The 143,059-nt window shown below is 37.0% G+C and overlaps 14 protein-coding genes across 87 annotated transcripts; 10 read left to right on the top strand and 4 right to left on the bottom strand.

The window, feature by feature from the left end:
- Positions 1-4,694: 4,694 nt before the first annotated feature.
- On the bottom strand, positions 4,695-13,885 carry LOC139191747 (uncharacterized). The gene is made up of 11 exons (XM_070812754.1): positions 13,873-13,885; positions 13,516-13,583; positions 12,735-13,427; positions 12,513-12,605; positions 12,297-12,365; positions 11,901-12,102; positions 11,197-11,304; positions 10,486-10,643; positions 10,091-10,276; positions 9,940-10,021; positions 4,695-5,113 (listed from the first exon to the last, which is right to left on the bottom strand). The coding sequence occupies exons 1-11, from the start codon at positions 13,883-13,885 to the stop codon at positions 4,695-4,697; spliced, it is 2,091 nt and encodes a 696-aa protein (XP_070668855.1).
- Positions 13,886-18,189: 4,304 nt separating this feature from the next.
- Positions 18,190-20,585, top strand: LOC103401024 (endochitinase-like). Its single transcript, NM_001293894.1, is given in 3 exon segments — positions 18,190-18,622; positions 18,925-19,075; positions 20,216-20,585. Coding segments are annotated over 3 exon segments (954 nt in total).
- Positions 20,586-23,579: 2,994 nt separating this feature from the next.
- LOC139192230 (uncharacterized) lies at positions 23,580-31,383 on the top strand. 3 transcript variants are annotated; one of them, XM_070813882.1, is made up of 2 exons: positions 23,580-29,936; positions 30,682-31,383. In XM_070813882.1, exon 1 carries the CDS (start codon positions 24,513-24,515, stop codon positions 26,640-26,642), a length of 2,130 nt encoding a protein of 709 aa, XP_070669983.1. In that variant the 5' UTR covers positions 23,580-24,512; the 3' UTR covers positions 26,643-29,936; positions 30,682-31,383. The 3 variants fall into 3 exon arrangements, with proteins under 3 accessions (XP_070669983.1, XP_070669985.1, XP_070669984.1); XM_070813884.1 differs by having other exon boundaries at positions 30,703-31,383; XM_070813883.1 differs by having other exon boundaries at positions 30,806-31,383.
- LOC103401071 (pentatricopeptide repeat-containing protein At2g17670-like) lies at positions 29,408-29,875 on the top strand. The gene has a single exon (XM_029093390.1). It carries the CDS (start codon positions 29,408-29,410, stop codon positions 29,873-29,875), a length of 468 nt encoding a protein of 155 aa, XP_028949223.1.
- Positions 31,384-32,506: 1,123 nt separating the features above from the next.
- On the top strand, positions 32,507-42,757 carry LOC139187439 (glutamate dehydrogenase 1-like). Of its 45 annotated transcripts, none has more exons than XM_070813429.1 (14): positions 32,530-33,068; positions 33,185-33,276; positions 33,364-33,466; positions 33,542-33,696; positions 33,778-33,868; positions 33,968-34,144; positions 34,275-34,388; positions 34,507-34,728; positions 34,888-34,962; positions 36,320-36,365; positions 38,432-38,488; positions 40,700-40,745; positions 41,652-41,739; positions 42,392-42,757. In XM_070813429.1, the coding sequence occupies exons 6-10, from the start codon at positions 34,037-34,039 to the stop codon at positions 36,326-36,328; spliced, it is 528 nt and encodes a 175-aa protein (XP_070669530.1). In that variant the 5' UTR covers positions 32,530-33,068; positions 33,185-33,276; positions 33,364-33,466; positions 33,542-33,696; positions 33,778-33,868; positions 33,968-34,036; the 3' UTR covers positions 36,329-36,365; positions 38,432-38,488; positions 40,700-40,745; positions 41,652-41,739; positions 42,392-42,757. The 45 variants fall into 45 exon arrangements, with proteins under 45 accessions (XP_070669527.1, XP_070669530.1, XP_070669540.1 ...); XM_070813439.1 differs by having other exon boundaries at positions 32,559-33,068; positions 33,216-33,276; positions 33,764-33,868; XM_070813413.1 differs by having other exon boundaries at positions 32,559-33,068; positions 33,216-33,276; positions 34,888-35,039; positions 41,647-41,739.
- A 1,446-nt stretch (positions 42,758-44,203) lies between these two features.
- Positions 44,204-44,995, top strand: LOC103401025 (uncharacterized). Its single transcript, XM_070812755.1, has one exon. It carries the CDS (start codon positions 44,204-44,206, stop codon positions 44,993-44,995), a length of 792 nt encoding a protein of 263 aa, XP_070668856.1.
- A 20,500-nt stretch (positions 44,996-65,495) lies between these two features.
- LOC103415913 (uncharacterized) lies at positions 65,496-70,532 on the bottom strand. Of its 27 annotated transcripts, none has more exons than XR_011575999.1 (11): positions 70,100-70,532; positions 69,956-70,000; positions 69,794-69,862; positions 69,163-69,262; positions 68,501-68,651; positions 68,317-68,367; positions 67,614-67,642; positions 67,296-67,460; positions 66,662-66,746; positions 66,264-66,379; positions 65,496-65,812 (listed from the first exon to the last, which is right to left on the bottom strand). XR_011575999.1 is itself a non-coding variant. In XM_070813557.1 (10 exons), the coding sequence occupies exons 5-9, from the start codon at positions 68,518-68,520 to the stop codon at positions 66,688-66,690; spliced, it is 324 nt and encodes a 107-aa protein (XP_070669658.1). In that variant the 5' UTR covers positions 68,521-68,651; positions 69,163-69,262; positions 69,794-69,862; positions 69,956-70,000; positions 70,100-70,532; the 3' UTR covers positions 65,496-66,379; positions 66,662-66,687. The 27 variants fall into 27 exon arrangements, 16 of the variants coding, with proteins under 16 accessions (XP_070669658.1, XP_070669661.1, XP_070669660.1 ...); XR_011576000.1 differs by having other exon boundaries at positions 65,496-65,826; XR_011576001.1 differs by lacking the exon at positions 69,794-69,862 and having other exon boundaries at positions 70,100-70,498.
- A 2,102-nt stretch (positions 70,533-72,634) lies between these two features.
- On the top strand, positions 72,635-73,787 carry LOC103401074 (uncharacterized). The gene has a single exon (XM_008339781.3). It carries the CDS (start codon positions 72,749-72,751, stop codon positions 73,628-73,630), a length of 882 nt encoding a protein of 293 aa, XP_008338003.3. The 5' UTR covers positions 72,635-72,748; the 3' UTR covers positions 73,631-73,787.
- A 16,695-nt stretch (positions 73,788-90,482) lies between these two features.
- LOC103431554 (uncharacterized) lies at positions 90,483-91,561 on the top strand. The gene has a single exon (XM_070813813.1). It carries the CDS (start codon positions 90,573-90,575, stop codon positions 91,446-91,448), a length of 876 nt encoding a protein of 291 aa, XP_070669914.1. The 5' UTR covers positions 90,483-90,572; the 3' UTR covers positions 91,449-91,561.
- Positions 91,562-108,170: 16,609 nt separating this feature from the next.
- On the top strand, positions 108,171-109,103 carry LOC103415934 (uncharacterized). Its single transcript, XM_008354216.4, has one exon. The coding sequence runs from the start codon at positions 108,171-108,173 to the stop codon at positions 109,101-109,103; it is 933 nt and encodes a 310-aa protein (XP_008352438.3).
- Positions 109,104-109,971: 868 nt separating this feature from the next.
- Positions 109,972-113,268, top strand: LOC103415915 (uncharacterized). The gene is made up of 7 exons (XM_008354197.4): positions 109,972-110,175; positions 110,950-111,082; positions 111,354-111,457; positions 111,540-111,711; positions 111,832-111,972; positions 112,141-112,229; positions 112,317-113,268. Exons 1-7 carry the CDS (start codon positions 110,084-110,086, stop codon positions 113,068-113,070), a joined length of 1,485 nt encoding a protein of 494 aa, XP_008352419.3. The 5' UTR covers positions 109,972-110,083; the 3' UTR covers positions 113,071-113,268.
- Positions 113,269-114,333: 1,065 nt separating this feature from the next.
- Positions 114,334-115,285, bottom strand: LOC103415914 (small ribosomal subunit protein eS30z/eS30y/eS30x). The gene is made up of 3 exons (XM_008354196.4): positions 115,024-115,285; positions 114,775-114,912; positions 114,334-114,569 (listed from the first exon to the last, which is right to left on the bottom strand). The coding sequence occupies exons 1-3, from the start codon at positions 115,025-115,027 to the stop codon at positions 114,523-114,525; spliced, it is 189 nt and encodes a 62-aa protein (XP_008352418.1). The 5' UTR covers positions 115,028-115,285; the 3' UTR covers positions 114,334-114,522.
- Positions 115,286-124,179: 8,894 nt separating this feature from the next.
- On the top strand, positions 124,180-127,681 carry LOC103401028 (lysine histidine transporter-like 8). Its single transcript, XM_008339731.4, has 5 exons — positions 124,180-124,777; positions 124,995-125,131; positions 125,241-125,668; positions 126,576-126,707; positions 126,920-127,681. Exons 1-5 carry the CDS (start codon positions 124,323-124,325, stop codon positions 127,406-127,408), a joined length of 1,641 nt encoding a protein of 546 aa, XP_008337953.3. The 5' UTR covers positions 124,180-124,322; the 3' UTR covers positions 127,409-127,681.
- A 3,161-nt stretch (positions 127,682-130,842) lies between these two features.
- LOC103401029 (protein S-acyltransferase 10) lies at positions 130,843-135,930 on the bottom strand. Of its 2 annotated transcripts, none has more exons than XM_008339732.4 (11): positions 135,562-135,930; positions 135,241-135,355; positions 134,806-134,880; positions 134,566-134,637; positions 134,307-134,444; positions 134,002-134,035; positions 133,320-133,429; positions 132,698-132,784; positions 132,354-132,437; positions 131,940-132,005; positions 130,843-131,240 (listed from the first exon to the last, which is right to left on the bottom strand). In XM_008339732.4, exons 1-11 carry the CDS (start codon positions 135,644-135,646, stop codon positions 131,066-131,068), a joined length of 1,041 nt encoding a protein of 346 aa, XP_008337954.1. In that variant the 5' UTR covers positions 135,647-135,930; the 3' UTR covers positions 130,843-131,065. The 2 variants fall into 2 exon arrangements, with proteins under 2 accessions (XP_008337954.1, XP_008337955.1); XM_008339733.4 differs by having other exon boundaries at positions 134,307-134,449; positions 135,562-135,928.
- Between the last annotated feature and the right edge of the window lie 7,129 nt (positions 135,931-143,059).

Below are 143,059 nucleotides of genomic sequence, written 5' to 3' on the forward strand. Positions count from 1 at the left end.
GCTACCTCCGGGGCGTCATTGGGCCGCTCTGTTGCATCTCCTAGGCTAGGTGTGAAGGTGTAGTAGGGAGTCATGAAGCCGTTATTGGGTCACCCTGTTGCGTCGTGAATGCATGGTAAGGAGCTGTGGAGCTGGGGCTATATTACACACAATAGGAGATGCTCAACTGCTGGTATTGGGCCACTCTAGAGTTGAATTATAAAGTAAAGGTCGGCTGGGGCCTTGTGACACGTAGCAGGAGGTCAAGAAATTGGTTTACCCTCTTGCACTAGAGATTATGGAAGTCGTTATTATGAGCGCATCTGAGGAAAACTAGACTGCTAAACAACTGAAATAATCCTCAGCCTGTTAGGTCTTGTTCGACGATCAGCTTGAGACTTCAAACTGCTTGTGGAACTCACGTAAGGGTGTACGTGGAAAACGCGGTAAGCTGCTCCCAGACTTTCTTTAAGTATTGATCATAGTTAGATGTTTCGTCGTGTGCCCTTTTGAGGCTTGGTTGGTGATCAGTTGAGAATATGAATGGATTGCAAGCTTCTTCATCGTTAAATATTTTGCTAGCAAGGGCTGTTAATAAAGCCATGTCTTCTGCTTAGTTGTTGGATGTTTTGAAGTTTGGAGTATCATGGGCTTGGTCGGTCTGATTAGGAGCCACAGGGTAAGATCGGCATGGTTGGGAACTGAGGTGCAAGATCGGGGGCTGCCGATAGCCATGGAACAGGTATACATTCTGCTCAATCTTGTCAATGAAAGGTGACCTGTTTATGTTGGTCATGCCTCGTTGGAGCACCTCGTTAGTAGCTTCATTGCGCTAGAAAATCGCACAATCGTTCGGTCAGGAACCTCTCACCTTCTTTTTGAGTTTGCCTCTACTAGGGCAACAAAGCTTCTAGTTGCCCCCAATTGTGACATGTTGGTCTAGGTTGCTCTTCCTTATGCTCGGCTGGTCTATGTTGCGGTTGCGGTGCATGTGGTATGTTTCTGGCAGGCGAGAGGGTTACTCGCAGGCTGCTGATTCAACTTAAGTTGGATTGAGTGACTACTTCTTTTCGTCCGTCGTGCTACCTACTATAATGTGAGGTGGATGATGCTCATTGCGGCCTAACTGCGAATGAACACTTCGCCTGGATGGTTGTCCATGTTTATTATCTGAGTGTGGCCCCAACCGTGAATGTATGATCGTTTGTGGGCTTAACCGAAAGTGTACACTACCAGAATGTTTGGTTTATGGCTGGTTAATGAGCTACTTGCTGGGACATTACTGGAGAGGTTCGTTGTTTGCCATTGTCCTACTTCAGGACACCTCGTCTGGGCATGCTGTATCTCGATATGTTGCAAAAGTTGATTCACCATGGTCGCCTACTACACAAGGGCGCTAGTCAACTCTATAACTTGTTGAGACAATTGTTGTTCACCATGTGGGGTGGAAAAGTTTGGACGGTATGCATCTCCTTGAGTAGTGGAAATGTAATGGACTTCGGATGCGAGATTTGAGTTAGGATATGTCAAATATATGAAAAAACATGTGAAAATATCCCCGGTTCAATTGTCGGTCCAGAAATCTGAAGCCGGGAAGGTTAAACCAGTCTTGGACCGGTTTAGATCACCAAATGGGTCGCGGAGGCAAGTTGGGCTGCGAAAGTGAGTCGTGCCACATGCAGGATGCGGTGCGCCGCTAGGAGCGCGTTGGATCTAGGTCGAGGGGATTGTTGGCACGGCTTGGGCCTGTGATGCGTTTTGAGCCTGCACTGTTGGGGTAACGCCTTGGGCCGGCTCATGACGAGACTGGCTCTGTTACCTTGCGGTGTGGGCTGCTAGCGCAGCTGCTCCCTATTCTCCATAGGCTTGCTGCCATGGAGCTGGCCCACTCCCCATTGCCACGGTGTTCCCAATGGCTGCCATGGTGGTGGTGCTCCGTGGTGCCAAAGTTGATCATCTTGCCATCTTGTTGAGCCTCGTGAATCATCGTGGTGGGGCCACGTCTCTATCACTTGATCCAGATCTTTGAACGTAGGAAGTTCCATTTGTCATGGTTTCTGAATTTCCCGTTATTGTATTTTTCCCTTACCTTTATTCAAAGAACTAAAAAATTTCTAGGAATAAGAAAGTACAAAAATTTTACGAATGAATGAGAAATGAGAAACTTTGAATGCTCCCTATCACTTAATCCTATGTAATATGATATTTCTTGTTTCAATTTTCATAAAAAAGAGCTCCCTAAGTTATTAGTTTTAATTGCAATATTGAGAAGAAAGAATCGAACACAAGAATTTAGTTCTTGTTGCAAAAGTGAATCACTTAACCTTGTATCTAAATTTGTCTATATAAATGTATGAATAATATCTTAAATATTATTTATTTAATTCAATAATTGTCGTTTATAGATTTTGATTTGAAAGACTAATTCCAATAAAATTAGAAGCGGAATCAGATGGTGACTCCTACTATAGCCCATCCCCATCTTTGAGAAATTTAGTATCTTCTACGCAAAAATTCCACCCCACGGAACCAGGAAAAAAATGCACGCTACCTACATGAATCCCTGGTCTTGCCCTTGAGCTAGTGAAGACCGAGCTATTATACCAATTACCAAATAATAACTAACTTACCAAATAATAACTAACATTACCAAATAATAACTAACATTACCAAATAATAAACATAGATTTCAAATCACTTCATAACCCATCACTTGGGAGGAGACTCTGGAAAGGACCTAAAGAAACAGAAAGTGTGTATCATAACCCTGATTATGGCACTCTATGGGTTTGACAAATTTTAATAACCCCTATTTCGAGGTGTGACATAGTATCCGTTAGAGACAGAAATTTTGGGCTTTTCTTTTAATAACTGAGGACGAGGATGTTTCAATTTTCACCCATTCGTCCATATTAGAGATGTAGGGTTTGATTTTCTTCCTTCCATATCACTTTATATGACAAAGGGGTTCTTAATTCAGTCTCTGATCATTCACTTCTTCACGATTTGAGTTAGTGAATAGAGAACACATTTCCCTCAAAAGAAAAAATACGTATAGTAAATCACTGAAAGATGGAAGAATCATTAGCCTTGTTGGTAGAGGAGGTTTTGGATTGAAATTTCATGAAAGAAAGGTTGTATTCTTGAATTAAAAAAAAATTAAGAAAGTTAAAGGTTTTCACCATAAAATCAATTGGTAATATGAAGAGTAGTTTAACTTAATTATAAACTCATGCAAAGTCCTTCCTCCCATTAATGTGAGATTCATTCTCAACACGTCTCTTCACGTGTGACAAATTTTTAAGTCTAGAAGGTAGACAACACAAATAGTGTGACATGGAGCGAGTGTAGTCGTTGGACTTCAAATGTAGGATAACTTGCTCAAATACCATAAAAAAAATTGAGATTCCACCATAAAATTAATTGGTATTATGAGAAGTATGCTAACTTACTTATAAGATCATGCAAAATCCATCATCTATCAATGCAAGATTCATTCTCAATAAAGAATAATGCATTCTAACTTGGATTCAACTAAATGGACTTGTGAGATCCACTAAAAGGTTAATCCAAAGTTGACTGAAACTAATTGGTTAAAACCAAAATTTTCAAACACTCTCGTTGGACCAATAATGCTATCCCACGACCAAGACTAACATTTAGTCAGCTCAAAGCATGATCAGGAACAGGGATGAAAAATACCAAGACTAACTTTCTTTTTATTTTAGAAATATTATGGCATATTAACGACAAAATTCCAGATATATTCAGTCAATTTATATATTTTCCTTAGCAAGACATTGAGAAATTCATTTTCCATAGACTGTTTGCTAGGAGACTAATGAAATAGAAGTTTATCATTCACGTTCATCTCAATTTTTATAGACAAGCCTTTTGAGTTGTCAAACCTAAAAATATTGTGGGTTGTTATTCTTAACAAACCAGCGGACGATTAAACAAAGATGAAATTGAGAGAAAAGTTTAGAGAGAGAAAGAGTATAAACTGATTTCATTACAATGTGAAAGATTAGTTACAACTGTTATCTCTCTAAGTATATATAGAAATAGAAAACTTAATGACTAAGTAATCCGCTAACTACCAAATGACACAAGATTGTGACACATGTACATCCAAGATTATAACAGTTGTTCAATTACATTCTTACACTTAATACCCCCTCAATCTCAACTAGAAAACCCCAATTTGAGATTGGAACAATGTTTCAAGAACAACGGACCATGTAAGCCTTTAGCCAATATATCTGCAACTTGATCTGCAGTAGAAATATACTCGACCATTAAATCCCCGTTCTGAACTCGTTCAAGAATGAAATGAAAATTTGTATCAAGGAGTTTGATCCTCGTATGAAACACAGGATTAGAACACAAAGCCAATGTAGAAACATTGTCACAATGTAAGAGTGGAGGAGAAGGCAGGAAAACATGCAAGTCCTTAAGAATTAATCGAATCCAAGCCACATCAGCAACTGCATTTGCCAAGGCTTTATACTCATCTTTAATAGAACTCCTGGAAATACTTCCTTGTTTCTTCGACTGCCAGGATACTAGATTTTGTCCTAAGAATACAACATACCCTATGGTGGATTTTTTGGTATTGTTATCAGAAGCCCAATCAGCATCACTATAGGTTGTTAAATCCATAGATTATGCTGCAGGAAATGTAATACCTCAATGTAATGTGCCTTGTAAGTACCTTAGATCCTTTTCACCAAACAAAAATGTGTATATGTAGGAGTAACCATAAATTGACAGGCATAGTTAATTGCATAATCTATATCGGGTCTGGTAAAGGTAAGATACTGAAGAGCCTCTACTAGACTTCTAAATAGAGTAGGATCAACCAAAGGTGTCCTTTCATCCTTCAGAAGCTGAGTGTGTGGTTTACAAGGAGTGGAACATGGTTTACTAGAATCCATAAATGTTTTCTTAAGTAAATCCTTCACATACTTTGATTGAGAGATGAATAGATCCTCATTCTCTTTGTAAGTGATCTGAAGCCCTGAAAAGAAAGTTAAGGGATCCATGTCCTGCATATCAAAAACTTCACCCAACTTGACACACCCCGACCCGATATGTCCATTAGAACTCCGAATCGAGCTATGCTGGCCAACACCTGGAAGGTGATGAAGCCATAAAGTGTAGTGATGTCGAAAATGTGAATAAATTTAAACCTAAAAGTGCCTAAATATAAAAGTGTGTTGTGAGCGGGAATAAATCCATTTCCCGCATGATTACAAAACATAAGTACAGTAAGGTAAGATAATAATTATACAATCATAGGTAGCCACCTATACTGGGATATGCCAATAATCCTCGTCGATACGGAAGCTTACCTATTAAAACCTGGAGGGGCGAAAAACAGAAGAGTGAGTGGGCACAAAAACAAAGCTTTAGAAAACATATTTCTCTTTTCTGAAAGTAATAACCCCTCCCTGTAAAGCCCGTATAGTTTCCAGAAAATAATACTACATAAGTACGAAAACGAATGTCTGAGTGCAGGGAAAATGGAAGCATGCCATGCCATGATATCTCAGCAATAATAAGCGCAAGCCAAGTGTGAAATCAGTCTAACTAGCATACCAGTCAGAGTCACCTAATGTGACCTGTACGACTGGACTTATTGCTCATCAGTCTATGCTAGCACGTCGGAGTCACCTAGTGTGACCTGTACAACAGGCTGGTTGTAAATATGTACGCTCTAGTGCTACGATCAAGTGATGGCTAGCGATAAATCGCGGATCACTTACGAGTCGGAACTGCCTAATGCAGTCTGTATGACAGGCTAACACCTACTTGGATCCAAGACGAGCGTGTGGTGCGGGAGGTGAACATCACGTTCTGGCCCTAGACGGGAGCACTAATACCGGGGTGCAACAATGATGAGCTCTAAATGAATATATGCATACTCATATAATGCAACCATTTCAACCACATAATAACTCACCTAAACTTACTTACGCCTCCGTAGGATCATTCGTCATGATCACAAATCTCATCGTAATGCAATATTTAAATATAACACATTTAAATCATGGCATGCTATGCATAATCAATTTAAAATATTTCTGGAAACCGTAATATATATATATATATATATATATATATAAACAAATGCCCACTTACCTCATGTTCACGCTACAACTCCCTATCACAAATATCAAGACGTCACGAACGATCGTCGCCTAGAATAAATATCTAATCATGTCTCAGAATTTTTATCAATAGAACACTTAACTTACATAAAACACATCCCCCAAGGACGTTCTAAAATGATTTGAAACCCATTGACCAAAATTTAACCATCAGTCAAAGGTCGGTGGTAGGGTCCATAACCCTACGTAACTCAATCTGGAAGATCCACACCACGGATTTCCGATCCGTAATTCCAAGGATCCACATTATGCTTCTAGAACATCATAGTAAAGTTTCATTACGATCCAACGGTTGGATCTCCGCCAATTGCAAATTCAAGTGGTGGTCAACGTTTTATTTTACGAACTTACAAATCCAATTCGGGAAGATCCATATGTCGGATTCCCAATCCGTAAGTTTCTAATATCCTCAAATATTACATACTATAACGTATTAAAGTTTGGTGATGATCCAACAATCGTATTGTCAATTCATATAAGGATCAAGTAGCGGTCTCTATCAAAACTATGTTCAAACAATGAGATTTCATCAATCGGACTTCACCTATGGAATTGGGGTATCAAACTTAGTTTAGGAAGGTCAGGGGGTGCCTCGTCCCACCCGCCCCAACTCGCAGGAAAAATCAACTATTTCTAAAAATTCTCAAATTTCACATAAATGAATATCTTGATGAGTAGAGCAAGTTTTATACCTGCGGCCAAGTCCAATTTGGCCGGAAAAAGCCTCAAATCACCACGAACCCATCGAAAACCCTAGAATGAGTGTTCGTCGATTTGACTTCTCCGGTGTTCCAACGCTCCTATCAATGGTTGGGTCTTATTCCTGGGTCAAAGCAGAGTTGATTAGGAGTGGTGATGGGTGGTGAAAATCGCCGGAACGAAGGAATCGCCGTCAAGCACCTCCGGTGCTCTGGTGGAGTTATACACGAAATTGGACCTAAAACCCTTCAATCTTGGGCGGAAATGGTAGAGGAGAGAATGAGGAAGAGGTTGCAGGTGTTGGTTGATGGTGATTTGATGGAAAAATGGCGAAAATTCGCTGGATTTAGTTTAGTGGGGTGTATGGGTGCACGAGTCGTCGGGAAAGGAAAGCTTCCTTTCTTTCTTTTTTTCTTTTTTTTTTCTTCCTTCCTTCTGATTGGTTGCTCACTCCCCCCCTAAATTCTGATTGGTCCTGCATCATTCAATTGATTGGTTCCTTCCCTTTAGCCTGAATGGCCTATTTCCCACAAGGTGGGAGTTTATATTCCTTTAAATCTGTAGTTTAGTGAAACGACTTCAAATGTCGGTAACTATACCGATATAATCTGAACTCACAAACTGCTTTTGCCTATGTGTTCATAGCTTCAAAATCTATTTCGTAAAATCACTATTTTAAGATTTATAAAACTTAAAATTAGGGATGGGTTGTCACACAACTGATCAATAACTTCTTGTACTAAACCAGAATGTGAGCCAATGATGATAATATCATCAACAGAGTAGGATGACAACTTCACTACCCTGAGCCTTGACAAACAAGCTAGTATCTAAATCAGAAACAACAAAGCCTAGATTTGGTAAATAAGTGGTGAATTTAACATTCCAAGCTTTTGGCTTGTTTAAGTCTATACAGAGACTTCACAAGCTTACAAACATACTGAGGATGAACATAATCTTGGAAACCCTGAGGCTGCTTCATAAACACTTCTTCTTGTAAATCTCCATGAAGAAAAACATTTTTTACATCTAATTGTCTTAATGGCCATTTCTATGATAAACAAAGCTAAAACAATTCGAACTAAAGGTATCATCATAATCCAGTCCATGCTCCTAACTATAACCTTAAGCAATTGAGTGAGCTTTAGGTACCGTTTGGTACGTCGAACGGGACGGAACAGAGTGGGACGAGGTGTTCCGTCCCACATTTGGTGCGCCAAAACGGGTGGCACGTGCTGTTCCACGGAACGAGTTTTGATTGAATTTTCGTTCCACCTCTCCCCCTTGGAACAACTCGTTCCACCCTTGTGGAACACAAAATTATAACATTTTAAGACAAAATTTCCCCTTATCTTTTTCAATATTTACACCATCAAAATCACAAAACAAACCTTATCATCTTCTTTCCATCTTTTCTGTCGCTGCCTTACATCTCCCATGTCTCTCACAACCTTCCTCCTCATCCTCTCCCTATCATCTTCTTTCCATTTTCTCAAAGCTCTGCATCTCCAGGTTCAATCTCTACATCCAATTCCAACCTCAATTTTTTTTTCACAATATTATCTGATTCAATTGAAACCAGGAGGTAGACTATGTGTTTAAGGTGGTATTGATAGGAGACTCTGCGGTGGGCAAGTCTCAGATTCTGGCCAGAAGTGTCAAGGCTCAGATCTAGGACACTGCTGACCAAGAACGGTCTCTCTCTCTCTCTCTTCAACTGTAGCATACAACCCTTTTATTTCAATCTGCTACTTGGGTTTTTTGGATTGATAGTTTGCAGCGAGTTGATTCTCTAAAATGTTTCAGGTATGATTTTTCACCCATACCTTGAAAATTTTCTTTTCAATTCTTCCAAACTCTGAATAATTTTTTTTTTTTATGCGTTGTTTGTTTCGAAAATGAACTTGTGATTGTTAATTGAAACAGGAATCACAATTTATCTTTGTTTTGTGACTCTCACTTTCCATTTTTGTGGGTACTATGCATATTTGGCTTCCAAGTTGTTTGATTAAATGCCTCAAAGAAGTATATGGGAATCATATTTGGGGAGTACTACAACCTGCAAAAGTTCTAATAAGAGCACCTTCAAGTTAGGTCAGGTGACGCACTCTTGATAATACTTTCACCTTTTGTGTATTGCAACTTGCAAAATTTCTGGGTTTATTGAACACTGAAAATTTATGGGTCTACTTGTCATCAGCTTTGATTTGTTAATTACTGGGTGCAAAATTTCTAGGTTTATTGAACACTGAAAATTTCTGGGTCTATTTGTCATCAACTTTGATTTGTTAATTATTGGGTTTTGTCAAGATTTGTGCAACTGGGTTTTGTGAAACTTTACTTTGACTATGGCTTTAGAACTGCTCTAAAATTCATTAGGAAGTTATGCATCTAAAACTTATTGTGATTTGTGTAGTTTTTCTATTTTATTATTACTTACCAATGCTCTTTGCTTTTCGTTTTATATGTCTCCATGTATGTTGTTGCAGCACATTAGATTATCTTCAAGATCCAGTCTTGTCCCAAATAGCCTTTTATTAGATGAATACTTAAGAAACATGAAGTTATTGCTTCAGGCCATGGGTCTGTTGACTGATATGTACACATCAGTATGGATCTGTTGAGATTGCAGGAAGGCTGTTAGTCTATTAGGATTTGTAGGGATATAAGGAAGTTAGTTGGTTAGTAGATGATGAGTGAAGCAAAGAACACTTGTATAAAGAACAAACACCTCTATCTCTCTCTTTGTAATTCATTCATTGTTCAATGAATACAATCTTTAGTCATTCGTTTTCTCTCTCTAAATTCTCTACCATTGTTTTTTGTTTTGCTTCTTCTGCAATCTCCAAAAGCTAATCATGGTATTGTTGTAAAAGATGACGGAATTCATGGCATAACATATCTTCAGCCATATGCTAGGTGTAAAAAATATATCATAGATAAGCATATATGTGTTCAAATATGAACAAGTTCAAAAAAAAAAAAAAAAAAAGGTCTCGTCTCACGCATAAACATTGTACCAAACAACAGACGAAACAAGTATAAGTTAGTCATTTAATTCTTCGATTCCGTTCTGTCCAGCGCATACCAAACGCAGAACGGAACAACCGTCTCATTCCGTCCTGCGCATACCAAACATAACACGGAACCTCCATTTCGTCCTGTCCCGTCTGTGTACCAAAACGGTACCTTATACCTGGAAATATTTCCATTTTGATCTTTTTTTTTTTTTTTTTTACTTTGTAAACCCAGTTACTACCAATTATGTTCCTATCAGTGGGTGGTGGAACCAATTCCCAAGTGCCTTGCTTCTGTAATGCATTAAATTCTTCTACCATGGCATTCCTCCAATGATCATGAATAATAGCTGATCTAAAAGTAGTAATCTCAATAGAATCTTGAATGCTTAGAACAGCAGTATAACCCTTTTTAAATGCAATATCAGAAGATACATTGATAGACAATTGTGAGCAATCAAAAGTTGAAGTAGCAAAAGAACTATAATCTTTTCTGAAAATAACCCCTAACTTAAGTCTTGTTTGCATAGGATGATGAGAAGACATAAAGATAGAGAAATAGCTGAATCACCAGATGTTTCAACAGGAGCATTATTATTATCAAGAAAGAGACGTACCTCAAGGGTGTGCAGGACTGTGGGCAGGCAACAAAGTATTGGAATTTGGAGAGGAATGAATAGTATGTTGTGGAGATGCTTGTATTGTAGAACCAGTACCAAAACTATTTTCCCGATTCCCAGAAGAAGATGACCCTGGTGATGATAACTCAGAATACCTGTGTTACGTAGAAGCTGAAAAACTCAAACTAGCATCATGATCCGTGAGTGAAACTAAACTACTATTTCTATCATGAGACTGCTGTGAACCACTGAAATATGGTACAACAATAGGAACTAGAGTAGGATGTTTCATTGAGGAATAAGATTGCTTTGAAATAGATGATACTTTAAGAGCACTAATTAATGGAAAAACTGTTTTATCATGAACTACATATATGAAGATGAATGACTTCTTTTTATCTTTATGATAGCACACAATTCCTTTATAACCCAAAGCATAAGGCTTCAGATAGGGATAAACTGATGTACCAAAAATTTTAAAACCTTTCAAGTCTAGATGAACCTCAAACAACTTAAGAAATGGAGACTACATGCCTAAACCTTTAGAAGGCATTCTATTAATGAGAAACACAGCATGAAACCAGAAGTTATGTGGCAAATGAGCAATAGTTAATAGAGTAATAATAGTTTCTATAGAATGTCTATGCTTTCTCTCAGCCACTCCATTTTGCTGAGGAATGTAAGCACAAAAGACTAAATGTAGAATACCATTGGAGGCCAGAAAATTCTTAAACTTCTTAATCATGTACTCACCACCACCATCAGATTGAAAGTACTTCAGATTTATAGCATAAAAGTGCTCAAGAATAGACTGAACTGGAGATTTATAGCACAAGGGAAAAATCTATGTAAATCTGGTGAAATCATCAATGAAACTAACATAGTATTTATATCTCTCAATTGATATAACTGGTGATGGCCCCCAAACATCACTACTTATTCTTTCAAATGGTTCTACAAACACATGTGAACTGGAAGAAAACATTTTTCTAGACATCTTGCCACTGAGACATAATTTACACACATGTTTGTCTACATCAGCCTTATAGGAAATATTGGATAGAGAAAGCATAATATGTAAAATCTCATTACTAGGATAACCTAGTCTATGTTGCCACATTGAAGCCTTGATCATTTTCCCAAGAAAAGCAGCTGGTGGTGTCTACAGCAACTTATTATGGTTGAAAAACATATGTATTGGAATGTAATACAATCCCCAATTACTCATTCCTCTTATTAATATTGTCTTTGTTGCCTTGTCCTACACCCAAAAACCAAACTCATCAAGAATAACATAACAATTATTGTCTCTACATAGGAATAAACTAACAATAAACTTGTAGCTAAATGAGGAACATGTAAGACAGTTAGCAAATGCAATGGTTTAGAAGTAGTGGAAAAAGAATTTGAACCAGTATTTTTCACTAGAAGACATTTTCCATTTCCCACTGTGATCTTTTGATCTCCCTCAAAAGGTGTAACCATGTTTAAGTTGACCATATCTCCTGTCATATGGTGTGTAGCACATGTATTCATGATCCATGCTTGAATAGCATTGAATTCAGAATATGCACTTGCATCCGTTGCAGTGAATGAGGAAGGTGGATTAGCACCCTGAAACACATAGTTACTCGTGTGATAACAATTGAGTGCTGTGTGACCCCGTTTTCCACAAATTTGACACTTTGGAATATAATCATCAGAGACAGGTTGTTGCTTATTTATGTAAAAATAGTTTGGTGCAGTGTGTCCACGTTTGCTACAAATTTGACACTTATGTATGATATTAGACTATTGGCTAGTATTGCCATTCCAATTAGAACAAGAATTCCCAGATGAACCTCCACCAAATGAACCATTCTTAGATTGATAACTACCTGAGGAACCAGAAAACCCTTCATTGTTTCAATTACCATCATTATAACTTCCATTGTTTTGAGGTCTACAGTTGTTCATTGGACAATTAAAACCCCTAAAATTTATATTGCCACCAGAATTGCCATTGTAGTTGTTCTCAGTATTACCATATTTCCTGGAGGTTTTTTATACTGACCTACAAATCCAGCACTTCTATTGAAATTAGAATCATTCTGAGTTGAAGAACCACCCTGATAGAACTGTCCATTTGCTCCAATGTTGAAGGATTATCCTTGATAGAATTTTCTCTGATTTCTATTATTGGAGGACTTTCCTTCACAGTACATCCCTGAAATTGGAAACTGAACATAATAAGGTGATTTTTCTACAATCTTCTTAGCACTTAGCAGCTGTTCATGAAATTCTTTAAGAGTAATAGGTGATTCTCGAGTTACAATGATAGTTCTAATCATGTTGTATTCTGCAGGTAAGCCAGCTAATTCAGCAATAATCAAATCATTCTCAGAAATGTTTTCCCCTGCTAATGCAGCCACAATGACAGTTCTAATCATGTTATATTCTGCAGGTAAGCCAGCTAATGCAGCCACAATCAAATCATTCTCATAAATGCTTTCCCCTGCAGCAAGCAACTGATCTTTAGGATGCTTAAGTCTCAGAATATATTTTTCAATGGAATCGGTCCCTTTTTTTATGGTGTGAAGTTCAGTCTTCAAATGATTAATTCTTGCCCGTGAAACAGTTGCATATTGATCACACAAGTGTGTCCAAGCTTCATAAGTTGTTTTACTCCCAACTACATATTCAATCGCTTCATCCCCCAATGTTACAATTGGAAGACTTAGTAAAGCCATATCTATCTTAATCCATTGTCTGTATGCATCAGTAATCTCCTTAGTAACACCATTGTCAAGTGAAATCACATATTTGGGAGGATAGACATTGGTACCATAAAAGTAAACAAACAAATCATAACCTTCTAACACAGAACGAAACTGAAATGACCACTTAGCGAAGTTATCATCTTGTAATTGCAGAGTAAGCATCCCAAGTAATCCAACAATCTTCAAAGGTGTAGAGGCCAAAGCAACAATCACAATATAATGCTGAATTAGAGAAGAAATCAGCAGGAATAGGCTTTGTGCCACACACCAATTCACACTCTTCAACAATGCACAAAGCTTTGTGCTCAGAATCTTCAATCAAAAGAGCTTTGTGCCCTAATTTTATCGATTTTCAAGATTTGGACAAATTCAACAAGCTTCGTGCTCAATTTCTTCTTCCAATCACCAATTGAAACAATTCACAGATAGAAAATTTTTCACAAACAAAATTTATATAGCTTCGTGCAAAATTTTCAAGAATCTTCAAAAACTCAAATACTAGGGGCTTCGTGCCTCAAAATTGCAACAAGTTTCAGATCTACAACTACAACTTCAATCGTAAATAGAGAAAAACACTTTTGGAAAGAAAAACCTAATTTCTGTCAACGATCACGGCCATTAATACAGATCACCGCCATTGTTGTAGAAAAAGAGATGCAAACTTGCAGAAACTATGCGAACTTGCATAAACTTTTAGCGAAACTCTAGATCTTTACCAGTTCTCTCCCCTAAGCTTAGGATCCTCAAAAACCTAAGCTCTCGGTACCATCTTAACAAACTAGCGGAAGATTCAGCAAAGAGGAAATTGAGAGAAAAGTTTGGAGAGCAAGAATATAAACTGATTTCATTACAATGTGCAAGATTAGTTACAACTGTTATCTCTCTAGCTATATATAGAAATAGAAAACTTAATGACTAAGTAATCCTCTAACTACCAAATGACACAAGATTATGACACATGTACATCCAAGATTATGACAACTGTTCAATTACATTCTTACACTTAATAGTTATTTTCATTTTGTAAAAGTCATCATTAGGCCTGGCAAACGGGTCGTGTCTGTCGTGTTCGTGTCGTTTTCGTGTAACACCTGTTATCTTAATGGGTCGTGTCGTGTCACACCTGTTATCTTAACAGGTCCTTAACAGGTCGGGTCACTTTACCCAACAGGTAAAGTGACCCAACCCGTTATGACCCGTTATGACCTGTTAAAAAAAAAATATTTTTTTCTTAAATTTGCACATACCGCACATTACCACATAAATATTACTTCAAAACATTAAAACATATTTGTCATTTAAGTACTACATCTACACTCGAAAATAAGAGCCTAATAAAAAAACATCCATACACTAGTCTATTACAAAATATAAAATGTGCAAGGATATGCAAAATAAAAGAGTCATAACCGTTAAATCGAAGTTAAATGTGCAAGGATATGCAAATCGAAGTTAAAATAACCGTTAAATCGTGATTTTTTGTTTTATAACCGTCGAAAAGTTTTGTCTCATTACTTGATCTCTAAATGTTTGTTTTTTGTGATTTTTGGCGTATGCAATCTCGAAGCATATACAAACAAGTTTAACGGTTTGATCGTTGAAATTAGTTTCATAGAATTTGTATCCCATCAAAACGATAGATCCACTAACACTTAGAGTTTATTTATACTTTCATTAAGTATAAAATAAGATTTTGTGGTATCCACTTGTGTAAATATTTTAAATTGACGATCGAATTCATTCATTGTATTCGTATAGGGTCAACAAATGTAGTTGTAAAAAATTATCAAAATCGAAGTTAAAATAACCATTAAATCGTGATTTTTTGTTTTATAACCGTCGAAAAGTTTTGTCTCATTACTTGATCTCTGAATGTTTGTTTTTTGTGATTTTTGGCATATGCGATCTCGAAGCATATACAAACAAGATTGACGGTTGGATCATTAAAATTAGTTTCATAGAATTCGTATCTCATCCAAACAATAGATTCACTAACACTTAGAGTTTATTTATACTTTCATTAAGTATAACATAAGATTTTGTTGTATCCACTTGTGTAAATATTTTAAATTGATGATCGAATTCATTCATTGTATTCGTATAGGGTCAAAAAGTGTACTTGTAAAAAATCATCAAAATCGGAGTTAAAATAACCGTTAAATCGTGATTTTTTGTTTTATAACCGTCGAAAAGTTTTGTCTCATTACTTGATCTCTGAATGTTTGTTTTTTGTGATTTTTGGCGTATGCGATCTCGAAGCATATACAAACAAGTTTGACGGTTGGATCGTTGAAATTAGTTTCATAGAATTTGTATCCCATCAAAACGATAGATTCACTAACACTTAGAGTTTATTTATACTTTCATTAAGTATAACATAAGATTTTGTGGTATCCACTTGTGTAAATATTTTAAATTGATGATCGAATTCATTCATTGTATTCGTATAGGGTCAACAAGTGTACTTGTAAAAAATCATCAAAATCAAAGTTAAAATAACCGTTAAATCGTGATTTTTTGTTTTATAACCGTCGAAAAGTTTTGTCTCATTACTTGATCTCTGAATGTTTGTTTTTTGTGATTTTTGGCGTATGCGATCTCGAAGCATATACAAACAAGTTTGACGGTTTGATCGTTGAAATTAGTTTCATAGAATTCCTCTCCCATCAAAAAGATAGATTCACTAACACTTGGAGTTTATTTATACTTTCATTAAGTATAATATAAGATTTTGTGGTATCCAATTGTGTAATATTTTAAATTGACGATCGAATTCATTCATTGTATTCGTATAGGGTCAACAAGTGTAGTTGTAAAAAATCATCAAAATCGAAGTTAAAATAACCGTTAAATCGTGATTTTTTGTTTTATAACCGTCGAAAAGTTTTGTCTCATTTTTTATCTCTGAATGTTTGTTTTTTGTGATTTTTGGCGTATGCGATCTCGAAGCATATACAAACAAGTTTGACGGTTTGATCGTTGAAATTAGTTTCATAGAATTCGTATCCCATCAAAACGATAGATTCACTAACACTTAGAGTTTATTTATACTTTCATTAAGTATAACATAAGATTTTGTGGTATCTACTTGTGTAAATATTTTAAATTGACGATCGAATTCATTCATTGTATTCGTATAGGGTCAACAAGTGTACTTGTAAAAAATCATCAAAATCGAAGTTAAAATAACCGTTAAATCGTGATTTTTTGTTTTATAACCGTCGAAAAGTTTTGTCTCATTACTTGATCTCTGAATGTTTGTTTTTTGTGATTTTTGGCGTATGCGATCTCGAAGCATATACAAACAAGTTTGACGGTTTGATCGTTGAAATTAGTTTCATAGAATTTGTATCCCATCAAAACGATAGATTCACTAACACTTAGAGTTTATTTATATTTTCATTAAGTATAAAATAAGATTTTGTGGTATCCACTTGTGTAAATATTTTAAATTGACGATCGAATTCATTCATTGTATTCGTATATGGTCAACAAGTGTAGTTGTAAAAAATTATCAAAATTGAAGTTAAAATAACCGTTAAATCGTGATTTTTTGTTTTATAACCGTCGAAAAGTTTTATCTCGTTACTTGATCTCTGAATGTTTGTTTTTTGTGATTTTGGGCGTATGCGATCTCGAAGCATATACAAACAAGATTGATGGTTGGATCGTTGAAATTAGTTTCATAAAATTCGTATCCCATCAAAATGATAGATTCACTAACACTTAGAGTTTATTTATACTTTCATTAAGTATAACATAAGATTTTGTGGTATCCACTTGTGTAAATATTTTAAATTGACGATTGAATTCATTCATTGTATTCGTATAGGGTCAACAAGTGTAGTTGTAAAAAATCATCAAAATCGAAGTTAAAATAACCGTTAAATCGTGATTTTTTGTTTTATAACCGTCGAAAAGTTTTGTCTCATTACTTGATCTCTGAATGTTTGTTTTTTGTGATTTTTGGCGTATGCGATCTCGAAGCATATACAAACAAGTTTGACGGTTTGATCGTTGAAATTAGTTTCGTATATCCCATCAAGTTCAATGGTGTGTATATATATATATATATATATATTTATTTATTATGTAGATTTAAATCTATTTATTTTGTACGTATAATTATTATAGTTTTTTAGGGGTATAAAATTTAATTTAAAATTTAATATATATATATATATATAACTATTATAGTTAATATTTTGGGGGTATAATTATTATAGTATATATAATTATTATAGTATTTTTTAGGGTTATAAAATTATTAAATTAATATTCTGCTTATCGTGTATCGTGTTACCCACGTGTATACCCGAACCAACCCATTATCTTAACAGGTGCTTATCGGGTTACCCGATAATACCCGATTCGTTATCGTGTCGACTCGAACACCTGTTAATTTCGGGTCGTGTCGTGTCGGGTTATCGGGTCGTGTCAGGAATTGCCAGGCCTAGTCATCATGAACATTCTCTGTGAAGATAATGGAAAGATTTTAGTGCATGATGTTTTTCCCTAAAGTTCCTGTTCAAAATTTTGAATTGACGAAGTGAGATTCAAACTAAAGTACCCGAGCTGCAATTTTAGGTCTGTCCAATTACTACCCTTTTCCTTGAATTCGGTAATCTTTTATCTATTGACGTGTTTTAGGGGGAAGTGGATAAGAGATGAACTAGTCAATCAGTAATCAAATATCTTTAGGTCTGCTCTAGCATATCCTCCCAAAATTCAACGTCACTAAATAAATGAAACTTTTTCTACAAGTTCCACAACAGGACGGCATATAAAATGGGGCACTTGATCGATCAAGAAGAAACTTGTACCCAAAAACCAAACTGAGCGAATAGTCAAACGAGAATGCTCCACAAACACTATATATATACTCACACCTCCAAAACCCAATTCATAGATTAAAAAAACCATCAAACACTTGAAAAAAAAAATGAAGTTGCAAACCCTTATCATTTTGTCCCTAAGTTTGCTGCTAGGGATCTCAGCAGAGCAATGTGGGAGTCAAGCTGGTGGTGCCGTGTGCCCAAATGGGCTGTGTTGTAGCCAGTTTGGGTGGTGTGGCACCACATCCGACTACTGCGCAGCTGGTTGCCAGAGCCAGTGTAGCTCAACCCCTAAACCTACTCCAACCCCAACCCCAAGTGGCGGTGGTGGTGACGTCAGCAGCCTCGTTAGCTCATCTGTTTTCGACCAAATGCTTAAGTATCGAAACGATGGGAGATGCCCTAGTAATGGTTTTTACAAGTATGATGCTTTCATTGCTGCTGCTCGGTCCTTTAATGGGTTTGGCACAACTGGGGATGTTGCTACTCGCAAAAAGGAGCTGGCTGCTTTTTTGGCTCAAACCTCTCATGAGACTACTGGTCAGTACTAAAATAACGGTTATGTTTGTTTGTTTTGTTTGTTTAGTTTTCTGTGTTTAAATTGTCATAAAATCATAAAACTAATTCAGTAATGATCGTCTTAAGTTGGCTAAATCAATGTATTTCCTTATATATACTCAAGTTCAAACTTTTTCTTTCATAATTTAAAAGAATTCAGGATAATACTGTTTTGTAAAAAAAATTGGACCCATCATTTGGATGGTTTTAAAAAAACAGCGCTCGTATTATAGAACCTTACTATACATTATTTTTGTGCTTAATCGTCAATGTTAATTATGTAGGAGGATGGGCAAGTGCACCAGATGGTCCTTATGCATGGGGATATTGCTTTGTCAATGAGAAAAACCAGGATGTGTATTGTACACCGTCCAGCCAATATCCATGTGCTGCCGGCAAGAAATATTATGGCAGAGGACCCATCCAACTCACCCAGTAAGTCTCTTAACTTTTAAAATCAAGGCATTCACCAACTTATTTGTCCAAAAAAAAACAAAAAAGGCATTCACCGACTTGGTAGTGGGTCAAGAAAATTATTTGGGTGTAATAATAAAGGGAAGCTTTTAAGGAAGCAGCCTACACTACATCGAAGTTTAATAATTTGAATCGTTTATTTTTTAAGTTGCACCTCATAGATTATCTTTGCAAAATATTAGTCAAATAAAAAATATTTGAGGCATCTAATTGAGTTCAAAGAAATTGATGAACATTATGTTCTAAGAAAACTAGTGAAATTTTATTGTGATAATTCAATTGGAAATTGATTTCGGATTGAATTGAATTTTTCCAAGCATGACCTATGAATCGAGATTTACAAAATAGACGGTTCGGATCGTTGAAATTCGATGTGGTGTGAGTCCCATAACTAATCCCTATTTTGTTAAAAAATGAGGATCCTTTCTCTTAAAGGGTCATATGGTAAAATCACTATGTGGTGTTTCTAATATATGTTTTTTTATTTCTATTTATTTAAAAAAATTATGATTAAGAGAGAGAGAGGGTTCAAAATTATTACAAAAATTTTGGAGAGGGGAGGTTTTCGAACTCTGAATATATTGGTAGAAACCTAACACCCTATCTATAAGAGGACAATAAATTTATGTTTTAGTGTCGTTTTGCACACCAATTTTTCTGTTTTCAAATTTTAAATTAAATAAATTAAATGAGAAAATAGTAAAAACACACTACTACAATATCAAATAAATAAGTGTGGAAAGAAGAAAAGTGAGCGTAAAAAGTCATCTTTCAAGGCACTTGTGTTATTCTCCGGATCCTTTTGTGAGGATTCCGGTGATTTGTGCATTGTGTACATTCATCGTATATCGTACGGTTAGAAATAGTTTTAAATTTTTTTTATTTAAAATTGAACACAAACAGTACCTTACGAAAACTGATCTAATCATATATGATGAACGAAAACAATTCATCAATTCTTAAGATCGTCATAAAAAGAATCCGGAGAAACAAAGATGAAATATAACACCACGTGCCAGTTAGAAGATTTATTTCTTGGCTCTGGTCTGTTGACTAGTTGATGGGAGATTGACTTGCTTTTTGACTTCTTGACTTTTCTAGCAACTACAACTATGGTCAAGCGGGCCAAGCAATCGGAAAGGATCTGATAAACAACCCGGATCTAGTGGCCACAGACCCGGTTGTATCATTCAGGACAGCTATATGGTTTTGGATGACTCCACAGGGAAACAAGCCATCAAGCCATGATGTAATCACTGGTAGGTGGAGCCCATCTAGTGCAGACAAATCAGCCGGTCGGGTTCCTGGGTATGGAGTGATCACCAACATCATCAATGGAGGGCTTGAATGCGGCAAAGGTCAGGATGCTAGGGTTGCTAGTCGGATCGGGTTCTACAGAAGGTACTGTGAGATATTGCAAGTCAGCCCGGGAGACAATTTGGATTGTTATAATCAAAGGCCTTTTGCCTAAAAAAATATGGGTAAAAGCAATGTTTAGCCTAGGAGATATTGTCATAAAGACAATAGCCTATCCTATGTACCAAATAAAATGCAATAATCCTGTGTAATTGGAAATTTCTCGTCTACGCTATAAGTTATTACTTATTAATTTTAATTGCGATATAAGGACGAGAGAATCTGACACGAGAACTAGTTGTTGTTGCAATGGTGAATCACTCTTATGCTACTAGTCTTCTAAGAAATCACTTTTCTATAAAGTTATGGGCTATTATCCATCCCATCTTGGGAAACTTTAGTACTATGTTAGGTTATTATGGTCTAAATTGAAATTTTTGTTAGTACTTTATCAAAAAATCCATGTGCGCCTCCTCACATGCGAAGTTAAAATTGCTATTTTCAAGTTTCAACAATTGCTTGAATTTAGAAGTTGAAAACATATGAGGATGGTTGTTCGCTGACTAAACATGTTATGGGCTTATGAGTTAATTCAAGTAATTTTCATTTTTCACACTTCCTTTTTAACTTTTCGTACACTTTTTATTTATTTATGATTATCAGATTGAATAAATCAAACTAACGATCAAGTTAAACAAGAGTGTACAAAAAGCTAAAACATCGACTCAAAAACAAAAAAAACAAAAAAAACAAAAAAAAAAAAAGCTAAAACATAAAAATCAGTCAATTATTGTTTGTATTGACGATTGTAAACCCAGACATGAAGCGCACTTGCCTTTTTTTTAACAAACTTACAAAGTACTAACAAAAATGAAGCTCTATATATAGAGCCAAAAATATATATTATATTTCAAAGAACTCCACTAGTTTTTAAACATTTCAATGAGAGACAAAACCACAAAATACCTAAAGCCTAGCCCAAAACATATATACATGTCATCAATCCAACTCGTCATCGACCATTATTTTTTTAATAGAATCAGTTTGTATAGTTTTAGTAGAATTAGTTTGTAAAGTTTTAATGAAACTATATACATGCCATCAATCCAACCTATCATCCATTATTTTTACAAAATTAGTTTCGTATACTTTTTAGTAGAATCAGTTTCATATACCTTTGAGTAGAATCAGTTTCGTATACGTTTTACTAGAATCAATTTGTATGACTTTAATAGAATTAGTTTGTATACTTTAAACAAAACTACATACATGCCATCAATCTAACCCCCCATCGACTATTTTTGCATAATCAGTTTCAAATATATGTAGAATCAGTGTGGAGCAAAAAATAATCCAAAAATCTTGGAGGCAGTACGTGGACTTTTAGCTGAGAAAGACAAAATTACCCCTATTAATGAGCATGGTATATTTATATTCCCCATGTGCAGCTCAACATCCTTGGACATGCAGGCAGCGGACAACGGTTGCTCAAAGCTCATCTGCACGTGGAAGAAATCAAAAGTATTTATGACAGAATATCCATAAATCCTATCATTAATACATTCTCAATTAAAGATAAACTCTTTCAAGTACGTAATTCCAATCAAATTTAATCTGGGATATTATCACCATTATCCCACGATATTATTTACACAATATCATGGGAATATTCTCACAAAAATCTAACCCTAGGGCTGGCCACCCTCTCTATAACTACCCTACTTCTCCACCAAAATTCGGTAAGCTTTTCTATACACAAAAAAACCCTAAACACTCATTCTATTTAGAGAAACTAACTTAGGCATTGGAGGTCCATTGGCCAAACCACCCTCATCGTGGGCGCGTGAGGTTTTTGGTCCTTGATCGAAAGTGTCGATTGTTTTGCAGGTGCATTTTCGTCAAAGTAAAGGATGGCGGAAATTTGCATCAACAATCAGTTTTGTATATTTTTAATAGAATCAGTTTGTATCCTTTTTAGTATGATCACTTTGTATACTTTCAACAAAATTAAACCCATGCCATCATTCCAACCCCTCACTGACTATTTTTGCATGCTTTATAACTACCGAGTGAAACTTTTACATGTTTTGATAAGCGATAGTAGGAGGGGAAACCAAACTCGAGACTTCGAGTGTAAGGGTGGAATGTATGCTCTTAATCAACAAGCCTTTTTTGCAAACTTCTGCATGTTAGATTAACTTGTCATGAGGCAGATTAGTGTGATTATGGCATGCTCCTCTTGCAGTTACGATGGGGATCTTTTCATAAGTGTTATACGAGAAATATGCAGGAGATTAAAAGATGTCCTCATCAACGCCTTAAGGTGGTGAGATTTTCTGGGTTCATTGGAATGGGAGGGTCAATTATCGATAAGGAATTTGCCATGTACTTGATGGAAAATGCTGTAGTACTTGAAAAGTTCTTCATGGATCTTGAAAAGGTCGTCGGCCCTATATACTGCTAGAGTCTGTTACAACCGAAGAGAAATTAGAAGCAACAAAGGAGCATGCTTTGCAGCTTATTGGAACACAATTACCACCTGGAGCTGAGTTGGTTATCATATAAGCCCTTTCATTTACCTGTTTTTGCCGCATACTTGAAGCTCTTTTTAGACTGGAATATAATACGCAGCTTTCAACAATTTATATTTTGACTTCATTTGGCTACTGATAGTATACATTTCATAATGTATGAGCGATATTTTAATGTATTGATTACTGTTACATGAGTTTGATTTAATTTGTCTATTAGATGAATTTTTAAATTTGAATTAATTTACAATTTAATTATAGTTAAATAAAAGCTAAATGGTTATAAATTATATGGGCATATATATGCCACTTAGTATTACGGTTTCATAATATTCTCTTTACTTGTAAGTGAAAGCTTTTATATTCGATTTTCGTAAAAAACAAATTTAAATCATATTATTACTAGTTTATTGTGAGGTTTAGCCCACACTCTTTTTTCCTAGTGTAGAACGTTTGTTTCCAGAAAAAACGAAGGGGGGCGTATATTCATGCCCACCCAAGGAAACGTGGAACATGCATTCGTCCCTCAATACGCAGGCTTTTCACTTTGGCCCATCCAAAAACCCGCGAACAATAACGAACCTACCCACAACCATGATCCGTCATGGCACCTCTGATAGCACACAAATCTCAAACCCCTGCAAAGCCCTAACTTCTTCAACCTCACAGACCTTCCACCATCTGATGCGACTCTAACTTATCAGGTTTTTGTTATAACTAATGTATTTCCATGAGGGAATTTTGGTTCGAATCTTGGTTCGAATCGAGGGTCACTTGAATCTTTGGTTTGTTTCTTAGGATCCTACACTTCCCCCGCCGTGGAGGCGAGTGTTTGACGGTAACAATGGAGTTCTGTACTACTGGCATCCCGAAACCAACGTTTCTCAGTATGAAGAACCAGTCCACTATCCGACGCACTCCATCGGAGTCCATCGAATCCCTCATTCCTATGCCGTAGTGTTATGAACCGTAAGAAAGGAAACAAATAGTGGTTATATAGGAATGTTTGTAAGGGATTTTGGGTTAAAAAGTGTAAGGGTTTTGTAACCGGTTCAATTGTATTTGCCTAAGTCTTTTGAGAGTTTAGTTAATTAGTGAGTGGTGTCCAGCTGGCACACATGTAGTAGGGAGAACTTCTCTGGCATGTGGTTAAATGGTGGCCAGATGAATTTGTAAGGGCAGAATTGAATTACTGAATAGAATATCCTTTCCTTTTCCTTTTCCTTTTCCTCTCTACTCTATCCCTTCATCACTGTCATTACAGCTGCCATCGCAGGTTGAGACCATTGCAGGACTGGGTTGTTGTGCCATTGCAGGTCTGTGACTTAACATTGGTATCACCCATTTGATCCCTGGTTTTCCTTGCTGTGCATGCCCCGTTACACCAACACTGCTCGCTTCGCTGCCATGGACGACCGTGTCTTCCATTGAAGCTACCCTCGCCAATCTTTCATCCCTCATCACCTCTGCTGTTAACTCGGCGTTTGACGCCAACTTCAATTCTTACCTCGATGCTCGTTTACCTCTTTATTTCGAGCAGTTTCGCCGTGAGCTGGGTTGTCAACGTCTTGGTGTCGGTGCCACTGCTTCCTCGCCTGCTAAGCATCCACCGTCCTCTGATCTCGATCCCTTGCCGCCTCCGCGCAGTCCTTCTGTTCCTGGGGGGGGAGGGGGTGCTCCACCGCGGCTACCATGGTCTCCATGTCTCGATTTTCCAAGATTTGTCGAAGGTGACGATCCACTTGCTTGGATCTACAAGGCAGAGCAGTATTTCTCCTTCTACAATACTCCAGATGATCAACGTGTCCTCACTGCTTCTTTCCATTTCGAAGGGGAGGTTCTCCACTGGTTTCGTTGGTTGGATTGCTTGCATACAACACCTACTTGGTGGGAGTTCACTAAGGCCTTGTGTATGGAGTTTGGACCCTCTGCGTTTGAAGATAGTGCTGAAGCACTCTTCAAACTCCAAACTCCGTCTTCATGACTATATATCAGAATTTCGGCGTCTAGCCACTCGCTCACCTAAAATTGGTCCCATCTTGCGTAAGAGTTGCTTCATATGGGGTTTAAGGAAGGAATTGAAATTTGATGTGAAGCTATTGAAACCTGTGAATGTTCATGAAGCCATTTCCATCGCTCTTCAATTGGATACCAAACTTACTGAGTTCAAAACTCCCACTCTGAAATCCACTGTCACATCCAAACCATCCACCACTACCACTCCTCAACCCTTTCCAGTTAATCGACAGAGTGCGTATCCTGTTAAGAAATTGTCCCCAGAGGAGATTCAGAAGAAATGGGAGCGGGGGGAATGCTGGTTTTGCACTGATAAGTGGACTGCGGGGCATAAGTGTGGATTAAAGCAACTGTTAATGCTAGACGTCCTGGATACTGAAGGGGTAGAATTGCCTCATTCAGACATTCGTTGCCCGAAACCGTCTATGGAACTTAGTTCCTATGCTTTTTATGGTACTGGGGAGAACCACACAACCCGCACTATGAAGGTTGATGGCCAACTTAATGGGCACCATGTACGAATTCTTCTAGACTCGGGAAGCACTCACAATTTTATCGACTCCAAATTATTAAAACAATGGGGTCAACCAGTTTCTCCTACCACCAACTTTGAAGTCATGATAGCGGATGGAGGCAAGATCTGTAGTTCCGGTTGCTGCATGGATGCTACACTCTCATTAGGGGGGTATACATGCCATGTTGACTTCTTCTCCTTGCCCTTGGGTGGTTGTGATGTGGTACTAGGAGTCCAATGGTTGTCCACGGTGAGTCTAGTCCTATGGGATTTCCAGCTGCTTACAATGGAATTCACCAAGGATCACCACCGTTATATATTGTCCTCTACTGTGACCCCATCGCAGTGCATACACGAGATTTCTCTGCAAAACCTTGAAAAGGCAATTGGCAGCTCTAATTTGGGACTATTTCTCTATTCTATAGAAGGGAAGAAACTAGAGTCCTTTGATTTGAATGAGGATCATTTACAAGAACTTCAAGCAGTGTTGAAGCAATTTACTGACATTTTCCAAGGCCCTACTAAGTTACCCCCATCCAGGGAACATGATCATCACATCCCTCTAGTCCAGGGAGCAACACCACCAAACATTCGACCATATCACTATGGTCCGTTACAGAAGATAGAAATTGAGAAAGCAGTTCAAGAATTATTGATTTCCAGATTCATTCAACCGAGCCATAGTCATTTCTCATTACCTGTGCTTTTAGTTAAGAAGAAGGAGGGCAGCTGGAGAATGTGTATGGATTACAGGGAACTTAATGCCTTGACCATCAAGGATAAATACCTCATACCCCTTATTGATAATCTATTGGATGAGTTATATGGTCCTAAGTACTTTACTAAGCTTGATTTGCGATCTGGTTACCACCAGATTAGAATGGCAGCTAGTAATGTTGAAAAAACGGCGTTTCGAACTCATGAGGGTCATTACGAATTTTTAGTGATGCCTTTTGGACTTACCAACGCTCCAGCCACTCTCCAAAGCTTGATGAATGATATATTCAAGCCATATCTCAGAAAGTTTGTGTTGGTATTTTTTTATGATATTTTGATCTACAGAGTTGGAAGAAGCATTTACAACATTTACAAACTGTGTTTGAAGTTATAAAGGACAATCAGTTGTATCTTAAGAAATCCAAATGCTCATTTGGACAGTTAAATATTGAATATCTTGGGCACATCGTTTCTTCCAAGTTATCTGCCATACAAGATTGGCCAACTCCAAAATCTGTCAAAGAGTTAAGGGGGTTTCTCGGGTTAACTGGATATTATCGTAAATTTGTGCCGAATTATGGCAAGATATGTCATCCTCTCTATCAGTTGACTCGAAAAGATGGATTTCATTGGGGTCCTGAAGCGGCACAAGCATTTGACCATCTTAAATCCATCATGATTTCACCTCAAGTTTTGACTCTCCCAAACTTTTCTCAACCTTTTGAACTGGAGTGTGACGCATCTGGATGTGGCATTGGGGCTGTTCTTCAACAAAGGGGACGGCCTATCGCATTCACTGGTCAAACTCTTGGTCCTCGAAACCAAGCTCTCTCTACTTATGAGAGAGAGTTGATTGCTATAGTGTATGCAGTGAAAAAATGACAAAATTACTTGCAGGGTAGACATTTTGTTATCAAAACTGACCACAATAGCCTTAAGTACTTCTTAAGTCAAAGGGCCAGTACTCAATTTCAACAAAAGTGGGTTTCCAAGCTCATGGGGTATGACTACGAAATTCAATATAAACAAGGGTCACAAAATATGGTAGCTGATGCACTGTCTAGGTTGCATAATACACCTTGGAAAAAAACACCTGTCACTGACAATGGTGAAGACAGTGAGTGTGTTGCAATTTCTTATCCCTATGTAGGTTGGTTGGATGAGTTGAGAAGGAGCAGTGAGCATGATGCATGGGATAGGGAGAAAAAGCAAATGTTACTACAAGCTACACATAATGGCGTTGAAAGTTCAAAACTGAGCCATTATTCTATTGACAATGGTTTCCTTTGTTATAAGAAGAGAATTGTGCTAGGCCCCACTTCTGATTGGAAGGTCAAGATTATTGCAGAATATCATTCGACCCCATCCTCAGGTCATACCAGAGAATCAAAAGAGGGTTTTATTAGAAGGGAATGAAACATGACATTTGGCAGTTCATAGCTGAGTGTCCTACTTGCCAACAAAATAAAATTGAGAATATCTCACCCCTTGGATTGTTACAACCCCTCCCAATACCACAGAGAGTTTGGAGTGATATCAGTATGAACTTCATTGTTGGTCTACCTAATTGCAAAGGCAAATCGGTTATATGGGTGATAGTGGACAGGCTCTCCAAATACGCCCATTTCATTGCTATGTCACACCCCTACACTGCCTCTTCCGTAGCACAACTCTTTGTGGAGCACATCTTCAAGCTTCACGGGATGCCAAACTCTATTATGAGTGATAGAGACCCAGTTTTTACAAGTGCTTTCTGGAAGGAACTCTTTAAGTTACAGAATTCTAGTTTGTGCATGAGTTCGGGGTACCACCCTCAAAGTGATGGGCAATCTGAAGTAATGAACAGATGTTTGGAGACTTATTTGAGGTGTTTTGTAGGAGGGCAGCCTAAGAAATGGGTTCAATGGCTACCATGGGCAGAATGGTGTTTCAACACCTCCTTTCACACTTCATCGAAACACACTCCCTTTGAGATAGTATATGGATACCCTCCACCACAAGTAATTCCTTATGAGATGGGCACTACAAAGATGGAAACTGTGGAACAAGAGTTAATGAACAGAGATAAGGTGTTGTCAATATTGAAGAACAATTTGGTGGTGGCACAGAAACGGATGAAGCAATATACTGATAAGAAGAGGACTGAAAGGTATTTCGAAGTGGGTGACTTGGTTTACTTGAAATTGATACCTTATCACCTGCAGGCCTTATCTCCACATAGCTACCATAAGTTACAACCAAGGTACTATGGACCCTATGAAATTTTGGAGAAGATTGGACCAGTTGCTTATAAACTCAAGCTACCTCCGGAGACAAGAATCCATCTTGTTTTCCATGTGTGCTGTCTCAAAGGGCAACTTGGACCAACTAACATTCCACAGACTGAGCTACCCCAAGTCACTGATGATGGGTTGATTCACAATATACCACAGGCCATACTTGCTAGGAGGATGTATAAAAAATGAGATGTTGCAGGGGTGCAGGTGTTGGTGCAATGGAAGGATCAAGAAGAAGCAAGCTCAACTTGGGAGGATTTTGATGAGTTTCAGAGCAAATATCCAGATTTTCCACTCTAGAACCTTGAGGACAAGGTTGTTCGGAGGGGAGAGCATTGTTATGAACCGTAAGAAAGGAAACAAGTAGTGGTTATATAGGAATGTTTGTAAGGGATTTTGGGTTAAAAAGTGTAAGGGTTTTGTAACCGGGTTCAATTGTATTTGCCTAAGTCTTTTGAGAGTTTAGTTAATTAGTGAGTGGTGTCCAGCTGGCACGCATGTAGTGGGGAGAACTTCTCTGGCATGTGGTTAAATGGTGGCCAGATGAATTTGTAAGGGCAGAATTGAATTACTGAATAGAATATCCTTTCCTTTTCCTTTTCCTCTCTACTCTATCCCTTCATCACTGTCATTACAGCTGCCATCGCAGGTTGAGACCATTGCAGGTCTCGGTTGTTGTGCCATTGAAGGTCCGTGACTTAACACGTAGCCCCTAATTTTCACGACCCCCAAATTTACTGTCCATGTTCGTCATACGAACGGAATCCGTGTGTTTTCGATATCGAGAACAATCAGGTCTCTCCTTACGAACTTCACCCGAGTCTCGATTCGACGGTCCACACATCTCCGAAGAGGCAAAGAGGCAGCTGATGTACTGAAGAAAATGAAGGAGAAGGGTGTGGAACCCGATCTTGTTACGTATAATACTTTGATTTTTGGGTTATCGAAATGTGGGCGGATTATGGAGGCTAAGAAGTATTTGGGTGTCATGGTCGAAATGTGTCATTTCCCGGATGCGGTGACATACACTTCATTGATGAACGGAATGTGTCGGAAAGGGGATGTCTTGGCTGCAATGGAGTTGTTAGAGGAGATGCAAGCGCAGGGGTGCCAGCCAAATGTTTGCTGGCATAATACCTTGCTTCATGGATTGTGTAAGTCGGAATTTTTAGTGAAAGGGTTGGAATTGTATCGGTTAATGAAAGAATGCCGGATGAAGCTTGATACAGCTTCTTATGCTACACTCGTGAGGGCACTTTGTAAGGATGGTAGGGTTGCAGATGCTTACGAAGTGTTTGATTATGCAGTTGAGAGTAAGAGTGTAACTGATGTTGCTGCTTACACGACTTAATTTGGAGGGTACACTGAAGTGGCTTAAGAAAGCAAGGGAGCAAGGCCTTGCTGTCTAACTGGTATTTGCTCTCTTTTCCATAATAACTAGATTTATTCGGTGGATTCTAGTAGTTTTTGTAACCTTTCTTGATATAATTTGTCTTTGTAACTGAATATGCCAGTTTAATGTTTATCAATTCCCATACTAGCAAAGGTGGCCACTGGTTTTCTAAATATATGAAATTTACGAAGCTTAGATTTGTGATGTTGTTTCAGCTTGAATGTTTTCTGTGACATTTTAGTTTGCGAATCTCACTTTAACTGTCAGGGTTAAGCAAATGCCATTAACCCTGCTGTATTTGTTTAATGTTTCCCGGAAAGGAGATAACTGATTTGAAAGCACTGAAGTGAGTTAAAGTATTCTTGTTCCCTTCTGGCAACACTTGAAAATGTACAAATTTTTGTCTTTGAGGTATGCCAAAGTTACTGCTGTTTGGATTTGTATGCTTTCTGCTTACGTATTTTTAGATTGTTTTCAACTGGAGTTGTTAGGTTTCCTATAGTTTGTCATATCTTGTTTTGACATAACCGTGATCACGATTTTGAACTCTTTTGCCTTGATATGATCCCTTCATGGGTGGAAGTTGAAAGAGTAGAACCTGTTGCACATTGATGCTTATATTTACTCCAAATCTAATCATGATGGTTTTCTCTACTTGTGCTATATTATATGTGTAATCCGGCTAGATATGCTCTTCTCAAAATAAGGTTAGACATGTGAATTGTGAATTCTGATTTTTCTTTGTCTGTTATTATGCAAGTAAGGCTGTTATTTTGGCCGGCCAGTTTCGTTGGCTGTTGTAGGTTGTTTGAGTTGTCAACAGTCGTCGTTGATGAAGCAAGAAGGCTACATCTAGCACACCAACACTATCGATTTTATCTGCACCAGGCCAAATGACTCTTCTGATGAACCGCAACGATGACAAGATCCCCAATTGGAAGGCCCTGGACACGAAGCCACGAGAAGTTTCATATGTCTAGCCATAGGCTGTAAGATCTTTAGTAGATTTCGTGATGCTGCGAAGAATTACAATTTACAGGAGCAGTTTGAGTAACCAGTGGAGCCAGTGTAAATGACCGGCATTAATAATCCCCGGAAGCTCAATTCCAACACTTTGTATTCACTTCCAGACAAACATTTTACCCTCTTGACAGATATCCTCCAACAAACTAACCATGGTCGCAGACAATCCTCTCCCCCGGATTTTGCATCAGACACTATCTGCTATTTGTTGTTGACCAGCTACTCCTGTGGAGCTGTAATTGTCTGCTACTATCCATATAAGTACAAAAATCCCCTTTTTCTTGATTGGGTGGCTGTATAAAATAATAGCTTATACAAATTGAGTCAAAAGGGGCTTTAAGAAAGGTTATCCAGATGACAGGACCATGTCTACTCTTTTGCGATCTTGTATTACTTTGAATTTTATGAAAAGCAATAGAATAAGCCCCCAAATTTTATTTGTCTGTTTGGATTTGCATTAACAATTGAGTGGGATATCATGACTCTTTATATGTTCTAATTCTCTAATCCTGGTTCCTCGATAGTACATCATATTATGAACCAATTAACCTGATACGAGATAACACGACCAGTTAACGAGTTGGATCGTTATTGAGTCATCTATTAAGAACTTATTATGATATTGGGTTTGACACAACACGATCCGTTAAGATAACATGTATGACACAAAAACGACAAATACAACCTATTTGTCAGGTCAAGGTACATGATACATCTCCTTCAACTTGTTACCACAATTGAACCCTGTAACTTTTCTCCATCGTGTCGTTTATTTATTTTTTAATCAGAATAAATTTCATTAGATAGACATCAAAATTACATCAACATTGTCAGTATAACAATAAGATCAATACAATCTACAGGAAAAAGCTATACAAACAACTAAACAACTCACATTACCAGAAGTAAGCTTTATCTCATGTTAAACCCACACCGCAAAACTACCAAAACGTAAAACAACCTACAAGCTTAAATCACGAGAAATACAACTACATGAAGCGTACTCGCCATCAAACCAAGAAATTAGTGTGTAACAATCGGGATTTGGGTGAAAACATGGTCTCCACATATCCAACTGGGCTTTTTTTTAATATTTTACTTTGTACAGGACGAGATTTTAAACCACTCTAAGTTGCAAGAGAGAGACGAATTAGTTTGGCCAATTAACATAATGCACATTTACTTATGATGTTGTTTATTCAGTGAACAAAATTATGCACAATTAGGCAAAGGCAGAAAAGGGTGCCCTAAAAAATGCAACAAAGAGTGTAGCATTACTCTTTGTCTTTGATTTAGGGTTTGCTAGGTTTGCGTCCTGCCAACAAGGTTATGCCAAACATGTGATCAAAAACTACATGGGGCATTTTTAACTCCTGAGGTTTAGGCTCTTTTGTGACACTAATTGCCAACAGCCTGCCGCCCCTCTTAACCCAAAAATTACTTTAGTCTAAAGAAGGCTTTTCAATTGCACTGTACAAATGAACAGTGTTTTGAACCACATTTCAGTTTATTTACAAGATTGCCACTCAGATGCTTTTAACCAGCTTTCTCTTAATTTACAAAATTGCCACTCAGGCTTGAGGACCTATCTTCAGCCGTTCGCTGCATTTCAGCTTTTGACTCGGCGAGAGAGAGGGGGGGACATCACGGCTGACAAATTGGAGAGAGAAGATCGCTCCTATTTTTTACTCGAAGACAGCTGGGTGTGCCTGTGGTGAGCGGAGAGAGGGGGACAGAGCGACTACAGAGGAGGGAGACACAGGGCCTGACAGATTAGAGAGAGATGGGAGCTACGGGTTTGGACTGAGTGTGAGAGATATTTAGGTAGGTGCTCTGCCAGGATATAGGATTTTCTCCCATTTTAGAGAGAGATGGACAGGGAGAGATACATAGCGGAAAGCATGGGTGTGTGTAGTCTTTGGGTCTTCCGAAAACGCTAGAAACCTAAAACATTCTCAGCTGCTTTGCAACGGGTTGGCGACTTCGATCATGCGTCCTACAGTCCGCATCAATCTCTTCCATCTCTGCTTCGTGATCCCTTCGATCCCTGTTTCCTCATCTTTTCAATCTCTGCTTCACGATCTTCTCGCCCCCTCATCCTGCACCCAATTTCTCTAGCGTTCAAGAGGTAATTAAATCTCACTTCTTTCTCTGATTCGTGCCTTATTCTCACTGTTTTTCTCGAATTGTTTGTTTTTCTTCAATATTGTTGTGTTTTGATCCCAAATTTTTTCGTATTTTAAGAAATCTTATTTCTGGTATCTGATTTGTGGAGGGTTTTTTATCCTTTTAAACGTGGGTTGTGGGTGTTTTGTCCAGGGAGCAAAATTGATCTGGTTAGCCTTTTTCCCTTTGAAAATTAATAGATGTTCAAATTCGAAACCGTGAATTATTAATTTATTTGTTGTTGCGCTTCATGAAAGCGAGGCAATCATGGTTGGATTTCATGCGGTTCATGAAAGACTCGGTCAGGCTTTAGAAGGTTTGCCTGATGAGCTTTGCCCATCAGATGAAGTTGAGGAACAGGTATATACATATATGCCCCTTTTTTCCGTTTTCAAGCTAATGCTTCTCATGTGTTATTTCATTTTTTTCACACAGACAGATCTTTTATCAATTCAAACTATTCTCGCTTTGCTGCACACGTTTGATATAAGTCCGTCTGGGTTTGACGAGATTCAGAGTACTTCTTATCAAATTGGTCGCACGGACCAGTACAAGGAAGACATCTTCCAAACTCTCTACATAGCATCGAGGTAAATCCCACTTTTGCTCTGCTTCACAAATTATTTGTATTTTTTCTTAATATATTTTGATTTCTAGAACTATAATTTCAGATTATTGCCCCTTCGACTCCTCTCCCACTGCCTCAAGCCAATACCAAACCCAGCTCCAGCCTCCAGTCCTCTACAAATCAAACCTCACAAGGTAAAGCACTCTGATTTCGTTTTTTATTTCTGGTCCAGTAACCTTAGGTAAAGCAAAGAACTGTATAAATCCTCATGCATGTGGTTTGTTCTTTTGCAGAATCCGATATTGAAGGTGATAAGTAGCTGGTTTTAGCTTCTGAGGCAGACACTTGAAGAAGGAGCAAAGATGAATGCATTAGTGGCAACGAACAGAAACTTTAAGTTTGCTGCTTGGCTTTTGGGATTGGACTTCAAGCTTGAGAAAAGTTTACTTATACCATTTAGGGAAATCAAGGTAATTTTGCATATAATCTCCCTTTTGTATATCCCTTACTCTTAATTATAGGTAGATTTCAGACCTTAAAACTAATGTGGTTATTGAGTTTTCTCCTTTCGTTGCTTTTGAACTATATACTTTGGTGCAGGTTGAGTGTACTATGCCAAAAGACGATGGCAGTTTGGCTTCATTTGTTGGCTTCAGGGTTCAACATGACAATGCTAGAGGCCCTATGAAGGGAGGAATCAGATATCACCCAGGGGTATATGCATACTTTGTTAAGTTCCACTTCTACGACAAATGTGAATGGTTGTCATATATCAAGACTCGCTACCGTGAAATTGTCTTTAATTGTTATCGATCCTTTATGGAAAATGTAGGTTGATCCAGATGAGGTGAATGCTTTGGCGCAGCTGATGACATGGAAGACGGCGGTAGCCAACATCCCATACGGGGGTGCCAAAGGGGGTATAGGATGTAATCCAGGGGAGTTGAGTCTTTCCAAACTAGAGCAACTCACCAGAGTTTTCACACAAAAGATGCACGATCTTATCGGAATCCACACCGATGTTCCAGCACCAGATATTGGGATAGGTCCACAGGTTGAGCACGCCACATTTTCCATTAATTTTGTTCAAGAGATTTGATTACAACAGAATTTGGTTATCAAGTAGATCAGCTTGAATGTCCGAAAAACTTTGAACTGTATTTTAACAGTTTTCTCTTCTCGATCTTTTCGGTTTTTTTTTATGGTTAAACAGACCATGGCATGGATACTAGACGAATACTCAAAGTTTCATGGCTACTCACCTGCAGTAGTGACTGGAAAACCTATTGTAAGTAAATCATGGAAATGTGCTTAATGGTTTGCATTGGTTGCTGTTGTTGCATAATGGTTTGAATCTGTGCTTAGGTTGGTTTGAAACTCAGGTTGTGTGAATTAAGGTGTAAAAAATGAATATGGATGAACCTTTAGCTACTGCATGTAGATTCAGTTTTCCTTTGCATTTCAGTGAGTTAGAAACTGAGCGGAACTGTTTGAGAGAGAGAGAGAGAGAGAGAGAGAGAGAGAGAGAGAGAGGATGATGTTTGGATTTTGGTATATGCAGCCCTACTATAACTTTTTATACACACTGAATACACTTACCTTTTTTTATATGCACACACAGACTGCATACGCATACAATATACACTCAGACACATCACACACTTATCCACACAAAGTACACACACATTTTATATGCATACACAGTACACGCACATGCAATGTCACACAAACACTGTCATGTACTTATACACACACAACACATACAATATATACTCACACGCTTATGCCTTCTTTTATCACTTGGAAGATTTTGTTGTTTTTCCTCAGCAATACAATATACACTCACACACTTATGCAGCACAAGCACTCACACACACAGTACACACATTGTTGTTTTTCCTTATTTGATTATTGGGATGCCAAACTTTAAGAATTTGTGTTTAATTTGATTCTTTGGTATACTCAGTTAATTAGCTAAGTAGTGGTTTACATTTAGATAATATATATATATATATATATATATGTGTATATATATGATTTTGGACTGTAGTTTTTCTCTAACTTAATTTGTTTTGATTCAATGGGTTAGTGAGTTAAGGTTGTTCTTAACTTTCTGTTTCCTGATTGAATTTGTTTTGATTCAATTGGGTTAGTGAGCTAAATTTCAAAAGGGGGGGGGGTTTGGTTTCCGAATGCCTCTTATGGGTTGTGTATGAGGCTAGAGGATTTGAACTAAACCACGCAATGGACATTCATAATAATGTGCAAGTAGGTATTGCATATACGCTTAATGGTTTGCATTGCTTGCTGTTTTTGCATAATGGTTTCAATATGTGCTTAGGTTGGTTTAAAACTCAGGTTCTGTGAGTTTAGCGGTTTAATTGGGGGAATGAAAAATTAAAGTTGGCCTTTCATTGAAGATGGTTAAACAATTGGAGTTTGTTTTATTAGAAAGATGGTTAAACAATTTTTGTTGCTCCCCTTTTCACTGTGGCTCTGTTTCAACCATTACATTTCATACATTTGAAATCTGTTTACTATCTCATTAATTGGTGTACGTTAGCTCATATAACTCAAATTTAATGAGATTTGGTCCTCCAATTTGTCTGATTTCCTAACGGATTTACTTTCTTTTGAAATTTCAGGAAGCCTGATTATGGGAGGAAGAATACGCTTCATTGCCATCTTTAGGTATACAATTATGCACACTGATTACATGTTCAAAGCCTAATTAATTGTACACCAATTTTTTATTACTTTTGTAAAGCTTTTGTACTTAGATTTAAATATGTGATTAGTTTGTGAAGAATAAACGAGAAAACTAATCATGGGGACATACTTCTTTTTCGATTTTCTCCTCTGCATTGTTTCTTGAATGAAATTGGATTCATGGATGTAGGGATACAGCAACGACTGAGGTGTGAATAAAAGGTCTAGGCGTAACGATTTCAGGGTTTAGAATTGATTTGAAAATAAGAGAAAATGCTGCATTCTCTGTTCTTTTTTGCTGTTTGCTGTAGTGATTCCAACTTAGTATATACCCATTTTTATAGAACCATGAATGGTGGTTGTTAAATGTTGAGCCATTTGACAATCCTTAGTTCTGCATTCCTTGATTTTTTTTTTGCTGTTTCAAGTTTGAACAACCTTTCATGTTCTTTTCTGATGGTTTATAATTGTATATTTGCAAAGATGCATGGCTATTAGACCTTCAATTAGAGATCATCATGATTGCATTGTCATAAGACTGAAGCTGTACAATTACTATTTGCTAAATATTACTTCTGTCATTTAATTGAGGTTCGTGTAGAAGAGAACTCAGGCATGTTGTTAGTGTAGATTTACATTTCTTATTACTTTCGTGCAGTATTTGATTGTAAGTCATGAACAAGCCAATGTTTTTCAAACTTTACAGATGCCCATGTTCACATATGAATTCTTTTCAAAAAAAAAAAAAAAATGTTCACATATGAATAATTTGGCTTATGGACATTAATGTTGTAAGTAGATATGGTAATTGTTCAATCTATGGAATATCTATTTAAGGTCTCATTGGTTTAACATTATCAAAACTTTTGCATATGTCTGAAGATTAACGAATGCTTATATATACATATAAGATCTGAAACCGAAACCGATGGAATTGTTTTCTTATTTAGTAACCACCGTGTGTATATATATATATATATATGTATATATATATGTATACGTATGTGTGTGCGTATGCGTATGCGTATGTGTATGTGTATTCCAATAAACTTGCTTATATCTTTGGAAATATGTACGTACCAACTGTCAAAGCATGTATATACCGGTGTCCAAGTTGAGCACAACAATGACACCCTATTCTATTCAATCTCAGTTATTGATACAACGTTTGATGATCTAATTCACCTATTTTCTCTATTGCGATTTTGTCTTATATCTCTTGGTTAACATTAAAATTTGGATGGGGGAAAAAGGTTTGTGGTTAGATGGGTATTTGTTAACCCATAGTGCTCAACCACATAAGTTAGACCTTTTAGTTGCTTTATTTTGCTCTAATCCTGTCAATTTTTTGGCTGACATTTCACGTAATTAAAGGTTTATATTTCCCACTAGGAAGTATCTGGGAAAAGAAAAGGGGAAGGAAACAAGAGCCGAAGTAAGGGCTGTTTTCTTTTCCTTTAAATTGTTTAACGTTTACGCTTTTTATTGTCGAGTTCGTAATTTAGTTCATTTATACCGTGCTTTTGGCATGGTTTATTCTTTTAAGTGCCGGTTGCCCTATAGCCGTTACAATTTAGGTCTTTAGTTGTTTGATAGAAAATCGCTTTGATTCATTGTTTCTTATCGGATAGTTTGATCGTTATGCTCTTATTTCAGATCTTAACTCATTTTGGTTGCGAGTTTGTCCTGTAATTTTTTTTTCCTCTGCTATTAATAGCTTACCACATGTGGTAGCAGAGTGATTGCATTAGTAGCTTATGTATACAAGTGAATTCAGATGACACAATGAGTTAGATATTCGAAAAAATGTATGTTCATTTTTTGAATCTTTAAAAACTGTCGAATCAATTTGAGTACGTAATTTTATGTTAATTGTTAGGTAAATTGCTGTTTTTTTTTTCGCTGATAAAAAGTATAGAGTTTGGCTATGTAAATGTGTGTTGTTTATACATTTCGCTCGGTTGACAATTTGATAATGGCTTAAGTGCATTCTTTAATCAAATGTGTTTTCTTTCCTCGATCTTAAATGTCTTTTTGGTATTTTGCAGATCAAAACAAAGTGAAAGCTTTTGACTGAATTTTGCAACCGCTACTTTGCTGCTTTGGTAAAGTCTCAACTTCTTGATAATATCAATTAATTTTGGCTGTAATGTTAAGGTATTGAGTTGAATGCATATGCTACATGGCATAGGTCTAACATGATTAGAACTTTAATATCATGATGTGTGATACTAATTAAGCACAATATGAGAATCTGTACCAAGAAAGGCATAAGCATCTAACGGATCTACTTTCTTTGCAATTTCAATTTGGGAATTGAATTTATTTACAAAATTACGATCCTTTTTAAAATTTAGAAAAGAGCATGTTAAAAGACCAATTTTCTTTACAAGAACTTGAATACAAAGTAGACCATCAGTGAAAACAAACCAACAACGATTATGGTAATTTAGTAAATTAAACATAAACCATATTTGAGAGTCATACTCCCATTGTCGGTTTTCCTTGAGAGCATATTTCCTACCCAAAGTTTCCCAAACTGTGTTCTCAAACTGCTGCATCGGCATATCTTTCCAACTTCTAATAGTGTTTGGTCCCCATACTTTCCACAATTCGTTTTGGATCTTAATAATAGTTGCTATATTGCTTGCAATTGTCAATGATTTAAGTTTTTCGTTTTCTTTTCTTTTTGGAAAGCATGAGTGTGAAGTTTTATCAGAGTTTGACAAACAAATATATATTGAATATTTCAAATAGACTTTAAATTTATCCCATAGAATTTCTCCTTTTCTTTTTATGATTGTTGTTGCCATGCTGAGAAAACAAATTATATTAATGGCTGTTCATTTACCTTTGTAGTATTTCATACTTATTCTGATCTCTACTGGTTCTTTAAATGGTGTGGTTTTTCAATCAGTTAACAGTTTTTAAAACGGGAGTTTTAACAAAATACTCCCGGTACTGTTCATTTTTAACGAAAAACCCCTTTTTACCTTTAGCTGACACTATTCACTATACCTTTAAAAATGACTTTTCATTAAAAGAGAAGTTTTTTTGGACTTTTCATTAGTTTTCCTTTTTTAAAATTCAAACAACATTATGGTTCTAAGTGTATTCATTTGGCTAGCGTTGGCTAAATCCTCTCGAAATTTGGTTTAGTCAGTACATATTTGTATAATATTTTGATAGAAAATGTGTTATATGCTCTCTATATTTGGTTTGCAAAGGGAGGGCAACATTTTTCGGGCTTTGGATATTAAAGACTAAAGATGGTTTTACTTTGTTAATTAGTTTAATTAGCATGTGGTTTGGTGGGGTCTGGTACGTATGATTGAACTAAAGTGTGTGACAGAAGAAACTGTGAATAGTGATTGGTAAATATTTCGCATTTTTTTCTATGGGCCATTTGTGTTCTATTTGGGTTGTATTTTGAGTCATGTAATTTAAATTGCATACAAAGGGCTAAAGAAGTAAATCCAGTATACAAGCTCTCACGGTAAAGTTTAAGTTGAAGCTACACTATGGAATGTTAAATATTTAGTTGAAATCTGAAGACTGAAAAATAAAATAACTTAGAAGCTAAACTGAGTAGAGTTAAGTTTTTAGCCTCAAATATCCTTAGGCGGACACAAAATTTTGACCCCAACATCCAAGATTTTGATCCCAACAGCGTGGATAAACATGCTGTCAGATGACTGATTCCAAAACACATTTTAACAGCTTTATCCGGCTGATAATTCAGAACATTATCAAGTATAAATGACTGGTCGTCAATTAAACCCTTATGAGATTTACCCTTTGTTTGTTGCACTTTTGCAAATTTAATCTGTTCCACCATCATAGTTTTTTTTACTTTTACAGTGTCCGGAATGCATTTTCGATCTTAATACTATCTGCTCTGTTGCTTGCAGTGATCAATTTTTAAAACTTGAAACAACATTATAGTTCTAAGGAAAATTTGGGAAGACCAAGGATGTAACCATCTTCGGTTTCACATTGTTCGCCATTAGATTTCCTAATATAAGTATTTTTTACATGATCTTACTGGTGAATTGTTAAACGGTACAAAGAGAGAAAACAACATGCAATTTTATAAACTAAACTTCACATGCATTCTCTTTAGTATGGGGTATCCGAGAAAATAGGTTTAAGGATTAGGTTTGGTTGGATTTCAACCATTACATTTCATAGATTTGAAATCTGTTTACTCTCTCATTTAATTCGTGTACGTTAACTCATTTAACTCAAATTTAATGAGATTTGATCCTCCAATTTCTCGGATTTCCTAACGGATTTACATTCTTTGGAAATTTCAGGAACCCTGATTCTGGGAGGAACAATACGCTTCATTGCCTTCTTTAGGTATATAATTCTGCACACTGATTATATGTTCAAAGCCTAATTAGTTATACACCATTTTTTTATTACCTTTGCAAAGCTTTTGTACTTAGATTTTAGATATGTGATTAGTTTGTGAAGAATAGACGAGAAAACTAATCATGGGGACATACTTCTTTTTCGATTTTCTCCTCTGCATTGTTTCTTGAATGAAATTGGATTCATAGATGTAGGGATACAACAACGACTGAGGTGTGAATAAAAGGTCTAGGCGTAACGGTTTCAGGGTTTATAATTGATTCGAAAATATGAGAAAATGTTGCATTCTCTGTTTTTCTTTTGCTATTTGCTGTAGTGATTCCAACTTAGTATATACCCATTTTTATAGAACCATGAATGGTGGTTGTTAAATGTTGAGCCACTTGACAATCCTTAGTTCTGCATTCCTTCATTTTTTTTGCTGTTTGCTGTTGTCATTCCAACTTAGTTTATACTTATTTTCATAGAACCATAAATGCTGGTTGTGAAATGCAGTCCAAATGTTCTATTCTAACTCAAAACCATCCTCTTCCAAAAATGAACATCTCACTGATTTTCACTAAACGTACTCCACAGTAAACCATTATTTACTCTATTTAGCCTATTCCTTCTAAAACCAACGTTCTCACACTCTTAACCCCTGTACTAATTAAGAACCACCTGCGATACCTCATCCTTACTTTAGGCCTTTAAATTAATATGGTGACAGAAGATGCATTCCCGTTGTTAGCAGCTTTTCTTTCGTTAAATATAAATTTGTCGTACATTAAGTCCATTGAACTGTCCCAGTTAGAGTCCATTGCACTGTCACAAATTGTGTTACTATTCCTGTATCCATTTGTTTGCGCTTCGAATTCTAACTCTCAATCTCACTGATTTGTTGTAGTTTAGATCAAGGTTTTATTGCAACGTTGTGATCTGCTCTTCTTGCTGCCTTTATCTAGGAATCCGCACCTATTGCATTTGAATCAAGGCTTTGGTATGTCACCTAAACTAATATACATTGTTTCCCTGTGCTTTCCGTTTGAGTTAATGCAAATTTATCATGTTTCAGTCGATTGTTTGGTTTTATCAGCTTATGTCATTCGTTTGCTACCTGCTTTGTTTCTCATTCTTGGTTATCTCTGTAATCTTTTGATACTTCACAAGTTCATTAGTTTCTTTGTTTTTGTTGGTTTTAACTTGGTCTCAACCATTCTATTATTGTTCAAAGGTGCATTGGTGTCATCTGTGATTTTTCTTTAACTAGCTGTTCCTAATTCTTAGTCGAATGTTGTTAGTCATTTTATATTTTTTTTTTTTGTCAATTGCTTTCTTTCTTTGTTGCGTTTTCAATTTCCAAACCATTCTTCACATGTTAGTTACTTTGCTTGGATGGTGTGGTTGGTGTGGTTGGTGTTTTCGTTAGGTTTTCCTAAAGAGTCAACCATCTCATCCCTCCCAAAGTACATTAATAAGTGCTGTTAATAATTATGCTCTCCGAACAAACCTAAGTTATTTCCAAAAAACTCATAGCTTCTATATTTGAGTTTTAAAATTTGTTGACACAGTTATTTTAAGATCTACAAGCTAAACACATTTTTCTTTCTAAATACATAAATATTAACGTTGCATTTAATTTGTTATTCAAGGTTCATAAAATGGTGAAAGAGATTGATCGAAGCGAACAACAAATTCTAGAAGGTGATTTGGTAAAAAAATTTAAGGGAACTGATTAAGGCTCGAAACGATGAAAAGAATGAAGGAACGATAGTGAAATATTTTGATACTGCCCCAGGACCCAGTACAAAGAACTCAGTGAAAATAAAAAAAAACAAGGTTCGGTTTGCGTGTTTATGGTAAGGGCCTAAACTGAAACAAATTGGTTGTGCACACTCTCTACTCACCTTATATATCCCTTTGTCATTCATTATTATGTTGAATTTATTTAGATAAATGTTTCTTATTCATCCAATTACGATTAGTACACTGATTTCCCGCAGCATAGCGCGGGCTTATTTTCTAGTGTTTACTATAATTGCTTTGGTTTCAGAATAACAGGTGAATTAAAAAAAGTGTCAAAATGTTTCATTGTCTGTGAATTAAAAATTGGGTGTATATGGTGCACAAAATATTAAGGAAATCCAGTGATTATTTGATTAGATGGACCAGACCATTTTGGTGAGAAGAACCTACCTAATTACAATCATTATTACCATAGCCAGCCAATAATCATTATTTAATTATTTGCTTAAATCTTGTCTCAGTGTTGTTGTTTTCTTTTGAATTTTAACCTACTGATACCTACTTTCTGTTTCTCTCAACAATGGTAGAGTTAGAAAATTTTCATCAGGTGGGCTAGCTTAAAGATTTAAATCTTTATAAACAAAGAAACTTGATACTATATTTTTTTACAGTATCAGCTAGCTTAAGAAAATTTTCATAACGTGAGTAAAAAACTTTCATTATTCAAACAAATTCAAACTTGTACATGTACAAGAAGCGATGAGAAAAAAGATGTGAGAGAAAAAATGGTTTGTAAACTGTATTATATAATTAAACCGAGAAATTTCAAATTAATGACTAAATATATGGTTGGCTACATTAAAAAATCACTAAAAATTACATGTAAAATATTTTTTTTATTGAAAGCTACCTGGGCTACGGCCCAAGGTAGCCCTCAATGTGGCTCCGCCGGTGTCTCTCAAATGACCAGCAAAGCACTTGCCAGCCTTTCATGTTTCTCAAACAATCCATCCAAACGAATATATATGATTGAGTTCTGATTGCGGATTGTGCGGTGGATTTGAAACACGGTCACATGACATTATTATTTTACTTAAATTATAACACGTGAACCTAGAAATGTGACATATCAACCATGTCGTTCATCTTTATTATAACACGTGAAATGATACATCACATGACTTGTATCTCATATACCATAAAATTAAAGGAGAGCGAATGGGCTGGTAAATGATTGGGGGAGGCAAGGAGGCATACGCCTCACATGGCCTGTACATTGCTGTTTGCAGATTGAGGGTCCAAACCCCCAAAAAGAAATCAGACCTAAATTCATAAACTGAGAAAAAAGAAAAGAAATAGAATTTGTGCCTTGTTAGCCAAATTTGATGCAGGATCTTCTTGCAGGGCGACCCACGTAACAATCACATGCAGGCAGTACTGGGTTGTCACCAAAAGAGGACATAAATTCAATCTCATAATTTGATATTATATTATAGAAATTTTTTTCATACTACTTAACATTAAATACTATAAGCATTGAATGACTTGAATTGGTTTTGATTATTGCTTTTATTGTAGTCCTGTGAATCAAGGTTATCCAAAACTCATAGCACCGAAGTGAAATTCGTTATATATAGAGATTTTGAGAGTTTGAGGTTTTCCAATACAGGGTTTGTATCCAATTTGTGTAAAATATTAGAGACTTTTTACAAATGCAAATGGCTGTTTCATTTGCATCCATAGTGCCTGTGAGGTCTATTAGCCTACCATCTAGGCTAAACCCTAAATCCCAAAAAATTGAGTCAGATTTAAACAAGTTAAAGACTTCGAAATTTTCATGTTCTCTAGTGAATGAGGATCTTCTGGTGGGCTTGTCTGGTCTAGCAGATTTGTACTATTGCATTGAGGAACTTGTTCTCTCTCCAGTGACCCAACAAGCACTTCGCCACCAACAGTGCAAAGCACTTGTGGAAGAAGCACTTGATGGGTCAATTGGGTTGCTAGACTCATGTGGTAGTGCAAGAGACATTCTCTTGACAATGAAGGAAAATGTCCAGAACATCCAATCCGCATTCTGCAGGAGGACCGGAGATTCAAGCATCGAAACCAGCGTTCATTCCTACATTTGCTTCCGAAAAAAGGCGAAGAAGAGCATTGCAAAGACCCTCAGAGATTTGAAGAAAATGCAAACAAATCTTGGGTCCTTCCATCTCTTGGATTGTGACTACAATGTATTAATAGTACTTAAATTGTTAAAAGAGTTAAGTGATGTAACAATTTCTGTATTTCAATCCCTCTTCGTGTTTCTATCCACACCGGTGGCTAGCACAACGGGTAGCAAATGGTCATTGGTGTCGAAATTAATGGCGGCGAAATTTGCAGCAGCAGAAAAAGCCCAAAAGGTTTACAATGAAGTGGGAAGTGTTGATGATGCTCTTTGCTCACTCCATGGAAACATCAGAAAGAGTGATGCCAAGATTGATGTGCAGGTGGTTCAGTGGAGAGACTAGACACATTGGATTGCAGCATATCCAACCTTGAGGCTGGATTGGAAAGATTCTTCAGTTGCCTATTGCAACATAGAGTGTCCCTACTTAATGTCCTTACACCTTGAGCTCTATAAGTTATCTGTAAAGTCAGTCATGGCACCGACAGTTACAGGATTGTACCACGTCCAAAAACCATTTTGTACAATTATTCCAAAATTATAGAATTCAATTCATAATATTAATTATTCTTCTCAACTTATTTTGTTTTTTAGAAGATTTTCACTAAATATGTTCTCTATGAATATCGTAGATTTTGGATTCTAACACTTTCAATTTACAAGCAAATTAAAGTTAATTGCTGAATCCAAATAATTTTTTTGGTTTGTGATAAAGGAATTATGTAGGTATTGTGACTTATTAGATAAAAATTGAACTTCATTACTGATAGAGATATTATGTATGAGTAAGAGATTGTGACACTTGGCATAAGATTAGCTAGGTAGTTAGATTAGTTATAATCTTGTGTTCTCTATAAATATCTTGTAAGATTGCTTACTCTCTAAGAAAAATGATATACTGAAGAATTACATTCGATCTCTCTCTCTCTCTCTCTCTCTCTCTCTAAAGCTTCTCTTTCTGTAAAACCTCTATTCTTCTTTCTAGCTTAACATGGTATCACTCGCCACCAGGGCTACCGCCTCTTCGATCCTTAATCAATTTCCGCTATTGTCTTTGATAATTGAAGCATTGCAGTGCCACAGCTGAATTGTGATGTGTTCTTCTCAATTTTCTTCTTCTTCAAGTTTCTAGGGTTTCGACGCTCTGCAATTTCTGATCGGAACTCTCTTCTCATTGTCTTTTGTGTTCCTGCACTCCAGGTGTTTGTGATTTCGCCGCTGAGAGGTATCTTTCTTTCTACAAGATTTTGTGCCTTGATTTCTTGCATCATGGTTACTGCTAGTCAATTGCAATTGCTCCAGTCTCCAATTACTGCACTTATTCCATCGCTTCCTACTTCGGTGAATATTAAACTTGATGATTCCAATTACCTAAATTGGCAATTTCAAATGCAATTATTACTCGAAAGTAATGGTATCATGGGATTTGTTGATGGCTCCATCCCATGTCCTCCTCGATGTGTATCTCCATCTGGTCCCTCTGGTGTGGATCTGTCAAATTCATCATCTTCTGTTGATTCTGATTCATCAACTTGTCATTGGCTTCACCGTATCCATTCAATGAAACAATTCAAACAACTAATGGTGAAGGTTTGAAAGTATCCCATATTGGTAGTACTGTGTTTAACACTTCTGTGCAGCTTATCAAGTTAAATTCTGTGTTATATGTTCCTAAACTATCACAGAATTTACTTTCTGTTCACAAAATCTGCCTAGATAACAACTGCTATCCTATCTTCGATGCTTTTTGCTTCTAGATACAGGACAAAGCCACAGGAAGGATCCTCTTCCGAGGGCTATGCAGAAATGGACTTTATCCCATTCATTCCTTAGCTACTACCACTCTTGGTGTACCTCAGCCAAAGTTACAAGCTAAAGCTTTTCTTGGACAACTTGTCAACTCTACTATATGGCATAGTCGATTGGGTCATCCCTCTAATTCCATTGTTTCTTTGATGTTGCATAAGTCAAACATTACATGTGCCAAAGATTTTGTCCCTATTGTGTGTCAAAGTTGTTTATAAGGTAAATTTTGTAAGCTGCCATTTCACAAAACTGTCAATAAGTCTGTCATTCCTTTTTCAGGTGGTGCATAGTGACCTTTGGGGTCCTGCACCTTGTACATCAGTTGATGGATATCGGTATTATGTTACCTTTATCGATGAATGTACTAGATACACGTGGATATTTCCACTCATAAATAAATCAGATCTTTGTGCCACATTTATTGTTTTTATGCCTATGTGTTGAATCAGTTTTCTGCTACTGTGAAGATTTTCCAAAGTGATGGGGGAGGAGAGTATTGTAGTAACAAATTTCAGTTTTTTCTAGTTGAAAAAGGCATTTCACATCAAAAATCATGTCCATATACCCCGGAACAAAATGGTTTGGCTGAGAGAAAACATAGGCATATCATTGAAACCACCATTACTTTGCTTCGAAATGCTAAGATTCCTTCTCCTTTCTGGAGCTTTGCTTGTCAAACAGCCACTTATCTTATAAATAGAATGCCTACTCCTTTACTATCAAATAAGTTTCTTTTTGAGTTACTATATGGGAGTGTTCCAGTTCTTTCTCACTTGAAAATTTTTGGGTGTGCTTGTTATCCTCTTCTTAAACCTTACAATAGCACCAAATTACAACCCAAAACTACTAAGTGTGTCTTTTTAGGGTATGCTTCCAAGTTCAAAGGCTTTATGTGTTATGAGGTGGCTAGACAGCGAATATATGTATCAAGGCATGTATTTTTCTGTGAACAAGAGTTTCCTTTTACAGACTTATTGACAGCATCGAAACCGGTTCCTTCACACAGTGATAGTGTTTCATTGCCCACATCCTCTGTGTCTTTCCCACTTCCCGTTGTTACATCAAACAACGTGGTTGTTTCATCTGTTTCTACACCATCTCATTCTTCTCCACATGTCATAGAGTCTCATTCATCTTCCATGCATTCCATACCATCTTCATTGTCACCCTCATCTAGTTCCAATTTACCTGTTCTATCTCAGTCCATTACTGCTGCAAAAAATAACAGCCTTGAGATCCCTGTGGCACCTATCTATTGTCCTAAGACTCTTCAAGTGGTATTGTCAGTTCCACCTATGAACCTACATTTTATGCAAACAAGGAGTAAAAGTGGGATCATCAAACGGAAGGCATTTTTCTCTGCTTTACAATCATCTAATACCACAGATCCTTTTCTGGTTGAACCTACTTCTCACAGGTCCGCTCTTAAATGTCCAGTTTGGTTGAATGCTATGAAAGAAGAGATTGATACCCTTCATACTCAGAAGACTTGGAGCTTGGTGTCTTTGCCTTCCAACAAGAATTTGGTTGGTTGTAAATGGGTGTTCAAGATTAAGAAACATTCTGATGGTACTATAGCTTGACATAAGGCTCGGTTGGTAGCTAAAGGGTTTAGTCAAGAACCTGGGATTGATTATAATGAGACTTTCAGTCTTGTTGTTAAACCCACCACAGTGAGGATAATGTTGGCCTTAGCTGCTCATTTCAATTGGTCTCTCAGGTAGTTGGATGTCAAAAATGCCTTTTTACATGGCATTTTGCAAGATGAAGTCTATATGGTGTAACCTCCAGGTTTTGAAGACTCTCCCTATCTTAATTTGGTCTGCAAACTCCATAAATCTCTCTATGGTTTGAAACAAGCTCCCCGAGCCTGGAATGAGTGATTCACTACATTTCTTCCTCAGTTGGGGTTCACCACTATGTATTCGGATTCTTCATTGTTTGTGAAGACTGTTGGTTTCGCATTGGTTATTTTGTTGTTCTATGTGGATGATATTATCATCATTGGCAATGACTCTTTGGCTATTCAACAGGTTATTCAGTCCTTGACTTCTGAGTTTGATATCAAAGACCTCGGTCATTTGCATTATTTTTTGGGATTTCAAATCTCTCGCATTGCAACTGGGTTGTTTCTTTCATAGCAAAAGTATGTCAATGATCTGTTGGTTAAAACATAAATGGTTGACTCTAAGCCATGTGATACACCTTGTTTGCCTTATCATCGGTTCCTCAAAGATGATGGTGAACCGTATACTAATCCTACATGTTATAGGAGTGTTGTGGATGCTCTGCAATACTTAACCTTTACCAGACCCGATATTGCCTTCTCCGTTCATCATGTGTGTCAGTTTATGTAGTGCCCTATGGTTTCACACTATACTGCAGTAAAAAGGATTCTTAGGTATCTTAAAGGTACCATGACATATGGATTGTCTTATTCCAGTTCTGCTTTAGATAATAAAGCTTTTAGTGATGCTGATTGGGCAGAGGATCCCAATGATAGGCGATGCACAATTGGGTTAGTTATTTACCTAGGTAGTAATCCCATTTATTGGTCTTCTAAGAAGCAACAAACTGTCTCCAAATCATCCATAGAGGCAGAATATAGGGCCTTGTCTTCCACGGCTGCAGAACTTGATTGGATTAAGCAACTCCTGAGTTTTATGCAAATTACAATATCTTCTATTCCCGTATTGTTCTGTGATAATATGTTGGTCATTGCTTTATCTTTCAATCCAGTTCAACATCAACGAACCAAGCACATCGAAGTTGATGTTCACTTTGTTCGCCAACGCGTTGCTAAGAATCAGCTTCATGTTCAGTTTGTATCTTCCAAGGAACAATTTGCAGACATTTTAACTAAGGGGTTAAGTGCTCAATTGTTTCACACACATTGTAACAATCTCATGCTAGGATCATCCAAGCATGAGTTTGAGGGGGGATGATAGAGATATTATGTATGAGTATGAGATTGTGACACTTGGCATAAGATTAGCTAGGTAGTTAGATTAGTTATAATCTTGTGTTCTCTATAAATATCTTGTAAGATTGCTTACTCTCTAAGAAAAATAATATACTGAAGAATTACATTTGATCTCTCTCTCTCTCTCTCTCTCTCTCTCTCTCTCTCTCTCTCTCTCTCTCTCTCTCTCTCTCTCTCTCTCTCTCTCTCTCTCTCTCTCTCTCTCTCTCTCTCTCTCTCTCTCTCTCTCTCTCTCTCTCTCTCTCTGTAAAACCTTGTCATCCTTAAATAAAATGACTTTCTTTATTCAACTTTGATGTTAAATTAAATTCTGATTCAGGTCCTCGGTACAAACATAATAATGTACCAAACCAAAAAGGGCGAAAAAATAAAATCTAACATTACCCGGTTTAGTAAAACCTTATAACTCATTTTATCTAAGGTTGAAAATGTGCATGACCTTTCATTAATCAACCTAGAGAGCTAGTTAGCTCTTTTTAGTAAAAATTTATGACTCATTTTACCTAAGGACGAAAATGTGCATGCCCTTTTATTAATCAACCTATGGAGGCAGTTAGCTCTTGGTCATGCGATACCTGACTATCTGAATATTTTTCGAATTTGAATCCTCCTCTCAATTAATATAAAAAAAATTAAAAAAAATTAAACCAACGAAATACCACAATCAATGTACCAAACTTCACAAATATTGATCAAAATGAAATTTGGCTCAAAGTGATTGGATGTAACAATATTGTCAAACCCAAACACAGCCCCGACCCCCAAAAAAACAACCTAACATGATTTATCCTATAAATTTGAAAGATTGAGGACTATATTTGGTAGACATAGGTTTAGCCACCTATATATAATAAAAACTCTTTGATTCTTGCTGACTCAAGAAACCCTATGTGAATGGAAACAAGAGATAATCCACTATGCTATAGCATGAAAAGAAAAATGCAAACATTATTGAGAGGACGTCGGCTAATCAAAATAGAATCGGTAATCATGTTTGCCTAGAAAATCTGCTAAGCTTTTAATTTTTTGTGTGGACATGGTCAGTCCTTGTGCAACTCATGAATTGATGCTGCTCTTGCTCATGGCTAATTAATTTGGGTTTTCATCTTTGGCAAGGAGAAAAGATGACTGAAATTAGGACAGTTTGGGATTGTTATGTTTGTTAATAAATAGTTTATGTTGTGGTTTGATAAATTGTATATTAAAAATGTTGTAAAATGCAGTGTAAAAGCGTTTAGTAAATTATTTGACAGAACGAAAGAAGTGCAGAAGATGATTTAACAATAAGTGATTTATTATGATATAAAGTTCTTATGGAGGTAGAGTTTAATTAGTATTAGTTTTTATTATTTCAACTCAGAATGATTGATGTGCTATTATCTTTCAAGAACACTAGCTATGGAAGATGGAAGTATATTATGGAAATGGAGGGCTTGATTGCAAGTTTGTCTCTTGAAGGACTTGATTGCTAAAAGGTTAAATTTTATCCAAGCATGTGACATTAATAATAGGATTAGACAATGGAATGAGTGCTCAACGGCTCCCTTTTAAATAATAAATAAACAAAAAGATTGAATATATGATACTTCAACTATTCCTTTGTACACCGATAGAGAAATGGTGGTGTTCGTCGCAACAAAGAGCTCTACAGAGGACAATGGACGTCTATTGTTGCAGGGTGGCATTTGATAGTTGCCACCGAAGTCAGTGCCATTTGCCTTCTCTTATTTAAAAGAATGAAGAAGGTAGCTATCATCTTTTACTTATTCCACACCATTAAACGTAGGGTGTCCTGTAGCTAACATTTCCATGGTTGCCAAGCTAACGGGGTCAACGCTGAGCCGCACCACATCATATCATCGTCTGCATGACTATTAAACCTTGTGGCATGCCATCTAATTGGACCTAGGGGCGGCAAAATTATAACCTTGAATTTTTTGGACGACGTGGACCTCCCCATGACTTCATATTATGCATGATGATATACTGATATACTATAAATATTCTGCCAATACGCAGAGAATATTGGACGCAAGAATATATAATACATTTTTTTAATACTGAAAATATGACTTTAACATCTCAAATTCAATTTCTTTCATACAAAACTCTACATAATCTTTTTACTCGAATAAAATCCAATAACTAGACTCCACATAAGCAAATTTAATTAATTATGTTTGACTTTATACATTTTAAAATTTTCGAATGCCTAAAATACTCCTTTTTGCATGTTTAATGTGCACAATTAATTAACATATGCAGATTTTAAGGAGGATTAATGATTTTACATAAATAAATAAAAAAATACAAAAGGCACTAATATTCTAAATGCATTGTATGTTATATGAGAATTCAGGATTTCTACGTTTTGTAATTAATTTGGTTGATTCCTGTTTCTCTCACTCCACAAAATTTGCTTCTAATTTGATATAGGAATTAATTTGGCAAGTTTTCTTAATCTTAACAACATTTTTCAATTTAAATATATTTTTTTAGTGAAATAGTCTATCTTATAAAATATATTATCAATAAAATAATGTACCTATAATTTTTTTTTGCCAACTATAAATTTATACCATAATTTATCTATAATATCAAATTTGTGGAGTAATAATGTACATATTATTTAATTTTTACAACACTAATGTATCTTAAAAAATAATTTACGTATTGTTTAGTTTTAGCAAAACTAATTTACCTACTATGACAATAATGTATCTACAATTTTACATAAAAAAATTACCTATTTTTACAACAATAGTGTTTCTGTTGCAGTCCTATTAGATTAGGAATGTGATTGTGTAAATCCTAGTATATCTTGGAATATCTCTTATATTCCTATTAGGAGTAGATTACCTATTAAGAGTTGTAATCCTAAAGGCTAAGGAATTAAACTTCCCTACTACTATAAATAAAGCCACAATGGGTGAAATAGCACACACCCACAATTACACATATCTCTCTTCTTCTCCCTTGCCGCACCTTTCTCTCTTTCTCTATGGCCTCCATAAATGTTCAGTAAATTATGCTTACAATATGTTATCAGCACGCTCTTGACGCTATGCTAAAGAGAGTTTGATCTTCAATCAGGGGAGTATTACGTTTTAATCATCCTTTTTATGATTAATTAATTTATTATTTTGAATTGATCTACATGCTATTGATTCAATTTAATTTTTCTGTGTTGAACGTGATACAACGCATTGGATATGCAATTCCGGCTTTCTAAGAATGATCTTTTACAAATTCAAAGGCTTTTGTTGTTTTCTGCCAATCAGGTACGCTTAAAATAAAGTAAAATATTTGAAACGACCTTGAAACATGAAAACATTCCCCATGATGCATGAACCCCCCCTATGTTTATATTTTCCTTCCAATATATTTATTGGATATTTGAAACGACCTTGAAGGATGAAAACATTCCCCATGATGCATGAACCCCCTATGTTTATATTTTCCTTCCGATATATTTATTGTATATGTTCATATATTTGTCAATATATATATATATATATTTGTTTCATGCATTACGCAATTTTTTTGCTATGTGGAATATGTGAGTCAAAGAATCGAAATAAATGAGAAGCAAATAGGGTTTTTCAACCATAGGTTCGAAAATAAAAAAAAACAACAAAATTGGGTAATTTTTTTGTGGCACCACCACGACACCACCGTGCGACAGACACTGGGGCATCGATTTGGACCTTGTGCAGCCCTCTAGGTTTGCTACCTTCCCTAAGAACTCGTCCCGGCCTCGGCCTAGGATGACAATCACACGAGCCTGAAGCCCTAGTCCAAAACCTGACCCACAACCCGCATGCCTGAAGTCATGCTGGGCTTGCCACTGTCACGGGCCTGAAGCCCCAGCCCGTCTGCAGCAACTTGTTTGCTAGCTGGACTACTTACCTACCACGGCCCACGCCAGCAAGCTTTCATGCTTGCTGGGCTTTGTCTTAGCCCCAACCTGCAAAACCAAAAGCCAGCCCAAGTGGCTAGGCTTCTTCCCTAAACCCAAAACCACAACCGGCATGTAGTTGGGTTTTTGGCGCACATGCCTGCGTGCCCTTTTTTGGGCTTTGTCGCGTGAGCCTACCCAAGCCCAACACGCCAGCCTTCACGGTTGGGCTTTCCAATTAAGACTTGTGGTTTGCAGCCATGATTTTGGCCTATTCTGTGTAGCCAACCCGAGCCCAATAAACCTTATAGGGCCTTGCCTACTCACAGCTCGCATGCCCACTATGTTTGGGCTATGATTTTTCGAACCCAATGCTAATTTTTGGCATTCTAAATAATTTTAACCCGAATGTTATTATTTTTGCTTCTACAATCGACCTTGTATGGCCCGATTTATTGAATTAATTAAAAGTGACCTACAATCCATTAATCTGATAATGAATCCAAAATTATTGACTTGAAGATCACTTTTGGACATTAACGATTCAATAATTTATTTTTATACTTTAAACTGTTGACATACTTTCGTAGTCCCAAAGTACTCACACTTGAGTTCCTGAAGAAACTCAAATCCACTACACTTAGTTGTATATTGCATTATGTGTTCTTGCAGAAACCTCTCTTTTATGAACTAAACGTTCATAAACTAAATTGAACCCGTAGTTTCAAATTTAGTGCCTTCGAAACCCGAAGTTTTCATAAAACAATACACCCACGAAAACCCGACGTTTTTTCATGAAAACCATGTCTTAGAACTTGAATGTTCTAAATTTGATGCTTATGGATGATTCATTCCTATAACACCAATCACAATCTTGTTCCCTCTAATTATGTGGATTTTCGAACCGTCACAAGTTCGATTTCCTTTATTTGGACGTTTCTAATAGAAACCATTTTATATGTGGGTACAAGACATGAATCTCCACTTGACTATCAAGAAGCTGAGACACCATTAAAGCCAACAATGGCAAGAAAGAGCTGAATAAGCCTCTACCATGATCTTCATTCGAAGACTTATGCCTGAAGCATTACCAAAGAAAATACCTCCTAAACGAGGATTCCATGGCTCTTTGGCTCACTTCTACAAACTGTCCAATCATGAAAGACATTACTTAAAGCACACCATGATTACATCCATGAATGGGTACAATTATGAAGTTTATAAATCCGATCGAATTTTGATTAGAGAATACTTTTCTCGTTCTTTCATGTTTCAAACTCACCCCTGAAGCAGTAGTGTAAAAAGCGAAAGTTACCAAATTCTCGGATCTGATTACTACCACAAACATATGGTAGAATCAAGGCCTGTTAAGGTGTGGCATCATACCCGAAGCGTTATCCTTGGCACCTAAGACCTAAAACTTCAAGAATAAGGGATAATATTCCTAAACCTCAACCCTGGAGAATTTACTTCCGCCTCAATGGAATAGATCATTGGTTATGCACCTGTTCGTGCCCCTACCAATGTTGTTGAGGAGTACCATTCTAATAGTCAATATGTGAAATTAATTTTGCTCCACCAAACATCGTTGGAAAAGTAGAATTTTGACATGGATGGCCTTGTTGGTCGAATCCCCTTAGTAAACCATTAACATTTTTCCATGTTCCTGGATTCAAGTTTGGTGTATGTTTTACTTATGGATAATCTTATTGATATTGTCCTCGAATATGAGTTAATTGAATCATGTTTCTTAATACATGTGATCGATTTAATTAAACACGTGATTATGTAGGAATGTGGGAAAGTTAGTTGTCTGGATGAATGCGTACTACGCACACTAACTTTACACCTAAATCACATCTCTAACAATGACTTTAGGTCTATCAACCTAATTAAGAGCATTGGCACACTCCTCGTTGTATGAATGGTACTGAATCACCATTTAAGGGACCTTAAATTCTCCTTAACGTTGAGTTTTTAAGGATATTCGAGATGACAATGATCATAAATGAAATCATTGCAGAAAATAGATTGAAATATATTTGCACCACCTCCAAAAATGAGCCTGAAGCTTTGATTTGGGGCCAATGGGTTGTCTCCCAACTAGGAATACACCACATGTGGCCGGCCTGGAGCCTGGTGATTGAGCAGTTTACTTGCTTTGGCATGACCTTTTCACACAATAATGCTACAACGCATCTCCTTACCTGAAGTAAGGATCTTGTGCCTACAAGCACACTTTGCCAAGCATGCTCATTAGGGAAATTGATTTTCTATATCATTCTTGGCAAAGATACGACACAACTATCTTTTCACAGTGAATTCAAGAGAATATATGTGGACTAATCCAACCATATTACGGACCATATAAATACTTATGGTTTTGGTTGATGAATCAACAAACTGGTCACATGTTTGTCCACAAACATTACTGCTAAACCTCATGGCCGATTAAGGGTTCACTACCCTACTTATCCCTTAAGGTTCAAGAGATCGGATAATGCCAGAGAGTTTATATCGATGGTTTTCGATAAAGTATTGCATGTATTTTGGGTTTCTAATTGAACATTGAATTCCCATGTTCACCCCAAAGAGCCTCGCCTAGTGATCATAAAGTGCAATTTAAAAGATCGCCCGAATTTCGGTAAACAACCAAGTTTTCAGTTTCTGCCTAGGGCTATGAAATCCTTGTACCCAGTTATGTTGGTCTGCCTTGAGGCCCATTGCCACCCAACCTATATGACGTTACAGTTGGTTACTGGGTACGAGCCTGACGATTTTCGTATTTACGCATTTGGGTAAGCATTCCATGTGCTAAGTTGCGCCGTACCAATATGTGTCCTCAACGAAGGATGTGTATCTTTTGTCGATCATGATTCTGCTTCACACTAGCTTTCTTCGAGCCCTTGCATGCAATCTCTCTACCACTCATTTGCAGGTTGTCACTTTAATGAGACAATCTTCCCGCCGTTAGAGGGAGATAAGAACGTCAACGTTCCTGGATAATTGCGCGAATTTGCGTGGACGTTGCCCATTATGTCTAATCTCGATCCCCATATCGCATAAGTGTGATAAGCAAGTGCGATGAATTCTAGATTTCAGAATGTTGCTCCAGACGTATTCCTCTGATCTAGCTAAAGTGACGAGATCATATACCAACTGCAAACATGCCTGCAAGGATAAACGTACTAAACGGACGTCGAGTCAACATCCCTGGAGGGTGTGCCGCCCCTGTTGGACGATCCGGTACACCGGTGGATAACCAATCAATCTGTCTTGGCCTGGAGCACGACAGATCACTCTGTTCGTAAGATTCACTTTCCTAGAAGAGGAAGGCATGGCACAAAATGAATCTACACTTGATTGTTATCTCAAATCATTTCCATCTTATGAGATTAATCTGGATTTTTCCCGAGACTTAAAGTTCTTGGTCCAATATACTAGTTTGGATTAGCTAAATGGAATTGAAATGAGATTATCATTGATGATGTTTTCACTTATATGGTAGCTACCGACATAAATGAAAAGCGATGATATCGAACCGTGTTCCGTTGATTAAGTGACAACGTAGAACTGATTGGACAACTAAAGTTACAATCCAAGTCAAATTCCTTACCAAAGTGTGTATTGGACCTATTGTCCCTATATTGCCCAAGATAACCCTGTTGTGTTACAAGTGGGAAAGGAAGCGTTATGAGATGAATGATATAGTGCGATATGATGCACGCTTTACGGTGTAAGGTTTCTCTCAAACGTCCTGTGATTGATAGCATCATTATGAAATGTGGTTAGTGTTTCTCCATGGGGATATAGATACGGAGATTTACATGTAAGTTCTCGAAGAATTACATGGACTAGTTCAAATAGTTCTAAAATCACGGAGCACCCTCTTAACTTGTTTTGAGGCGTTCACTACAATCCCATGGATGTGGTATACCCGTCTACGTGATTATTTGATCAGTTAGAGATGAATTATGTCATTGCTTGTTAAACTATGAAGTCTTATTCTAAATTGCTAGAGTTACAGTTTATGTCGTTGACACGAATCTCACTAAGACTCCGGAAGAGCTTGAGAAAACTACCTCGCACCTGAAGATAGAATTTGAGATGAAGGATCTTGGGAAAACTCGTTTATGCTTTGACTTGAAGTTCAAGCATTGTTCTGACGGTATTTTGGTCTACCAGTCAAACTACACCCCGAATGTGTTACCTTTGAGTATACCTATGATCGTCCATACGTTATATGCAAATGAGACCCTTGAAGAGGTTATGGAATCCGAAATTCCATATCTAAGTTCAGCTTTGTGCTTCGTTGTACTTAGCTCATTGTATTTAGACAGGACATCTCATTTATTGTTGATCATGGTAAAGATGCAGCACCGCGCCTACACACATCCACTGAATTGGTATTAAAGACTACCCTGAAAGTACTACATGGGCAAATCCCAACGCATCTCAGCGGATCCAACCCCCCTGATCCTCGGAATGATGCTTGCCTTGTTGTTATGCTAACGTAGGTTACTTATCAAACCTGCTCAAGGCAAAATCCTCAAATGGTTATGTCTTTACCGTTTAGGATATCGCAATATCTTGGAGGTCCATGATATGACCTTAGTTGCGAAATCTTCGAATCATTCCAAGATTCACCTTACTTCACTATGCCACAAGTGAGACATCGTTAGGAGTTCTGGTTGAGCATATTCAAAGTACTTGTTGTGTTTTCATCCATCGTTAAGTCCCAACGATGATCCATGAAGATTATACCGCATGTATCAACCCGACCAAGTCATGATACATCAACGAAGTCAAGACCAAGACATATTGCATCTACATCTACATCAGCAAAGCATCAGGAGATTGAAGTCAGGCAAATCGATCCCAGACAACCTTGCCGACCTCTACACGATGTCACTGCCGAAGTCAACCTTCCAGAAGCTTGTTCGAGGAATTTGTATGCCTAACTATTCATATGCAATGCTTGTAGTTCTCATTTGGAAGTTATGTCAAACTCAAGGGGAGTCTCCGGAAGTATACTCACTTGATCTTAATGTACTCTTTTCCATACGATTAGGAGCATTTTTCCCACTAGGTTTTTGCTACCTAACTAGGTTTTAATAAGGCACTCATCCTGGGTTGATCATACCCTTGTGAGCTCTCCTACTTACATCTAAAAGACGTATAGTTTTGACTTAATGCAACTTTTCACTTTTCTCCTTAAACTATGAGTTTTTCTCCCACCTTGGGTTTTACCATAGCAAGATTTTGTGAGTTTTACCTTTTTATGCATTTTTCCGTTGATATAAGACTCGCATTTGCTCATTATGTCGACGACTTCATCAACTGTACTTGCTTCATCACTGAAGATCTGATGCGCCATTTACTTGAGTATTTACACACTCAAGGGGGAGTGTTGCAGTCCTATTAGATTAGGAATGTGATTGTACAAATCCTAGTATATCTTGGAATATCTCTTATATTCCTATTAGGAGTAGATTACCTATTAAGAGTTGGAATCATAAAGGGTAAGGAATTAAACTTCCCTACTACTATAAATAAAGGCACAATGGGGTGGAATAACACACACTCATAATTACACATCCCTATCTTCTTCTTCTCCATTGCCGCACATTTCTCTCTCTATGGCCTCCATAATTGTTCAGTAAATTATGCCTACAACAGTTTCTACAATTTTGGTTTTGTATAAATATGATTTACCTACAATTTAACTTTTCAAAATGGGAACTATTATTAACACTCCAAAAATCTCATTCTACACTCCTCACAAGTGTATTTTTCTTTCTAATTATAGAAAGTTTGGAGTGAAAAATGAGATTTTGGGAGTGCCAATAACAATTTCCTTCAAAACATGTATTTTCTATTTCATGTTTTACTATTATATATATGTTTTATGTTTATGTGTTCGCACAATAATTTATCTAAAGTAACATAGTTAAGAGATATGGTCATGCATTATATTAATTCATTATTAGACTGGTAAAAGAAATTGTTAAAAACTTTAGACATAATGGTTGGGTAATAATGGTTGTATGAGAACAGTTATAAAAAGTTGTGGCATAAATTGTAAATAACTTATATTAATAGGTTACTTATTTTCTTATGTGGCAATTTATTTAAATTTTGGGTTTTTATTGGATGTTTATTCATAGATGGATTTTTACGTAAGGTAAATGAGTTGTATGTGTCTATATCTAAACAACCCTTTTTAATATAATTAGTTGGTTCACTTAAACAAATTTTTTTTAGTACTAATAACACTTTCAACTGGCTAAAGGAAGATAGAATATATATATATATATATATGTTTATTTATAGATGGGTTTTTACCTAAGGTATATGAGTCGTATGTGTCTATATCTAAACAACCCTTTTTAATATAATTAGTTGGTTCACTTAAACAAAAAAAATTGTAGTACTCATAACACTCTCAACTGGCTAAAGGAAGATAGAATATATAGGGTTTATATAACTATAGGAAGAAGAAATTTGTATATTTTAATTACTATATGTGTTGAGCAGAGAATGATGATAATTTAGGTACACTACAAAGACGATGTATTGTGCTCCATTAATATTATGAAGAACACCAAATTAAATTAATGCATGCAAAAAACTAGCTAACGGAGACAAGTGTAACAACATGTCTCTACTTTTACAATTTTATTAATTTTAAATGAGTGAATTGACGAAAATACCCTAGATGCGAGGGTATTGACTTTCATTGACCAGCTTATAGTGAGACTTACAAAATGTTCTTTTAGCGTATCCATGTAGTACTCAGCAATACAAATGCGTAGGGGCAAGCAGAATCGAAACTGGACTTACGATAGGGATTTTACGGAACTATAAATTCGAAAAGTACTTTTGTAAAGATTACTATTTATTATTTTATATATTTCTCATAATTATTATATTATTATTTTAAAATTATTTTGTGAGAAATGAGGGAAGGGAGAGTAATGGACGGTGGAAAGAAAGGAGAAAGCAAAGAGGGTTGCTGCCCAATTGAACGAGAGAAATGAAGGGGCTACTGCCCAATCAGAAAGAAGAGAAAGAGCGAGTGACCAATCAGAGAGAAGAGAAAGGAGGGGAAAGGAAAGAGGTGTAGAGCACCCAAACGTGACCCGTACACCTACACACCCAACCTAGTTTCCACCCGGAAGGTGTTTAGGCGATTCTTATCCATTTTTCAAGCGAGTTTCACCCATTCACCACCACCAAACTCATCACCACATCCCAACATCCATTTCTAGCTAAAATGGACACGAATTGGTTGAGATTTTGACAAAGAAATACCCTATGAGTGCTGCGGAAACCCTTGCGCAAGATCCACCAATTCTAAAACGTATTCCTTCAATTACTACCGCCATTAGACTCCCCTTGAGGCCTAGAACAAAGCCCAAATAACTATAGGGGCGGAGCACCATAGGTGATGGATCGAAGCCACCTGTTTCTAGGGTTTCCGACGATTTTGAGGGAAATTGGAGCTTTTCTTGGCCGAATTGGACTTCGACCCAGGTATGAAAGTTGTTCCTCTCATTGAGATCTTCATTCCTGTAAAATTTGGGAATTTTTGGAGTTGTTTGATTTTCCAGCAAGTCGGGGCGACCGATCGCTGCCTGTGGCGGCGGGTGGCTAGTGAGCCAACGTTGCCTTTTTAAGTTAAATTCGATGTTCTGATTTCAATTTGATAACCGTTTGTTATAATTCGATAGTTTGAACTAGTATGGAATACTACGCCACTTGACCATTTTATGATTCGACGATCCGACCATTGGATCGTCAGCAAACTTTAGTAGGTTATAGTACGTAATATTTGAAGACAAAAGGAACTTACAGATTGGGAATCCGACGTACGGATCTTCCCGAATTGGATTTCTAAGTTTGTAAAATCAAATATCGACTGCCACTTGATTTCATGATTGGCAGAGATCCGACCGTTGGATCTCGATGAAATTTTAGTTTGTTATTCTAAAAGTACAGTGTGGACTTTAGGAAGTTACGGATCCAAAATGTATGGGTGGACATTCCAGATTGACTTGTATAGGGTTGTGGACCCTCCTTAGCGTATTTTGACGCCCCGATTCCAAATTCGCACTCCGTTTTCCCAAATTTAGTTGTTTTAGTGGAGTTTTATTAATGGGTCCTAATATTATGCTTAGGTGCAATTATTATCGATGACTTCGGCTATTCTAGTTCGACCAGGTTCGACTCGACGACATGATTTATGAGTGGGTCTTTTCTTTTATATAGTATATGCGTATTTGTTAGTTTCCATTTATACATTGAAAGATAATTTACTACGTATTCCTAGCTTAGACTAATGCTTATAAGAATTAACGAAATAACGGAAAATTACAAAGTGATCATAAATCCTATGGGATACATAGGTATGCGTATGTTTATTGATGCCATGATTATACCTACGGTTATGAATGATATTATGTTGATTAGAACTACCAAACCATTATGTCATGACTATATTTATGTTTTATGCTCATCGTTTGCTGCACCGGTGTTAGTGCTCGCCCAGGGCCATGGCCAGTCTTCCACGTGTATGTTCACATCCGCACCGTACGCTCGCCTTGCATCCAAGTAGGTGCCAGTCCTGTCGTACAGGTTGCAATATGCAACTTCAACTCCTATGTGACCACGAATAGCGCCAGTCTTCACGTGATTATAGCACTAGAGCGTATATCATTATTATACCCAATCATATTCAAGTCAAAATAACTCTACATGAACTCGTGTGTTAGCATGTGTCGATGAGCACTTGGTTTGATATGTTTGCTTATGTGAAAGTATACGACTATTGACGTCATGCAGTTATATATGAACTATTGTGCTGTATTGATATCTTGATATTTTGCAATCTACAGTGAGTATTTTCATACTATATGTAGTATGTATATCTTGGAAATTATACATGTTTTACGACAAAAGGTTATAACATTTTCAAAGGTTTTTATTAAAACTTTATTTTCAAGCCCACTCACCCTTATTTTTCGCCCTTATAGGTTTTAGTAGCTGAGCTTTCTTATTGACGAGAATTCTTGGCAAATCTTGATGTAGATGATTACCTTCGATGATATAATTTTCATCCTATCTTATTGTACTGTACTTATGCTCTGACATCACGTATGAAATGGCTTCATTCCTGCTCATAGCGCACTCTTATATTTAGGCACTTTTAGGTTTAAATTTATTCACATTTTCCACATCACTACACTTTATGGTTTCATCATCTTTCAAGTGTCGGCTAGCACAGCTCGATTCGGAATCCTAGTGGATATTCCGAATCAGGGTGTGTCAAGAAGAATCATGTGCTCATGGATATTAATTTTATACAAAATGAGCATGTGGTCTTATCAAGTTTTGGTCTGATGTGCAGAATCGAAGCTTTTCCATAATTTAGCCGCCCATCCCTAAAACTTAATTCTGCATTCGAAATGCATATGCTCATTTCCTTTTCTTTGTTTACAAACCCTATTAGTTGGTTTATTTATCATTTACTGAACACCCTCATATGGTTTGGGAGAAAATTATCAATTTAGTAATGATATATATAACTTTTAATAAGGAAGAGAGAACATTTTATATAGCTTTTATCTTATCTGAGGAACGGAGATAATATTTGTAAATTAATTTACTATTATACGTGTGAGGGAGAGAATTCATGATTTTTATTTTTTTACATAACAATGTACTGCGCTCCAGTAATGTTACACAGCAAATTAATACATGCACAAAACCAGCTAAAGGAGACAACAAGAATAATGTCACCATGGATATGTAAGAACTTGTTTGGTATTCTACTTGAATTCAACTTTTTAAATTCAAAAACAATTTTCAAGTTTTAGGTCTTAAAAATTTGTTTAGTATGACTATTTTAAAAAACTAAACTCAAAACTAACTAAAAAATATAGTTTATTGTCTAATAACATAAATAGTGAGTTTTTAATCTTAAATTCACTTCTTTCTTTTCTCTCCCTCCTCCCCTCTCACTCCAAATCTATCTCTCTATCTTTTCTTCTCTCTCTCCTCTTTTTTTTTTACCTTTTTTCATCTCTCCTCCAATCCCTTCTCTTCATTCTCTTGGTTTTTTCTCTCACTCATCTTCCTCTCTATCTCGTCCAACCCTCTATCTTCTTTCTCTTTCATTCAATCATCTCTTACTTTATTTCCTTCTCTCTCCTCTTTCTCCATCTCCTGCGGCCCCTTCTTTTTAGATCTCTTTGTCTAGTTTAAGTTGTAAGATTTAAAAATTTTAAATCGCAAACCAATCAAGTTTTTTAGTCTTAAAAAAAAAAAATTCAAGAAATGTTCTTAAGAAATGTTTTGAGAAATGATAAAAAATTTCAAATAATATACCAAACAGGCCCTAAGTGTTTTGTGTGTGTGTGTGTGTGAGTGTGTGTAGGAAACAACAAGAATCATGTCACCATGGATATATAAATGTTTTGTGTGTGTGTGTGTGTGTGTATTTTATTTTTTTTAACACATAAAAGGAGCATGTGATCGGTTCCAGAATTGTAGTTTTTTTTTCCAGCATTAAGCTGCCGCAGCTGAAATATAATTTGTGTATTCATTTGTTTCATGCATGATAATGTAGAGCTGAGCCAGCATCAATTTCCAATGCAGGAATGTGTTGTATACATATAGTAGGATAGGAGAAATATCTACTGCCTTAATGCCTCCTTGTCTCCAAGATTACACCAACACCACCATAACGATACATGCATATGTAGTTCTATTTACAATTCAGTGCCACACTGCAATTCATAGTTAAAGAACAGGCAATTTGCCAATTTGGAAGTAAATATATATATATAATTATACAACCTCGACCTTAATATTATGAGATTATGATCTATTCCAAGTCTCTTCAACTATGATATATTCATGGCCTGTAATAGCGGGCTAGCTCCTAGCTAGTGTATGAAATGTTGAACAAGCTCTATAGCTCAGTTGCCAAAAAATTTAGGGGATTTTGTTGATCTTATTAGTGAGACATTCTCGGCTCTTCTTCTCAGTTTATAATTTTAATTAAATTAGTCATGACCCTTTGGATTCTGAGAAGCAAACGCAGACACGCTCATGGATCAACTGCAAAATTAACTCTAGTTCGAAAACCACTGCGTCAGACCGAGACATATGCATATGAGAAACATTAATTTGTACATCAGACACCGTATATAAAAAGAACATTAACTACAGCTAGTAACCGATCCATCACATTGGTTGACACTTACGAGGGATATGGAAATATCAGTTATGAACTCATTGGTCATCATGCATGATGTTGGGAATATGCAACATAAACAACAAGTGCAGCAGAGTAACGTTGTAAGGGCTGATGAAGACTGTACCCGCTGTTCACGTTTCCAAGAATATGCAATGCATCACGGCAGATATAAATTATTATCAAATATATTATGTAATACATTACTTCATCAAATATCTCATGCTCCAATGGGACTAAAGAAAGTGTTTCATTTGTCTTTTTTGTTGGGCAAGAAGGTTACGGGGGCCGGCATCAGAAAGTAATAGGATGATGACATCCCATTAGTTATCTGCTCGATGCCCTTTCATATGTATGAAAGAAAGCTATAGGATATTGATGACATCCCTAGCTTTCTGATGCCTCTTCATGTGTATGAAAGAGCTTAGGTGAAGTCTTTAAAAGAGCTTAGGTAAAGTCTTTAAATTTACTCAAGCAGTTAAAAAGACGTAAATAATATAAAATTTCGATTTGTAACAAAACAAATTGAAAAATGCAAAAACAAAGCCAAGCTTCCCCTCAATTCGCACTGATCTAATTAACTAATAGATTTCAGTTAAAAAAGATTAACTGTATCCAAGAATGGTTTTCCTTCTGCTACGTCAGAGGTATACTAGGAAAAGTGCCCGCGCGATGCTGCGGGTTTTTAAATCGTATAAAATATGTAGAAAGTTACTCTGTACATATACTATTTACATACATGTGAAATCTATTTACAACCCTAAAAAAAGGTTTCAACTTTGACATAACAAAAACAGTTTGGACAAATCTTAGCAAGAATTAACTAATATATATGAAGGGATCCCCTATAATGATAGTTTGCACAACTATCATTATAGGATCGGTTTGGACAAATCTTAGCAAGAATTAACTGATATGTGTGGAATTAACTAATATATATGAAGGGATCCCCTATAATAAGTAGAAAATGAAAAACCTTTCCTTCTATAAGAAAGAAAGTAGTAATGGTAACATTAGTTCCAGACATATTTTAAGTGTCGAATATAGGAGCATACTTATTAGCTATTGGATGATATCTCGTCAATAACAAATAGCCAATTTCCGCACCATTTTTCTATAGCTTCATAGTTGGCATAGTCTGAGCTAGTAACAAATCTCTCCACTTCTTTGAGATAGTTTTGAGCAATCTGTGATTCCCATGAGACACCTTTGCCTAACATCTCAATGCTAAATCATCAGGAAATCCAGGAATAAGACATTGGTGCAAAAATTCTCTATATTCCAAAAGATTGTTAAATAAAATCAACCAAATACTTGAGTACCAAAAAAGAGAAAACTACATGCATATAGAGCGGTAGATAAGATAAAGGTCAGTTCTTTGCGAAACCAACATTGCATTTTACCCAAAAAAAATGATATAAAAATAAAACCCAACAAAATAAAAGATGAGTATATGCAGTGGCAGTCATATAAGAGTTCATTCATCAGCTGAAATTTGGTGTTTCAAATTGGTCCATTCATCATTTCTATAAAATTTATATTATGGCATTCCCACGTGGCAAAACTAATATGTTACTATTAATAAACTGAAAAGCTATATCATTGTGACCCGAGTCAACTTATCCAATCAGAAAAGTAGTGTAATATCTTTAGTAGAACATAACCTGGTCAATCGAGCAAGTTTTGTGCGAAACTCATTGAAATTCCTTATCATTGAGGCAAACTTGTAGCTCATTATCTGCACATTGATGAAGCCGTTCCAACCCAGACTCATCTTCACCTGCAGATCGTAAGATCCATAAAATAGAGTACAATTCCAACCCAGACCCAAACTCATTTATAGGTTTCGACAAATATAAATACTATTACATAAGTTGGTTACCATTGGAATTGCATTTTTTGGGGGCTGACACGATGACAAAAATTAATATTTTCTAAAAAACATTAGTTTCATAACAACGGGACGTATGTATTTGATTTGTGGTTGTATAACAAATATTAACAATGACAGTAAAGTTGGTTTCACAGATAGATGATTAAAAGTGCCTAAATTTAAAAATACCTTGAGTTATATGGCAAAATCTCCATTTATATCCCTGTAAATCTTTTGGTGTTGTATTCTGTATTGATGGTTGCTGAGACATGCCCTGTAAAAACATTTGTAACATGAGAGTAAAGTTTGAATAAGTATATATTTAATGGTTGAGTAAGATTATTGAGCTAAAATTCATTTTCTGGAAAAAAAGTGTGCTGCTGTACAGTTAAAACACAGGTCAAACATTCACAAACCTGAAAAGAACTAAATAGCAAAATGATAAATGGTAACCAACTGAAATCCAAAGAGAAATCTACCAAATGAAAAATTCACTGTAAAGCTGAACCACTAAGGAATTGGAACTTATTTTGTAAAAAAAATTGTTGAACCAGCTACAACTCTTGGTGTTGGCAACCTCAAGCATTGTGGCAACTCTTCTGTTCTCATCATAAAAAATGGCTCCTTTTTGATAAAAGAGAGTATCCATCAATGCATTGCTGCTCAGTGCCCAAATCAGTGAGAAAAAACAAATTCAAAGGTTTAAATGGAATTCCAAAACAATCCCAAAATGGGCACCCTAGAATTGTGAAGATAATGTCTTTATCAAATTTTCAATTAATTACAGCAAAACCCAAAACTCAAATAGTTTTAATGAGCTTACAGGACCACTCATCAGCAAGCTCATGGCTCTTGGAACCTAACACCAAGGTCTTCCAACCTCTTTTCACGGTGGCCACCATAACCTGTTTGCTCTCTGTCCACACCCGCACCCTCTTGGACTCGACATACATCGCCGAAGACAATGTCCTAGAAGGCCCAATAATGGCTGCAGAAGTAGAGTTCTTAGCAATCATTTAATGTATGTGTGATGAAGTGAATTTGCAAATGATCCATATATCTGCAAACATTAATCGTATCCAGTGCACAAGGCTTCCGCTTTACGCAGGGTCTGGGAGAGGTAAATGTCGGCTAGCCTTACCCCCATTTATGGAGAGGCTGCTCCCAAATCTGCAAACATTAATCAACAAACAAAAAAATATAACAAAATGATAGTTAAATTGACTGAAAATATTCATTTTTTTATATTTTGATGAGCACATTGAGCAGCGAGGATGCACAGTAAACTATGGTTTCAGCCCAAGGAAGTAGAATGCAACACAGTAGCAACCATCTTCTTCTAAGGAATGTTGGAGATACAATCTAGGAACCATCGAAGGTATTCAGGCTAAAGAAAAACACCATCAAATCTCAAAAAAAATAAAGACAAAGAAAAAGTCTCAAAAACAGTTAATTCAGTAGAACCTAATTGAACACTCATAAATTCAAGAATCCATGTCAATTATATTCATATAATTTCCAAAACACAGCTCATCTCAAGCAAAATAATCCAAGGAATCCCTTAGGACTCTGTTAATACAAAGCTCTTAAAGCTTTGGTCAAAGAACCTAAAAAAAAAATAACCTTGTCCAGTTCTCTAATTGAAAGCCAATTGCAGGCTGCAAAAAGAGATTTATCTTATTTTAGCAAAATGAATTCCAACTGGCCACAAACCAATGCCTTGACCAAAATGAATTCCACTTAAGTGTCAACCAAATTTGCAAACATCTAAGAGTTCTTCGATTCTTCCAATGCAATGTTAGTGAAATAAATTCGCACGGTATTTTAAGCTGTAAAACAATCACCTTGCAAATGAATAGGCACATCTGATTCTTCCAAATACTTCCACCTCCATCCTAGAATTCGTCCCGTGTCATCGCAAATACATGTAAAAAATCCAAGAAAATCAAATGCTAATGAATCCAACTCTACAAAGTCTATGCAATGAGTCAAATAAAATGTAGCATATGATAAGATCAAATCCACAACCTGGTATTGAAATTGCTCATAGATGGCCAAGTCAGTTTTCTCTTCACATATTCCCATTTGCTGCCACACGGGAATCACTACTCCCATTACTCATAGCTCCAGCAGTGGACTGCCCGTTCTGCTGCGGCTCCGGCATTTTCTTTCTACCAAACTTGGCATCATAAAACAATTTATAATCTTAAAAATATAAATAATTTTAGATGAGATAAATCCACGAATTCTTTAGACAATCATATCCATCAGATCAAGATTTGCAACTGCACAATCTGTTCAACCAAAATTTAATCCAAATCTACTAAAACTCTAAGCATGTAATTAATCCCAAAACAAAAATTATATTAAAATAAATTTGAAAACAGAAGCAAGCAAAAAAACAAAAGCAAACAGAAGGTTTGATTTTGTTTGCATATAAAATTAAAAAAGTGCTTGCATTCAACATCCACGTTATGAAGGCAAGAAGTGGATTGCGTTCATATCAGCCACATCATACCCTTATCTCAATCATTACTCTATCTAAATCCTAAATTTGTAGAAAATGCATCGAAATAACATAGTGGTACATTGTGTTGGTACAATTATGTAGACACGTTATCATTGACATCCCAAAGTTTTCGTGTATACATTTGAAAAAAAGAAAGGAGAAAAAAGTGCAGAGCAAATACCTATGAGGAGTGATATCAGAGATTTCGATGGGAGCCCAAGACATCAACGTACTTCCAACACAAAGCAAGCTTCCTTCATAGTCCAGACCATTATTTGTACCTTCACCAGCAAAAATGGTAGAATTGTAATAATCAGTGGTTAAAGTTGAATTAATAAAAAAATTAATTAAGGAGTAGGCAGGTACCATAAAAAACATACTGAAAAAATTTTCCAACCCCCTCCTGCACCAACAAACTGTGTATCTACAATTTGATAGCGTTTCTACCAAACATATACCAAGTCGCATTAATGATTATTAAACTTGACCCTACTACATATGAAATTTTACCCATCACTTTAACAAAAAACTTTTACAAATCCAAAATAGCGTAGATATCACTCTTCCAATTTTATCACCACAACCTTAAATCTTATGAATCGAACATAACCATTACAGAAAATCAAATAAATAGAAGCTATGGATTTAAATAAAATTGCTGGCACAAAAATCAGCAAGAAAATATGCATCACCAATTAACAACCCAAAGACGCACAAAAAAAGTCCCAAATCACCAAAACAAAACCAAAAAAAATAAAAAAAATTCAGCCGAAAAGAAAACAAAGGAAAAAACAAATAATACATTTATATACCTTTAGCACAGAGAGTTCCAAGAATCAAAATCGAAAATCCAAAACTCTGAAAGGGACTGTTTCTCGAATCTGGCAAACAAAATGCATCAGACACACACAACAACGATCCAACGAAAAACAAAAGATCGAAACCATATAAGCTGATAAACATGCAAAACTCACCTGGAAACGCCGGATTAGATCGGTCGCAAGATGGGCACAAAATTTCTGAAATAAAAAAGCAAAGCACATGAGATATTAACAAAAAAAATCCAAAAAAACATGGAAAATCGAAACCCCGTGCGGTAATATACATGTAAAACTTACTTGGAAAACCCGGATTCAACGAACCAAAAACCCAAAAAATTATTGGAATCGAACCAAAAAGGCAGAGAAATTAACAACTGTGACCACTAATCGAAGAACAACTAAGCAAAATGGTCCGCGTTTTGAACAACGAAGCAACACGATGAAGAAAACAGAAGCAAAAGCGGAGAAAAAAGGACGGCCAGAAACAAAGCAAATGGAGATATGCAAGAGAGAATAGGCGAAAGCAAAAGAAAGATCCAGAAATAGAGACCTCGATTGAAGAGAAATGGTGAAGCCCTTCCTAAATCGAGCGGCTTGGTGCAGAGAAGAGTGAGGCGAGGAGGGATGCGGTGAGAGCAGGAGTCGAAAAGGTGGGTTTAGGGTCTGAAACGGTGGGGGAAGCATCTAGAGAAAAGCTGGGTCGAGATATAGAAAGGAAGGGTAAAGTTGAAATAACAAAAGCGAAGCAGGGATGGAAATGGGAGAACACTGTTAATGAACAGTGATTTTTTTCTGTTGGGTTTTAGTATATGTATAATGTCATCAGTGTGAATGAATGGTAAAAGAAATCATAAGTTGAATAATATGATTTAATTCAAGCTGGTGCTACTTCCATTAGAAACGACATTGAACTCATAATATATTTAGAACAGAGATTATAAACACTATTTATGAATACAACAGGAGTATTTAGATTTAAATTTTAATAGAATAATATATATGTTAACAAGAAAATGTCATTCTCACCTCAAATCTAACTTTATTTTACCTTGGGGAAAAATGATACTTGCCATTCCTCCAGGGCAATATATCATTCAATATACGCCTGAATTTTATGAGTTATCAAATCTATTATTTTCTGATCACATAAGGGCTCTAAATCATACTCTAAATGGGATCAAATAATCAACCAAATAATTCCATATGTACTATATAGCTATAAGCATTTACTGATGGTTCAAAACCTAGCTAATATCATATCGTCATTTTTACAATGGTATTTTTACATTTCGAACTTCTTCTTAGAGCTCATTAATAATAATTTCGTTTTTAGTTTTTGATTTTTGTGTTTTGAGATAGGAGAAAGTATAAGAGAAATGAGGAATCAGTTAAGGAAGAGAGTTATTGGGAGGGAAGAGGAAGAAATGAAAGAGAATATATGATAACTGAAACTTGTAAGTAAAAACAAATAAATTATGTTTTTGGATTTTGGTTTTTAGGTTCATTTTATTTCATTCTGTCGACATTTCTTTTACCATGCTTCCTCCACCCACCTTCTTTCTTCCTTTCTTTCACCTATTTTCTTCTATTTGTTACCCAAAAGACAAAAAATAAAAACAAAAAAGGAATAATTATGAAAAAGGTAATGCTAGAGGAACCAAATTTTATAAACTAAATAATATGGTTATTAATAATTGAATTATTAATTAAATATTAGTTAATGTATTTATGTTATATTGGTGATCTATTGTTTGGTCTAAAAATTTGATTTAAAATTTTAATTTTCCTAACAATATCTTTATAAACAACCCTTAATTATGTAAAGCTAACTCTAGGTTACACTCCACAATTTTACTAAATACACTGAAGATTTCATACTAAATGTCCTCATCATTTCACCCATAATTATAATTAAAGGATAAATCCAAATGAGAGGTCAAGGTAAGAGCACGTACCTGTCCACTGCAAAGTTAATTTCAATAGGAAAATACTACTCCAAGTCTCCAATAATTTAATGAAATGACACAAATTAGCCATGCAGAGATAACCACCTGTCTATCTTAAAGTTAAAAAAAAAAAAAAAATTGATGTGAAACCCTAGGAAACATCAATAATTTGGTTTGGTGAGATGACACAAATCTCTTACAAAGTTAAAATTTCAAGAGGAAATCTAATTCAATGATTCGGTGGTGAGATGACTCAAATGAGAGAACCAAACAGAGGGCATCATTTGTCTTAGAGCAACACGTGTCAGCGTAAGCAGCAACATATGTTTCATAAACATTTTGAGTACCTTAAACTAAATTAAACCAAAGAATACATTACAAATTTAAACGGAGACATGAATACTACAAACCATTCGTGCTCACAATTTAATACTGGCTATAATATTATGATGTTGATCTTGGCATTCTAACCACCATGAAGAGTACGTGGTGTGTGTAATATGTTACATTTCTTAATCCCTTTATATAGATCTGGATCTCAATCTCTATGTTAAGCATTTTGTTTAATACAATTTCGGTGTTGAAGCATCTCCAAAATTGAGACAACCCAGACAAGACAAGGCCAGCTATTGGAGGTCTGGTCTGCCACAATTCAATAAATAAGAAATGAAGGCTAATGTGGCACTTGGGGAGGCAAAGTTGGTGATGACTCTTGAAGTTTTGCCACAACAATTGAAACCTAAAGATATTGCAAATTATTGAAGCAATAATGTTACCTAAAAAAGAGACAACGTAACCAAAACTCGAGGCGTGCCCACTCTGGCTCCACATGCTCTCCATATTGAATTCAGAAGTCTTGTCTCTCTCACCTTATTCCAGCTATATAGGCATTCTCAAGAGATGGTGAAACCAGACACCTCGAACTTGAGATCTTTGAAAAACAAAGAACAACCTCATCAACTTTGAGCTTTTTGTCAAACACAAATTAAAACCCTAAACCATGGCTGCCAAGTACAATGTAATCAGATCAATCAGCTTGCCCTCAAGGTCACACCCCACCACTATTAGAGTTGAAGAGGAGCTGAGCAAGCTCCAAGCATCTTCATCTTGTGCTTCAACTTCAAACTCAATCTGCAAATCTATATGTGGTCTAGAGGAGTTGTATGAGTGTGTGGATGATCTTTTACAGATGGCATCAACCCAACGGCTCCTTTCTCAACATCAACAGCAGAAATGCATGGATGATTTGTTGGATGGATCAGTGAAGCTCTTGGACATATGTGGTATCACAAGAGACACCATTTCAATAATCAAGGAACATGTTAGAGCTCTTCAATCTGCTCTTAGGAGGAGAAAAGGAGACTCAAGCCTTGAAGGCTGCATTGCCAATTACACTTGTTTCAGAAAGAAGATGAAGAAGGATGCCAAGAAATTGATCACATCTTTGAAGCGAGTAGATAACAAAATTGACGCATCACAACTTTTAGAGCAAGACCACCATCTCACCGCTGTGATTCGAGTTCTTAGAGAAGTTTGTGTTGAGAACATGTCTATCTTCCAATCACTCTTGGTCTTTTTAGCTGTTCCTGTTTCAAAGCCAAAGGTAAACAAGTGGTCTCTTGTATCAAAGTTCATACACAAGGGAGTGATAGCATGTGAAGATCAGAACGAAGACATTATTAGCCATGAGTTGGATGGTGTTGATGCTGCCCTCTACTCTCTATCCAAATGTTCTTCAGCTGATGTTGGGAAGGTGCAAAGTACACAAAAAAGATTGGAGGCTTTGGAAATCATCATTGAAGGCCTTGAGAATGGTTTGGACAGCGTTTTCAGGCGCTTGATTAAAACAAGAGCTTCTCTTTTGAACATAATCTCACAATGATGTTCTCTCAAAGGCCACATTCATTTATCCCAAAATCCTCCAAGGCATCCGCATTTTATTAGGATCCCTTTGGGATTATAATTTTTTTGATACATTTGTATATGTATACATATAGTCACACAATGCAATACAGTTGAGACCCAAGTTTTTAATCTTATCATGATATTTGTTTTTTGTCTTTTATCTTTTAATTGTTATGTACATGCAAGGCTATCAAACTCTAAAAAACTAACACATGCAAGGCTAATGAAACTTGTACGGAGAAATAATTTGATTTTTAAGGAACAGTAAGAAGATCAATGGATAAACGTGATTAGAACACCTACAAATAATACACATTCTTTCAATAGTGGGCAAAAGCTTCTTGATCTTGTTTAGTTTTGGGTTAGTATCTGTTGAACATTATTCACTTCATCTAAGAGTTCGCCATGCTTTTTCATATTTATGTGTAAATATTACGTACGGAAGCCCAAATAAGTTTTGAGTACCCTTCACTACTTAACTCTTTATTGGTTTCATCAAATTAAAATTGAAGAATTAGATTTTTTTTTCTTCTTAACGTATTGCTATTCACACACTCTTTTTTACTTTTCACGGACATTTGTTAAATTTTTTACCCTTGTTAATTTTCTTCAGTTTATTTGATCTAATGGCCAAAAATTGAGAGAAGTGTGTCCTGTGTGAGAAGTAAAAATGGATGTTGTGGAGCCAAAAATATTCACTAGGCGACACGTGGACTTTTGGACAAAAGAGGACAAAAATACCCTTGAGGCATACCAGGATTCTTACGCGCGAGCAGTGGGCAATCATCTTTCAATCAAGTCAAAAGTGCCCAAAAAATGTAACAATTAAAAACCTCTTTCATCAAATTCTTTCTATAAGGTATTTCCCAAGACCTAGTATTTTCTATTTCATTATTTAGCTAATCAATTAGCTAAATAATATATACCTACCATATCTCCTAAAATCATCCTTAATAGTCAATAAAATCACCCAAATTAATAGCCAAAGCGGGCCACCACCATTCCCATCCTCACATTTCCCATTTTCCTTATTAAAATAGTCATTCATTTTTATAACCACCCATTTATTCTTTTCATATTTAATTAGCCAATAAATTGGCTAATTAAACATGAAATTGAACCCCACAAAAAACCTTTATTGGCCGAGTACCTTTATTCAAAATTGGGCAAGGCCTAACTCTATAAATAGGCACCTATTCTCACCAAAAATTCATTCCAATTCTCTTACAAAAAATCACAAATACTCTAAACACTATTTCTCTCTAAAATTCTAACTTTGACATCGGAAGTTCTTCGGCCAAAGCCCCCCATTCATCGTGGGCGCGTGAGGCTTTTGGCCTTAACCTAAGGTGCTAGTTGTTTTGTAGGTGCAAAATCGTCCAAGATTGAGAAGGAGAAAATTTGCATCCACAAATTGGTGCTTTCATTGAGAGTTGAAATCCATACTCGTAAAAGACTCTCGCGCAAAAAGGTTTTTTCTTTGTTTTCTAGTCCATTTGAATATTTTTCATACGTGCTTATTTATAGAATTTTTTACTTGCAAAGGTTCTTTGATAAAACGTAGAAGAAAAATATAATGGCTAGAAATTTAGAAAATTCCACAAGTGAAAATTCTAATATTCAAGAAATGGGATTGCGGAGATCCGTGAGGCAAAATGCGACAATAAGGGGAGCAGCATCACCACCACAAGTTTCCACCATGGGAACCACCGCGGTGGCTACCTTGGTAGCCACCCGCGGCGAGGTCCATGGTGCCTTCACCACGGCCACCATGGGAACCACCGCAGTGGCTACTTCGGTAGCCACTCGTGGCGAGGTCCATGGAGCCTTCACCACGGCCCGAGCCGTGCCATCCAAGGCTGACGGTACCAAGACCACGACCCAAGCCGTGCCATCCAAGTTTACGTGGACCCAAGCCCAAGCCTCGCATTCACATGCACCGCGCATTGAGCAGCCTGCTCCCGTGATCCACCCTACTCTTGTAGCCCAGCCTGCTCCAACGATCCAGCCTGCCCCAGTGATCTAGCCTGCTCTCATGGTTTCCCAAGCTGCCCAAGTCGGCCCGAGACAATCTCAACCATCCGAACCAATCATCGAGGCTGGGGCGTTTTCACCATATTTCTCTGCAGATTTGACATTCCCCAACTCAAATCTCGCACTTGGAGTCAACCACCCTTTTATTGTTCAAGAAGGTGCATTCCATCCAAATTCTTCCAATCTGAATGGCAAACAAAACTTGTCCTGACAAGTCATAGAATTGACGAGCGCCCTGGCACAACAAACTACCTTGGTGAATCAACTTTTGCAATGCACTGAGATGCAACGCGCCCATGATGAAGTTTCCCGAAGTAGAACAAGGGTAGACAAGGAGCCTTTTAAGCAGTGTCCTGGAAAACAGCCATTCGACCCATCACAAGTCGAGCATTCAGACAGTGCACACTCTCGATTGGGCCCCCGAAATAGCGTATACTCCCGTCTTAGCGCGCGGAGGAGCGTGCACTCTCGATTAGGCCCACGGGCAAGTATACATTCACGATTGGGGCCACGCTTTGATAATTAACATGGGCAGCTTTCCAGGCAAAGCATTCATTCGCGATTAGGCTCACAAAGAGTATCCTCCACATCACATCGGAGCAGGCAGCCTAACAAACGGAAGGAAACAATTGTTCAATCCAGCTCTAGTTCAACCAGTAGCCTGCAAAGAAATCCCTCACCTGCTAGGAATCTATGTCATACATTGCAGCCACGGCGTAGACGAGCCGAGCGAGAAGAAGAGCAACCTAGACCGGTAGATAAAGACTAAGGGCAGCCGAAGGCTCTGCTACCCCAACAAAAGTAAATCCAAGAGAGGTAGAAAGGCTTTTCAACGAACGGATGCATGATTTTCGACGCAACGAAATGGTTGATGAAGCACTAAGGCGAGATATGACCAACATAAGCAGGTCACCACCTTTCACGGATAAGATCGAGCAGACAGAGCCTCCGCGTAAGTTTAGCATGCTTCACTTCACATCTTTCAAAGGAGACGGGGATCCCGAAAGACACTTGAAGCATTACCGAAGTGCGATGGTCCTTTATCGGAATAATGACACCCTTATGTGCAAAATGTTCGCCACTACTTTACAAGGCGAGGCATAAGATTGGTTTAATACCTTGCCGGCACGATCCATCCAGAATTTTGATGATCTTTCTGAAGGAAAAATTTTGTCCTAGCTAAGAACATTTGAATACATATGCAAACTATTAACACTTTAAAGTAGGCATGCATTCAAAAACAATTCATAAAACCCATGACTTTCAAAGCCTAGTATATGGTGAACCAATAAACTCTTTAACAACATTTAAAGAGAAGGTAAGATTTAGAGTTTCTTTACCCTTGAAGCTCATCCTTGTTTACACAAGGGATTCACCCAAGTGGAGGGCCTTCAAGTCACCTCCTTGCTCCTTGGATCTTCCTTGTGATTTTCCTCCTTTTAGTGCTCCTTTGCTTATTTGAGGATTTGAGGATTTGTTCTCCAAAACACCAAAAGTTTGATGTCTCTAAGTCTCTTCACCAAGGATGTGATTGTGAAGATGAAATGGATGACTTAGAGAAGAATAGATTGCTAGCTAAAACTCCTCTAAGTGGCCAGCCTCTTTAGAGAAAATGAGAGAAAGTGTTTCACCTCATTTCACCAAGAAAAACCCTCTATGAAAATAAAGCTATAAAGTTGAATTTATACTTCATCACATGTGAGTGGCAAACTTGTAATTAATCCAAATTTGCAACCCCTCACCCTATGGCCGGCCTTACCTTGTTATTGGGCTAATTTGCCCATTTTGTTTTAGTTGTCATACAACTTAAACATAATGGGCCTTGTGGACCAAAACGCTTTTGGGCCCCGAAACCCAAAACCAACATATAAGCCCAATACGAACATTTCGTATAACTAATTAACTAATTAATTAATCTTGACCATTCTTCAATTAAACCATTTAATTGCTTATCCATTTCATTTAATTTCTTCACCAACATCCTTATTCGGTGTACGATCCATTAGGTTCCATTTAGCAAGGTAGTGGGCGATTGTTACTCTTAACGATCGATTGCGAATTGAAACCACATTTCAATTCTCCCTTAAAATTAGTGTTTGCTAATCTTTAGGGCTTCCACAAACCATGAGTAACACCTAGCAGCATATCATGGTTACCCAAGCTAAGTAGAAGTGGTTGGAGAACCTATCCAGTTACAACTACAATGCAATACGGTCATTCTCTAATACAATACTCTTAATCACATTGTTTGAGTGATAGTTTGTTTCATGTCTACTATCCAATGTGATACTTATCTATATGATTCAATTGAATATGATTTGGAACAAACTTCCTAAGTCATATTCATATGCTTTGGCCAAAGACTTTCGAATCATATCTAAGAGTATTCTCCTTCCACCATGGAAGGTTAGAGATCCTTTGTTGTGCATTCATATGCCTACACGACTAGATAGCTTGACCCCAACAATGCCGTGGACATTCTAATGGAATGCCTTTAACATGATCAAAGATCAAGGACCTAACCATTAGACATCTATGATGCCTCAGGTCAAATGACTACTTTGCATATTGCAACTCTTGAGTTCTTTCATGACATGTATGTTCGAACTCTCTTTTGATCGTTGTTCAGTGTACTCGATCACTCTTTCGAGCACCTATGAGTTTGCCTTAGTGTCCAACACTAAATGACTTGAGACTTGTCATACTCGCGCTTGAGCCGACATAACACATACTAACCTTAGCGGATTGTCAATACCCAATTGGCAATCCTATGGCTAGGAACGTTTTAGGAATGAACATAAGAGAAAGGTCTCATTAATCTAACTTACTTAAATCACTTATCTCTTAGATCAAATACATTCCTTGGATTCCCTTATTGCTTAAACACAAGATACAATAAATAGTGATTAACAATAAGCTTTGCCCTTCATTAAACATATAAAAGTTTAATACAATAAGTATTCCAAAAGCTATTACATCAAATGAGTGGCTTTGTGGGCATACTTCCAACACTTTCCTTGGTTTTCACCAAAGAATACTCATCTTATCGTTCGATCAAGAAAAAGTCCGATCACCTGTTCAACGTAAAGAAAAACCCAAAAGAGTCACTTCGCGATTACGTGAAGAGATTCAAAGCAGAGAAGGCGAAGATCGTCGAATGCGATAACTCGATAGCAAGTGCAGCCTTCTAAAAAGGACTACCAGCAGACCACCCACTGTTTGGAGAAATAATCATGAAAGAAGACCTAACTCTAGCAGATTCCTTTGCTTTGGCACAGAAGCATGCACTTTGGGACGAGGCTCGACAAGCAGAAAAGGCTCCCGAACAGCCTCGAAAAGAGTTGGCAGCTGCTCAAAAGAAGGATGGAAAGCAACCCAACAAGGGCAGGCAAGAGGTCAAGCGCAGGGACCGACCCACGACCAAAGAAGGCCTGATGACCAATAACTATTCTAAGTTCTCAATTTCGATTCATCAAATCATTCGTGACATCAAGAATGAACCATGGTTCAAGTTGCCGAAATAGTCAAAAGGAGATACTTCCAAGTTGGACCACACCAAGTATTACGCATTCCACCGAGGTCCTAGTCACACAACCAACGACTGCTACACTTGGAAGAACTACCTAGAGAAACTCGTGAAAGAAGGCAAAGTCGATAGATATTTGGACAAGCCAGTTGAGTAGCCAAAAAGGAATGCAGACGGAGATGAGGAGCCACCAACTAAAATGATTCGAATCAATGGCATTTTCGCTGAATCCGAGCACTTAAGGGCCACTAATAACTCCAAAAAGAGGACGATCCAGCAGGCTTTACTAATCTCACAAGTTCAAGCAGTCGATACCCAACCTGGACCTATCATTGGCTTGACAGAGCAGGATGCAGAAGGAGTCGACTTCCCACACGACGATGCATTAGTAGTATCTGTCCAACTAGCCCATGCTATAGTCGACATGATGATGGTTGACAATGGAAGTGCAGTCAACCTATTTCAACTTTCGGTCATTCAGAATATGGGCCTGGAAAGTACAATCATACGCCGGGCAGAGGTACTTACTGGATTCAACGGACACACCTCAACTGCCATCGGCCATATCACACTTGACGTGAAAACACCGCCAGTCGTCTCAAAGCAAACATTCACGATCGTAAGTGACCCATCTTCCTACAATGGGATTCTTGGGAGACCTTGGTTGATCAAACTGGATGCCGTCACTTCCGTCAAGTATAAAAAAATCTGATTCTGCATCCCGGGAGGAGGAGTCGGAGAGATCAAGTCTGACCAGGTTTCATCTCGACGATGCACTGTGCAAATGTTGAAATAATCAAAGAAGAAGACCTTTACCCCCGTAGAGGTTACCGAAGTCCAAAAGGGTAAAGAAATTACCAAATAGCAATTACAGCAGGTGGATCGAGAAGATGGCGCCCAAGCAGACAAGATAGGATGGAAACCTGAAGATGACGTCGAATACATCATTCTTGATCCCCAGCAGCCGAAAAAGACGGCTAAAATTGGCTCACGACTAAGCCCATACGAGAAGGAAGAACTTACAATTTCCTTAGGAAAAACCGAGATATCTTCGCATGGTCACCATTCAACATGCCCGGTATTGATCCCAAAGTGGCCTGCCACAAGCTGCACGTTGATCCTACTACCAAACCGGTAATTCAAAAAAGAAAACATTTCACACCCGAACAAGTAGCGATCATCGAGGCAGAAATCGACAAACTATTGGAGGCCGGTTTCATAGAAGAGGTAGCACACTCGGCATGGCTTGCTAATGTCGTACTAGTCATGAAGAAAGAGAAGGGCAAATGGAGGGTTTGCGTAGACTACACCGACCTCAACAAAGCATGCCCAAAAGACCATTATCTTGTCCCCCGGATTAATCTATTAGTAGATTCAACTTCTGGAAACCAGTTGCTTAGTTTCTTAGACGCATACTCCGGTTACAACCAAATAGCCATGCATGAGCCCGATAAAGAGAAAACTGCATTCGTGATAGAGCGAGGCACTTACTGCTACAAGGTCATGCCCTTTGGCCTCAAGAACGCGGGAGCCACTTACCAAAGGCTAGTAAATATGATGTTCAAAAAGCAAATTGGGGTAACCATGGAGGTCTATGTCGACGATATCATGGTAAAGGGCAAGCAGCGATCAGATCACATTCGCAATATAGCAGAAACTTTCAATATCCTTAGAAGGTACAAGATGAAGCTCAACCCTACCAAGTGCACGTTTGGAGTATCTTCAGGTCGATTCCTAGGGTACTTAGTAACCCAACGAGGAATTGAAGCACATCCCAAGAAAATCCAAGAAATCATAGAGATGAAATCTCCAACTACCTTAAAGGAGATCCAAAGCTTGACCGGACGAGCAGCCGCTCTCAATCGCTTCCTCTCACGATCCACCAATCGATGTAAACCCTTTTTCAAAGCTATCAAGAGGGCACAAAGAGACAAATGGGATGAAGAATGCGAAAAAGCTTTCCAAGACTTGAAGAATTATCTCACATCACCTCCCTTACTATCCAAGCCGAAAGCAGCGGAGGATTTATACATTTATTTGGCAGTTTATGAGGTAGCAGTGAGCTCTGCTCTCATACGAGAAGAGCTGGGGGCCCAACTGCCGGTATTCTATACTTCTAAAGCTCTTCTCAATGCGGAAACAAGATATCCGAAGATTAAAAAATTAATTTTGGCGTTAGTTGTTGCGGCTCGGAAGCTCAGACCGTACTTTCAAGCTCATACAGTCATTGTCATGACTCAATATCCCTTACGATCAATATTACATGGTCCAGATGCTTCTCAACGAGTGATGAAATGGGCATTGAAACTTGGCCAATATGGTTTAGTTTTCCGACCTCGCACAACGATAAAGGCCCAAGCTTTGGCAGACTTCATAACGGAATTCACGCCTAGCCTAGGCAATGCAACAGAGCGGCCCAACGACGCCCCAGAAGCAGCCGAGAGTACCTTAGCCACACTTGCTTCATCCAATAAAGATTTCTGGAACTTGCATGTCGACGGAGCATCCAACTATAAAGGCTCGGGAGCAGGTGTAGTTCTTGTTACTCCAGATGGCTCAATGCTCGAGCAGGCGATCACTCTAGGTTTCAAAGCATCCAATAACGAAGCAGAGTACGAGGCTCTACTAGCAGGCCTCCGAATGGCAAAAGACTTGGCGGTGAAGAAACTCGCAATTCATTCTGATTCCCAACTAATCACCAGCCAGGCTACTGGGGAATACACGGCAAAACACCCAAGGATGGCACAATACCTAGATAAAGTACGCCAGCAGCTTGAGGCATTTCAGACTTACACTCTCACTCAAGTTCTGCGGGCAGACAATGCCCATGCAAATGCACTAGCTGGTTTAGGCTCCGTCATTGACCACCAATTTAAACACTCCATTCCGATGGAATATCTAGACAAGCCAAGCATAGAGATGGAGCCGATAGCCGAAGTGTCACAGGTTAGTGTAACTCCCACTTGGCAAAGTTTAATTATAGACTACTTGGTCAACAGCACATTACCCACAGAAAGATTGGAGTCAAGGAAGCTCCAAATTAAGCCGGCACGCTACTATATGTGGAATGGCATTCTCGTCCGAAGATCCTAAATCGGACCACATCTCCGCTGCCTAGCACCTCCCGATGACTTGAAGGTTCTAAGCTCAATCCACAAAGGCGTTTGTGGGAATCACTCTGAAGGCCGATCCTTAGCCCAAAAGGCTCTTAACGCAGGCTATTACTGGCCTACCATGCACCAAGATGCTAAGGAGTTAGTACAAAAGTGCAACCGCTGCCAACACTACAAACCAGTACCAGCACTACCCGCCAGTGAGCTACACCCGCAAACGAGTCCTTGGCCATTCATGCAATGGGCAATCGACCTGGTAGGGCCTATGCCGCCTGCTACGGGGGGCAAATGCATGATGATCGTGGCAACTGACTATTTCACCAAATGGGTAAAAGCAGAACCCATGACGACCACGACTCAAACGGACGTAGAGCGCTTTATAAGAAGGAACATCATTTGCCGATTTGGCATCCCTCAGTCCATCGTCACTGACAACGGCCCTCAATTTGTGGGAAAAGATTTGGCGAAGTTCTTCCAAAAATACGGCATCAAACAACACATGTCCATACCAAGATATCCTCAAGGCAATGGGCAGGCCGAAGCATCCAACAAGACGATCCTCGACTGCCTCAAGAAATCCCTCACCGACAAAAAGGAAAAATGGCCAGATGAGCTCCCGGGATGTTTATGGGCATATCGTACCACCAAAAGACGAGCAACCAATGAAACTCATTTCTCTTTGGCGTTTGATTCGGAAGCAATCATTTCTCCCAACATCATCGTGCCAAGCATCAACACTCTATTGCCAAGCATTGAGCAGAACAGTAAAGAGATGGTCACATATTTAGATCTGGCAGAAGAGAGGCGCGAACAAACCATCACCCGCATTGTAGCCTACTAGTAGCAGCTCATTTCCAACTACAATAAAAGGGCCAAGATCTGGCAGTTCTAACCCGGAGACCTAGTCCTAAGAAAGGCCATCATCACTGCCCGCAGAGAAGGCTCGAAAAAAATGGACCCCATCTGGGAAGGTCCTTACAAGATCAGCAGAATAGGCGGCAAGGGTAGTTATACTCTTGCTACCATGAATGATAAAGAGATCGAGAAGCAATGGAACCCCTACAATTTGAGGAAATACCATGTGTGACTTCACACTATATCAAGACCCGAAGACTCGAGCAGCTCAACGGGCACCACCTCGTAAACCGATGACTATCCAATCATCATGCAGTTTTTGCAACCAAGTTATTTGCTCATTTTATTCATTTTTCAATAAAGAATTTAGAAGTAATTTGTAACTTGGCTTTATTATATGTCTACAACAACTTATCTTTTTCTGCACTTCAAAAGAAGATTGCACCCCTCGGGGGACCAACTGTGCTCTCCAAGGCGGAAGGATAAACTCAACACTCCGAATATCCAGACGTGGATGAGCTTGGCTGCCTTAGTATAACTAGGTGTATGATGGCTTGCGCCGGGATTCCTAGAAGTAGCCACAATAGTCTGTTTCAAGGCTTAGCTATTTGAAGGATTATGGGTCTATCGGCTTAATCCGCAAGGGACCGAGCCCTAGAGACGGAGGGGGCACATTATGCAGCACACCCAATGGGCGGCGGCCCTGGAAATCTAAAGTTGCTACCGAATGCACTAAGATAGCCTACGAATTTCCAGAAAACTGCCTACGGCTTGCCTTTCGAGCAGTAGAACCACGCTAGACTTATGCAACCGCACATTCTTGTGAAAGGTTAAACAAGTTAGCGTGCACACGTGAAGATTTTATCCACTGCCGACATGCTACATAGTCGATAAGCTTCACCTCTGCCAAACGTAGAACAACCTACACCAAGTCCTAAAGTGTTGTGATATTTGCTACACAACCTACAAAATTGGAAAGAGCCAAGGTTAAATAGCCAAGTGGTTACGCGGATTTGTCTGCTTCTGTAAGTAAGGCATCCGGCTGCCAACCCTATGGTTAACAGCTTTGCAAAAGTTCTACATCAACACCTACGGCTGCATAGGCTATATGGGCTTGTCTGCTTATAGAAAAGTAGCACGTCTGCCACTGGCCTATAAGGTCTAAAGGTTAGGGCAAAAAAAAAAAGCAAGGATGGGAAAAGTAAAAGAAGCAAGTTTATTAAATTTTATAGCAAAATTGATAAACAACAAGCAAATACCGAATGAGTTCAAGCAAAAGCAACAAAGGAAAGAAAAGGAAATCCTAAAAGCTACCTAGAAGACTACTCTTCAGTAGCTTGGACATCTCCCAACTGCTCGGTCGTTACACCTTCAGCAGCCTTGGTGTTTTTAGCAGCGGCATCCTCCGAATCTTTACCCTCAACTGCTCCAGCCTGGGTATCAACTCCTCCAACTATTTCACCAACAGAAGACTTAAAGGTAAAAGCGAGCAAGTCTTCTGGAGAAATAGAGAATGTCTCGAAGTCTTTACCGGAAAACTCAAAGTCAGACGGCTACCCATAGAGATGATCTACATAGCCCAACTTGTAGAAATCGGCTTGATTCTGAATAAACGAAGCCTCGAAACCATCCTTCTCACTCTTCAACTCCTCATTCTCCTCAAGCAGGCAAGCACAAACCCGCTGCAACTCCTCAATTTCCTTCTTCAGATTGTCGTTGGTCTTCAAAGCACCTTGAAATTCCGACACTTGAGGCTCAAGCCTGTCAACAACCTTTTTGAAGTGGATCACTTGGTTGTAAGTAGCAATCAATTCTTCATCCTTTTCATAAGCAGCAGAGCGAAATTCAGAAATGGAACGCTCAAGATCTTGAATCTGAGGTATGTAACGCTCAATTTCCTTCTCTGCACTTTCATACTTTATTTTGATCGCATCAAGCCTAGTCTTCAAATCCATGATCTCCTGGCGAGCGGCCTCAAGCTGCAGAGAAGTGGGGCAGAAGTATTAGATTCCTTCAAAGCAGCAAGCTCATATTCCAATTTCTTGATTTTTTCGGCCAATGAGTAAGCTTCAGTAGCCATAGTTCTTACCATCTCTTTAGCAGCCTTGGTGTCCTCTTGGTCAAGGAACATAGACTCGGCTTCCAGAATTGTTGTTTTCTGCATCATGGCTAGCAGAGCAGTCTTCCTATACTCGGGTGTGTGCTTTGCAAAAAGACTTGGACCAACAATCTCTTTGGCGCCATCAATAAACTTGGCACATACATCCATGTCTTCAAGAAGATCTGGTTTCAAAAGCGCACAAATCTTAGCAGCTTCCCCAGAAATGGCCTTGGCGGATTCTTCAAGCCTGCCTGAACGAGCAGCTTCATTCTTATCAGCAGACGAGTTGGTTGCAGCAACGGAAAAAGCAGTTTTTGGCGCCACTTTAGCAGACAGGGGCACCTTATCACTCTTCATAGTAGCAAGCCTCTTTAAGGGTAAGCCAGGCTTAGTCTCAGACGGACGCTTCGGCACAAACTTCGGTACCAGAGGCACGGAGGAACTTTTACGTTGAGCAATTTTTTCAGCAATCGAGTTAGCAACCTTCGAAGCAATAGGCGTTACCGGCACAAATGTAGCAGTTCGTTCTTTCTTGTCCTTAGAGGAAGTCAGGTCAATCACAATCTTAGGAACAGCTGGAGAATCCCCACGAGCAGTCTTCGTTTTCTTCTCAGCAAGCATCTCTTGAGCAGGCGGGGAATGTTTCTTTTTCCCACCTTCATTGATAGTAGGCTCCATCACATTGATAGGACGAGCCATCGTGTCTGCCTTGATCCGTTTTATTTCTTCTTTTGGGGGCACCCCACCTTTTTCCCTACGAAGAGGACTAAGCAGCCAACGCCATTCACGATACTCGGAAGGGATACCCAGAGCGACATGTATTTTTTTCATGTCCGGAGAAACCCTAGGAGTTGAGCCAAATTCCGAATCTACAAAAAAAAACGAAAGACAATCAGAAAATTGAAGAATAATTTGGCACTAAAGTAAAGCAGCCGAAAAGACTAAGCAGTCTGCTTACCAGATATGAAGACCGTTGGTACACGCAGCTCGGGGGAAGAATCAGATTCCCATTCTCCACTTATCTCCAAAGTCTCTTTGGCCCAATCATGATCTCTTTTGCTCGAATTATCAAAAAGCTTAGGACGAGTTTGCAGTTGTCCAACTCCATCAATGCGACCTATGTCAAAGAAATACCAAAATTCGTTGGTGGTTAGTCCCAAGTCAAAGAATTGGTTCAAATTGTGGAACCCCACCATCACTCAGACCGCATTCGGGGAACATTAGGCAGGCGCACATTTCATGGAGCAGAGCACTTCTTGGAAGAAACACGGCATAGGGAAAGTAAACCCTAACACAAAATAGTAAGGATGGAACTTGATAGCTCTCCGAGTTCCACAGCATGGTTCCCAGCTGCTACCATCCTTAACTCGTCTCACACGCACTCCCGACGGAATGGCATGCCAATACGCTTCAAGAAAATCTCTAAACAAACCGTCGGAGCTAATCTTGAGGTGAGCAACTTTGAAGTAGCCAACCTTGCTCAAAGACCCGCCTTGACGATACAACGGGGGCACACCATCATCATTCTTGTGGCTTGAGGAAGACATGCTTGAAAATTCTGCAAAAGTACAAGGAAGATTTGTTAAAGAGTTGTTTTCAAAAAAAAAAAAAAAGAGAGAGAAACAGCTCTCGACAAAAAAAAAAAAAAAAAAAAAAAAAAAAAAGAAATAGCTCTCGGCAAACAAAAAAATAAAATAAAATAAGAATGAAGGCCGCAGGACCCAGCAAACCCGCCAGGCCCCACGGCCTGGCTTGCTTCAACACACAAGGCAGCGCCCAGCGCCCAACAAAAACAAGCAAAAAAAAAAGACAGGGAGCCCAGCCCGCGCTGGCTCCCCTATCCTCCTTCTCGGCCTGAGAGACCCGTGGCCCTGCATAGCTGACAGGGGCAGTCGCCCCCACAGTTTTCTCTCTTCCTCACAGTCTAGACACGAAGGCCCAGATTGCAATACCAACCCGCAGCACCCCTTGGTCTACTTTCAAGTCTCCTTGATTTTTTATCGAGCCAATTTCAAGTCCCGAAACTTCCAAGAAAATCAAGAACATAAGAAAATTAATTTTTTCTTACCTAGAAGCAGCGAGAAGACAAAGCACACAACGAAAGGCGATCCTTTACACGGGCAAGACGTAGAAGATTGCTAGAGGAGGGGGAATAAATATCCTCTAAGCTCTTTTTCTCTCTTGTAAGGTTGAATAAGTTTCTCTCTAAAAGTTGATTTAATAATCCACTTAAGGTGAACTTAAATAAGCTTTGAGGAAATTTATTTCCTTTTCCTAAAACGATTAAATTTCCTATTAAAAGAGAGAATCAACAACAAAATAGGAAGCAATTCAAAGTTTCCTAAAGCGAGAAAATCTATACACCCGTTGCCCTTTTCTGCAAGCAGCCCAACAGGTGTGGGGGCATTTGTGGAGCCAAAAATATTCACTAGGCGGCACGTGGACTTTTGGACAAAAGAGGACAAAAATACCCTTGAGGCATACCAGGATTCCTACGCGCGAGCAGTGGGCAATCATCTTTCAATCAAGTCAAAAGTGCCCAAAAAATGTAACAATTAAAAACCTCTTTCATCAAATCCTTTCTATAAGGTATTTCCCAAGACCTAGTATTTTCTATTTCATTATTTAACTAATCAATTAGCTAAATAATATATACCTACCATATCTCCTAAAATCATCCTTAATAGTCAATAAAATCACCCAAATTAATAGTCAAAGCCGGCCACCACCATTCCCATCCTCACCTTTCCCATTTTCCTTATTAAAATAGTCATTCATTTTTATAACCACCCATTTATTCTTTTCATATTTAATTAGCCAATAAATTGGCTAATTAAACATGAAATTGAACCCAACAAAAAACCTTTAGTGGCCGGTTACCTTTATTCAAAATTGGGCAAGGCCTAACTCTATAAATAGGCACATATTCTCACCTAAAATTCATTCCAATTCTCTTACAAAAAATCACAAATACTCTAAACACTATTTCTCTCTAAAATTCTAACTTTGGCATCGGAGGTTCTTCGGCCAAAGCTCCCCCCCCATTCATCGTGAGCGCGTGAGGCTTTTTGGCCTTAACCTAAGGTGCTAGTTGTTTTGTAGGTGCAAAATCATCCAAGATCGAGGAGGAGAAAATTTACATCCACAGATGTATGAATAGCACCACCCTCTTCTTAATTCCCACACCACTTTTCTCCCCGAGAAAGTACATTCATTGATCATTTGTGTTTCTTTCAGAATTACACCTCTCTTTAGGCAATGAATCTACAAAGAAAAATAAAACTTCTGTTTTAGAGAGGATAACAATCATGGATCACCCTATCTAAAAAATAATTTATATCGTTTGATGAAAGAATAAGGTAACAAAACTGTTCCACGTACTACCCAATTACCTTTCCAAACATAAGATTAAATTTCTAATTGAAACTGCTTATTCTCTTTATCATCATTTAAATATATACAAAACATCATTGACTCATATTCTGTGTCAAATTAATGACGGTTTTGATACACGTACATATCTAAATAATATATATATATATATATTTATATATATATGTATATGTATTATGGTTACTGGTTATGAAGGATGTGTAGTTAGTGATGAAAATGATGAACTCATCAATCATCGTGCATTAATCACAAGCCATACAAATTAAAGGACAACAGAACAAAACAGAACAGATTCAGTAATGGCTGTAATGCGCTAATGTTTGTTCATGTTATTATGCAGCAATGCATCATGATGAATGCAAATATTTATAATCAAAATTTAAATACAACTCCCAATAGGATTAAAGAGTTCTTATTTTTGTGGGCCAAGAAAGTTGCAGGGACATCCGAGAAGTGAGAGAAGCTTGGGATTTGACTCTCACTGCATGCAATCACAGAGAGTCGCATGCATGCGTTTCTATGGATGAATTGTATGAAAGAGTCAAAGCTTCCCCCTCAATTCCTTTAGAACTAATTCCTAAAAAAATAAACAGAGAATTTTTATAACTTTCCCGATCCACTTGGAGAGGCCAGATGGACTTCACTGGGGTTTTTTTTTTTTTTTTTTGTATTAAGAAATATGTGTGTCATTAGTAATGGAAAAAAAAACTTTAAACCGCAGATTATTGTTGTACTCCTTTGACGTGAGATCCTCCAAATCCTACTTCTCCTCCGTAAGTGTCTACTATTAGGAAAACATATTTAAACTGTATGGTATTACTGAACTCCTTCCGGTCGGGTCTGGCACATCTTTGGCTTGTATAAGACAAACCACACCATTAATATCTTTAGAAAAACTAATGAAAATAGTTTGAAAATTTTGAGTTTTAATGATAAAAACAAAATAAAGGGTAAAATGAATAGAACCGAGTATGACTTTTTAATATAAAAATGTGATTTTTCGTTAAAGTGAACAGTACCTCAGGCTTTCCGTTAAAACTCCCATTAATATCTTCGGTGGACTACTGAACGCACTCAAGCCAACAGTTTGCATAATACACCTTGGATTCTATTAAAAATCATACCCCCGCAGTCATCACCCATCTTAAATGCAATTATGCAAAGTTAATTTCAATAGGAAAAATTACTCACTGTCTCCAATGATTTTTCCGACCCAAGGAAAAAGACTCTCCAATAATTAGGTGATATGACTCAACTGAGAGAGCCAAGCAGATATCTCCATCTGCCCATTCTAAGGTAAACTTTTACGAGGGAATCTACATAAATAATATGGTGAGAAGATAACTCAAATGTGAGAACCAAGCAGAGAGCACCACATGTCTCCAAGGTCCACACGTCGACTTCTAGTGTGGTCATGACTTTATACACACATGAAACGTTTACCAAAATATAATAGTCTAACTCTTGCATACAATAATATGTTACATATCTTATCTTATTTATATATCTACGCATTTTGGTGTTGGATCTTCCCCAAAATTGAGTAAATCCAGACAAAGCCAAAGATTGGAGGACTGGCCTGCCACAGTTCAATAAATGAAAAGTGAAGGGCAATGTGGCACAAGGGAAGGCAAAGTTGGTGTTGGCCCGTGAGGCTTTTGCCACAAATAATTGAGGCCTCAAATTATTGAAGCAATAATGTTACCCAAAATGGTGACAAAGTAACATGCTCTCCACATTAACCTCACAAGTCTTGTCACTTTCATCTTTGATCTCTCTATATATAAACATATTCCAAGATATAGTAAGACTAAAACCCTCAAACTTGAGCTCTAGTGAAACATAAAGAACAGCTTCAACTTTGAGGTTATTTGTTGAACACAAACGAAAATCAACAATGGATGCCAAGTACGAAGTCAGATCAATCAGCCTACCCTCAAGATCACACCCAACCACTATTAGAGTTGAAGAAGAGCTGAGTAAGCGCCAAACATCTTCAGCTTCTGCTTCAATATGTAAAGTTCTATGTGGACTAGAGGAGTTGTATGATTGTGTGGATGATCTTTTGCCGATGGCATCAACCCAACAACTCATTTCTCAATACCAACAAGGGAAGTGTATGGATGAGTTGTTGGATGGATCACTCAGGCTCTTGGACCTATGTGGCATCACAAGGGACGCCATGTCACAAATCAAGGAACATGTTAGAGACCTTCAATCTACTCTTAGGAGGAGAAATGGAGACTCAAACATAGAAAGCAGCATTGCAAATTACAATTGCTTCAGAAAGAAGATGAAGAAGGATGCCAAGAAATTGATCACATCATTGAAGCAAGTAAACAACAAAGCACCACAACTTATGGTGCATGATCAGCGTGCTCCTGCAGTGGTTCGAGTTCTTAGAGAAGTTTTTGGTAAGAATATGTCTATCTTTCAATCCCTATTGGTCTTCTTCGCAGTTCCAGTTTCAAGACCAATGTTAAACAAGTGGTGTCTGATATCAAAGTTAATGCACAAGGGAGTGATAGCATGTGAAGATCAGAAGGAGGACATTCATGGCCATGAGTTGGATGGTGTTGATGCTGCTCTCTACTCTCTATGCAAATCTTCATCAGCTCCTGCGGAAGGTGCTAATGTTGAGAAGATTCAAAATGCACATAAAAAATTGGAGACTTTGGAAGTCACCGTTGAAGGCCTTGAGAAGGGTTTGGAGAGCATTTTTAGGCGCTTGATTAAAACAAGAGCTTCTCTTTTGAACATAATCTCACAATGATGTGCTCTCAAAGGCCACATTTTGTTAGGATTTCCTTCGGGATTATAATTTTCTTGATACATTTGTAACATGTATAGCCATACAATGAAATACAATTGACACCTTGAATCGCATCAAGATATTTCTTTTCCTTATCTTTTAAGTAATCCTCTTGTGATTTGCATCCCAAGGGCACCAATATTACAAACCCTAAACAACTTAAGCCATCTTCAACCGAAGGATCAAGGGGGCCAAGGGCTGAAAATAGCCCTAAAATCGTCTCCAACCGAGGGCTAGGCCAAGGGCTCGTAGGCCCCACTGGACAAAAAAGGGCCAATCGGCCGACCCAAACCAGCCAGCCAGCCAGCCCTGGGTCAAGCTGAAATTCAAATTTGCAACGGCTAGCTGCTGACGTCAGCTAGTCATTATATCAAAATTTGTTTTAAACATTGTAAAAATTCTTTTTTTTCCCTATAACCTTCTAAACCATTAAACATTACATAACATTAAGTAACATTAAATAACATTAAATAACATTAAACAACATAAAAATAAAACATTTAACAACATGAAACTTAAAAAAACATTTTTAAAAACATTTATCAACATGAAACTTAAAAATTGTACACCAAGTTGGGGTTGAAGTAGTTGTTCATCAGATTGGCATGCGTCATCGCTCTGTTTTGTGGTTTGTAAGAGTGACCAGCAACAAAGCCACCTCATTGAGTGTATCAAAACCGTCATCGCTCTGTTTTGTGTTTTGTTGGCTAAAACAACACGATTACAGCCATGGTTGCTGCTCTGTTTTGCGTGTTGCACCATGCTTCATCTTCTTCATCTAACTCCTCATCTTCTCGTCTCATCTGCGCCCATTTTTCTTCCAATTTGGAATTGGATAAGGACCCCCAATTGGAATTCATTGCAAACTTGAATTGAAATAGAATGAATTCAAAGGTGTGTGAATTATAACCCAATATTCACCTTATTTATAGCAAAAAAAAATAAAAAATTCAAATCCAACAGCTAGCTGACATCATGCTGACGTCACTTAGCAGTTGGATTTGAATTTAAGTTGTAGTTTTGAAATATTAAATTATGTTTGACCCTATGGTTTTTTTGTGACAGGGCTAAAACGAGCCATATGGCCCTTTGGCTCTTGGTTAGAGATGGTAAGAAATATGGTCATGCACTGTTCATTAAAATATTAATTTATTGGTGGGCGAAATGGCTAAAACGAGCCCTCTGGCCAGCCTTCTGTTAGAGATGGCCTTACAAGGCTAGTGAAACCTAGATAGCCTACTAAATCCTCTTATGATTTCTACTCATTTATTTATAAAAGTTTTTATTTTTTTAAGTTATTAATTGTAGAGTATATTTATGGTTTTATAGTCATATTAGAAGGAGTTTTGTGAAAGTGAATTAAAACCTCAAGAGGTATTAGTGCAATGTTTCAAACTTGAAGGGGTTTTGTGAAAACTCAAAAAACCTCATAGGGTGTTAATCTACCCATCGGGAAATTTAGAAAAATAACCAAAATTTGTATCACATATAGAATTATAGCCACCTTTTAAATTTATAATAATTATAACAAAAATTGATGTAAAAGTGCCAATATACTCTTAATGACTAAAAATTCCCTCATTTGCTCTTAACTGTGAAAAAACCAATGGCATTCCCTTTGCAGAAATTGGATTCCAAATTTTGGAATTTGGATGGCCAGGGGTGGATTGGATAACGTTTCATTTTTGGGAATTTGCAAGCAATCTTTAGCTATCCAAATGAAAAGCATCATCATATTTCACGTTTGAATTTTCTAGATATTACAATTGATGGTTTGATATAGACAGTGTTGGAGAAAGAGAAAGAGAACAGTGAGAAGAAGCAAATGGGGGGAGGAAGGAATGGAGGCAAACAAGAATAAGTTCATAGAGGAATGGGGATCTGCTAGAGAAACTCTCCAGTACAACTTCTGCTGGACTCGCCGCAACTTGGTTCATTTGCATCTGGGTAAAGAGTAGTATGGTGGTAATTTTTTAACAATTCAGTTGTTAAAGAGATGGACACTAGAGGTAGGAGGAGAAGAGAAGTTTTAACCTAAGGGTAATTAAGTATTTATCACTTCAATTTTGGTTAATTTCATAAAAATTAGAAAAGATAAGCTATATTTCATTAGGTGGTTCTCAAAATGGTTATATTTCTAAATTTCCAAAACCCATCCCTTAAAAAATAAGAAAACCCTAAGGTAATCTTTTTTGTTTCCTTAATGGAATAGGAAAACCCCAGTCCTATCCATTAACAAAAGAAAAAGAAAGAGGGTAAAACCTTAAAGCAGTCTTTGCGGTTTTCTTGTTCTATTTCTCTCTTCTTGCCTTTTATCCCTTCTCCACCGGTTTTCTTTATTTTCTTTTGCTCTACCAGGGAGATAACATGGATAATGATGAAATAGTGTTGGGCCTGCTGAGAATGAGTAAACCAAGTTGAAATGCCACTAATTTTGGTAGGTAATGATTCATCAGGTTAGTGGACTTTCAACCCAAAAGAGCACTAATTCAACCGAACCCCTCCAGAAGTAAGATTGTTGAAGGATCAAACTCAAACGTGGCTCGGTTGAGTCCTATTGAATTAAAATTTCCAAGGATCAGATGAGTTCTGATGAGATGCGTATTCTAAGGATTAGAATTCATGCTTGATCAAATGAGGGTGAATCAAGTGCATAAAAGGATTAGGTCAAAATTCTTGTTCAAATCAAAGAGGCTGAGACTGGATAAAGATTTAATTTTGGCTAAGGAAGGGATAAAGGGATAAAGGGATAAAGAGATAAAGAGGGAATATCTAGGTAAATCTTGAGTAGGCATAGTCCTATCATGACTCTATACCTTAGCAGACATGTTTATCACAAACTACATCCCTATAAATAAAAGAGGTTCTGCAATGTGGAAAGCCCATTCAACTCAACAAACAACTCATATGCTCTATGCGAAACTCTTTTTACACCCTTGAGAAAATACTAACTATCCTAACCATCCCGTTAACAAATCTTTTGTTTGGATAAGTAAACAACACTAGAGCCATATAATCAAACAACATAGAAGCACTTTCAGTTTGGACAAGTAAACAACATTGATTATGGTTGTTTGGAGAATATTAGAAAAGGGGAAATATGAACTGCCTTGGTGCTTCCTTGTCTGCCAACATCACCAACATTATATAACACAGTTCCAAGTATAATTCAGTGATACACTGCAATTCGTCTTTAAAGTAGTGGCGATTTGCCAATTTGGGAATTATATATAAAGATAAAACATCAATCTTAATATTATGAAATTATAAGTTATTGAAAGCCGGTGATTAGTTGCTTGTAATATAGTACATCGAACGATGTTTGAATTGACTACTGATAGGATTGAGGAGCAACTTGACAAATAAAGCTCAAAACAGCAATTCAACCTTTGCATATTTGAGCTCTGGGTTTCAATTTGGGCCAATTTCTATTGTTTAATAGGTTAAAACTATGTTTTGAGTTTTGAGATGGTTATATTTTGAAAGAGATCTTAGTTGACAGACCAAAGAGTAATTAAAAGATTTTAGTTTTTGTATTGAGGTCATTTTCAATAAGGATTATGTCACTTTTAACCTGAAATGTGTAAAGTCCGATTTTAGTAAGGGGGCAATATGCTAGTCATCAACATGGATAAGTGCTTGTAGCCGTGGAGCGAGATGCATTTAGTCCTTTGACAACAAATCCCTTCCACCTAATCTTCATTCCTCATCAAACAATTCGAGTCCTTGAAATCTGATCCAACGGCTAAAAACACGGGCCCACTCTAAAAGTTATAATAACTTTAGCCGTTGGATCAAATTTCAAGGATCCGGATTGTTTGATAAGGAGGATTAGGTGCAAGAGATTCAGAGAGGATCCCTTTCCCTTTGACAAAGCTTTTTATGGAGCCCACACAAACTTCCTATCTCTTTATGAAGCCCAAATAAACTTTCAATTGTAGGAACCATTTTGATGTTGCAGGTGATGCGAAATAGATAAGCACACAAATTAAACCCTCTTTTTGTCAAATTATAGTAAAGATGTAAGTAGGGATCGTTCTAGACCGGGGATTAGGAGGGATTGCTAAACACTTGAAAACTGACTTAAAACATAAAAACAAAGTTTAAAACACTAAACTAGACTTAAAGAATGCAAAACTAAAGTTTAAAACACTTAAACAAACATAAAACTCAAAACAGCAACCTAATGACTCAAAACTGCCTAAAACCACTTTCTGGGCAGTTTTGAGAACCTAACAAGAACTTGGACGAATTTGGGTGAAAACTTGAATCAAAACACTTAGAAACACAAATCAAAACATATTCTAACTAATCTAAAACTTTAAAATAAAGGGGGATTTGTTTTGGACGAAAATTGAAAACAAAACAGAAACTTTAAAACAAAACAGATTGTAAAACGTTTTTGGATGAAAAGGATGGATAAAATGCTAGTTAGGAGGTTCTTCTCCACACATGTTACACTTACAAACAAAACGATTTTCAGTTGTTCTTCCAATAAATTATGACTACTCAACGCCCCAAATTAACCGTGAATTGCACTAATTAACCCTCAGTTTTTCCACAAGTTATTGAGTTGGATGATTGCATACGACAACCCAAAACATTCCCTACAAGTTCCCTACATGAATTGCATAATAGAGATACAAGCAAGAATCATTAAGTTCTATGAAAAACATAAGCATTGACGAAGCATTCGTTACTATGAATTGCATGAAACTTATGCCAAGAATTCATTCAACGCGATCGTTTTCAAGCGACCTTCACTACTTGTGATTATAAGATTGTAACTATTAGGTGAAACTCCCTCATAATCTAGCATCATATTTATGCATGAAAACTAAGCGTGCACTCTCAATCAACATACACAAATAAGTTATCAATCAAGTAGATGAACGAATTGAATCCACAACTTATGAAATAACAACTGAATGTAATCAAATCATATTGCAAGCATGTACATGGTTTCGAATTCCCCCCTAACCAAGGGGGGTTTAGTTCCTCATACTCACAACACAAAGAATATCAAAATTAAAATGGAAATCAAAGGAAAGACAACACTTAAAACGTTCCAGCAATCCTCAATTGAATGGCATGAACGTCCCAAGCTTTCTCTCCTCCTCTTGGCTGCGGCACAAGGACTAGAGACAGGTTCTAGGGGTTATTTGGATGGATGAGGAGGTAAGGAATGATATGGTAGTGTTTTGGGGACATGGGGGTTGCGGCAAAGTGTGGAAATATGGCAGATTGGTGAAGGAAGGCTGCGGCAAAGGGGGATCAATGTGTTTGGACGAATTTCTGACTTATGGAGGAGGTCTTCTCTGCGGCAAGGCTAAAAACATATATATATAGGCACCACAAACCCTAGGGAAATCAGGTTTAAGCTATGGGCTAAGGTTTAGGTGCGGCAAAGGGTTGAAATCTAAAAGGGATTGGGCTTATGGTGCGGCAAGAAGTGAGAACCCAAGAGGAATTGGGCTAGGAAGGTGCGGCATTGTCCAAGAAGGTAAGGATGGGTCATCTAGAAGCCCAAAGCCAAGAATAGAAACTCTCACAAATGGAAACCTCCAAGAATAGAAACTTCCAACTTTAGAAACTTTGGTTTCTAATTCTGAATTCTTTGTTCTTCACTTTCATTTCTTCATTTCTTAAGCTCCTTTGACCTTCAACTCGTCCATTCCTTGTGCTCCATAAGTAAAAACGCCATTTTAGCTCAATTATGCTCCATTTTGCACTTCCTTGCATACTTTGTCTCTAAAACCTGAAAACACATAAAACTAGCTTAAAAGACTACGTTAACTAAGAAAACACCATGGAAATGCATAAGAACTAGCTAACTAAGGCGCATAAATATGCTCCTATCAAATTCCCCCACACTTAGCTTTTGCTAGTCCTCGAGCAAAACAAACAAAAGAAAGGAAACAAAACGAAACAAATTAACCAAAACAAAACCTAAACCTTCCAATGTTTGCCTCAGGGATTTCCAATGCACACGACATGTTAAAGATTGTTATCCCCACAGATTTGAGTCATCTTTACACAAGCACATACTTAATTAAAGCCACTACTTACTAGTTCACAAGTAATCAATTAAAACAATGCTTTGAATGTAGTAACATGCCTTAGGGAATTCCCTCAATTCCTTACACGATATGCACTCTATTTTCACTCAGATTTTCTAACTACACACCCTATACTAGTTATATGTGAGAGGATTGATGTAGATATGAAAACGAATGCTCACATATATGTATCACAAAGAACTCAATTTCTAGAGTTAAGAAGCATGTTTAGATATGATCTCATGAATGGAATGCTACTACTTAGATGCGAGAACCAATGACACCATATGCTCATACCAAATTCAAACTCCACAAATTGAAATACACAACACTCAAGATAGAAGTTAAGGGTTGTAACGGGGCTTGGGGTATTGGTTAACAAAGAAAGGATAACTAAGAAAACACCATGGAAATGCATAAGAACTAGCTAACTAAGGCGCATAAATATGCTCCTATCAGCAGGTCAATTTCAATGATCATTTGTGAGAAAAAAAAAAACTTATGGAACCCATTTATATGTCACGTCAATACTTAACAGAATTGTGATAGAATAACCACATTGATTTGGGACACCTATTTTCAGGGACTACATTGATTGATTTTCAATTTCAAAGACCATCTTGATGGTGAGAGTCAATTTCAAGGACCATTTGTGATAAAAACCCAAAATATTAACGTATAACCCTACAATAGTCGGTAGTAATGCCGGAGAATTTGGGGTGGAAATGATATAATTGAGACTACATTAGATAAAAGAGCATTATTTGGAGGCTTAAAATATAGCCCTCTACACTCTATTATCCTCCACTTCTGGAGATAGCCTAAAATTCTTATCCTATATTATTAATAAAAAAAACTTTGAGTTTCGTCATATTATATATTATTGGTTATCGTAAGATTCCTTTGTTACTTGAGCTTGCTAGCTTACCAACACAAATTTTTAAGTAGTCAGTACACATGCTTCTGTGGTTCTTTGAAGAAGGACACATGATAACTCAAAGACAAGAGCATGAAAAAATTAACTGTAACATGAAAAATTATGTCAGAACTAAAACATAACCATTAGACAATTAGATATTGTACAACACAGAAATTGTAAGAAACAAAAATGGTAAATACTGATGAATCAAGGTTATGGATGAGAATTTGAGAGGAATATCATCTTTGAATATATGATGTTGGGGAGGCAACAGCAGCAAGGCATGCCAATAAATGTTGTGCAGTATTGTTCGTAATGGATTGATGGAAAGCCAGAGCCTGTAGCAGTTCGCGTTTTCAAGAACATGCAGATGCATCATCCATCATATAATAATATACACACCACTCAGCTTATCGCATACTCCAACCTCCAATGCGGTTAAAAGAAAGTGTTTTTTGTCGTTTTAATATGTTGGCAAGTTGCAGGGGCCGGCATATATTCCTGATGAGAGTGAAGACGGGCCGGCATATACTTATATGAAAGAGCTCAATTCCTTCAATCTAATAATAATAAACTTTTTGTTCAAAAAAATAATAATCAAACTAATATTCCCTCTAAAAAGAAAATAATAACCAAAGAATACATTTCCATCCTCTTCGTAAAAAGAGTTACCGTATTTTAAAAAATGATTGATTTTAATATATAATATAAGTTTTTTAGCAAAAAATAATTTCTTAGATTGATAATGTTATCATCAAAACCCGTGATGCTTTTGCCCTAACCTAATACACCAAAGACAAGATTGTGATACACCTCATGCCAATTGTCATTCCTAAAGAAAATGCAAAGTATTCAAGCAATGTTGCCCAAATATGCGAATGTGACAAGGTAACGTAAGACCAAACAACTCAACTTGAGCTCTTTAAAAAAACAAAGAACAACCTCAACTTTGAGCATTTTGTCAAACCCTAAACCATGGCTGACAAGCACCATGTTATTAGATCAATCAGCTTGCCCTCAAGGTCTAACCCTACCACCACTCGATCTCCTTGTTCTCCCCAAGAAATTGTCTTCATTGGGAAATGATGTTTATCTTTCACAATTACATACATTATGTGAAGACAACTTGTGATCATGTTTCTGATACTTCAAGGAATGAAAAAATAGCGCTCTGCTAGGGTTTTGCAGCTGCCACTATGACGGCTGCTCCAAATCTCCACCCTGGTCCTCGTTTGCCTACTATTGCTTGGAGATTTTTAGGCAGCGATTCGGATGTTGCCACTGAGAAACCTGCTCCTTCCAAGCAATCGTTTGCCCAGTTGCTCAAACAACCTGTGGTTTCTTTATCTCAACTCCCCATTCCATGTGAAAATGGTGGTTATGTATCAATAAAGATTTCTGAAGATGCTTTTTCCAAGGGCTTGGATAGTTGCAAACAATCTTTGATTGGTCGTGTACTTTTACCTAAGGGTTCTACACCAATTCTAATGGTTGATCTTAGAATTAAGCTTGAGACCATATGGGGTTTTAAGGCTTGGCATTTAATCCCTTTGGGGAAAGGTTTTCTCTTTGCGTTTTGACCACGTCGAGGACATGAGACGAGTTTGGGCAGTTGGTACACTCAATCTTAATCTTGGATTATTTAGAATCTCCCAATGGTCCCCAAATTTCTCACCCTCCAAACAGAAGTTGACCCATGTGCAAGTTTGGATTCGTCTATATGATTTGGGATTGGAATATTAGGAACCTCAAACCTTAACGGAAATCGCACGAGAGTTGGAGTACCAATCCAATTGAACAGGGTGACAGCTTTTATGAATTTTGGTTTGTATGCTAGAATATTAGTGGATATTGACCTTTCTAAAAAGCCTCCCACTTCACTTATGGTTGAACATGATAGTGGAGAGGTTTTATTTATGGAAATAATATATGAAAAAATTCCTGATTTTTGCTCTGTTTGTGGAAATATTGGGTATCTGCATGCTACTTGTCGTGTTGCTGCAAAGGATATTAAACGTGGGCATGTAATTGAGAAGGAAGGTGCAAGATCACGAATAGTGAAGTGCAATGAGAACAATCAGGATAACATTCAAGTTGAAACTGATATCCGCAATCAACCAGAAGGTAAGGTTCGTGTTAATAATGTGTCCAACTCGAGTGTGAGAGGTTTGGATGATGGTGATGTTTTGCCCATACATGTTGTGGATGGTTTATAAAATAATGGGACAACCTTTACATACGTTTCAGAAACTCCAGGTTCTCATGATCATGTGGTTAGTCAATTGGCTAAGGTTGGTTTGGTTAGTAAGAACTCCCACTCTAGTGCGAGAGGTTTGGATGATGCTTCTACCTCACATTTTGTGGAAGGTTTAGTTGATGATAATGATACAACTTGTGACCATGTTTCTGATACTCCGATGGATACTTCCCTTATAGGTATTCAGTTAAACTCTTCTCTTGTACTCCTTGAGATATGTAATGCTAATGACTCAGTTCAAGAGGCTAGTCCTCCTTCTTTATCTCCTCAAGTTCACTCTGAAATTCAAGAGGTTATTGATTGGTACACTATGGTGGAGGAAGATGATCTTCAAAATAATGTTGCGGGTAGAGAAAAAAATGATTTAGATGGTGCAAATAATGTTTCTAAGGATGACATGACTTTGGTTCTCTCAAAATCTCAGAAGAGAAGATTACAGAAGAAAAAAAAACAGGAATCTTGTTATCATACCTACAAGCGTGAGACTATTCAAACTCATGCTAGGTTACTGCTATGGCTCCCTATGATTCATGAAGACCATTTATTGGAATATTCGGGCTTAGCAAATCGCCCCACTAGACGGCTTTACGAAGCCTTGTCAGAAAACATTCTCTTGATTTTCTTTGTTTGGCAGAACCTATGACTTCTATAATGAAAATTCGTCCATTTTTTTTGGAAATCTATTGGTATGCATTTTCTGGGAGTAAATTATAGAGGTCAGAGATTGCCTAATATTTGGGTTTTTCACACAGCTAATGTTTTATCTCCTACGGTTTTATCTACTTCAAGTCAACATATTACTATTCAATTTTTAGTAGCTGGCACTGCCCATTACTTTTGTTTATACTGCTACAACAATGATGGAACGTCGACCACTTTGGCTTTCTATTGCTCAAGTTTGTGCTGGCTTTTCAGGTCCTTCACTTATTTTGGGTGATTTTAATGCGGTTCTTGGCGCGCATGAGAAAATAGGGGGTATTTTGCCTTGTCGAATGGCATGTGAGGAGTTTCAAGCCATGGTGGATACATGTGGTTTGGTTTCGATTGATGTTAAGGGCTCCCATTTCACTTGGACTAATGGACATGGCATATCATCTCATATTGAAATGTTATTAGATCAGTGTTTTTGTTCTACTGCATGGTTGGATGCTTGGCCTATCACCAATTGTTTCACGTTGGTTTGTCATTCTTCCGATCATAATCCTCTTCTAGTTTCTTTTCAAAAGTTTGCAGCACAAGGTCCTACTCCTTTTCACTTTCATCGCATGTGGTTAGATCATCCTGATTTTATTAATTTGGTTAAAAATTCATGGCAATTTATTCAAGTTTATGGTTGTCCTATGTTTATTCTTCAACAAAAGCTCAAGTTGCTAAAGCCTATTCTAAGACATTGGAATGCTAATGTTTTTGGAAATGTCAATGTTGTCGTGGACAATGCTAGAGAGGCTTTAGAAAAAATTCAGTTAGAAATCTCCACAGAGGGTTTGACTGATGAACATCATGGGGCTGAATTTCAAGCTCATTCTACTTTGTCTCATGCGCTGCTAGTTCAAGAAAAGTTTTGGCAGGATAAAACACGATCTAAATGGTTGCGAGATGGAGACCGTAATACGAGTTATTTTCCTACTTTAGCAAAAATTCGCAGGACTTGTAATTTTATTTCTTCTTTGCGTATTGATTCGGAATTGGTTGAGGATGTTGAGATTTTGCGCAATCATGTGGTGGAGCATTTTTTTTTAATGCTTTTCATGATGATGGTCTTACTATTGACACAAGTTTGGTTACTCGTCTTATTCCTCCTTTGGTTACTACACCTAAAAATGATACTTTATTGGCTATTCCCATATTGGAAGAGATTAAACAAACTGTATTTTCTATGAATCCGGATAGTGCTCCAGGTCCAAATGGTTTTGGTGGTTATTTTTTTCATGCTTGCTGGGATTTCGTTGGATTTGAGGCTTTTTTGGCTGTCCAAGATTTCTTCAAGACGGGTTATATTTTACCCAATTTGAATTCTAGTTTTGTGGCTCTAATTCCTAAAGTCCAAGAGGCATATTCTATCTCTCAATTTCGGCCGATAGCCATGGCTAATTTTATATTCAAAGTCATTAAAAAGATTCTTGCAAATAGGCTTACTCTTGTGGCTACTAAAATTATTTTGCCGAATCAATACGCATTTCTTAAAGGCAGGCATATTTTAGATTGCATTTTGTTGGCCTTGAAGTGTGTTAATTTATTGGACAATAAGTGTTTTGGGGGCAATGTCGCTATTAAGTTTGATGTTGCTAAAGCTTTTGATACTCTCAATTGGGACTTTCTAGATCAGGTGCTTAGAGCTTTTGGTTTCCATCACACTTTTGTTCAATGGGTTCATGTAATCCTTTCCTCAGCCCGACTATCTATATTATTCAATGGTTCACCTGTTGGATTTTTCGGATGTAGTAGGGATGTTATTCAGAGGGATCCTCTATCCCCTCTCCTTTTTTGTCTTACTGAAGAGGTTTTTAGTCGAGGTCTAGTGGATCTTGTAAATTCTGGAAAGGTTAAACCCATTTCTTCCTCTCGGGGAGTGACTACTCCTTCTCATATTCTCTATGCGGATGACATAATGGTTTTTTGCAAAGAGGGACAAGGGCAGCCCTATGAACCTTATCCATTTTATTGAAGAATATGGTGTGAATTTTGGCCAACGTATTAGTAAAGTTAAATCTCGTATTTATATTGGGAAATCGGCTTCTGTGCGTCGTTTGCGTATTTTATCATGGCTCAATGTCTCTGAAGGTGAGCTTCCATTTACTTAGTTTGGGGTTCCTATTTTAAAGGCAAACCTAAAAGGGCATATTTTCAAGCATCAGCAGATAGAATACGTTCTCGTCTTTCTCAATGGCAAGGTCACTCTCTCTCAATGGCTGGTCGAGTTACTTTGGTCAAGTCAGTTGTGGTAAGCATGTTGTCTCATTCTTTCCTGGTTTATTCTTGGCCACCTACGGTGTTAAATCAGGTTTGTAGTTGGACTTGAAATTTCATTTGGACGGGATGTGTTGATTCTTGCGGATTTTCTATTGTGGCATGGAAAAAATGTTGTGTTTCTTTAAATGAAGGAGGTCTTGGCATTCGTAATTTTGCAGCTTTAAATAAGGCATTTTTGTTGAAAAAATTGGGATATTTTGGTTACCTCATCTATGGCTTCACGGTTTTTCAACGTCGATTTTTTAATTGTCTTGGACAGCCTTGTTCTACATACAAGAGTTCTTCCATTTGGCCTGGTTTACGCCCTCCTTTTTAAGATATTTTTCATGGATCAAAATGGGTCATAGGTAATGGTCAAAATATTAATTTTTGACATGCGAGATGGTTAGATTTTCCAATAGTTGATAGGCTTGGTATTCCACCAGATTTATGCAAGGCTTTTCAAGCTAAAGTTTCTGATTTTATTGTGGATGGTTGTTGGATTCCCCCACCTACTTTACATTCATGGCTAGCGCCCATTTGGGATGATATTTCTTCTATTGGGCTTCCTTCAAAGTATGGGATTGATGATAAAATGGTTTGGTTGTCTACTTCAAATGGTAACCTTTCTTTATCTTTGGCTTATGATTTTAAGCGTAATAAACAATCAGTGGTTCAATGGGATCGATAGGTTTGGCAATCTTGCTTTCTCCCTCGTAATTCTGTTACATTGTGGCAGTATTTACATGGTAAGATGTTAACTAATGATCTCTTGCAGTAAAGAGGTTTTGCTATAGCATCTATGTGCTCTCTTTGTTGTGAAGGTATGGAAACTGCTTCACATATTTTCATTGAGTGCTCTTTTACACGTCAAATTTGGTATACTGTTTTGGACTTATTCAGAGTTCAATATTTATTTCAACATATTTTTAGCTTTTTCCATTATCCTTTACAACAAGGTTTTGGTACCCAAGTGCAACTGCTTTGGTGGGGTATGATTGGAGTTGGTTTTTATTCTATTTGGCATGCTCGCAACACTGTTCGTTTTCATGAGGAGGTTGTTTCCATCAATTGTGTTGTAAGGTCTATTAAATGTCAACTCCTTGAAATTGATTCTCTCAATTCCGGCTGTATGAAGAATTATGTGGAAGAACTTTGCATTCTTCATTCTATTGGTGTTCGTGGACGTCCTGCTAAGGCTCCAAAAATTATTGAGGTGTTGTGGCGCTTGCCTTCTCAGTCTTCGTTCAAAGTGAATACTGATGGTGCTGCAAGAGGTTCCCCTGGTGTGGCTACATTTGGTGGTATCTTTCGGGATTTTATGGGTAATTCTCTTGGTTGTTTTGCGGGTTCAATAGGCTTGGCCTCTTCTTTGGATGCCGAACTACACGCTGTTATTCATGTTGTATCTTTAGTTTGGGATAAAGGTTGGCATTCCTTATGGATTGAATGCGACTCCTCACTTGTTGTTCATCTTCTTTCTTCACCCTCACCTTCCTTGACATCTATCCCTTGGAGGTTGTTGGTCAGTTGGCATAATTGTCGAGTTTTACTATCCTCCATGCAGGTTCAGATTTCTCATATTTTTAGAGAGGGTAATCAAGTTGCTTATTGTTTGGCCAATTATGGTGTTAATCACCCCCGATGTCCATTGGTGGGATTCATGCCCTTCTTGTGCTGCAGCTGCTTATTCTCACAACCTTTCTAAGCTTCCTTGTTATAGGTTTTGAATTGTTATTATGAATTCTTTAATGGTCTGGGTTTGGCCTAATGTCTCCCTGACATATTGTATTTTTCTTGTTTATCAATAAATTCTCCTCAAAATCTCTTCCCATGATAGCAATACTGGAGTGGGAAAGACTTTGTAGCCAAATTTAAAAAATAAATAAATAAATTACATACATTATGTGTAATAGAAATTTTTTTATTGTAATCATAACGTCACGTCAATTTAGAAACGTGAACTCAAGAAGGCCGGGATTGCAGTCACACTAAAAACTTTTAGTGATTGCTCAAAAATGTTCTTTCTATTTTACTTGGCAATTGACATGCTAATTTTGCCCTCCCTATATCTTGTATAGCAATAGAGAGAAGATTTACCATGCATATTGTTAATGTATCAACTTCACAAATGTCAACTAGCCGTCTGTTTATGTATTTATCTGTATTTTTTTTCTGTTGTTTTTGCTAACCAAATTTATTTGAGTAATAATATATGAAGTAACAACTTGTGGCCTTGTATACAATTTATTAAGTGACTGGTACGTCCCAACAAATTATTCAAGATTTTGAAGAATGTGACAATGACATATTTCAATTTTTAAGTCTCAATTATCCCACGATATGCACGGTGGAGTCATTTTATTTTCAATAATATGATGTGCAAATCAAATTTTCGAAATTGAATATGCTTTAGCTGTCCTCGTGCAGCTTGCTAAGAGACTTGAGAGCTTGGGAAGGAAGCACAAGTATTTTAAATTGAACACCCTTTACTCTAATATGAAGTTTCCCGCTAAATATGAAAGAATATAGTAATATACCTTAAATTCTTTTCATCTTGTCTTTCCCAAGCCAAGGGCACGAAATCGACTAAATTGATATATTTGGAAGCAACTCTAATCTTAATCCCCTCTGTTTTTGCTCATATTAAGCGATCATGACCAACTAATGTAATTTTCAATTCTTTTATTTTGTATCTAGGTCGAGTTGGGATAACTTTGATTCTATGATATGTCTTCTTTCTAAGCCAAGAAAGCATGTTTTCCCGCTTTCATATATAGAGAAACACTTGATAAGTTGTTATTAGAGAACAATTCTTATAATTAATTTGCTTATGGTGTGACGCTCTTTTTCTTCGATTGAGATTACTAAAAACTGACAGCAACTTTCCTAGCTATTCTGTTGTACAATTTCCCATCATTTTTTAATGAATATTGTGCCTTGTTCTAAAAAAAGATTCAATTGCAAGTTCACTTGTTTCATGCATATACATATATAGCAATTCAATCGAATTGTCGAATTTGCTTCATATAGAGTATTCTTCTTCGCTTTTCATCTTTTCCTTCCCTTGATTCCGTCCCAAAATTTATGAAACTTTCAAATAAGGGGCCAAAATATTTCTAATTCAAACACACTGATCAAGAAGTACCTTGACAAAGTCTTTTTACCTGTCAGCAAAGACGAAGAAAAAATTGGCCTAAAGTTAAAGATGTGACAAAAAGTTACCAAGAAAGAATCATTTCCTTCTTTTAAGGCCAAAGTAAGAAGAAAAATGAGGAAAAGAACAAAGAAAACAACAATCCCACTACTCAGAAAATTTAAGTAAAGGTCTGTGGTCGAGCATGACCACAATGAACTACTTAATCAAGTACTAGACTGAAGTAGGTTTAATTGCATTTGGAAAGTTGCAAGCCTTCAAGGGAACATGGCAAAGACATCACACTCGTGCAACCCATGTACATATATATTATGAATATAATTTTTGCTTTGAATTTTTGTTTAAACCCCCCACATTTCCAACCAAATTCCAAAACTAATAAAAAAATGGTTTCATGATCTTGTTGGATATATGGATTTCTCGATGTTCAACATTCAAAGGCTCTCCTATCCAAAGAACTTTGGAATGCTCCATTCTTTTAAATACTTGCCACCGAATTCCTATAAATTTAAGTCACTTGATTATATATTGAGAAACTAAAATTTAGCCGTGCTGGTCAATTAGTTTTTAATAACACGATTACATAATGTTACATTTTCCACAACTATTACAACACAAAAACTCATATATTAGTACTTACAAGCAAGAACACTGCCACCTTATATTCACTGGGGGTGGATGCCCCCACTCACATTGGTCTGAAAAAAATAAATAAATAAAAAAAAGAGGATGCCGTCTTCGTTCTTTACACATTCTTGTGCATTTCTAGTTATATATTGCATTGAATAAATTAAAAGAAAAAAAAACCAATGGATAAAAATAAACAAATGGGTGCATAAAAAAAAGGTGTTGTGGATATCATTTCATTTCGCTTAATAAATTTTTGGTTTAATGTCCCCATTCAAAAAATCTCTTTTAACTCCATCCCTGCTTATAAGAATTTCTCATGCCGGCGGTGCATGAAAGGAAAGAAAAGGTCAAATGAATTTATCTTTCAAGAAAAACAAAAATAACTAATTTCAGATAACACCCTACCCAAAAAAACAACTTTAAGCTGATATTAAATTGGACAAATATTAAGTTTATAGTTGGTGCAAGACGTGACAACATAACTCACGCCATGGAATGGAACAATGGCCCATCGGCCTCCACATGTTGATCACATTGACCTAAGGACCCAAAAGATGCTTCTGGTCCCCCTTCCATCTTTCAAATTTGTACCTCGGTATAAATCTGTGACTTCGAACTCTGAATCATACAGCACAACTTCTTGAACCAATTCCTATAAGTTCTTACAATTTCTCTCAAGTTTCAACCTTTTTATATGATGAAAAGAGCAACAATGGCTTCATTCTCTACCAAACCTTCAAAGCTTTACAATGTTCGATCGATTAGTATGCCGGTTAGGTCACATCCAAGCACACTCAGAACCGAGGAAGAGCTGAACAAGCTCAAGGCTTTGGAGGCAGCATTGACATCTTCATCGTCGCCGGCGTCGTCGAAGGCGGATTCAATATGCAAAGCGCTAGGTGGGCTCAAAGAGTTATACTTTTGCATTGAGGAACTTCTTCAATTGCCATTGACACAACAGGCTCTAGCCCTTCACCAGAAAGAGAAATGGGTTGAAGAGCTGTTGGACGGTTCTGTCACGTACTTGGATGTTTGTGGCAACACAAGGGATTCCATTTTGACGATGAAGGAAAGCGTTAGAGATCTTCAATCCACGCTTCGGAGAAGAAAGGTGGGAGATTCGAGCATCGAAGACAATGTGAGTTCATATGTTCGCATAAGAAAAAAGATGAAGAAGGAAATTGTGCAGTTTATGGCATCGTTGAAGCAAATGGATCAAAAATATGAAGCATTTCCTTTGGATATAGACAACCATCTCGCCGCGGTGGTGAGAGTCCTGAGAGAGGCAAGTTTGATCACCAGTTCCATTTTTCACTTCCTGTCTTCATTCCTTTCCACTCCAATTCTGAAGCCAAGGCCTAGCAGATGGTCATTGGTTTCGATTTTGTTGCACAAAGGGGTGTTGGTTTGTGACAACAACCAACACAAAAGCATGAACGAGCTGGAAAATGTAGATATTGCAATTAGCAACATGCTTGTCAATAATTCAGGTGAAGGTTTTGAGGATGATCAGAAGACTCAATCTGCACAAAGAAGGTTGGAGGTCTTGGATTCAAGCATTGAAGGCATTGAAAATGGTTTGGAGTGCTTGTTTAGGCTCTTGATCCGCACTAGAGTCTCTCTCCTAAACATGCTTTCTTGTTAAGATCACACATCGATTAGTTTCCATTTATTGTACCATATAATCCCAGTACCAGCATCCGAATTTTAAAGGATCTACGTATATTCTTCTTCATTTTTGTCGAAATGTGAATTCTACTGTACTTGTAGCTAAATGTGTGTGTGTATGTATATATTTTTTTTAAAACTGATTTTAATACTATTTGGTTTGAGGAACCTCTAAATAAGTCTACGACGTTCTGTTTGAGAATTTTAAACCTCTTTGAAATCTAAATAAAGTTTCCTATATTATCTTAGTTATTAGTTGTAAATCTAGTGCTAGAAAATTCTTTGAGGTATTTGCAAGTGAAAACCTAATTACATGCTTATACTCGTTGATGAGTTGATTTTAATCCGATTCCAATTCGAATTCACCAATTTATTACGTTTGTTCATGGCTAATCAGATTTGGTTTCAATATATCATGTAACCAAATTATAGATAATAGTTCTCATTTGATAATCCGATCCAAATTATGTACATGGACTTTTCGGTTTTTTTATAGTGTGACGTAGACTTGAATTAAATTTATTTCTACAATACCCCCTTTAGCAAAAATTTAAAAAAACAATTTAAAAAAATCTGGTGTAGCCAACCTCCCAATTCCTCTTAGTATAAAATATATATCAATGTACTACAAGAAAAAAAAAACAAAAAATCTGAATTTTTATTAGAAAATATTGTGAAAAAGTTAGAAATAGAAATGGTTTGGCTGGATTTTACAGCTTAGGAAATCTTCATACCGACTTTGTCATTGGATTCTTCTCGCACGTGTCAACTCACAACGGCTATATTCTCTTTTTACAGGCCCCATTTATAATTACAACACATAGGTCGGTTATTCAGTGGGCCCCACAGAGGATCCGAAGTATAATTCCATAGCTTTCCCATGCCAATTCAGGCGACCGTTCCATTACACTCCGCATTAAAAACCCAGCAAAAACCCAACCCGCTCTCTCTGTGACCATGACTGTCGCCACCGTAGCCACCACCCACACCAGGAAGCTGGTGAAGCTCAGCCGCTCTCTCTTCCGATGGGGATTCAACTCCTCCAAATGGTACATTCTTCTCTCTCTCTCTGCCTTTCCCCTTTCTGGGTTTCTCTACTTTAGCTATTTGCACTGTTTGGTCCCTATAAATCTTGGAAAATAGGAATTGAGACCCCAGATTGTCAAAAGTTGAAAAATTTGTTCAATGTTTGCATTATCTCGGCAAGTTGATAGGGTGGCAGTTAGTCTTAGTCCCTCTGATTGGTTGCCTAGAATATGTGGGAAGCGGGAATTATAGAGACCCAGATATTGAAAAGTTATTAGAGTTGAAATATTTGGTCAATGTTGCATTATATCGGCAAAGCAGGGTGGGAGTTAGTCATTCTGTTTGGTTGCCTAGAAAATTTGGGTAGTAGGAATTATTGAGACTCTGATAGTTAAAAATTGTTAAAGTTGAAATCTTTGTTTAATGGTTGCATTATCTCAGGAATTTAACAGGTGGGAATTAGTCCCTCTGTTTGGATGTGTAGAAAATTTGGATTGTAAGAGTAATTGAGACTTGAGACCCAGATACTGAAAAGTTGTTAAAGTTGATATATTTGTACCAATGTTTGCTCTTTCTTGGCAATTTAATAGGCTCGGAGTCAGTCCCTCTGTTTGGTTGCCTACCAATATGTGGGTAGTGGGAGTTATTGAGACCCAGATTGTGACAAGTTGATACTTTTGTTAAATGTCGTGCATTCTTTGACAATTTAATAGGGTGGGGGGATTGGTTTTTTGCTCAATGATTGTTCTTGCTCATTGTTTTGCTAATGGTGATCAATGGAATGAATGGTGAAACAGCAAAATGCAAGCGAAGATGGCGGTGGCTAGAATAAAGCTGCTGAGGAACAAGAGGCAGGTGGTGGTGAAGCAGATGAGGCGTGACATCGCCTTGCTCCTACAATCTGGTCAAGATGCCACTGCTCGAATCCGGGTACTTATCATTTTTATTAGTCATTTATTTAACATATTAATCTAAAGTTCATGTGTTCTGGTCTTTATAAATAAATGGGGAGGGGAGAAAGGGATTAAAAGTCTAAAAGCATGTTAGTGACTCTGGGGTTGTTTGAAAAACAGACCAATTCAGTTTGTTATAGACTCAAACTTATGATCAGGCATGTGGCTATGCAGTTAGGTTTGCGGTTTTGCAACATGGTTAACAAAATAGGTTTTCCCTAATTACTAACAAATTCTTTGTTTTGTAGGTTGAACATGTGATCAGAGAACATAACGTTTTGGCTGCCAATGAGTTCATTGAGCTCTTCTGTGAATTAGTGGTCTCTAGGCTTTCTATCATCGCAAAGCAAAGGTGACAATATTGTATTATCTTTGTTGCGTTTCACAGCTGTGGAATAGTATCTTAATCCCAATGTTTCTTGGATTTGTTACAGGGAGTGTCCGCCTGATCTCAAAGAAGGGATTGCAAGTTTAATCTTTGCCTCCCCCAGGTGTTCTGAGATTCCTGAACTGATCGCACTAAGGAATATTTTTGAGAAAAAGTATGGTAAAGATTTTGTATCTGCGGCTGTTGATGTACGTCCCAGCTGTGGTGTGAATCGCATGGTAAGCATGGTCTCCCTGTCATGTATTTCTTTATTGTTATTGGATATACTGTATCACTTTTCTACTTACAGTTCATATTTTAGTTTCTATGGTAGCTGAGTGCGTTTGTTTCTCACACAGCTGATTGACAAGCTCTCTGTTAGAACCCCTACGGGCGAAGTAAAGTTGAAACTCCTGAAGGAGATAGCCAAGGAATACCAGGTTGAATGGGATACATCAGAATCTGAACAGGAGCTTCTCAAGCCTCCAGAAGAGCTTATAGTGCGTTCCTCTCTCTCTCTCTCTCTCTCACACACACACACAAACTCAAATTATATTCAATAGCTTTTCCATTTTGTGATTTTTGTTTAGTAACCAGTCATTTCCTTTCTCACGTTATATGCAAGAAATTTTCTGATTTAATATTTCTATTTACTGTTATTTTAACAGCAAGGACCACGCAATTTTGTTAGTGCTACCAGCATGCCTGTGCAGAGTGTGCCGCCTCAATCTGTTGAGACTAATAAGCCAGACACTAGGTAGCTTGGCTATTCCTTTTATCTCATCTTAATTTAAGGTATGACCATACTTCGATTATCCATTTACTTTATCATACTTTCTTTTAGTTCTTCACGCAGGACAAGTGGTGGTGTAGAACGAAGAACAAGTGGTGGTGGAGAACAAAGAACAAGTGGTGGTGGAGAACGCAGAACAAGTAGTGGTGGTGAAAGAGGACATATGCAATTTGTAGACTCAGCATCAGCTGCTGAAGCAGCTGCAAAATCCGCCAGTGAGGCAATGGCTGCTGCACAAGTTGCTGCATATTTGGCCAACAAAGACTCCAATCAAGCAGCTCAATCATCTTCGAGCGTCAATACTGGATTCGGAACCCCTTCAGGAAATTCCACTGGCCGCTTTATGCCAGATTCTCCATCATTCGGGTCTCAGAATATGGTCAATAATGGATTTGGAACCCCTTCTGGCAATTCCACTGGCTTCTTTACGCCAGATTCTCCATCAGTTGGCTCTCAGAATAGCGATCACCAATCTAAAGCTCCTGGAGTTGATAGGTCTCACTCTTCAAGAGATGAGGAGGCGATGCATAGCCATGGAAATGAGAAGCAATTCATCTACAGGAGGTACAGCTACAATAATGCCCCATCAGTACATTCAGATATTAAGTTTGATGAATCGGACTGTGATGAAGAAGTTGAAATGGAGTCACCTCCCCGCGGCTTTCATCAAGCACCTGAGCGTCCTCCACCACAAGTACCTTCAGCTGCAAGGCAGGACTCAGTTCCTCGAGTTCATCCAAAGTTACCAGATTATGACGCACTTGCTGCTCGCTTTGACGCCCTCAAGTATCGGAAGTCATCCTAGTGCTTGAATCAGATTGCTTCTGCATTATTTTTGGGTTGCTTGTATAATTCGTATACAATACGTCCTTCAAATCGAAAACGTATCGTCTAGATTGCTTCTGCACCAGTTTAGGCTTTGCTTGTATAATCGATACATCTGGTGGATGCTTGTCATTCCATCATTTTAATACTAAATAAAGCACATGGCAGAAATTTTGTACGTTTGCCCCTATTCAGTCATTTATTATTATTTTCATTTATCCCCTGTACTTAGGAAAGTAGCCAAATCGCAGATGCCAAAGGTTTTTGAGAAATTGGCAAATTTTCAAATCTCAATTGTTAAAATTATCAATTTTAATACGTTGTCGATTTTAGATTCTCTATGTCAACGATATTTGATGTTGATTAGTTAAGCAACTGGAATCCGGATCCTCACCGAATCATTTTTGTGATGATCTTGAAAATCCGTAAATACGGTCATAAATTATTTTAAATATTTATTTTTATTTAAAATTAAATACAAACCGTAGTTGACAAAAACCGATCACACGATGTAAAATGAACGGATACAATTTACGAATTTCCAGAATCCAAAGAGAATCCTGTTGGAGCAACTGGAACTTGATTTATAATCATTTTAGTCAATTTCTAACGAATTTTAGTTTGCCTAAAAAAGTATTTAGCCATTTTTTAATGGGAGCATTTTTGCTCACCACCATTTAGTGTGATGTATGCTCACCATTCTATTTATCACCGTTAGATGAATTTGAAATTCGAGATTCGAGTAGTGGATAAGCACAAATCTCAAAATTCAAACTCATCTAACGGTGATAAATAAGATGGTGAGCATACACCACATAAATGGTGATGAGCAAAAATGCAGTTTTTTTTAATCGATTGTATGAATCTTAAACTCTATTTTTCATGGCGAATCCCTCTCAAGAATGCATCCTTTAGCCAAATTTTTTTAACTACAAAAATATTGGAAAAATAGGCTAATTAAAATTCTAATTCTAATTGTTAAAGTGAACAAATATTAACGATATATATATATATGTTACACATCAACAACATCCAGAAAAACTTAATCATTTCAACAATTAAAATTAAAAATGATAATTTTGCACAATTTCTCATTTAAAACTAAAAAACGATATCTAACTCGATTAATTAGCTTTCTAAAAATGATTTTCCCGGGAAATCAAATCAAGCATCAGACAAGAGGATCATCAACCAGCCAAACCAACACAAAAACGTAAACGAAGAAACCAGAAACAAAATCGCATTGCTGCTAATTCAAATTGGATTAAAAAAATACCAACATAATCCAACACTTGCAAAATATCTTTGTATGAAGTAACAAACCAACACTAAGGTCTTAAGAACAATGCGCGACAATTAAACAAAAACAAAGCCTTTAATTTTTCATAATCTACGAAGCACTTGTCATCCTTTCAAAGCTTGAATCTTTGCCCTACTTCTCCGACGAGTTTGGTCCCCTCTTCTTTCCGAAGCCAACCACTGCAACAATCACGCAACACGCACAATGATTTAATCAAAAAATGCAGAACACGGGTTTTTCATAAAACATTAGTTCTTAATTACCCATTTCAAAAAATAATCTAAAAAAAATCACTAAAACGGTTTAATCCCAGAGAATATGATCCATAACATAGATAATAACGGCAAAATATTGGATGGGAAAATCAGGAAACGGTGGTGTTACCGGCGGTCACGAATCGGCGGTTGTATTGCAAGCGCTTGTGGGCGCGGCCGCGGGGCTTCTTCTTCTTGTCCTGCTTGGCCACTTTGGGTGTTTGGCCTCTCACCTTACCGGCACGAGCCAAAGAACCGTGCACCTTTCCTGAAAAAATTAAGAAAAATACATATTTTAATAATAAAAAAATGGAAACAAAAAAGTGAAAAGGATATTAAAGCGTGGGAAAATGGGCGGAGAGAGATGCATTGAGCTCACCCATGGTTGCCGAGTGGTGTAGTTGCAGAGAAGATCAGGAGAACAGGTAAACGGCGCGGCGGTAAAGAGACGAGTGCTGTGAGGATTAGGGTTTTCGGTTGTTGCTTCGTTTTAAAGGGCGGATTTGTGTTCACCTATGTTAAACCTCTGCATATTAACTAGGCCTATAGCCCATTTATGTTGGGCTGAAAAGAGTTATTCAAATAGCCCATTTCTATTAGTTGGCCCTGTCGGATCGTTTCCGTCCGCCATCTTTACCTTTAATGACCTTAACATGAAATATTCACGAGATGACGATCAAATAATGATGAACTAATTGAGCCAGAGAATAGACTGACTAGATACAATCTGACTAGAGAATGTGATCCATTTGAATGCCTACTAAGAGACAAGGAGTGATTTGTCTTGTTATTAAACAATTATTTTTGGATAAGATGCTATTGGATTTCTAATGAAATCACCACATAATAACATGTAAAAGAGAAATTATATCATGTAGTTTAGCATATCTTCTTTTTAACTCTTTCGTTACGTGATTTTGACATATTAATAGCAAGAAAAATAGTCATTTTTACTATGATATAAACACTACGTTCTTCCAAAAACTGAAAATTTTGCGCAATCTACTAAATCTCAAATCCCTAAACTGGAAATCGATTCTTTTGTGAGAATTTTGACCTCACCTGTTTATTATTGTTTCTAGTAAGATCGGTCTCATGTTTACTTACGGGAATAGAGATTGGAAGCATTTTTATTCATAAAGTTCCTTGCATTAATTAGGAAAGACTATTTCACTACTTAATCTTCCCTTATGTTTACTAACATATATGGAATCAGAAAAGTGTGCGTTATCCTTTAATTTTCCGTAATCGTATACCTAAACATTAAGAATCAGATCAACTAGAGGGGCTATAGCTAGTGATCCTATTCTATTTCCGTACCTCTCATATTTCTAAGTTCTCTAATTCATTCCTTCTCCCATTTCTATTAACCAAACATGTCTTATCAATCATGACAATTTAATCTGCATAAGGTTTTATGTCAATAAGAATATAAAAACAATCATGCACATTGCGTGTTGGAGTAAATAATGCCCAATGTATGTTGGCATGCATCATCATAGCATGTTAAAATAACATTAGAGGCCATTTTCATTTGAGTCGCTCTACTAAAAAAATCCAATTATCTCTTTCCCTTCATCGCTGATGGCTCATTCAGCCAACAAAGTCACCAGCAGGAGACTTTGTTTTTCGTCACCTTCATGTTTTGGGGTCTAAGAAAGTCCAATTCCAATTCCAAAAGAACGCTAATATTGACCACTGTGTTCATCTTTGAAAGCAACTTGCATTTCCTTTCTTTTTCAAAGTATTATATTTTCAAAATATCCACATGCTAATATAAACTCCTAATAAAAAAACCCTAAGTTCTCCACAAATTAAAATAATAATAGCCGTTTTGGCCTCTGTTTGGACCCGATTTACACTATCGGCCCGAGCCATCGAGGCCGTAGAATGAGTAAAATTCTGAGCCGTTGGATTGAAAGAAGATTGAGATGATTGATTAATAATTTGTCTAGATATTATTATGATTTTAATAATCATGATGTTATCTGAGGAATTTTTGAAAATTATTTCTGAAGTGCAAAGATAATTAAGGAGTCCAAAAGATTGAAATGCTATCGGATCAAAAGATCAAAGATAAGGCTCAGTTTGGATTTTATCCTAATGCATGGTTTTTGGGTTGGCAAATGGATATTAATTGGCAGAAAGATTAGTGCATGCGTGGAGAAAGAGTTGAATGAGGACTTCTCTATCTCTTTATGCGGGTCTGCTTGGGATATACCACATCAGGAGAAGCCGCAAATGAAGAGTCATGCATGGTAATGACTGGCATCAGGATAGCATCAAATCTGTTTGGATTAGGTAACGGCATGATAATTCACTATTATTATGCATGGCACTTGGATTGGACCATTAGTTTGGATTGCCTGCAAATAATGGTAGGCGTTGATTGGTTTTGATGCAATTACATGCATTATATCCACTGGAGCTGCATTATCATATGTTTAAAAATCCAAGTCGATGGGATTTCATGCATTATCACATCCCAAAAAAGTGGGAGCGCCTACATGAGGGATTATCTAATATTCTTAGGAATATTACTTCTACACGCGGGATACTCACGACAAGCAACAAGCACTGAAGCCTACTGGCATTATAAGTATCGGGGTATTAGCAACATGGAAATGACCTCCAATTCAACACACAACTGCCCTGCGCAAATTCTCTCAAACAACCTTGAGATTTTTTTTTCTTTTCTCTTTTCGCCGACACACCTTTAGTTTGGATAAACAGCACTGTGAAGGCAACCGGCGAACATCTTCAGTTTGGATAAACAGCATTGTTGCCGTAGAATCAGCCGACCGTGAAGCACCTTAAGTTTGGATAAACAGCATTGCGATGGGGTCGATTGGTTATCTATCCAAATCTCAGTCGAGAAGGATTTTCAAATCCTTATTGGCAGAGGTCATCTTATTAGCCTTTTCAGCGAAGTGAGGTGTTACAAGTTATTACATTCGGCACATTGAAAGCCGAATTTGATATTAAACTTCGCAGAACTAGCAGCCTTGTCTTCAGGCTCTAGAACCTAAAGGCCGAGATTGTTCATTCCTCGGCCGCAGTCGTGAGATTTAGAAGTCAGTAGCGCACCCAATGCAACATCAACAAATTTTACTCCTCGGCCGAGCTCGGCCGACGAGTTGGCATGCCCTGCATACAACCGAATGACGTAGTTAACTTACTAATTACTCGGCTTGCGCGCCACGTAGGCTTGGTAGTTTTTAGGGTCAACAACCTCTTTCCCACTATTTCCTTGGGGGTAAGGCCATCTCCAACCGAAGGGTCCAAAGGGCCGAAAATAGCCTGAAAACCATCTCCAACCGCTTGAGGGCTGGTTTTTTTTTTTTTTTAACCGACAATAATACATTTATACTAAATAATAGCATGTATTCCTGTCGGTTATAACCGACAGGATTTCTTAAGAAAAAATTCAAATGCAAGCCGTTGCATTTGTTTTTTTTTTTTTTTTACAGTTTTATTATTATTTTTTATTTACAAAATTTTTCATATAACTTCTATTTTTTCCTATAACTTATATTTCACAAAATTTATTTCATATTTTTTTAAATTCCATTTTTTCCCTATAACTTCTATTTCACAAAATTTGTTTCATATTTTTTTTAAATTCCATTTTTTTCCTATAACTTCTATTTCACAAAATTTGTTTCATATTTTTTTTAAATTCTATTTTTTTCCTATAACTTCCTCAGCCATTATACAACATTAAATTAAATTAAGTAACACGAAACAACATTAAACAATATGAAACAACATTAAATAACATTAACCAACATAAAAATTATACAACATGAAACTTAAACAACATTTTTAAAAACATTTAAAAACATAAAATATAAATACCTACTCCATGCTTCTTTGGGCCCAAAGATGTGCAACAAGATCTTGTTGTAGGTACTTGTTTGTGGCATGAGAACGTATCATTCTATAGCGCCTCATGTACACATCTATAAAGATACTACCAGTTCTTGGATTGAAAGGCAAATTAGGCTCATCATATACTTTTGCACGAGCCCTTCTTAACCTATTTGGATCTTCTTGGTCGTCATCGGACTCTCCATCAATATACCCATCTCGCTCATCCTCCACTATCATATTGTGTAATATAATGCAAGACATCATGATGGAGTCCAAATTTTCTCAACTCCACCTTCTTGCCGGTTCGCTGATGATCTTCCACCGTGCTTGTAGAATACCAAAAGCTCTCTCAACATCTTTCCGATATGCCTCTTGGTGTAAGGTAAACAACTTTTCCGTGTCATTCTTAGGGTTTGGAATTGCTTGGACAAGTGTCGCCCACTTTGAGTAGAAGTAATACCCCATATTGTATTGACGGCCATTGATGTAGTAGTCAAGTTGAGGTGTTTTACCTTCCGTCAAGTTATTGAAAATGGGTGAACGCCTAAGAACTGTAATGTCATTTTGGGATCCAGAGACTCCAAAGAAAGCATGCCAAATCCATGTGTCATATAAGGCAACCGCCTCTAACACAACAGTTGGCTTTCTCGATCTTCCGCTAAAACCTCATTGTCATCGACAATTCTTCCAATCCTAATGCATACAGTTTAATGACCCTATCATCCCCGGAAACCCATGGTCTTCAGCTTTGCGAAAAAGCCGATTCAGATCTTCTTGATTTGGCTCGTGGAGGAACTCATCTTTGTAAAGCTGAACAATTGTGTCACAAAATTCTTTAAGAGTATCAAGGCATGTAGACTCAGACATACCGTGGGTTTCATCCATCGAATCAGCTGGGGAGCCATAGGCCATCATTCGGAGTGCAACAGTAACCTTCTGATATGGTGAGAAACTAGGGCGGTCTGCTCTGTCCCGCTTCTGTCAAAAGTACGGATTGACATGCTGGACATCACAAAGTAAACGCTCGAAGACATGACACCTCATCCGGAAGCTACGTTTGAAATCCTGTTATGTGTACACCGAGTTGGGGTCGAAGTAGTTGTTCATCAAATTGGCATGCATCATCGCTCTGTTTCGTGGTTTGTAAGAGCAACCAGCAATAAAGCCACCCCGTTGAGGTTGTTCCTCAGTTGGCTGACACACCATGGTCGCAACCATGGCTGCTACTATGTTTTGTTTGTAGCGCCTTACTTGAACTTCTTCATCAGACTCTTCATCTTCTCATCTCATTTGCGCCCATTTTGCTTCTCTTTTGGAATTGGATGAGGACCCCCAGTTGGAATCTGAAGAGGATCCAAAGTTGGAATTCATTGCAAACTTGAATTGAAAGAGATTGAATTCAAATTCAAAGTTGTGTGAATTATATCCCAATATCCACCCTATTTATAGCAAAAAAAATTCAAATACAACGACTAGCTGACGTCACTTAGCCGTTGGATTTGAATTTAAGTTGTAGTTTTTAAATAATAAATTATGTTTGGCCCTCTGGCCTTTTACCCTCGGTTAGAGACGATTTTTTGTGAAAGGGCTAAAACGAGCCATCTAGCCCTCGGTTGGAGACGGAGGCAAATATTGTCATGTACTGTTCATTAAAATATTAATATCTTGGAGAATCTTGGAGGGCCAGATGGCTAAAACGAGCCCTCTGGCTAGCCATCGGTTGGAGATGGCCCGAAAGGTTCAGAGGGTCGAAAATTGCCCGAAAATTGTCTCCAACCGAAGGCTAGGTCAGAGGGCTCATGAAATCTGAGAGGACCCCACAGAATCTGAAAGGGCTGGAAGGCTGGCCAGAAAAATCATTATTCATGTCGGTTATAACCTATAACCGACAGGAATCCTTAAGCTAAAATTCAAATGCAACGGTAAGCTGACATCAGCTAGCCGTTGCATTTGAAATTTTTTTTTTAAGTTTTATTATTATTTTTTATTTACAAAATTTTTCCTATAACTTCTATTTTTCATATTTTTTTTAATTCTATTTTTTTCCTATAACTTTTATTTTACAAAATTTGTTTCATATTTTTTTTTAAATTCCATTTTTTCCTATAACTTATATTTCACAAAATTTGTTTCATTTTATTTTAAATTCTATTTTTTTCCTATAACTTCTATTTCACAAAAATGTTTTATATTTTTTTTTAAATTATATTTTTTTTCCTATAACTTCCTAAGCTAATATACAACATTAAATTAAATTAAGTAACATGAAACAACATTAAATAACATTAAACAACATACAAATTATACAACATAAAAAAAACATTTAACAACATGAAACTTAAACAATATTTTTAAAAACATTTAACAACATAAATATTAAACGCCTACTCTATGCTTCTTTTGGCCCAAAGATGTGCAACAAGATCCTGTTGTAGGTACTTGTTTGTGGCACGAGAACGTATCATTCTATAGCACATCATGTACTCATTTATAAAGATACTACCATTTCTTGGATTGAAAGGCAAATTAGCCCCATCATATATTTTTGCACGAGCCCTTCTTGACTTATTTGGATCTTCTTGGTCGTCATTAGACTCTCTATCAATATACCCATCTCGCTCATCATCCACTATCATATTGTGTAATATGATGCAAGACATCATGATGGAGTCCAAATTCTATCAACTCCACCCTCTTGCCGGTTCGCTAATGATCTTCCACCGTGCTTGTAGTATACCGAAAGCTCTCTCAACATCTTTCCGATATGCCTCTTGGTGTAAGGTAAACAATTTTTCTGCATCATTTCTAGGGTTTGGAATTGCTTAGACAAGTGTCGCCCACTTTGGGTAGATGTCATCTGCCAAGTAATACCCCATATTGTATTGACAATTATTGATATAGTAGTCAAGTTGAGGTGCTTTACCTTCTGTCAAGTTATTGAAGAGGGGTGTACGCCCAAGAACTATAATGTCATTTTTGGATCCGTCAAGTTATTGAAGAGGGGTGTACGCCCAAGAACTATAATGTCATTTTTTGATCCAGGGACTCCAAAGAAAGCATGCCAGATCCATGTGTCATATGAGGCAACCGCCTCTAACACAACAGTTGGCTTTCTCAACCTTCCGCTAAAGCCTCATTGCCATCCGGTGGGACAATTCTTCCAATCCCAATGCATGCAGTCTAATGACCCTATCATGCCCGGAAACCCACGGTCTTCAACTTTGCGAAGGAGCTGATTCAAATCTTTTTGATCTGACTCGTGGAGGTACTCGTCTTTGTAAACCTGAACAATTGTGTCACATAATTGTTGAGTTGCTCTTTGAGATGGTTAATATGTTGTCTGGTCCTAAACGGTTTTGATTGGTCAACAAGTCACGTAGGTCGAAAACAACACATCCTCGTCTAGGATTATAGGATGAAGTAAAGTTCTGAAGGAGTGAAAACTGAAAACTATATAATCTCAAGTATTAACTAATTGAGCCAGAGAATAGACTGACTAGATACAATCTGACTAGAGAATGCGATCCATTTGTATGCCTACTAAGAGACAAGGAGTGATTTGTCTTGTTATTAAACAATTATTTTTGGATAAGATGCTATTGGATTTCTAATGAAATCACCACATAATAACATGTAAAAAAGAAATTATATCATGTAGTTCAGCATATCTTCTTTTTAACTCTCTCGTTACGTGATTTTGACATATTAATAGCAAGAAAAATAGTCATTTTTATTATGATATAAACACTACGTTCTTCCAAAAAACTGAAAATTTTGCGCAATCTACTAAATCTCAAATCCCTAACCTAGAAATTGATTCTTTTGTGAGAATTTTCAATTTTGACCTCACCTGTTTATTATTGTTTCTAGTAAGATTGGTCTCATGTTTACTTACGGGAATAGAGATTGGAAGAATTTTTATTCATAAAGTTCCTTGCATTAATTACGAAAGACTATTTCACTACTTAATCTTCCCTTATGTTTACTAACATATATGGAATCAGAAAAGTGTGTGTTATCCTTTAATTTTCCGTAATCGTATACCTAAACATTAAGAATCAGATCAACTAGAGGGGCTATAGCTAGTGATCCGATTCTATTTCCGTACCTCCCCTATTTCTAAGTTCTCTAATTCATTCCTTCTCCCATTTCTATTAACCAAACATGTCTTATCAATCATGACAATTTAATCTGCATAAGGTTCATGTATGTCAATAAGAATATAAAAACAATCATGCACGTTGCGTTTTGGAGTAAATAATGGCAAATGTATGTTGGCATGCATCATCATAGCATGTTAAAATAACATTAGAGGTCATTTTCATTTGAGTCGCTCTACTAAAAAAATCCAATTTATCTCTTTCCCTTCATCGCTGATGGCTCATTCAGCCAACAAAGTCACCAGCAGGAGACTTTGTTTTTCGTCACCTTCATGCTTTGGGGTCTAAGAAAGTCCAATTCCAATTCCAAAAGAACGCTTATATTGACCATTGTGTTCATCATTGAAAGCAACTTGCATTTCCTTTCTGTTTTTCGAAGTCTTATATTTTCAAAATATCCACATGCTAATATAAACTCCTAATAAAAAACCCTAAGTTACAAATTAAAATAATAATAGCCGTTTTGGCCTCTTTCCCACTATTTCCTTAGGCCATCTCCAATCGAAGGGTACAGAGGGCAAGAGAGCCGAAAATAGCCCGAAAACTGTCTCCAACCGAGGGCTAGGCCAGAAGGCTCTGGAATCTGGGAGGGCTCCATGGAATCGGAAAAGGCTGGAGGGCTGGCTGCATGCAGCCAGCCCGGGGCTGGCCATTTTTTTTTTAATGTTTTGTTATTTCTATCGGTTATAGCCGGCATGAATACATTATAATACTTAATATAAATGTATTACTGTCAGTTATAATCGACAGTAATACATTTATAACCGACATGATTTCTTAAGAAAAAAATCAAATGCAACGGCTAGTAGCCGTTGCATTTGATTTTTTTATTTTTTTTTACAATTTTATTATTATTTTTTATTTACAAAAATTTTCATATAACTTCTATTTTTTCCTATAACTTTTATTTTACAAAATTTGTTTCATATTTTTTTTAAATTCCATTTTTCCTATAACTTCTATTTCACAAAATTTGTTTCATTTTATTTTAAGTTGTAGTTTTTAAATAATAAATTATGTTTGACCTTATCGCCCTCTGGCCCTCGGTTGGAGACGGAGACAAATATGGTTATGTACTGTTCATTAAAATATTAATATCTTGGAGGATCTTGGAGGGCCAGAGGGCTAAAACGAGCCATCTCCACCATCAGTTGGAGATGGCCTTAGGTTTTAGCCCTTTGGCCAACCATCGGTTGGAGATGGCCTTAGGGGTAATACGTTGACCAAGTCATACCCCATGCTCAAGTAACCTTAACAATGGAGCTCCAAATCGTACGTTATATATTATATATGCCAAAACAATTTAAATGCATAAAGCAAGAAAAATAAGCAGTCAATATTGCCCGTCAAACAATTGCTTTAATTACTTTCCAACTAATGCAATCTCTCTCTCTCTCTCTCTCTCTCTCATGGTCATACAAAGTTGTCCAAAACGAATCAAAGACCATCGACTCCAAAGCAGTTTCACAAACAAGGCCCACCAGCTCTTTCCTTGTACCTTGCCACTTCCGTCTTTTACTATTTGAATTATTCCCCTCCCCTATATGTATTCTGCTCTCTGTGTTTTCTCTCCAAGCCACAGAGGGAGATAAATAGAGTGCAAGGAGCAAGAACAAAATAGGAGAACACAACCAAAATATAAAAAATGAGTGTAGAAGCAAAAGAGATTAGCTCAGCTCCCATAACACCGAGGCGGGCTGGTGGGGCTCCAAAACCTCCGGTAGCTCCACAGCCTGCGGTGTCTTGCCCGCCTTTGCAGTACAACTCACCGTCTTTGTCTAGGTCACCGCTTCTCGATGGAGCCTCAGATCAACCAGCAGCGGGAGGAGCTGTTGTGCCTGCCAGTAAGACCCCCAAGGGCTCTAGAACCCCAGCCGGAATAAGGACTCCAAGGATGTCTTTGACTCCAAGGTTCATCACTCCCATTGGTAGCCCTGTCAGGAAGGCTTTGAAGATGACTAGGCTTGATCCTGAGGATGCTTGGCTTCCCATCACTGAGTCTAGAAATGGGAACAAGTACTATGCTGCCTTCCACACACTTTGTTCTGGGATTGGTATTCAAGCTTTGGTGCTTCCTGTTGCTTTCACAATTCTTGGCTGGTAAGACCCTCCAAATTAAACCCGGAACTAGTACTCGTTTTGCAAACTTTTGATGTTGCCAGACTGTCAGTCTGGACTGTAATTTCACCATGACTCAGATTGAAAGGATGGCAACGTAACATGTTAGACTATTTTAATTTTTCAGAGCTACAAAAATTTTAAGTTATGGCTTATGATAGTTTTATGGGTTTTTCTCCTCTTTTGTGATTGATTGCAGGGCTTGGGGTATAATCTGTTTGACTCTAGCATTCATATGGCAAAGTTACACCCTATGGATACTGGTTCATCTCCACGAGAATGTAGAAACTGGAGTACGTTACAGCAGATACATACAGCTCTTTAGTCTCACCTATGGTACGATTCCAATCAAACTTCATAATATTACAACCCAAGTCCATCAACTTTTTCTAACTCAACTTTCTGCACCATTAGAGTGACTGATTATGTATACAAAATGTTGCAGGTGACAGAATAGCAAATTGGCTAGGGATGTTTCCGATCATGTACCTATCTGGAGGCACCTGCGTGGCCTTAATAGTGATTGGTGGAGGCACTTCCAAGCTCTTCTTCCAAACTTTATGTGGGGCCGCATGCAGCTCTAAGCCATTGACAACAGTTGAATGGTACTTGGTGTTCACATGTGCTGCTGTGCTGCTATCTCTGCTGCCAAACTTGAACTCCATAGCTGGAGTTTCACTTATCGGAGCTCTCACTGCAGTTGGGTACTGTACAGCGATTTGGGTGATTTCTGTATCAGAAGGCAGGCTTCCTGGAGTTTCATATGATCCCATTGAATCTGCGACTAATGTGGAGAGGGTGTTTAGTGTGCTCAATGCCCTTGGGATCATTGCTTTCGCCTTCAGAGGTCACAATCTCATCCTTGAGATTCAGGTAATTGATAATTTTCGTCTTAATTAATTATTAAATTTTAATTTAAATAATTTTACAGATTAATTTGAGTTGGTTCTTTCGACTCCCAATGCTTTGGCCAGTGAGAACCTGCAAAATTGGTCAATATATATTTTTTTCAGGGTTTTTGAAGTCAGAAATTGATGCCTAACTAGGTGAATTATTAAATGCGCACTTTTTCTTTGAGGCCAAGCAATTTCCTAACAATAAATCTAACAGAATTGAGACTTCTCATATTGCTTTTACACATACAAAGTGACAATTTTGACCAACTTGAGCATCTTCAAATGAATAAGAATCCAACTGTCATTTTTTTTTTTTTTTTTTTTTTTTTTTTTTTTTGAGAATGCCAAGACACATGCAGATACAGTACAACTAATCTAGCAATTGGAATAGCTTAGTTTTCCCAGTTGAATATTGAATTAAAACCAACCATGACCAATCATGAAACTTTAGCTTTACATAAATTAAAATTGTGCAAATTCATGCTTATTTGTTTATTTATTTATATTTTATAAAAGCTTATCTTTAAAGATTCTTTTTGGTTTTAAAACATAAACAATACTGAGAGAGTATGTTTTAGATCATATTTTTGCAGATAACATGATGAGACAATTGATGGTTGAATTTCTCGTTTAATGATTTAAGGAATGAATTCAAAAATTAACCGTCACAACATGTAGTCTACAAAATATAATTTAAGTGGATGATATCTCTAGCATCATCGTATGTACGTCAAATTAAAAAGAAAAATTTAAATAAAAGTGCGGGGGTTCTCAACCGTTCACTTATCATGAACATCCCCATCACCTAGGTAGTTAACTCTAACATGGAATTATTCAACCATAGACTTACTTAGCTTTCTGAATTCAATGTTTTTGTGTTGCAGGCCACCATGCCTTCTAGTGAGAAACATCCCTCACATGTGCCAATGTGGAGAGGAGTGAAGGTGTCCTATGCAATCATTGCTGCATGCTTGTTTCCCCTTGCAATTGGAGGCTACTGGGCTTATGGTCACTTGGTATGCACCCTAATCCTCATCTTCAGTTCTTTCCTGCACAAGACGTCTTGTTTGTTCTTTATCAAAGAACAGACATGCAGACGTATATTTTTTTTTTCCAGACATTCTGCATAGAGAATTTCTGTCTTGATCATAATTAACGAATGTTTAAACATGAACTATACACTTAACTCAAAGATTTTAATATTTTGTTTTGCTCTTTTTTTCGACAGATACCAGCAAATGGAGGAATGCTTCCAGCTGTGTTCCAGTTCCATTCAAGAGATGTGTCACAATCCGTCCTAGCGCTCATAAGCTTGTTTGTGGTGATAAATGCACTGTGCTCATTCCAAATCTATGGCATGCCAATGTTTGACCACATGGAGTCCCAATACACAAGCAGAAAGAAAGCTCCACTTCCATGGTGGCTGAGGTGCATTGCTAGGGCAATGTTTGGGTTCGGAGTCTTCTTCGTCGCGGTGGCAATTCCATTTTTGGGAAGTGTGGCCGGTTTGGTTGGAGGGATAGCACTGCCTGTGACTTTAGCGTACCCATGTTTCATGTGGATCAAGATTAACAAGCCTAAGAAGTATAGTCCTATGTGGTGGCTAAATTGGTCTCTTGGAATTTTGGGGATGGCTTTGAGTTTGGTTTTGATGGCAGCTGGAATCTATGTTGTGATTCAAACTGGGATTCAAGTCAAATTCTTCAAGCCTCACTAACAAAAGGAGGATTTCAGGGGAGGATTTGAAGGGAGGATTTGTGGAGAGGAAAACAAAAGGGTGGATTTACACTTATTAATTTGTTTTACTGTTCTTTGTGAAAGAAAAAAAAAATATTCACAGTTGTAGTTTGCTGCTGAATTTCATGGGAAAGATAATTCAATTTATATATAATCTCTGTTTTCTTTCATGGAAATGTTGTAATTGACATTGTAGAATCTTTAGGGGTGTGTAATATTACTGAAGTAAAATTCGCAAGATTGGATTTCTCTCTCTCCCTCTCTCTCTCTCTCTCTCTCACGCTAATTCATTTTTTAATTCAGAAAATTCAAAGGAGAGTGAAAATTCCATCTACCATGGACTGTCCTCCCTCTAGGTTGCCACTCTAATTATAAAATCAGATCACACTAAGTTAATTAGTTAGGTGGGAGAGCCTAATTGTAACTAAAGTTGTCTAATGTGGACCATGCCAGTTTTATTACTCAAGAACACTGCTTAGTTGTTTATTTATATATATATATATATATATATATATATATATATATATAAAGTTGTTCCTTCTTAACTGCAAATCAGTATAAAATAGGGAATTGTTATTGACATTCCAAAAATCTCATTCTATCCTCCAAACTTTCTATATTTGGAAAGAAAAATACATTTGTAAGGAGTGTATAATGAAATTTTTGTAGAGTGCCAATAACACTTCCCATAAAATATTCTATTAAAACCATCAAATTTTAAGAGGTTAGAAGTCTTGAACCAACATTTATTCAACTGAGCTTATTAGCCTCAGAAGGTTGCTCAAACTCAAAGTCAATGCTAGGGGTGGTCCGGTATGGGATCTCAAATAAAAAATGGGATCCCAAATTCCAAATAAAAAAAATTCGGGCACTACTACAATACAAGCTATCACCGGCGGAGCTAAATCCGACAAGAAACCCAATTTCTGTCGAAAATTTGGCACAAATCCGACATTAAACAATGTAATGTTGGATTGGCATAGCGACACTAATGCTAGCGTCACTAAAGGCTATCAGTGTCGCTTTGTGCGCTTAATCCGACACTACATAGTGTCGGTTTAAAGCGACATTAACTCTAACGTCGGTTTAAAGCGACGTAAACTAATAAAATAAACTATATAATATAGAAACTAGTGTCGATTTATAGCGACGTAAGCTAATAAAATAAACTATATAATACAGAACCATGTGTCGGTTCAGATAACAATTACATAAATAAAATATTCAAATGCTTTCAACAACGGTTTAAGCTGAAAGCATTCCTCCTATTACTCATTCTCCTGTGGCGAGCAGATACCCCAGAACAAGTGACTGTTATCCTCTTGTTAGTTGCTATTTTTATTGTTGAATTCGTAAATACTTCTTTCTCGAAAGAAAGATTCCATTGTTTTTCGAGCATAGACTTCTGTAGCAAAAGAAGTGTGTCCACTGAATATTCAAGATCAGAGCTTTCCTCCTCCAAGTCATTGAAGTCGTGAAACCATTGTTGTGCGGTTGAGGAAGGAGCAGAGGCAGCGTCGACCTGGTCTTTGAGAGCCCTACTGGATGTTGTCCCTCAGCACCTTTATGTGCCTCTTGGCTCCTCCCTTGCCCAGCCCCTTGCCTCCCTTGCCGCGTCCATTCATTGCTGCGGAAATGAAATTAGGGGTTGATTTGGGATCGGATATTTGAATTGAGAGAGTAAGTTACAGTGTAGGAGAGGTCAGGTGGAGGGGGTTTATATAGAGAGGTTTGGGAGCTTTGATACGTGGGTTGTGTTTCTTTACGTGAGATTTGGGGGGAACGCGAGGACCGTGGATTGGGCGCAATCGACGGTTAAGGGTTGCGATCCGTGCCGTGGGTTTGGGTGATGAGTTTCTTTAAAATACTTAAAAAAATAATTTGTGTCGCTTTATAGAACCGACGCAAGCTTTAAAATATTTAAAAACAATAATTTGTGTCGCTTTAAAGCGACACCCATACTTTATGTCGCTTAAAAGCGACACTGTTTTTCTTAAAGCGACGCTGTATTTAAAAATTATTAAAATATATGTTCTTAAACCGACGTAGGAATTTTATGACGCTTAAAAGAGACAGTAAATCCGACGTCATGTTCAGTTAGTGTCGCAACTGTCTTATGCGCCACTATATTATATTAAACCGACGCCACATAATGACACTATAAGGCCCTTTTGTAGTAGTGGGGATAGGAATTTGAAGACCAATCTCAAACCGAAATTTCGGTATTCTCAATTTTCGGTATTTCAGGATGGATTGGGACTGGATTTTGAGTTTTGGGCTTTTGGGTTTTTAGATTGAAATTTGAGATTTTTGGGTTGTGGGCTAAAATTTGGGTTTTTGGCCTAAATTTTTGTTGCCTAATTTTATATCAATTGAAATTTAGGTTTTTTACTTTTTACTAATTTGAAATTGAGAACTTTAACGAAAAGCTTCCGATACTTTTCATTTTAACGAAAAACCATATGTTTACATTAAAAAATCAATTCTGGTACTATTCACTTTACCCTTTATTTTGTTCTTATCGTTAAAACTCAAAGTTTTCAAGCATTTTTCATTAGTTTTCCTTTTGAAATTTCATACCATTTGAAATACCAATTCATTCATATAAAGTCAAATTGACGTTCTAAAGTTCCAAACTACCTAATTTCATACTTCTATTTCTAATATAATCTACTATCAAACTACATAAATTCAACATTCAACATGCATGTCACCAAAATAAAAAAATAAAATATATATATACATTTTTTTTCGGTTTGGTTCGGAATTTCCAAAGTATTGAATATGTAATTCCGATTCCCATACCGAAAAGTTCGGAATTGGTTCGGTATGGATCCCTAAAATTTCGGTATTATCGGTTTGGTAATTTTTCAGTATAAATCAAGATTTTTTTTGTTTGGTTTGGGATTTTCGGGAAAATTTTCCAGCCTACTCTTGTGACTTGTGATGAACCTTGACGGATGGTTCAACCAGTGTGGACGCAGACACACAATTACAAACTATCTTCATGCATCATGCAGCCGTATTTACCAAAGGAAAAATACTCGACTCCTCTTTTACAGAACAATTCATGTGTCTAAATATTTTTTTCATATGCGTAAAATTTAATCTCTACACGTTACACGTAAAGAGCCAAACAATGATCTCTATGGTTGTCATTCTACATCAAGGAGAATTAATCCTAACATGTAAAGAGCAATAATCTTTACGATGGCCCTTCATCGCTTCTATCCATATATTCCACTAACACATACCGCGAGAGATAGGATCAGTAAATATAATGCACCAAGTGCAAGTCAATTCTCATTAGATAAACTTTTGAACCACATTTGAACGATGTGAAAGACTTGCAGAGCTGTTCTAGGAGAGTGAATTTGGTAATTTATGGGAAGAGTTCAGCTATGTATATAAAACTGGCACAAATAATTCGGAATTTTATATCCTGCAAAAACAATGTGATCAAAAACCTTTTTTTTTATAACAAGCCTAAAGATCGAGCCTAAAATAAAGTACAAACTATAGACCTTGAACCAGTTCCGCCTTATCCATCTACGGGCGCAGATATGCACCCGGATAGTTCCCCCTGTAAATTTTGAGGGGAAAAATATGGCAAATTAATGATACAAAGCTCACAATGTCAGCAACAACGACAGGTTACAACGTCACAACAGGTGTAAGGTCTAGACTTTTCTTCAAGTTGCTGCGCTGTCGGTAATGATTCCGGTCTGTATTTGCTCCTTCGAACACAGCAAAACTCGTATAAATTTCTGCATGCTCCTTTACTGAAGGGATATACCCTCTCGGGTACTCCTCTGTCGATCAAAACAAAGTAAAAAGAACTGAGAATCTAAGAGCATAACGGTTAACTATTTTAATTCACATCTCAACACAATATTCATAGCCTAGTATATGCAAATAACAATTCTACTATGTTTGACAATGGATTTGCATTAGCAAGGGATTTAGCCTAAATGAATTAGAAATGAACAACAAACATCAGATAGAGGGATTTGAAATGCACTACATGATCGTTATATATTTACAAAGACATAAACAAAGGATTTACAAATCAATCTTTCAAGTAATCATTTGCGAATCCCTCTCAATGCATTTTATATAGTCATCTCAAATCTCTCCCTCTAATCTTTTCTAGCACATTTCTAACTAATTTACCCTAAATTCCTTGGTGGTCATTGCAAACCCCTTACCATTATAGAACAATTTGGAACACAACGCTAGTTAGGATTCCGTAAACACCGTGTACATATACTAATACTATTATACTCTTTTTCTTTCATCACACAAGTTGATCATGGCATGTTAACCACAAATAGCTATAACAAATAGCTATAATAAACACATCTAACCATATTTATGTCACATATTTTTTTTTTACTGAATCAGTATTAAAGTATATATAATGACACTAGATATTTTTAACATACGATGACGATTTTAGTTATTTACAGCAAATATTATTATATAGTAGAAAAGAAAAGAAATGAACTAACCTTAAATATGGGATGCGCCTTCGTCTTACAAGCTCATAGGTAGTCTGATTGGTCAGAACTAGATAACTGCAGCAAAAGAAAAAGAAAATTAATGTTCTACTGATACATTTCAGTTATGCTTTTGAGGTAAATGACTTATGTAGTGATAGTGCTCAGTTAGAGAGAACGAAGCCAGGATGGGGGAGCAGAAAGAGAGAGAAAAAAACAGACATCCAATTCTTTAAATATATTATACTATAACACGACTACTGCCAGCATCATAACACAAACAAATGGCAAAAGTTCTGTGAAAGCATTAAAATTAGGTAATTCTACCAAAATGGCAAATTGAAAATAAAAACATGGTGTCATAGCATAGGAGGAAATGTCTTGCATCTAAGAAACCCAAAGCTGATGCCAAATATAAAACTTTACCTATGAAATATCAGGAGGAGCAGCAGAAAGGTCATGGAAATTGACAAAGTAACCAACAGCAATATCACAATTGCATCCTTCCACCTGACAATTAAACATTCAGAATCCAAATTTAATGGATACCAATTACACAGTAAAGAAAACCCTTAATGGGCAAATAAAACTTCATAATGAAAACCACAAGGACCATAAGAAATGACTTTTCAATTCTGTTTTTAGTTTTAACTTAATCTATTTCTCCATGGATTCATAGAGCACCAAACACTTAGACAGTACTACCACAATGACAAGGGTATAACCTAAATCATTCCCACGAAATAAGGACCTCAGAAAAGATACCATACCAAGCGACTGATATATTAGCCTTCAGGTATGTGATGTACAGGATGACAGTCCAAAGGCACAGTGCTGTCTCTTCGCAAATGTACCACCTACAACATTAGACCAAAAGACATAAAAGTTCTTGATCAGGAATTTTAAGTGTGGAAATGTAACTAAAAGTTTTACGTGCATTATTCAGTGCACCAATTGCCTATCCTGTTAAACAACAATTTTAGAAATGATCAGACAAGACTCAAAACTAAATAAGATTACAATCTTAGGAATGTTTTGTACCATTGACAAAAAGAATAGTTCAACCATAAAATAGAATAGAAATATGTGAAGGTGGTGATCAGGGCTTTTACGTATGAAATGTATATATAAAAGTTTTATGTGCAGTATATAAATGCACTGATTGCCTATCCCAATAAATGACAATTTTCGAAAAGCCGATAATCCAATAAGCATACGTTGGAGAAAAATAGAGACGATACTGAAATAACAAAATAAGTGCAATTCTAAATTCAACTGGTACTCATTCACACCACAAACTGAACATGGAATATTTTCTGTCTGTTGGCGACAGATAAAATATAAGAACGCAAAACACAGTAACAAAATTTAAGCTAGTACAAAATCACTCACCAAAATTTACAATGGTTACCCACACCAATGCATGTTCCAAGCCAAACACAATGATGATCGAACTGAAGAACACATTTGTCACAATCATGGCAGTGCTTTGATCTCGGTGGCTGCACATAAGTCAAAAGCAAAATATATAATCCAAATTTACATTATAGGTAAATAAAAAGTTGAGTAACGGCAACAAACAGATAATAGATTCGTTTTCCAGTAAATTAACACATGGGCAATTTTATACACTAACAAATAACAATCTTGATGCATAACCTGAAAAATAGGGGGTGTGAACATCTAGAGGATTGCAGCTAGAATCTTGTTCAACAGCAACCATACTTTTTCGAATGCCCTAGTGACTCTTCTGGAGGAAATTCATTTGTCCAAGGTCGTAATTCTAAATCAGATAAACTTTTTTAAGACCCTTGTCCATGCCGAGCTGTTTAACTATAACTAATTACTCAATCACTCTTGTAATAACACTGAACGTACACAAACAGGTACAATACGAGAATCTTTAATTATTGGTCTTCTCTTTCCTAAGATAGACATTTTCTCTGTATATCTTTGTGAATATTCCATCCTTTATAAAGTTTTGTTCCATACTCAAAAGATGTTGGCAAGAGAAATAATGTAAACAAACAAAAGTATCAGACAAGATGAATACGTAAAACTGAGATGGTACTACCTGCTCAACATTACAGTACGAGCATGTCAAACTTCTGCAATAATCAAAAGGAAGCAGTTAGCAAATATATTTGTGAAATATGAGAACTTATCTCGCTCTTATACTTAACTATTTCATTCAATATTGTATTTGAAAGGAAATGGTTGCATCGAAACAAATTTAAACTCTGTTTCCCCTACCTATTTTATGTTCAAACAAACACAATTAAGATGAAATGCACAGAATAACGTGCAAACACCAAATCATCACTTTGCAATGTACAATAAAAGTGAAACTGCTCTGACAACTTATGAATAATTGCATACCTAACAGATGTTCCAGGTGGATACAAGTCCATCACAAGTTTGGCCCAAGATGTTGCATTATTTCCTAGAAGACTTCTTCCCAACTGACTCCCTTCCATTGTCACAACCACGCTACCAGTTTTGCTTGGAGCAGGCTGTCTTTGCTTAACATTGCAGCAAGATGACATCAAAGAATTAGTTCACTTTGTGTTTTAAGATCTCTGACCATAATTTTTATCAATATGAAAAACAGAAATACATAAATGAAAGCAACGCTTACTTCGAGATTACTGATGCTTTTCTGAATATCGTATTGGATTCGTTGACAGTCCTCATTGCATCGAGGACAAAGCTAAAATATAAACACAAATAATCAAGAAGTCAATGAGCTGAAATTGGAATACAAGTATCAAATTTTTGAGAAATAACAATGAGATGAAACTGGAACACAAGTGTAACGTTCACTATTCATATTCAAACAAGTACAATCTTAAGGTAGCATAAGTGTATTGGCATTTACCCCGGAGAAGAACCAGAGGTAACAAAGTATTGAATCAGTGTCAAAACAAAGAGTGTCAAATATACAGCAGTACACCTGGAAAAGGGCAGAAAAGAAAAACAAGTAAGGAGAAGGGTTAGTGGTAAGACAGAAAACACTAATAGAACACTTTCATACGATGACTTAGTCATTCGTACCCAAATCAAAGATCATTGATACTTAAGTTCCATATGTTTCACCACTAGTTCAGACAGAATGTGATAAATAACTTGTCTAAGTTTCAGCCCCAATACAATGCACGCATTGCTAAACAAAAGGCAATGCCTCATCAGTTACACTTGCGCTAAATTTTCATTTGTGGAAATTAGCTAAATTTGCACATGAATATGCTTATCGCCACAAAATGTGATGCAACTAAAACATAGATTAAATAAAACTATAAAAACATTAGCATACCATGGTTCTTTCCTAGTTTTCTCTATCAAGCCTCCATCAAAAAGAAAAATCACGCCGGCGTATATCAGATGTAGCATCACCAATGCAACTTTCAATCCCAAAGCAGACCTCCGCGCTGAAATTCAAAGTACCCAAAACATAAAAATCACATTGTTTTTGCATCAACAAAAAGTCAAGCTCTCTAAAAACAACAAAAAGTAAAATCCTGGACTCAATTGCGATTAAAAAAACTATGTAGCTGAACAGAAACAGTCAGATTTTGTTTTCTGTTCCCCTTTTTTTTTTAAATGAATAAAAATTTGAAGGGAAAAAAAAACTCACCGGGATCGGAGAGGCAGGGAAGGAAACGGGAGCATCGTTCAAATGGTCGACAGGACGAGTCCCGGCAGATGTTCACGATCGTCATCGGACGAAATTGAAAGAGAAAATAAGGAACTGGTTACATCAGTATTCTGCAACACTGGGTTTTCCAGGAAAATGCTTTCTTTCGCTTCAAAAATTGAACTTTCTCGGGAAAGTGACGGAATTGGAGAAACCCAAGTGGTTAAACTGGAAGAGCAACGGACCTGCGAGAAGGGTTTGGATTTGGATATAAGATTGAGCGTTTTTGGTCAGAGAAACTGGAAATTGAATAGTAGCTGTACACCAGTGCCCCTATGTTCCTCTGTCTAACACTTCGATTTGTAATATGCCTAAGGCTTTTTCAACCCTCATTACATATCACTTGATTAATTAGATTAGATCGCTAATCATATATAAACTACATATTAATAACGTCTCTTTGTTAACTAAAAGAGAATAAAATGACTATTTAGTTTTTATCACAACAAAAAGTTAAAGCAGTAACGTAATTTCATAAAATAAAGTTTTACAAGCGTCACTACATACAGGTAATTTTAACATTTCTAATTTTAAAATATTAAAAAAAATTAAACCTCTCTCCCTCTTTCAATTTAAAAACAAAATAAAAAATTTCAAACACTTTATATATGGGCATATACTAGTTAACTTTTGAGTAATGCTATACATACTACATTTGTACCATCTCTCGAGGTAAGGCCACCAACATATGTGAATTTTGTCTTTATCAGAGATGTACAAATGTGGTAAGAGTAATATTTTTTTTAGAGAATAATAAGATCAAATTTAGTGATCTGAAATGAAATACAAATAATTTTTCTTGGTTTAGTGTTTCAAATTTCTAATGTGAACAAGAATTCCTCTTTTTTTTGCTTTACATATTCTACACACTTAAATTTGATATTTTAACTTTCGGATTTTAACATGTGACAATCGATAAAACGACAAAAATTGCATTGTCATAAACCGCAGAAAAGTTCATTTGTTAACCTTGGGTATCATAACAACCACCTGTGGAAAATTCAAATCAGTTTGCCTCAAGTATATTTGTTTTGTATTCAAGTTCAGTTGCTTAGCTCATAAAATTGGACAATATGAATCAAACTTTCGGAATACACATACATTTTCTAATAATAGAGTGTAGGGTTCACAATTTTTCTGCCAAATAAAAGTGTTCCCACTTAACAACGTGAAGCATGATGATTCTAATAATTTAATTGCCAAATTGAGATTTAAAGTCAAATTTAAACTACATATATGTTCTATTAAGAGAACTCTCTTTGTCAATTTTTTTCCCTCTTTTTTCTTATTTTGCCCTCATTTTTATACACAATATTGACATGAGGAGGGCAAAACAGTAATTTTGTATCTTTTGAGAAAATGACAATCATATCCCTATTTTTCCTATTTTACCCTTATTTTTTTAGAAAATGACAATCATATTCCTATTTTACCCTCACTTTTGATACACAATATTTACATAAGGAAGACAAAACATTAATTATGTAATATTAAGAAAAAATATGCACTTATTAAGAGAAACTGTCTCATCATCATTATTTCATACTCTTTTTAAACTTTTAAAAACTGAGAAACTGTCTCATCATCATTATTTCATACTCTTTTTAAAATTATAAAAACCAATCACACTCCTTAATAAAAAAAAAAATGAAATTGTTCACACATACAAAGTGTGTGCTCATCTGCTTTAATATTAATAAAACTCTCATTGTTAACTAAAACTTCATAAAATTACCATTCTACTATTTAATCAAAACTAAACACAACATATTAATAGAACCCTCATTGTCAACCAAAACTTTATAAAATTACTATTCTAATCCTCTAATCAAAACTAAACTTAAATAAAAAAAATATAGGCAGTAATGTAATTACAGACAACCAAAATTTTACTACATTTTAAAGCATCACCTACATGTAACTCTAACATCTCTAATTAAAAAAATAAACCTCAGACCCCTCTCCCGCTCCCAAGTTCTCTCCCACTCTCTTTCTCTCTCTCCTTCTATTTAAAAAAAAAAAAATTAAAAAACCACTTAGCACTACGGTCTAGTAATATTCTTCTTCACTTGTAAGCAAGAGATCTTAGGTTCGATTTTTGCCAAAAACGAATTTGAACCACATTATTGTTAGCTAATTGTGAGGTTTAGACAACTCCCACACCCATTAGTATAGATAATATCGTTGATAAAAAAAATGTTCACACACTTTGTATGTGGGCAATGTGCATATGCTAGTTTTAATTATATGTTAGGAACTCATCATTTTTTTATTTTTAATTTACAAGCAATAAGGTAATTCTCCTAAATCTATTTAAATTACTAAAAAAAGATTCGAACTGAAAATTCATAATTCGTAATAAGTTTGCGAAAAAAATCAACCAGAAATTTAACAAGTAGGAGCAAAAAAAGAGGTGTCAATCGAAGGGACCACAGAAGTTTTGATGGTCCGTATTCGACCGGAACAAGTTAGACAAGTTCTGTACCGACAGGTCCAACTGATCCATTAACACGTATTTAACCTAATTTCCATTTCCACACCTAACTAAACTAACTGAACAGTCGTTGGGAGCACCAATCATTCAATGACAAGTTGCAATCTTTATTCTCCGAGTATTGTGATTGTTGTATCATCAAACTAACTAACTAACTAACTAACTAACTATATATATATATATATATATATATGTATAGATGTGCTATCCACATTTTTTTTTTTTACTTTTTACATTTTTTTTTAATTTTCGATCATTGGATTAGAATAATTGAAAAATATCGAATAACAGAAATTAATAAGAAGTGTGTAAAAAATAAAATAGTGTGTGTATAGAACACCCTTATATATATATTCTTTCGAAAACACGAATTGTAAAAATATGTAGCTAGACTGGAGATCTCTATTGGTTCAATCTGCCCAAAAACAAAACAAACATCTCACAATAATAAAACGGTATTGTGGGGTTTTTTTTTTTTTTTTTGTTTACAAAAACAATGATGTTATTAGCATTTTAAAAAAAGTCATTATGTATTTTTTTTTTTAAAGGAACGAAAGTTTCATTTGAGGGAGTGCGGAATAATTTTTTTTTTATATATCAATTATTGTTTACATGTTAAATTTGAAATTTATCACACATAAGGAAACGCCTTGAGTGCGAATCACACATGAAAAAAAAAAAAAAACAACTTTGCATGAGCTTTAACTTCCCTCAAATAATATTCTGAGTACTGAACCGCTATAGTAAGGGGTATTGGGTGAGGGAGTTTTGTGAGAGGTGTCAAATATTAGTCGTTGGATAACATGGATTCATCCAACCGATTAGATTACACACTCTCTTACTACTGGGTTCAAATTGCATGAAAAAACAAACACGTGTGAAAACAAAAATTCTCTCTTGGTTGATCAATGATATTTTTAATTATCATATTAATGTTATTGTTGTTATTTTATACTTTAGCTGTCCTATTTAATCCAATAGACTACAACCTCAACTAGCCTCTTTACTACGAAGAAAGTTGATGTTAATTTCATCGTAAAACCAATCGACAATATGAAAAGTAATCAATTATCTATAGACACTTATAAGTTTGATTCAATCACCGATATAGGATTTTGTCCTGCACATTCTCACAAGCCCTTACATGAGTAAAGGTTTTCGTTGGGCTACAAATATTGTTTGTTGCTCTTTGGACTATGTGGACTTGCTAGTCGTTTTCTAATTATTTTTTGAGTAAATTGTAGCAATGATCCCTCAACTAAAAATCCATTACCATTGGTCCTTCAACTCATCAAAATGTGTAACTATGGTCATTTTCGTCAACTTTGTCAGAATTTTGTCAAAATAAGTTATGTTGGAAGGACCATGGCTACAATTGGGCTCCCTCAACTCATTAAAACGTATAGCTATGATCATTTTCATCAACTTCGTCAGAATTTTGTCAAAATGAGTTACTTTGGAAGGACCATTGCTGCAATTGGGTTAAAATTGAGGGACCATTGCTATAATTGGATTAGAAATGAGGGATCATTTCTCCAGTTGGATTAAAGTTGAGAGACCAATGGTAATGAATTTTTAGTTGAGGGACCACAGTTGCACTTTTGATGAGTTGAGGGACCAATGGTAATAAATTTTTAGTTGAGGAACCCTTGCTCCAATTGAGTTAAAAATAAGGAATCATTGCTACAATTTACTCTTATTTTTTTGGCCTTCGGCCTTTGACCCCTTGTAAGCCTAACAAAATGTAGATAGTAGTTCTTCTTTACTTTTGCTAAATATTGATAGATTACATAAAGCTATAATATCTTAAAATTACAATATTAGGCCATCTCTAACCGAAGGTTGGCCAGATAGCTCGTTTTAGCCATCTGGCTCTCCAAGATATTAATATTTTAATGAACAGTACATGACCATATTTGTCTCCATCTCCAACCAAGGGCCAAAGGGCCATAAGGCTCATTTTAGTCTTGTGACAAAAAACAGTCTCCAACCGAGCGCTAAAGGGTCATAGGGTCAAACATAATTTATTATTTAAATTTAAAAACTACAACAACTTCAATTTAAAAAGGGTGAAAATTATGTGAAAATGGTGTATGAATGACTTAGGTATTTATAGGTAAAAAAAAAAGGAATTTAAAAAATTTGGCCAAAAAAAAAGAAAAAAAAAGAGAGGACAATACTGTTAGATATATCCGACAGAAAATGTATTAATAATGAAAAATCTAGCCCGGCCCGGGGCTGGCTGGCTGGCTGGATTGGGCTAATCGGTTGGCCCTTTGGCCATTTTTTGTCATGTGAAGCCCACGAGCCCTTTGGCCTAGCCCTTAGTTGAAGATGGTTTTCGGGCTATTTTCGACCCTTTGGACCCTTCGGTTAGAGATGGTCTTAGTAACTAACTGGAATCTGGTTTTATTTAGAAATAGGATATCCATTTAGTATCCCTTCTGATTCCATAGTGTATTCATTATAACTAATAATTTTCCACGCCTAAAAAATCAAAAGATTTGGAATATATATATATATATATCACACACACACGTAAATACGTATATGAGCCTTTTCATAGTAGGGGTCTCGTTTCATTGTATTTATGCAAAGGACCTCCATATTTTGGAAGAACGGGAAAACTAGGAAAATATGAGAGGTCATTATATGAAAAGTATGGTCACCCCAAGAGTGGATGAAAATAAGGACCAAGGTGGACTCAGGACTAATCGAGTTCGGAAAATATACATGTGAAGGTCTTCTGAAGACCCTTTAAATGTTTGGTAAGTGTCGTTCTTGTGCCTACTAAATGTTTGATGTAATGCATACTAAGCATACTCGACATGTTGAGTCAACAACACTCCACCAAATGAATAAACTGATTTTTTTTTTCGTTTTGTGTTGTTTTTATCTAAAAAAAAACTTGTATTTAACATCCTGACCCCTTCAAATCGTGAATCTGCTACCGGTAGTAACCACGATGGTCCTATACGGCTATACCTATCCGTTTTGGGGCATGTTGATCTAAATCCAAAAAAAAATTATCAGTTTTCAAATCAAGTCCAATTTTATTTGATTTGTTATTGTGTTCATTTTGCCCCTTAGAGTAAAATAATTTAAATTTACTAAATTTTAATATTTGAATGCGTTATCTACCCACCTTCGAATAAAAAAAACATTAAAAGATTCATATACACTAAATATGATAAGTTTATCAAAAACTAAAAAATTGTGAAAGGTAAAAACCTGTGATGTTATTAATATAATTAATCTGTAATAGAGGTAGATTATAACAAAAACATGTGGGGTAGACTATGATCAACAACCTATGATGTAGGTAGATAAAGAAAAATATTATCTACCTCCAGATATATCTACGAAGACAAATACATATATCTATGATGTAGGTAGACTATGTCCTTGACCTTAAGGTGTTAATTGTTTTGTAGGTGCAATTTTGTCCAAGAAGAAGAGGAAGAAATTTGCATCCACATAAGTCATCACCAAATCTTTCTCTATATATAGTGTTATATTTGGCCTCTGATCAAAATATATACAACTTACAAACAATTACACACTCGTAATTTCATGGCTCAGAGCTTGATATCAGTATTTTCTCTTTGGCTCATTGTATTTTTGGGTTGCATACTTCGTTTGCATGAATGTTTTGAACCAACTGTGTCTGCAATTTACGTGTTTGGTGACTCCACAGTAGATGTTGGAACTTACCATTACTTGCCTCAAAGTCGAGCAAGGGCTGACTTCCCTTTTAACGGGGCTGACTTCCCTTTTAACGGGATTGATTTTCCTCACTCTACACCGACTGGAAGATTTAGCAACGGCTCAACCTTGTTGATTATCTTGGTATTAGCCCGGCCACTGATCCCACAGTTATTTATATATGATATAATTTTTCTCTCCGAACATAGTTACATGGTGTTACATGTTAGAGTATATTAGTGGTCAAGATTATGACATGTGTCATTGGATTATATGAGTTGAGATAGATAGGTCAACATGTATTTATAGTGAAATATCTCTTGTAATAAGGTAGCAACTGAAATAATAAATCAGTTACAGTTTCCCTCTCTATTTGAGCTTTCTCTCTTTCTCTCTCTAGTCGTTCCTGATCTTTCAGCTTCCATAGCTATTGTTAACATGGTATCATCGCCGATCAAGGGTAACACCATTGATTGACGATCCTCTGCTTCCGCATTGTTTTGTTGTTCTCGTCGTTCGTCGTTCGTCGTTGATTGGTGTTGCTGCTCGTCGTTTGTGTCGGTTGTTGAAGGTTGCTGGTGCGATTGATTGTCGGTATTCATCGCGAACTCTATCTTTTGGAGTTCTTCGATTCATCGCTGGTGTTTCGGCTGCATTCTTTCATCTTTGTGCTTCAGGAAGGTGATCTTGTTTCTTCTCATATCTACTACATTGTTATTGCGATCTTGATGTCTTGATCAAGTATTGTCTGAAACCCTAGATTGTGGAAATTTGGTTTCTGCGAAGTTGTTCATCTCTTGTCAGATTGTAGCGTCATTTGTGGATTGCTTCTGGGTGTGCATTCTGTATATTTGCGTTGCTTGCTTTGTGGTGTTTCTGGTTAAACAATGGTTACATCTGCTCAATTGGCTCTTACTCAATCCCCAATTTCGTCTCTCATTCTCACTGTGGGTAATACTGTCACTGTCAAACTTGATGATTCTAACTATGTGACTTGGAATTTCCAAATGGAGTTATTGCTTGATGGAAATGGCATTTTTGGTTTTCTTGATGGATCTGTTTTATGTCCTGATAAGACTGAGTTGAATTCTGATGCTTATGATGTTTGGAAGATACATGATAAGGCATTAATGACGCTTATTACTACTACCATGTCGACTGCTGCTTTATCATGTGTTATTGGGTGTAAGAGTTCTAAGGAAATGTGGACTAGTCTTCGAGAAAGATTTGCAAATATGA

This window comes from Malus domestica, chromosome 15 (genome assembly GCF_042453785.1).
Source record: "Malus domestica chromosome 15, GDT2T_hap1".
NCBI classification, from domain to species: domain Eukaryota; kingdom Viridiplantae; phylum Streptophyta; class Magnoliopsida; order Rosales; family Rosaceae; genus Malus; species Malus domestica.

What these genes read in the sequence shown, in the direction of transcription:
- LOC139191747 (XM_070812754.1), bottom strand. An exon ending in TTGTTGAAGAGTGTGAATTG is followed by an intron (nt 13,428 to 13,515) that starts GTGTGTGGCACA and finishes ACACCTTTGAAG; the next exon opens with ATTGTTGGATTACTTGGGAT. An exon ending in TCTTCTAGTGAAAAATACTG is followed by an intron (nt 11,305 to 11,900) that starts GTTCAAATTCTT and finishes ATAAATCTCCAG; the next exon opens with TTCAGTCTATTCTTGAGCAC.
- LOC139192230 (XM_070813882.1), top strand. Translation starts at nt 24,513, where the DNA reads ATGCTCGTTTACCTCTTTATTTCGAGCAGTTTCGCCGTGAGCTGGGTT.
- LOC103401071 (XM_029093390.1), top strand. Translation starts at nt 29,408, where the DNA reads ATGAAGGAGAAGGGTGTGGAACCCGATCTTGTTACGTATAATACTTTG.
- LOC139187439 (XM_070813413.1), top strand. Translation starts at nt 34,037, where the DNA reads ATGAATGCATTAGTGGCAACGAACAGAAACTTTAAGTTTGCTGCTTGG. An exon ending in GAATCAGATATCACCCAGGG is followed by an intron (nt 34,389 to 34,506) that starts GTATATGCATAC and finishes TGGAAAATGTAG; the next exon opens with GTTGATCCAGATGAGGTGAA. An exon ending in ATATTGGGATAGGTCCACAG is followed by an intron (nt 34,729 to 34,887) that starts GTTGAGCACGCC and finishes ATGGTTAAACAG; the next exon opens with ACCATGGCATGGATACTAGA.
- LOC103401025 (XM_070812755.1), top strand. Translation starts at nt 44,204, where the DNA reads ATGGCTGTTTCATTTGCATCCATAGTGCCTGTGAGGTCTATTAGCCTA.
- LOC103415913 (XM_070813550.1), bottom strand. Translation starts at nt 68,587, where the DNA reads ATGGGAGTAGTGATTCCCGTGTGGCAGCAAATGGGAATATGTGAAGAG. An exon ending in TGTGCCTATTCATTTGCAAG is followed by an intron (nt 67,461 to 68,316) that starts GTGATTGTTTTA and finishes CTACTTCTGCAG; the next exon opens with CCATTATTGGGCCTTCTAGG. An exon ending in GCTTGCTGATGAGTGGTCCT is followed by an intron (nt 66,747 to 67,295) that starts GTAAGCTCATTA and finishes ATGTTTTTACAG; the next exon opens with GGCATGTCTCAGCAACCATC.
- LOC103401074 (XM_008339781.3), top strand. Translation starts at nt 72,749, where the DNA reads ATGGCTGCCAAGTACAATGTAATCAGATCAATCAGCTTGCCCTCAAGG.
- LOC103431554 (XM_070813813.1), top strand. Translation starts at nt 90,573, where the DNA reads ATGGATGCCAAGTACGAAGTCAGATCAATCAGCCTACCCTCAAGATCA.
- LOC103415934 (XM_008354216.4), top strand. Translation starts at nt 108,171, where the DNA reads ATGGCTTCATTCTCTACCAAACCTTCAAAGCTTTACAATGTTCGATCG.
- LOC103415915 (XM_008354197.4), top strand. Translation starts at nt 110,084, where the DNA reads ATGACTGTCGCCACCGTAGCCACCACCCACACCAGGAAGCTGGTGAAG. An exon ending in TCTATCATCGCAAAGCAAAG is followed by an intron (nt 111,458 to 111,539) that starts GTGACAATATTG and finishes GATTTGTTACAG; the next exon opens with GGAGTGTCCGCCTGATCTCA. An exon ending in GCTGTGGTGTGAATCGCATG is followed by an intron (nt 111,712 to 111,831) that starts GTAAGCATGGTC and finishes TTTCTCACACAG; the next exon opens with CTGATTGACAAGCTCTCTGT.
- LOC103415914 (XM_008354196.4), bottom strand. An exon ending in CCGCCGATTCGTGACCGCCG is followed by an intron (nt 114,570 to 114,774) that starts GTAACACCACCG and finishes TGATTGTTGCAG; the next exon opens with TGGTTGGCTTCGGAAAGAAG.
- LOC103401028 (XM_008339731.4), top strand. Translation starts at nt 124,323, where the DNA reads ATGAGTGTAGAAGCAAAAGAGATTAGCTCAGCTCCCATAACACCGAGG. An exon ending in GCTTTCACAATTCTTGGCTG is followed by an intron (nt 124,778 to 124,994) that starts GTAAGACCCTCC and finishes GATTGATTGCAG; the next exon opens with GGCTTGGGGTATAATCTGTT. An exon ending in GCTCTTTAGTCTCACCTATG is followed by an intron (nt 125,132 to 125,240) that starts GTACGATTCCAA and finishes AAAATGTTGCAG; the next exon opens with GTGACAGAATAGCAAATTGG.
- LOC103401029 (XM_008339732.4), bottom strand. Translation starts at nt 135,646, where the DNA reads ATGACGATCGTGAACATCTGCCGGGACTCGTCCTGTCGACCATTTGAA. An exon ending in GCTAATATATCAGTCGCTTG is followed by an intron (nt 132,438 to 132,697) that starts GTATGGTATCTT and finishes TTTAATTGTCAG; the next exon opens with GTGGAAGGATGCAATTGTGA. An exon ending in CTCCTCCTGATATTTCATAG is followed by an intron (nt 132,006 to 132,353) that starts GTAAAGTTTTAT and finishes CTTTTGCTGCAG; the next exon opens with TTATCTAGTTCTGACCAATC.